Source organism: Hoplias malabaricus, chromosome 6, assembly GCF_029633855.1.
Source record: "Hoplias malabaricus isolate fHopMal1 chromosome 6, fHopMal1.hap1, whole genome shotgun sequence".
Taxonomy (NCBI): Eukaryota; Metazoa; Chordata; class Actinopteri; order Characiformes; family Erythrinidae; genus Hoplias; species Hoplias malabaricus.
In genome coordinates this window covers 25,125,725-25,269,903 of record NC_089805.1, presented here as the reverse complement: position 1 = coordinate 25,269,903, position 144,179 = coordinate 25,125,725, and the positions used below count along the sequence as shown (strand labels likewise).

Below are 144,179 nucleotides of genomic sequence, written 5' to 3'. Positions count from 1 at the left end.
AAATAAATTTAAAAAATGAAAAAATAAATAAGGTATTGGAGATTAAATTGGGCATATGAAATGCAACATAAAAATTCCTCATTAATAAAGAATATGGTACAAATGTTTATCCTTACTATAATTACTGAATATTTACCCTTGAAGGTACCACCATAGTGACAGTTTTTCAGAGAGTGTAGAACACAAGGCAGAAACACACCTTGCACAGAATACCAGTCCATCACAAGGCATCACACACTTGCGCAATCACTCACACAAACACACACCTATGCAGCTTTTTTCACACCAAAATGTGCTGCCTGTAATAAGTGTCTCTTTACAAGATATTACCTTGTGGGCAATAAAACACACTTGATGGGGTTCCAGTTTAGTTCAGCTAACTTGGTGTTGATTTATGCCTCATTGTTCTCTATTGGGGCTTCTACTCCTATATAACAAGTGACAGTACCCTGGATCTTTTTTAGTGCTACCACATGTAGGATTTATCTAGCTAATGTCCTCAGTCCATGGCTCTTGGGTGTTATCTCCAGCTGTGAGCCTAGCATGCCAAACCTTTTTTTATTTGGCGAATAAAAAGGAACCTGGAAGCCGGGAACTACAGACCAGTGTATGGAGATATGGTTATGGCTCTAAATCACAGAGCAGGGCTTTATGAGCATAGACAAGCTCCAAAGCGGATCAGCAGGCCTCCCTGGGCAGCCGTTACTATGGGTAAATGTGGCAGGAGCAGATTAAAGCTGGGCTTCAGGTTGCTTCCATCTGACTGAAGTCAGCCAAGTCAGTAGCGGGCTACACACGACCTCAGGGAATGCTGAAGAGGGAGATGATCTGCTGGAGAAGCAGGTATTCTTTCATCATTTTCAAGGCTCTATTAGGCTTCAGGATGTGAAGGAACCTCGAAGGGAAGCCTCTCAGAGGCTCCACTTTGATCAAGCAAGAAGAGAGAGAATTTATGTTTCAGAACAGAAAAACTCATAAAGCGGTCTATCAGCAGTCATTTGCACTGAAGACATGTGCAGTCTCATGCACACAAGGCCCTAACTTTGGCATGAACACTGGATGGTGGAACAGGACCTATAAGAAAGAAATGGCAGGAGCTATTAAATGGTCTAAGAGACATATGAATAGAAATAGGGCATGTGATGAGCTGTGGAGCAGAGAAACTGCATTCTTTGAAGTGATGGAACTAAACCCATGTTAGGGATGGATTGGAATGGTCTTTGTGATCCAGAACTAATCCAGCCTCAGTACTGCACCTTAAAAGTACTCACTGGACTGAATGGAATCAAATATTTCAACACCACCTTCCCTCAATATTAGAAGTGGTTACTGAGGCTAAGAAGGCACAGACCACTTATTAAAAACGTTGGGAGGAAATGCTGAATGAGCAGGTGCCCACAGACTTTTGACCGTATTGTGTACATAACCCAGTTTCCACAAGAATTTCTGATGGAATTGTATGACTCTAAGTCCACATATTCTCATCGTGGTTTGCAGTCAGGTCCGGTTGCAGGGCTGATGTATTTATATAAAAAGCAGTTTCCATGCTGAATGTGGTAACCTTCTCTTGAATGTTCCACTACATTTCTGCATTCATGAAATCTTCAGGGCAAGATTATTTTTTTCACACAAAAACAAATGAAGTGCAGCAGCTGCATTGTGTGTAGTCAGGAGAGAGCAGACCACACCTCGTCTTGTTCTGGTTCGTATGCACTAGATTGTTTACTCTGTTTCCATAATAAATGATAAATGTGGAGGAATATGGTGAGTATACCATAAGACTAAAGTTTTTATTCTGCATACAGGTCCACTTGCTCTGAAGTTTCATTATGTTTCGTCAAGTTTGAAAGTTTGTTTTTGATCCTGAGAGTAGTCCAGAGCACCCATCACCAGTTCTTGTGAAATCGATGGTCTGGGGTTTTTGCTACTAGTGGAAGTCTGGTGCAGTTCGCTGCAGGTGTGGAAGCAATCCACTCATGGGGCCTAGTGTGTTGTTGTGTGATTGGTTCATATTTTGACGTGACTGCTCCAACTTGTAGTTTTACTTCACTTTCTCATGTCTAACAAAATCACACTGTAACAGGGCTGGAGCAAGATGACTGTAATAGTCTCAGCTCTGTGGAGTGAGTGCACGCACTAAGAGCACATCCTGAATGCTGAGATGCCTCCCAAAAGCACTGTTCCCAGCAGCTTGAGTGTTTGTATTAATGGAAAATAATGAAATGCAGCAAACGGACAAAGTGTCTTCCTACCATTTTGCAAAACTTCACACAGAACAGTGACATATGGGATTGTGCAATTGATGCACAGTTTGGACGGTGTTAGTTTGTTTGGATGCAAACCAGAGATAATGAGTTCCTTCCACAAGCGAGCCCAGAATCGGTGCTGGGTGGAGACTAAAATATTCAGGACAAGTATTAAAACCCCCTAAAACTATGGACGATTGACAGAGACATAGTACAATTATGGATTTAGGGCATTAATGCTGTTAAATCTTTATAACAATGTGTGTAAAACATGTATTCAGTTTCACAAAAATGTCAGATAGAACCTTATATTTCCCAGTCCAAAAATTCTCACAAAAAAAACAGGATATGTGACAGAGTATTGAGAGCTTATTGTTCGGACAAAGATTCTGCAACTCTGAGGAACACTGAGGGATACAGATTTGGGCAAAACAAAGCTCCCAGTAGGTCATGTACACCACTTCTCTGCAGACACAGAGCTGGCTGCTCTGATGTTTGAAAAACATGAGCTATCACGTCCCTCTTGCAAAAGTCAGGATTTTGCTGTGTGCACCACCAAGCTGAATTCACATCCACATCTTCGAAGCTTACTCCTGTCCCTAAGGAGGAGGTTGGTTTGCTCTTACTTTTTCCTCAAAGCTGTGACCAGCTTCTTCTAATGACAAGATGAAAGGGTGCGTCTGAAGCCCAGAGGACCAGCCCTGCATGATGACGCTAAGTAAAGAGCTTTCTAAAGTTTATTATGCATTCATCTCATCTGATCTGAGTGTGACTGCTGTCATTCATTAATTACCTATTAAGCAGCTTATGGAGTTTTGCCAGCAAGCCAAAAATGACTCATGCCTGAATACTAAGAGGGCACAATTACACATTCAAGGTATAGAGGCCAGGTCTGAAATATGAGTAGAATGTAGTGTATTATGTCATCAAAAAAGAAAAGGGTCACTAGCCAGAGCTTTATGCAGGAAAGACATTCATAAAACAAGCCCTTGTTAAGAGTTATTATTCATTTTGTGCTGTCAATTTAGTTCATTAACTGTTGATGGATTACACACAGTCGCAACCAAGATTCCCCCTTTCTTAGACATAAATTGTGCTTGATTGTAAAGGTGATCTTGAGCACAGACTCTGCAGTGTATCAACAATATTCGCTTGCCTTTGTTTTATTAAAAGGCCTATAACTTCCATTTTTGCTGCACTTTAGTTTTTCCTTAAAATCCATTTATAAATGAATCATGAAACATTTTTTCAAAATATGTTTTTCAGAGAAGTTTTTTCAGTCTGAAACAGCACTTATAAAATCAACATACACAGAACTAAACATAACAGTAACACGGGCTGAACTAACCCCTGCTGACTGAAAAACTGCCACCCACTGGGGGGCGCTGTTTTTTCTAAATTCACACGCAATGTACGCTGTTGTGACAGAACATTGCCATTGACAAAAATGACAAAAACTGCCATTGCTAAAAATTCAGAGTCTACACTGCATCAGGTTCGGTTTTGGGGGATGGGTAACCATCAGAAATTCGTTTGCACATCCACAAAGCGCCAACTAAATGTTGGACAATATTGTGTACATCCTGGCAATAGTCTTTATGTAATATTTGTGTGAATACAAAATCAGACCAGGTGTTTCTGGAGGTCAATAAAGGCTATGGACAGGGAGTGTTTTCCTTTGCCACAGCAACTGCTTCTGTTCTTGTGGGGACACTTCATATTGGAGCCTTGGTGTGAGGATTTGAAGGCATTAAGCCCCAAGGATATTAATCAAATCTGGTACTTATGTTGGATGTTTTTTCCTGGATCAGAAAAAACATTCTAAACCAGAAGAATTTGTTATTGTTTCATTCACTCCAAAGAAATCACTTCCATTGCTCAACAGCACAATACTGCAGGAATGTTTTCACTCTTCCAAGAAGTATGTGGACTGTCTGAATTCACTAATTATTGGGGTGTCTATTATGCATTCACATCATAAAGTTTTTTATGTGTTTTTTATGTGTCATTGTAATTGTTAATATGCAAACATAAACCAAGTCCTTTGTCATAATATTGTAACTGTTGCATAGTATTAAAAAATAACAAATTACAATGTTCTGGGGGGTAATGTTATACACCATAGTTGTATCCAAAAATGTGAGTTTTGGTTTAGATTATTTAAAAATGGTGATTTAAATTACAATATTGAAACAGTGTTTACACATGACATCAAAGTCTTTACTTAAGAACTTCACAGTATGGGCCCTTTAAACTTGGATTTATACATGCTCAAAGACTTGTCTCTCATAGTCGGTTTCATTCAGCCTCACAGATGTCTCGTGTGACATCCTCGTCCTTGTACTGACAAGCCGTTTGAACGTGGAACCCCGGAATGTTCACCGACTGAAGTTCCATTACGTGATTACCATCAAAGCTCCACTCACTACTTCTCAAGGACTTTGCCTTCTGAACATATTGTACACATAGCATGTGGATACAGAGTACATGCACTCTTTTATCAGAGCCCTATTCCTGTTGTCTGCCTTTCACTGAAATATGCTTCCTGTCTCAAAACAACCCTGGCACATTGCCAGTTTATGAACAGCTAAATTGCATGCTCTTATCATGCTGCAGTGCATTTTGTCTATTAAAAGGCAGCAATCAATTTGGCAATGTTGATGACATTATGCAAACAATGTCATTAGTATTCACATGTTATAACATAGACACAGATATTTATGAAGGATGAAGGTGACATCATGTACTGTAAGGTAGTGTTGTTTCTGAATTGAGCCAGATTTTTTGCCCGCTTGTATTACCAGGAACTTAATGGCAGGAGGCACAGAAACTGTCCTCAGGGTGTCTTCCAATTGCCCCTACTGTGTGGCTTGATGCTGACCTGTTAGACCATCACAGAGCCCTTGGCCTGTCCTCACCAATCAAATGCCTAACAATAGTGGAGCTTATACAAATACATATGTACCAGTCTCAGATTGTGCTATGCAAATGTGTCACTGTAGCTTTATAGTGGTAATAAGCTTATTTGTTTATGTAATGAATATATGTGTCAAGCTATTAAAATAATTATTGGCAGTGGTATTATTTGCTCAAAACTAAGCTTAAAGTATAGATATTAAAATAAGTGCATTTAATTATAGACATGAGTATATAGACATGATTCATCAGACTGTATTTAATACTTTCAGAAATGCAGGGACATATTTTCAACTTGTCTCATTTCAGTTGGAGAGTAACATTTCCAAGATATGGATTCCTTAGCACAGCAACACAGAAAACACTTCTGTGGACAGGCTTTACCATTTCCATAGCTGCATTCCATCTGGGCACTACATCATGTACATGTGACTCCTATTTGCTCATTTGTGACTTGCTGCTGTGTAGCTCTGCAGCTTTTGGTGAAATGCTTTTGAATGGCCAAACAATTTCTAAAGGACTTTGAAATGCGCTGTTGTGCAGGAATGCTGCAATAGAGTGGTGGATAATAAGCACAAGTCTGGGCAGGTGTTCAAATGGCAGCTTCCCTTTAAATATGGCAATTTTATTTTGGGGTGTCATGGTGGCACAATCACACAACTCCAGGTGACTGTCTGTGAGGAGTGTGGTGTGTTGGCCCTGGCTGCGTGGGTTTCCTCTGGTTGCTCCGGTTTCCTCCCATGGTCCTAAAACACATGTTGGTAGGTGGCAACTCAAAAATGTTCATAGGTGTGAGTGTGTGACAGCCTGTGAAGGACTGGCGCCCCATCCAAGGTGCGTTCCCGCCTTGCGCCCAGTGATTCTGGGTAGGCTCCAGACCCACTGGATAAGCGGTTACAGAGAATGAATTAATTAATTTATTTATTTTATTTTCGATGTTCTGCTGCTTTGTTGCATCCATGTATTGCTCATAAGTAACATGTTTCAACATAGTGCCTCTCTTGTGTTTTCAAAATAAATCTGATGTGCTTAAATGAAAACTAGATGAAGTGCAGCAGCCACATTGCAGCTAGCTAATCTGGAGAGAGAAGATCTCACCTGGTCTGGTACTACTACTACTATACTAAAGACATGTTTAAAAAAAAAAGAAGAAATTAGTGGCTTTAAAATGTTATGGTGGTAATGTGTTGTTAACAAGTTCTCTGAGACCACTAGTAATTACATGTTTGTAATATGGCTAAACAGCTGATTTCCCATCAAGCTTTTCATTGATACAAGAGATATGCACTTACACTGCTTCAGCACAGAAATGTCCAACTTTGTAAACATTTAGCTGACCACAGTAGTATGCTTTTGTTGTAACATAAGCAAAAAAAAAAAACAATCTGTGAATAACATTCATTCATTCATTCGTTGTCTGTTGGTCCTGCTGCCACCATGCTGCCCACTGACTAAAATTCTGGTTTGAAATTATTTTCTAGTATGATAGTGGCAGCATATTACATACATGTAATTACATATGCGAACCTTTGTGGTTGCATTTATGAATGTGTACTTTTCTGCACCTGTGTATTGACACAAACTTTGCTACTATCAGAATCCATATTGTCACAGTCCAATTAAAAATATCTTTCTCCATTTGTGTGGATTTTTACTTTAGAATTTCATTTGAACAGCTGTTCTTCACATTGTGTATAAATTATATGATGAATGGGCCGTTATAAATGCTCCAAAATTACATGGAATAAAATCTTTTTACATTAACGTCCTTTGAAAGTTAAGAATCATTTTTTCTTTCTCCTGTAAATGTACTATTTTGGGAGATATGTGTTTTTAATTGGATAGCAACAATATGCAACAGTGAATAAATCTGTATTCATTCAGCCATTGGTTGCATTGTTAATGTGTAACATACATTATTCCTGCATACTTTATAGAAGCTGTGACCACATAACAATTAGGTTTTGTCATTTGTATTTTATTTGTACATAGCATTTTCAGTCTTACTTAATCTTAGAATTCCTTCCTAAGATCTGGGGTGTTTTTTCTTGTCACTTTCAACTTCCACTTGGTAAATTTATTTTATTTGTTTGGTCAGGGACCATGTGCCAAAATGCACTGATCTGAAATGAGTGAAGTTTGTATTAATTTTCAAGGTACATTTGAATCCCACAATCACAACATTCCTAAATCTATATCATAATCTAATGGCGTTTTACCATTGCATGTTACCAATACCACTCAGTCTGGCTCTAAATGGCTTATTTGCTTTTACCATTAGGCAAATTTGGTACCTGGAACTGGGTAATTTGTAAGTTCCTGTTGCTTGTGGTTCTGTAAGTGCAAAGCAGGGATTAAACATGATATGTAAACCTTCAAAGGGCTGATTGGCCAGAGAGACTTGTCAATCATGATGAAATGCAAACTAGCCATTTGTAAAATCTCCAAACTACAATAAATATCCCATTTGTTTTTATTGGACTGAAAATGGCAGTGCATAAAATTACATTGTGGTCTTTGAGAGGTTCAAACACTTAATTGTTGGCCGATGGATGACTCCAACAGAAGCCAGAAAGTGCAACAAGGTACGAAAAACTACGCTGATACATTTAAACTTAGGTGTGGATCTGTGTTCAGTCCCAAAACATCAATGACATGAGTAAACATTTAATGTTACCGCTACTGTTGTTTTGGTTTCCAAAGATTGCAGCTCCAATTAGAGACTCTGTTTTGCAACATCCCCAGCTACATTTCTGCAATGAAGCTGTGCTATGGGTTAGGGTTAGAAATAGTTGAGTTGAGGACCCAGCATATATTCACACACACATTGTCATCATTTGTCATCTATACTATATTTAAGCTGCTTTAAGACAGTTGTAAAAAGTGCTTCACAAACAGACTTTGAGTTGAGTTTTATTTTTTTAAAGAAGAGCTGCAATATCCGCAGTGTATTGCAATATATGTATATCATCTTTTCATGTACTTCAGCAGGAACCAATGTTAAAACACTCACACCACTGCCCTGTGTCCACCCTCCGACTGTCTTTCCTATGGGTTAGTAATCATTGATCGATGAAATGTTCCAGTGGCACCTTTGATTTATTTTTTGCGTCAGGAAGGTGAAATTCAAACATGACCATGTTACTATCCCCCATATGGCCTCACAAAGGTGTGTGTGCTCATTTGAACTGTCAGCTTCAACTTAACCAGTGTCACACACTGTTACCGCCACTCCACCTCTCCTATTCCCCCACCTTACAACCCGCAGATGACAATAACTAATCAACACGGACTGTTATTTCGCTACGCTTCACATGCGCCGGCGGAGAAAAATTGGTTCCGTAACAAAGACCTCCCTTTTCCATCTTCATTGTAATTCACCGTGTGCACACGCTTTCAATCAGATTGACTTGTACAGCCCTGTTGCAGCCTTGTTTCGATGTTACTCTACAGCGGAAATTGTAGTCATATTAGTCACAGACGATTTCAGAAAAAGCAGTTGTTTTCAGCTTTTTTTCACCCTCTTCTTTTGGTTTTAATAATCACTGTCCTAATCTGAGAGACCATGCTATTGAATATAGATAATGCTTCCAAATACTAAATAGAAATATCAGGTCATATTTAAATGTTTTGTGCTTTACAGTTCAACGCTATCAAAGATGCAACTCTCTGAGCATTGACTCTTTCACTCAGGGATCAGGAGTTCAATGTCTGGTAATACCTCAGCAATCTGTAGCAGGGAGTCTAAGAGAGCATAATTGGCCTTGCTTTTTCTGGGTTTCCTCCACCATCACTATGCATGCCACCAGCCCCAGTGCAGATGTATGAACAGTATTGTGTAGTTGGCGTCCTCCTCCAAGCATGCTGAGCTTCCCAGTGACTTCACATTAGCAGTAGATGGAAAATAATCAGTGGAAGGATTAACGTTATGTTGTAGATTTCAGCTTCCCAGCCTGGTAGTAGTTTGTGATTAAGGGAGTCTTAGTAAGGGCTTAAGAATTGGCAATGAATAAAATCAGGGAGAAAATAATTAATGCAAATCTTAATGCAATTCTTAATCGTTATTATTATTTAATTTAACAGGTTTAGGGCGGCACGGTGGCGCAGCAGATAGTGTTGCAGTCACACAGCTCCAGGGACCCAGAAGTTGTGGGTTCGAGTCCCACACTGGGTGACTGTATCTGAGGAGTTGCTGTGTTGTCCACGTGGGATTCCTGCCACAGTCCAAAAGCACATGTTGCAGGTGGATTGGTGACTCCAAAGTGTCTGGAGGTGTGAGTGTGTATTGCCCTGTGAAGGACTAGGTGTGTTCCTGCCTTGCACCCAATGATTTCGGGTAGGCTTCACACCCACCATGACCCTGAACTGGATAAGCGGTTTCAGATAATGAATGAATGTTTATTTTATGATCCTGCTTATTTTACTCCAAAATGCTTCATTCTCTCTGTATGTTTTGCTGGTCTCTGTAGTCTGTGGTTGTCACTTTTCTGATTTGAAAAAAGCTTCTGAATACTAAATGGAGATAAATATTTAAGAAAAAATTCAGGCCATATTTCAGAAAAAAAATCTCCCATCAGAAAAGCAGTTATTTTCTATGGTGGTATTTTTTCCCCCAATCCAACAGATTTGCTGAGATAATGAAATTATACAAAGCCCTTTCCCATGTTTCCACATGGCTGTGGGAAAATGCTGGAACAGCATCAAGTGATTAGTTCAATCTTGCTCTGATTAAGTCGCCGTAACGCTGTCGTGCTAATTACGTTGAGCTTCAAAATTCATCTGAAGCATGGGCTGCTGGCTGCTCAGACTAACACCCAAGTCTGAAAACATAGCTTAAAGCTTTCGCAACATCCTAAAACACTTTTGAACAACTTTGCCATCGTTAGCAAACTCATCAATGCTATGTTTGGTTTCTTCTTCCACCCTTTGCTTCTGCACATTTTAAATCCCTTACTGCCGAGCCAGTCACTCATGAAAGACGCAATAGCTGTGTCTCTGCACCTTAACTCGGTTTGTGCATATTGAGTTTTCCGAGGCAGAATTGAAAGGGATCAGTGGGCCAAGAGGCATCTGGACGAACTGCCATCTGTCTGCATCCACTGCCTTCATCACTCTTGGTTATTTCGGCACCAGAACAGTGCAGGCAGTGGTTCTGAAAGACTCCAGCGTTAATCCGGCCTCATCCAGAGGATAGCACTTCCCAGGTGCCCACTACTGACAGCCACATCAATCAGGGATTTGGTCCAAGCTCCCATTTTTTTCTCCTGTCTGCCTGTGTTTTGGTTCATTCTGCATTATGTCTAACACATTATGCCCTGCCTGTAGATGTACACTGTCTAGATACTTGTTTACCCAACATTTCTTCCCAAATCAAGTGTATTAATAGCGAATGTGTTCGCTTTGGCAGCAGTAACACTTTTTACTCTCTTGAAGAAGCTTTATACTTGATGTGGGAACTGTTAGATTTTCATGGCACTGAGCCACACAAACATTACTGAATGATTAGCACTGAATTACAAATGCCAATCAAAGAAAAGGAATGGTAATTGACTTCAGAGTATGCAAATCAGTTGCTTCATAGCCCAGTGCTAGGAAGTTTACAACCGTAACCCATGATTAGCACTGGGCAAGGTGATCTGATTTCATCTGCAGCTGCTCCAGAGTGCCACATTTTTTTATTGTCTAAGAAGATTATACAAGCTGTTTAAGCATAACTGATTGTCTCTGTTCAAAATAGGTGTTCTTTAAAATGGCTGAGTTCACATATCAAATCAAAAACAGTACACTTAAAACAGGTCCCTAACACATATAGTTGTAAGAAAGAAATATCTTTTTTTTTTTTTTTTTTTATCTTACAACATTTCAGTGCCAGTGAAGCTGAACACTGAATATGCTGATCTTCTTGAGGAATTCCCTGAAGTCTTCCAGAGCTGCTGGTAAAAATACGTCAGTTGTACGAGTTGTCCATCCAGGTAGACAAGGCAGTGATCTGGTGTCGTGCTCAATTTTCTCCATAAGTCATCCAAATGTGGCAGGTTTACTGTGTGATACAATAGGCATGATTTCAAATTGCAAGAGCCCTATCCCTGAGGTAAATACCAGCTTGGCATTTGCCTACGGAGCCATAGCACTCTGACAATATCCGCTGTGACCCTGCATTCACATTAGCAGGCAACGGATGACAACCCTTTTGCTGTGACTGTAGGCGTTTTGTCCCCTTTTTTAGGAACAAGTTATAAGCAACATGGCATCACTGCAAAAGTGACAAATTGATTTGAGATTTTCTCAACTTTATGCAGGTGAATTATGACATGAGGAAGGGATAGTCTAAATAGGATATATCAAATTCCTCAGACCAGCTGTAGACTTTTTGTCTAATGTCCCCAGTCTCTATACTCATTATTTTTATGTCTGTTGTCAATTGTGGCATTGTTGCAAAACAGAAGTTGGAAAGATATACCACACGTTCATACTGTTTTTTTCCCATTTAAATGTGTACATTTCAAACAAGAATATAAGCAACAAGAGACAAACCTTAGGCAACATTAAGGTCTTATCAGCTGTTAATGTGACAGCAGGCTGAGGCAGCAATCCATGTTGACCCTGCCACTAGGTCAATGACTCCTCTATCTGGGACAGTGAGTAGGAGTTTTTGATAGTGTTCAATTTCCAATAGGCAACACAGGACCTCCAGATCCCATCTTCCTCTGTGGCTAGGACAGTAGGTGAAGCCCCTGGAATGTCAGCTCAATTACTCATGCACATAGAGATAAATTCTTACATACAGCTTTTAACCAGTAATTCTTTCAGCTGTCCACAATCATTTTGTAAACAACAAGCAGACCCTAAGCTGACTGTGTGTCAATCTGCACAGCATAACTAACATCCTAGCTGATCACCAGCTCTATTCTTGCCATTTCAGTCTCTTTCAAAATGAGCCATTTAAGGGCTCTGTCACGTTTTTGCAAATAAGCTGTTGCTGGCCATGCCCCACCCAGCCCATGCATTTGTCTGATTTAGTAACAGCAGCAGTACCTAAGGTGGAATATAAGAAAAAGAAGAAAACTTGGCAGTTTATTTTCCAGCTTGCAGATTTTGTCACCTTAAATGAGGTAGTTTTGTCCAGGCGCCTGTAACTGCTTCACTGTTTAAGGTGTTTAATAAAAACTTCAGATATGCTGGTGTTAGTGTGATTGTGTGAATATAGCAGCAACATTTAAGGTGGAACTGAAATTTCAAAGAACTCAACTGAGCACTTGGAAATAACTATGTCAATTTTTAAGGTGGTATGAAACAGTAAGCAACTTTTAGACTGTACTGGTGTGTTTGGGGAAATTTAAATGAGTAATAGACACTATAAATATATCAGTATATGTTCACCTTTCAGCTTCAAAGTTTGGTTCATGACACTGTGGCACTGTGAGGCATTCAAGGTAGAGGAGAGCCGCAAAACAGTGCACGCCACCTCTAAATATATTCCCGCGGCTATGTACATAGACTTATTTATTAACAATCCAACCTCACAGGTTTACCTGACTGCTGTTCCCGCAGCTCAGTCTTGTGGAGTTTTTTTTCCTGTTTTCATTTCCTGAAGGATATATTCTCTTTATCTTCTGATTATACACAAACTCTCCCTAACTGGAGACGAGGGGGGCCTTTGCTAATTTGTGGGGCCGTACTCAACATGCATAGTGAATGTATAGGGTGGTCTGGCTCTGCATGCACAAACACCTTCACGAATGCCAGTGTGGATCTATGCAAACTTCCTAGTGTGACGTTACAATATGAGAGCCATCCCAATGGGTCATAGAAACATACGATTCCTCACACCAAACTCTTTAAAAATGACTCACAGAAAATGGATAGATGGTTTTGTTTTCATGCTTATAGTGTTTATAGGAGCAGTAGAGACCCAACTGGAAATGCAAAAGCACTCAAAAAGTGAGTTTTGCATAACATGTCCCCATTAAAAGAGAATATTAGTCTTTCATGGTTGGCTTTTATAAATAATACATTATTTATATATAATTATATATAAATATATTATATTATTAATTATATTAAATGTATAATTGCATTGGACTGAGAGTATGCTCTATTTAAAGTAACACAATACATGTCAGTGAAGCATCACATGATTTAAACTAATCAACTCATGAACAATTTTTCAGAGTTTTAAATGGGAGTGTTTAAGCAGGGATGTCACTAAAATGTGAGAAACAGAAAGCCTTCAGGACTCACAGAAATTCTGCTCTAGAGAATATCAGAAATAGTATGTGTTGTATTCTAGATTTCCTTGAATCATAAAATCGTCACAAAATATGTTTGTCTACATTTCTGTGATGATGGTTTGCTACATTGGGCTTTGACACAGTCTAATCTTATTGCAGTACAGCGAGGCCCAGAGGTTGCGTTTGCTGTGATAGTGTGAACGCTGCTTTAGTCAGCACGTGTTGGAGTTGAGCAGCCAGGGAATTACATCAAAGAGCATGTACAAGGTGAAACAACTTTTGAATTTTCTCTGGCATCATCCAGTGCAAATGTTTGCCTGCAACCACATACTCACACTGAGTAAATCAAAAGTCGGAGTCAAGTCATGATATCTGAGACCAAACTGAGTTCCCGTTTATATGATCTTAAGCCCAACTCCCTTCATGAGTCTGAAATTTAGTCCCTAGTTTACTGAAGCATGAGTTGATTCAAATGATTCCTGTATGTTGTAGAGCTAGAGTCTTTGGTTGAAGGTGCATTGTGGGTTCAGTCAAGACAGATGGCATCCACAAATCCAGTTGTGTGTCAAGAAATCTAATCTTGGAAGACATTAAGCACACAGACTGCATGTCAGCACTGTTGCTGTCTACTGTAGGGGCTTGGTCTCCAGTTACGGTCACTAGAAGGACACCATTAGGTTTTGTGCATATGCTGGGTGGAAAGAAGCATGGGTGAATAAGAGCAAGTGTATATCCAATGTCTCAACGCATCAGCCCTTTCCCTGACACGGTAGAGATGTGACAGCTGTCTCGGAATGACAGGGGAAACTGAAATGATGAGGGTTGATCACCTGACTGAACAGAGTTTGTACGAGATCCTGATTTGAATTTTGAGGGTTTTTTTTTCCATAGCAGAATTGAAAATCATGGTGCAGAAGAGAAGCACTGCCCTGTGGTGCGCTTACAGCACTGGGCTGACACTTTTCCTGAGGTCTAGGGGCATTAGACAGGTCTAGACATGTTGCTTCAGCTCTAGCATATTGTATATTCCACAAACTCTGTGGAACTCCTATTATAACTTTGTTTGAAAACGCCAGTTGTCTTTCACATTGTGGGAATTTTACCAGGACTGGCATTTTAAGTAGCGTTAAAGGTTTGTTTCTATTGTAATAAAAATGTTCAGGGTCTAACACTATATCCACTACTCCACATTCTTCATTTTTTATCTCTCAACTCTTCCAGCTTCTCTATTTCTACTGCTTCCCTCTCCTGCCTTTTTTTTGGGGGGTCTTTTTCTGGAAATGCCTCATGCTGTATCACGCTGTTTCCCTCGCCTCACCTTCCCTGCGTGTCTCTGTGCCAAAAGCTCCAAGTTTGAAGTAGGAGGTGACAAAATAAAGAGGTGGGGGCATAAAAATTTTCAACTTTTCCTATATCGTTGGTATTTCCACTTGCCCAAAATGACACCTTTCCATGCTGACGATCTATTGCACTGTTACTTCCCAATAACAGCAACAACACACACACACACACACACACAGCCCTCAACCCCCCTAAAGCCGTTCACATTAGCCGACCTTTCTAGCTCCTCAGACTCTGACAATGGACCTGTCTTGTCTGGCAGGATGGCGGATTGGGCGAGAAAGGACTGACTGGTGACACCTCCCATTCAGAGCACTGCTCCCTGAGCCCATCACAGGACTCTTGCTTTGTGACAGATTATTAACATCAGGAGGCAGTGATGGATTCGCTGTCTCCCGAGGGTCAGGCACCTCCCTACTCATGGTTAACCCTCACTCATTAATAAGGAAATGCCTTCAATGTGTGTCTTTATTTTTTGAAATGCATTCTTAAACACACTGACTTTCTGCATATTGCAAAAATGTTGGTCCGTTTTTTCTACCCTTTTGCTGGACTTGTGGACTTTGGTGGGTAGTTTTTGAGCTATATGTCTGTTTTCTGTTGTTTTTTCCCAGAAAGTATGTTAATTGTTATTTTATTTGTTGTTGTTCTTGGTGTTGTTGTATTGCTTTTTTGGTTTTGGGTGTTTTTTGCCCAGTGCCTGGGTTTCCTCACACTGTTGCCATAGTTACCACTCCTTCCCTCAGAAGTTTGAATTTAAAGAACAGAGTACAATGGGCAAAAATAAATAAATAAATAAATATTAAAAAGGCATGATATAGGCGCTCAGCTATGCGGGACTGGAATTAGCCCCACTGAGCTAATTTCCTCACTGTAATGGAAGTCTCCGATTTCATTTAGCAGTGTGAGATCAGTTGACTTGACAGGCGCTGAATTTTATATAAAGCCTAATGTGGGAGGCTCATCTTCACTTCAGCCCAATGGCTTGGAGGCAGGCATTTCCAAGCCCTCTCCAGGGGCTGTTATCATGGGGGGTGTGGGAGGGGTTAGTGGAATTGTTTGCCCGTGATCACACAGTACATTTTCCATTTCTCTCTCATGAAATTATTTCACGTTTCTCTTTAGGGTTCAACCTGACCTCCTTATCACCAGTGCCTTGCTTCAAGTTGTGTCGTCAAGAGGCTTTCCTGTTTGTTGAGGTCACAAAGTGCTTCATTGCAATACACAATGCATTCTTTAGTGAAAGGAACTCAGAGTCTGAAGCCCAGCTTTTAAATGCTTGCTTGCTTATTGATTGATTTATCAATTTATCGATTACGCACTTTAGAATTCTTAATTCTGATATAGAATTTGCCTAATCACACCAAATTATCAACCTTTTTGTACATTATAATATGAAATATGGCCTCTGGTATGAAACATTTGTTTTAGTCCATTATTTATGAACTGGACTGACAGTGTCTTATGCTGACTCACTACAGCATATTTCTGGAAATGAATATGAAAAATAATGGGATGAAGTATTTAGAGTGTATTTACCACTATATCTCCCTCGTCTGCATCGTTGAGTCAACAAGATTGCTATAAGGGAGGGTTTTTTCTGTCGTTAATTTCTGCAAGTGCACTGTAATTAAAGACTATTAAGAGACAAGGCAATCTGGATTTCAAAGCAAATTAACAAGTTTTGAAACCCATTTCCATGTGCACACAAGCTGTTCCTTAAGCTCAGAACACCCTCTGTGAAAAAAAAAACGTGTAAGGAATTTTCATCTCTCTCACACATACACATACACATACACTCACACACACACACAGACTTCCATTCATTTGATGTAGACTTACAAATTAACATATATTACATATGCCCCAATATTTGAGTGTGTAGAACCTGGTGCCCACAGATATATTTAGACCAGACACAATCACTCGTCCCTTGTATTTTTATTGCATTGCAATGGGGAATGACTATTTATTTATTAAAAATCCCACTGGAGATAAAACTATGGATATAACTGCTCTGAGGAGCTGTAAGCACAATATTTAATTTTCTGTGTGTAAACAAGCTGCTGTATGACTGGTGGTAAGAGTGTATTTCACAGGTTATTAGAAGTATTCCACAAGGGAAAGGAAAACTAAAGCAAAATGTGAAACTCTGGTTTTCAAAGCTTGACATCTATAATAATAATAATAATAATAATAATAATAATAATAATAATAAATAATAATAATAATAATGTATACATATCTATAGCTAAAGCATATGTAAGCCACCTCACACTCAACAGACATCCAGTCATGCAGCTTCAGGCTCCTCCGTCCATGAAAGATGGGGAAGCTCCACCCACAAATCACTAATCACTTAGTTATGTCACTTCTATCAGAACAAAATCTCCATTTTGTTTTTGGCATAATATTAAAATGTCAGCTGCTGTTCAATACAAATTGCCTAGAAATACTTGGAATGAAATAGTTAATGATTTTCTATTCTCCAGCAGAAAAAATGTTCACATAAAGTATTTTGTGCTCTCATTTGCCATGGATGTTGGGGTTTGTGTGTTATGAACTTCATTAAGCTACCATATGGTCTAGGATTATTTCCCATATAAGCCTGTTTATGTAAAAGCTATGTGCTGAAAAATTGGCATGAAATTTAGTTTAATTTAGTGTAGTTGCACAGAGAGGCCAGCTTACCTGTAGTCCGCTCTGCCTTCTCTGCCCTGGTGGCTTTTACTTGGGGTCACCAAACTTGGGTCAGCTCAGACAGTGAAATTTATTTGTTTGTTTGGGGGGTGGGTTGATAGAGATTGTCAACAAAAGAAAATTACAAATTTCAAATTCAAACTCCAGATAGAGAGAGAGAGAGAGAGAGAGAGAGAGAGAGAGAGAGAGAGAGAGAGAGAGAGAGAAAGAGAGGGAGAGAAAGAGAAAGAGAGAGAGAGAGAAAGAGAAAGAGAAAGAGAGAGAGAGAGAGAGAGGAAGAGACAGAGAAAGAGAGAGAGAGAGAGAGAGAGAGAGAGAGAGAGAGAGAGAGAGAGAGAAACAGAAGTGTGAACGAGACAGAGGTTAGTGATGTCAGTTGGGCTCTCTTCAATGATTTTTGTTTCTCCTTAACCATGGGGCTTACACTATGTAAACAGTGTGCACAGGACAAAAAAGGACAGAACATGCTCTTTCCCGCATCTTGTTTTGATGTATTTATATTTGCTGTTTTTATCTGTTTGGATAGACTGTGTTGTATTGAGGTTCTATTGATTGTGTTTATGCCTGTTTCCCCTTTTCTGTTATCCGCTGCCATTTTTTGTGTGGTCAGCCCACTCGTCAGTGCTGTAACCGAGGGTAAACCAGTAAAGAGAGTACCACAGAAACCTGCTGCCTGTCTCAGCTTCTTCCTTGGGAACTCAATATGTATCGTTATAACATCCCAAAATGAAACTTGATACAAATGGCAGTGAAAAACACAATCAAGGGTGCTCCCATTACACACGCATCATTCCAAAACCATTTGAAATTTAAGCAGACATTTTAAAGGGATTCCACAATTGTAGATGCTAATGTGAGACACAGTGATGTGTTTTGTGTCATTGCAGTCACACTGAAATTGTGAAACATAGCCCACTATTCTGGAGCCAGGCCACAAGAACCTCTGAATCCTCTCCGTCACTACAGCCCCCTCCATCTGTGGGGATGTAAGAGTTAATGTTCTGGAACAGAATTACAATTTGAATCCATTCAACTGTAATATTAATACAACCTCTCAGCCTCCGCCTTATGGCTGGGAGTGTGTCAGACATGTCTTCTCGTTGTTGTTCTCTTGATAGGATTCTCCTTCATTTTAACCTTGGTGGTGCTGACATAAAGATAGTTAGCAAAAATTCCCCTGCCTACTGTGCTAATTCTGTTTGGGACTAGGCAATATTTTGCAGATGGACAGCAACAGCGTTATTCATTACAATGTTCCAACCCATGTTTGTAACAGGCATTTTACCATATATTTTATCCCTAAGAGCAGGTTTTCCCCTGACTCCTGTAAAATTCAGCCAAAGCATGGAGCAAAAATACTCTCTACTGAGCTAATACATCATTTTAGTTGGTTTTCTTTAGGCCTCACAAGTGGGCTAAATAGCAAAGAGTGCTCCTGTTAATGTCACAATAAGATTTTGTTACTGTTAAGAAGGGGTTGGAACCGGATGAATGAATATAACTAACAAAGGGACTGCTAGCAAATGAGATGATGCTAACCTCATCCTAATGGCTTTGGTTCATTGTTAGCCATGTTAGCGCTTGGCTGTGAAGTGTTTCTTCAGCATTGAGAGGTGGCGTTGGAGGGCTCGTATGCTCACTCATGTTTTTGTTGCGCAATGCGAGGCTGTTGGAGCAGTAGGAGGCTGGACTAAGCTATGCTTGTATGTAGGGGATGATTGAATTGACGACTGCTGTGTGTTAAAGAGACTGAGGGACTGCTGAGAAATGGGTGCTCAGCATGCGTGACGCATCCCGGCCGCGAGTGGGTGTTCGGCCCACGTGGCCCCGCCAGCGGAGAGCCTCTGCAACAGGCTTTTGTTCCTCTGAGTGCCGGGATCTTTGATAACAACAGCACTCGCCCATTGTTTCCTAAGGCTGAATTGTCTCCCCACTAATGCTGCGGTAAGAGGCAGTTCCTTAAAAAAACACATTGGCAAGGTGTGGGCTTTGGTATTCAAGAGAGGAATAGTGGGATTTTGCCTGCAGAGTTATCCTTACTTTGCTCATAATGCTGTATTAATTCTGCTGCTGCTGTTTGTCAAAATGGGAAGTGGTGACATGTTCATTAGTTTGCCTTTTTTTGAGGGGTGTGCGAATGGTCCAGAGGCTTTGATTACTTTACCAGCTCTGACATTTTGTTATAGTTGACATGTAACAGCAATACTGCACTCATGGTTCTTTTTCAAGAGCAAAGGGTGTTGTAATTTAAATCACAAACCTCCAAAATGAGGAGCTACATGCGTATGCGGTTGCTGTCACATTGATTTTAATGGAAATTATGAATGTGACCGGAATTACATTTGGATGAGAGAATTTTTCCTCTCATTTTCACTGGCCTTTTGGAAGAGAGAGTAGATGAGTAGATGGGGAGGAGTTGTTATGGTGACATCTGAAAACTACTCAGTAAGGCCATAAGCAAACAGCCTGTGCCAGGCACGTCCATTGTAAAAGGCATTTCTTGGTCTGCATTTGGGAAATTGCTTTATCCACGCTTCATATGAAAGCTCGAGCAAACTGTGGATGTCAATGTGTAATTTTTAGCCAAATGAGCTCAAAGCACTGATGTATACTGTTACATACATGTTTCTTAGGCCTCGTTACATTATGAGAATGAGGTTGGTTGTCAAAGCCACTGACTTGGAAAATAAAATAAAAAAAATTTAACATCCATTCTAAAATCTGACTTCTCATTGAATTTAAACATAGATGTGTTTTTATTATTGCACAAATGTACAATGAAAATGTGCACCTTTTTCCTTCTGCCATCCCAGTGCCTAGGGAATGGTTGGGCATTAGATGCCTTGCTCAGGGATATCCCAGCCATGAATGCTGTGGGAGATTAGTGTCCCCGCCCACCCACCTTCTATTTCCCGATGGTCAAGGACCTCAAACTGGTGACCCTTCTGCCTCAGGCCGGCTTCTCTAAGCTATAAGCCACACCTGCCACCAACGTGAAATATGTGAGACTTCCAGTGGGCCTAGAGTTTTAATTTTATATTACACTGGAAATGGCATCATTAAACATGTCAGTTACTTTAAGTTTCTTGTTATTGTGGCATATTATGCCTATAGTCCAGCTCCTGGATGAATTTTACCATCTACTTACATAGTGTTTGTTTTGAATGTGTTTGTTTAACCATTTCCATGTCCTTGTTACAGTATCTGAGGTTATTATCCAAAACTTAATTTTACTAAGGTTAATAAATACTTAATTATGTTAAATATAATGTGTTGTTGATTTAACAAATCCATATCATCAAGGAGAATATCTGGAAACTAACTTTTGTTCTTCACACAATATATAGGTTATATATAGGTTTATACAAGCAAACCACACATATTAAGAAAATGAATGATTTTAAATAATAAGATGCCTGCACAGTAATGTAGATACCATAATCTTTTTTTCTAAGCAGGGCTTTATAATTAGTAGAAAGCATATTGATCATATTAAATGAATGTGAACAGACTTGTAGGTTCCTGCTTCACAAGAACCATTAAGTCCAATGTTCTTTAGAAGAAATACCAGTTTTGAAAGAGTCTTCCAAATAATGTTTCTTTGAAGAATTTTTTTAAAAATGAGTGTTCTCCTTGTGTCTGTATGGGTTTCCTCCGGGGGCTTCGGTTTCCTCCAACTGTCCAGAAACACACGGTGGTTTATGGACTTGCTACTCAAATGTGTTCATAGGTGTGAGTGTGTGAGTGAATGTGTGAGTGAGTGTGTGGTGCCCTGTGAAGGACTGGCTCCCCTATCCGAACTAGATAAGCGGTTACAGACAATTACTGAATAAATCAATTTTAGAAGTATTGAAGCTTGTTCGGCACGGTGGCACAGCAGGTAGTGTCGCAGTCACACAGCTCCAGGGATCTGGAGGTTGTGAGTTCGATTCCCGCTCTGGGTGACTGTCTGTGAGGAGTTGGTGTGTTCTCCACGTGGGTTTGCTCCGGTTTCCTCCCACAGTCCAAAAACACACGTTGGTAGGTGGATTGGCAACTCAAAAGTGTGTGTGTGTGTTGCCATGTGAAGGACTGGCGCCCCCTCCAGGGTGTATTCCTGCTTTGTGCCCAATGATTCCAGGTAGGCTCTGGACCCATCGTGACCCTGAACTGGATAAGCGGTTACAGATAATGAATGAATGAAGTGTGTTTACTATAGTCATGAAGTTAAAACAATATTCCATTTAGGAATTTCTTCTAAAGAGTGTTTGCCATGTTCTAATGTTACTTTAGCATGCTTTTGTGCAGTGTCAGAATACGGTTAGGGTTAGGGTTAGGTACTGCACAGGTATTTTGTTTATTTAAGGTGCAGGAAATGTAAATGTATCCTCACAGTTACAACAATTGAGGTGCTCTAGGTGGGAACAACCCCTAGTAATGATTTACTACCAGCTGTTCCTGAACGTGTATCATATTTTCCTGAATATTACAGTTCACTGGTATTTTGCTGAGAATTCCTTTAGCTCAGACTCTAAAGGGCATGTTCTACAGCACGAGCATGTGATCATCTGAAAGCCAGTCTGTCAGACTGACCTAAATTTCCTTAGCAACTGCTTGTTTCCCAGCATTAGGCAGAAAGTCCCTGTACTACCCCCATACTTCTGCGCAGTGAGACCATTAGGAGAGTAAACAAGGTATTGTTTTGTAGCGTTCCTAAAGCAGCCAAAAAGAGGTTTGGATGGCAAGTCGCAGAGGAGTAGGTCTTACACAATGCTGATTTCAGATACTCAGTGATGCTCTGTGGACACAGAGTGATTCATTCGCTCTCATTACAACTGAGCTGGGAGCCATCACACCATTTTATCCCACCCCAAACATCAGAGTAGCCTCTCAGCATCCAGAGAAAGGACTGGATTTGGACCCTGTTCCCAGTCAGGAAGGGAATTTGCAGCCTGGAGCCCTGCATGGGTTGTAGTTTTTAGCTATTGTTTGAGCAGAAACACCATCTCAGTGCCTTCAAAGCTCTGACTCAGAAATATAATAGAGCTCTGAGTCAAGAGAGCTTTAAGATGATGAGATATTGCTTGCTATGATGCCTTCATGAGATGGCTAAGTCATGCAAAATACCCCTTTCCAACATCATATGGTACACACAAAAGAATAAACCTAGATTTACTGCCTCAAAGGAAGCTTAAAGTCTTTGCGCAGAAGGAAGGGTTAATTCTCATGTTTAATGAACACTACAAGTCTAAATGCCTGAAGACCCCACTATACTAATTGTGAATTCAGCTGTGGACACAGACTTTCAGGCATACATGCACTTTGTACACTGAATTATCACTTGATTAGGAACGCTATCATTTTATTGTCCATTTTAGTGTTAGCGTGTGTTGCACTGAGTGGATCAGACACAGCAGGGCTGCTAGAATTTTTCAACACTGTCCACTCTGTTAGGTAGATAGGTAGATGTTAGGTAGGTCTTGTAGATGTAAAGTCAGTTTGTGTTAGTTATCCTCTAGTCCATCTGTGGACACAGGACACTGTATAGTTTTGGTTGGGCGTACAATTCTCAGTCCAGCAGAGGCACTGAGGGATTTAAAAACTTCAGCAACATTGCTGTGTCTGATCCACCTGTACCAGAACAACCTGCCTTAACACATCACACAGCACCGAGAATAATCCACCACCCAAATCATACCTGCTCTGTAGTGGTCCTGTGGGGTCTAGATCATTGAAGAGCAGGGTGAAATGGAGATAAGAAAATATGCAGAGAAACAGGTGGACTACTTCTCTGTAATCGTAGAACTACAAAGTGCTTCTGATAAAATGGGCAATGAGTGTAGATACAAGGTAAACAATACTAATGCAGTGATGGTTCAGTTTACAGTCTCCATAGAACAACAAAATGGAGCAACTGCACAAGAACCTATACTCAATATGGCCAGTGCCGGGTGTTGGCTAGAGGGGTCTAATGCCCCTCTGTATTGGGTTGTGGAGCAGTGGACTGCTTCCTCTTGGATGTTGAAGCATCATTCACTAACACTGGTGGGGTTTGTAATCTAGAATTATTCATCTAACATCCGTACCAGATAATAATAATAATAATAATAATAATAGTAAGTCTCTGTTCTGAGCAAGATAAAAGCTGGTAATGATTTTAATTCCAGTCTGAATATGTGCTCACACATGTTCAGGAACTGCCACAAAGCATCGATCAACAGCAGCAGCAGAGGCTGAGGCAGCAATGTGGATTTTTGCAACCCTTTCAGTATTATCACTTCTGGTGCTTTTTTGCTGCATTTGATGTGTTATACTTTAATATAAGTGAAGCCCCTTCTGGTGAAGAGGAGCATGCTATATTCTACCCCTTTTCCCCAAGTTAACACGGTTCACTGCAGTCTAAATTAAAGGTCTGTGACATGCTTCAGTCAAAATGCCACAAGGATCAAACATCACAGAAATGTTCTTACACTGTCTAAACAGCCCTATTTAAACAGCAGGCTTAATTGCTGTTTTTTTTTTAAATGAGAAAGATCCCAGGTGTGTGGAAAGAGGAGCAGAACCACTGTTTTTTTAGTCATTTTAGCTTGGTTCTCTGTCTTTGAGTGAATTTTCCCCCTGATTCTTGATTATTAATTGATCCACCCAGAATGACATGATCATAAAAAATGATCTCAGTTTTAATATTGTTCGAGTATCTGTGATCTCGTTGCTGATAGAGCTTTTAATTTAGAGCTTTAAAGGTAGCACTACACTTTTAAAAACTACACTTGAAAATATAAATGCTGGTGTCTACACCACTGGGGATGGTGTAACTATGTTCCTTTATAAAAAGTCCCCTTCCACCCTTAACAAAAATGACTTTATATTCAAAATATTTTTTAAATAATTCAATGAAAAACAAGCTAAATCATTTAATGCATGCCACTACATATATTCATCCAACCTGCATGTGTCAGAAAACTAATTTAAATAGAAAAGAAATGCTTAACTTTACTTACTACAGCCAGTGTAGTAAGTCATGATTCATTACTGTTTCTCCATATCCATATTCCCTGTTTGCCCTTATTCATGTCTTCAATTGCAATAAAATAAGTGGTGTACAGCAGGACTCCAAACCCACCACAAATTCACATTACAGCTGCCAGAATAACGCTGTGCCATGAGCCTGTGCAATTTGAGGGAATGATATCTTCAGGTGTTCTGTACTGATACAGTTGTTAGGAAGAACTGAAAGCATTGAGCTGATCAGGAAGGATAAATGGAGGATATGTGCAGGAGAAACAGGTCCCAGTCTGTTACAGTTCAAGACAGCGACAGAGGATTTGCTGGTAGCGTGGCCAGGCAAGAGGAACAGTAAATAGTCGTACTTTGTGGGAAAGCCTCTCTGTGCTCTTTTTGCCATGCATTCTGCTTTAATATCTTCATCACTTACAATGCATTCTGACCAGTGCCTGTTCAACCTCATCACCGACATAAGCTGCTACTTAGGGCCCTGCAGCCATCAGAGTCACCCTAATAGCTTCTGGGTTATTACTGTGCCATTACATTGAATGCTTGAGAGAGGGACAAAACAGCTCCTGGTTACCGTATCTGGAGGCATTATCAGAGAAAGAAAATGAAAAATGGAAGTAAAAGGTAAAGGATCAATGTTTCTCATTTGTCCATTTGCTTTGTTGTTGTTGTTGTTGTTTTAGTTTTTTTGGCCAGATAGTAGATAGTGCTGGTGAAATTATAACTGTTGATGTAAACTTTTTTGTGTTTTGTATTGTAATATTAAACGATGGTGCTGCAGTCTCACTGCTATGTGGATCCACACTTCAGGTCACCGTGTGTGTTCTCCCTGTGTCTGTGTGGGTTTCCTCGATGTGCTCTGGTCTCCTCGCACAGTATAAATAAATTAATTAATTAATTAATAAAATACCACACACATTGTAGGCCCACCACAACTTTGAAAATGCAATCAAAAAGCAATTTCAGAAAATGAATAATTGAATAAATTAAAGTTTGGGATTTATTCTCTTTTGAACACTCCTCATTGGCTGACAATGTGTAGCCATGTGTTGACTTGTTGACTTGTCAAGAGTTGGGGACTTACTCACAAAAGTGGTGGAGTTAGCCAAGAGTTTCCCTTCATGACAGGTGTGTCTGACATAGCCAATTTCCAGTGGCTGAGCTGACTGTCACTTCAGACCAGATGGGAAAGCTGTTGTTGCTCAGACACATCAATGAGCCATGAGCGCCCTGTGACTTGTTGCCAGTTTGGTAGTTACCCACCATTTTTGGTAGGTTTTCACAATTGCTGACCATCTAATATTTCCCAGACCTCATCATTTGCCATAGTTATGACAGAATCAGTGCCATTTGCTTCATCTTTGTGTGGTCATAATGTATTGCTTCATCTGTGTATATATTGTAACTGGGTCATTAACACGGCATAGATAGGACCTTCTGCTTTTATCCTTTGGACTTTTTTCCTGCATTCTGACTGAGGCTCATGGTGATGGCCTCTTTGCCTTGACCTGAACTACCAATTACCATTTTTTATTTAGTCCAAGGGGATGGGTGTCCCGTCCTATTTTAGCAGTGAGTCAAAAGGGGCAAGCCACCTGCCTGTGAGGATGGAACATTTGCCGGTCTCTCTGTGAGACTGAGGTGTTCTGTTCCTTCTCTCTCTCTCTCTCTCTCTCTCTCTCTCTCTCTCTCTCTCTCTGACTACTTCTATATATATCTATCTGTCATTGGTTTACTCTTTTAATGTCTGCTTGTCTGTGTATTTCTCAGGTTCTCAACATAGAGACAAATTTAAATGGCAAATTGGAATTACAGTTAAGTATTCATAAGGCTAAATGAAAATTTTAATTAATACGCCTACAGAAAACCTTAAGGTAAAGGAGCATTCAGTCATTTTTACCACCAAGAAAATGCGAACAATTTTTCTAAATAATTTTATCACCTGTTATACTTTATTTTTTATTCATTCATTTATTTATTTATTCATTCATTTAGACATTTATAACTGCTTTTTAGTACCTGAAAGTATTAGTTTATGCGTCATAGACTGGGTCTACCACATGGGAGTGGCCATTTTTAAAATAAGTTTAAAGGAGTAAACTACTCCTTTAAAGCACGTTCTATCACATTCAAACTCTAATTGCTTTGTTGAATTTGAATTGCAGTGTCTCTGCTGTTGTCCATCTGAAATTATACGATTTGTGGGTCTATATAATGGGATTATGCTGCCGTTTTATTGGCATGTTCTTTGAAATTAAAGTCAAAGGCCACTTCATTGTCATACGTGAGTACAGAATTGAAATAGAGCTTCTCCAGGTCCCAGTGTTAATAACACACAACTGAGCAGTCAGCTGAATGCCAATGCACATCATCAGAGGATGTTAGCGTAATGAAAGGAATAATGAAAGAGATATGCTAATGAATTCAAGACTAGAGTTTATCTGCCTCAGGGGGATTCATCAGAGTAAAACCTCACTAAAGATTTTGGAACGGGGAGCTTTGGAAAGTGGAGCAGGTCAGTCTTAATGAATATTTAAGCTAGCGTCCCTCATGTTCATGAAGACTTATTCTGAGAAGACAGTTTGAAGCAACGACATTGGGACCATTAAAGCTGACACAAACACCCACTCAAAAATAATTTCTTCCACGGAGCTGTGGGGGTCATGAAACACAATGGGCACTCTGCACTTTTACTTGCTCCCAGAAACCCCAGAGCATTTAGCTGCAACTTACAGTATTTAAAATGCTGCAAAAGTAAGTTATGATGTGGTAGGAGTCTTGTCTCAGGATTCATATTGGTACAGCATGGCATTTCTGCCCAGACTGGGAATCAAAACCCCTGTCTGCAGTGTGGATGAATATTAAAAATTTATGCTAAACCAACCGCTAAATAAAAGCTGATCATTTTATTTAGAGCTGTTAAATTAGATGGCATTTCAATGCTTTTGCTGATTAGTGTGTCCTGCACCCAGACAGATTATAAAATAAGCTTTATTTAGTGTATAATTGAGTTAAGGCTAATGTATGAGGCTAATGTTATGTTAGGAATCTTGCCCAAGGCCTCTAAGCATAGAGTGAGGAATCAAGCCCAAGTTCACCAAGGTGAGAGCAACAATGCCCCCCCACACACACACTATATTACTACCAAAATATATGATTCTGATTCAGTGCTGGTTTCTACGTTGGTAATCGTTCTTCTTTTCTTCTTTAAAAGAATAGGACCTGCAGGTGCTTCCTTGCTTCTGTCAATCACAGGAAAGCTGATCCTCTCCCTGGAGGCTGCACATCTGCATTGCATTAGGACAGAAGCAGGGAGAGACGAAGAAAAGCTCCAGGGGCTCTGAGAGGGTTAGGAGACTTGTTGGCGGAGTGTGTGTGTGCGTGGTGGACAGACAGGCCGCGGTGCTGACACACAGGACAGGATTCTGGCACTCGTCCCAGACAAATGTGACTCACAGGAGCGGTGCTGCCTTCTCCAGGCCTCAGTTCAGCCGACCTGAGACTAAAGACAAATGGCATGTTCCTCAGCAAAGACTGGCCTTTTAAAATAGGAACTTAGATTATTAAAGACCCCCTCCAGTTAAAATCAGGTTTTGACCTTGTTAACATGTCCATGTGGAGTGTTTTATGTTAGAAGATGTATTATGGAGGAAATAAGCACTCATAATGCCATGGCTGAGCGTCTCAAATGGGTGAAATCGGACAGCCATGGTTTCTTACGTCATAAACTGGAAATAGAAGCCGACAACGCATTACAGAACCCCTGCAATCGTCTGTGCTAAAAAAAGGACTACGTATATGAAAGAGCCTTGAGAGAGATACTGGTTCAGGCAGGTGCACGAGTGGAGCTTCACAGCCACAGTCATGGTGAGAATCTGTGGACTTACAGAGCAGTAAGACAAGGTATGGAATGGAGGTCATGACATGAGCTAGGGCTTGTTACAGCATAGTTTGGATTTTCTTTGGCAGGTATGGTTTTTGTGACCTTTATAACAATTTTTGCTCAGACTGTGTTTGGTGTTCTGAGTGGACAAAGGAAGGGTGTTCCAGTTTGAAGACGTATGGCTGAATTAATCCAGTAATAATCCGGTATTCTCTTGATGTAGCTTACCACTGCTCGCTAAACAGAAAATTAGCATGTTTATGTGTTTGATGAGCAGATAAAAAGGTCTGCTGGTGAGCTCAAGCTGCAGGGGCATGTGGATATACAGTAGTGGTGGGCTATACTTGTAGATTTTTACATAGGAATGAAGGCAAAATGTACATAAGCCACTTCTTAGGTGTAAGGGAATAATTTTTGGATATAATTTCCGAATATGCAATTTTGATGAAAATATATTACTTTTTAGGAGTTTAATTGATGACCAGTGGGGCATAAATTTTCAAGGCACATTTAATCCTTGCAATTTATCACAGTACAAGTACAGTCCTCTTGTGTTAGGGTCTTGACCGACCCGTTTTTAGGTTTTAAATGCATACAAGGACTGCTTAAATTTGTTTACTGTATCAAGACTTTTTGACTTTGTCAGGAACTTCTATTTAAACAAAACAATTTTAAAATATTTGTTTTTACTAAACTATAAAATGTTCTCGCTAAAATTATTATTCTGTTGTTAGGGTCAATTTTGATCCAGATATAATTTAAAATCAGAAAACAAAGAAAGACAGACATGTCCAGACATGTAAGGCCAAGTCAGTTAAAAAGGTAAATAAGAAGTAAGAAACAAATTGGTTGATAATTAATTGTTTTTAGAGTATCTTATGGCTGATTTAAGACATGGGACAAAACCAACCCATTAACATAAGAGATGGTAATAGAAAGGTAACACAGGAGGAAGGATAATATGCAGTTCAGTTTTACTCTATAGACACTGTCGCTACAGTTCCACTCATTACTAATAATTTACTTAAAGACATAAAAAAAAAATCAGAGACACATTTAAAATTCAGAGACTCATTGAGTGATTGTGTGTGTGTGTCACCCTGTGAAGGACTGGCGCCCTCTCCATGGTGTATACCTGCTCCGGACCCACCGTGACCCACAGTGAATGAATGAATGAATGAATGAATGTGTATTGCTGAGGCAGAGTTGTTCTGTTGCACTGAACAATGCCAGTGATGGCCATAGGATTCTGCATATGCAAACATTCAATGTGTTATGTGTTATCCCATCGGACTGTAAATTTTTTGTTGGACACAAAGCCCCCTCCTCACTCATGTAATGACGTTGAACTTGATGACCTTCCTCTCATTTCCACCATAATGGTTTGAGTCATGCTGTACAGGATCTGTCCAGATTGTCCTGAAACAATGCCTATGGCTGTTTCACCCTCACCCCCACTCCCCACCAAATAAATATATAAATAAATAAATTCCACAGTTTATTAGCCATTACGCCTGTCAATCGTTGGGTGATATCTGAGCTCAGCCTCTGGATGCCCTTAGAGGGCATTGCTGGGTTACTTAAGCACGCTGGAAGAATTTGGTCTCTTTCTCTTGTAATACGAAACACAGCGAGTTCGATCTGTCCGGCTATTTAGGGCTCGAGGACCCAGAGGAGATCCAACAGAGGTCTGTGTGAGGGTACTCATGATGTGGAGGCCAAGAATCTCCTCAGTGGTCAAGTACAAAGAGCCACTGCACTCAGTAGTAGCACTGATAGAAGCTGAAAGTTATCTCTAAACCTTGGCCCAAACTATTTTTATTTAACAGTACAAAAATCTTTCCAGAAATTCTTTTCCAAAAAGTCTTTCTTTTTAGGCCTGATTTCTTAGTATTTTATTATCCTACACATTTTGTTACATTAAAAATGCTTTGGCTCTAAATACATTTTGATTTGAGTCACATTATATGCAGTCGAAAGCAATCATAGGCGACTCCAGGAGCAGATTAAATGCACTGATGTTTTATTGGCAGTGTAGGTTACAGAACATAACAATGCAAAAGCATGAACTTCCAGTAATCCTTCCTTTGGCTGTGAGCAGCTGTAGATGTTTTAGGTAAGATGTATCTGCTCTGCACAACAGGTTTTCAGAAAAAAAGTTCATTTTAATGTTTTTTTAAATGTTCTTTTTATTATTATTATTATTATTACTTTAAATTGAAGAGACCAATTGTTTTATATGGATCTGTTTTTTGTTGTAGCACCAGTATGATATCACCTGCCCCACATACCACACAAGGACAACAATTTGTGAACAGACTTTTTTAAAGTGGGTTTTTCGTAGAACCCTCACCGGATATTCTGAGCCTGGCTCATGGGACTAGATCCATTCTACCGAAAATGTCTCCTATACCCTCGCTACTGCACCCAGTAAGTATGTAAATTGTATGCAAATGTATTTGTTTTGGAGATTCTTTTTTCTAGATCAATGGCAAGATTTTGGATCGTCTTTGTGGACTGGTGCCATGCCACACTTCACCTTGAGGGTTAGCTCACTTTCATATCATACTGCCAACCTCCACCATGCCTCTACGCAAGTGCTGTTGAAGATCAAGACTTACTCTAGCCTTTGGTCAGGCATCATCAGTCATGGGTTTGTTTTGACTTTGAAATTCAGGTACCACATGAAAAATGCCTACGTTTCACCTTGTTGGGTGTCTTGCCTCGCTTTAATGAGGTGGCGACACCAGCACTACATTTCAAAAACCCGTTCCTGTCACCCATTGACAGCATAGTCAACCATTCCCCCATCTGTCTGAGGACTGGCAGTGCTCCTGATTTATATTTCGAGTGATTTTTTAGCCCTTATTTTGAACACAGCACCCGTCTGCACCGTATTTCACCTCTTCCGAGGATGTCTATTTGTTTTCCTCCCATTTTCTGCGCCGTGTAAATTTACTTTCCCCAGCCATATATCTCCCAGCTCCTGCTTGCAAACAATATTTCTCAGGTTATATTGCCCCGGCCTGACAAGCTTGTTATACTTGCAGAAAACAGCGGCCTATATCATGGTCATAAATTCTCCGTTTCTGAAAAAAATGGTCTGGTTTTGTGGTGTCTATTTAATGTCATGAATAATTTGCCTTTTATTCTAATGACTGCACTTAGTATGCAGCAGCTAGTTGTGCTTGTTCGTGGGCAAATACGAGAAGCTCTTGAAGAGTTGTTTTAGAATGAGGAATAGCTGCTATGCTGCATTAATCTTAGGGAGGCGAGCAAACCCAAGATATGGCTCAAGTTGCTCTGTTGTTGCAACACCTCAAAGGTATGCTTCACCACTTGCTTCAGAATTCTGAGATAACTGCATGAATACCCGATAAGAACAGCCTGTGGTGACCATGCAATAAAGGTTTAGCTTCATCCAAACAAGCCAGATACCAAACAATTGCAATGAGGGTCTAGAGAGTGCTTTTTGTAACTGTTTTACTTTGAGGAGATAAAGCTTTCACACTCAGTTAACCATATGGCCATTGATGATGTATTCATCTATCATACATTGTATATCAATAAAACGTTCATACAAGGGTGCATTCTGGCATAAAATAAAATGTATTGTCATCATATAGAGTACACTATTTACAATAGTTCATGGACATTGCTTCTAAATGGGTGAATTCATCTGTTTGAATGCGAACAAATTTCTTCAGCAGGTGTTTAACTGCTAATACAAATAGTATCATAATCATAGGAAACCACTTACAAATATGTTATTACATACATTCTAGAGTAGACTAAAGTCACCATGCCCAATGCCAGGTGTCAGCAAGAGAGGTCTAAATCACCCCTATGTTGGGCTTTGGAGCTGTGGATTTTAAAATGTTGAAGTGGATACTGTGATCTAGAACTAATCATCCAACATCAGTAACTGACCTCAGAATTGTGGCTTTAAAAACTCAAGTCTGAGGGAATCCCAAGGGTATAGAAGCCATTACTGCAAAAGAAAACTATCTACTGTACGTTTAATTTAAGGAGAAATGTTAATTGAGAAGGTGGCTGCAAACCTTTGGCCATGGAGTGTATATTCTAGCACATCCCTACTGCTGTGATCGATTTTGTATCATTGTCATGTTTTCCTCACTCAGTGTTCCATAACTGCATCACACATTATGCAAATATGCCATGCAACCACTAGAAGTCCCTACTGTGTTTGAATAATACTGACACTGCTACTCTAGCCACTGATATATGGATTAATAAATACTTCCATGCTACAAATTCACTTTCAGTGGCTTACAGAACAAGATAACTTTTTCTTTATCAAATACATAAATCAGTTCCTGCTGCATAAAATGTATCCAGATATGAAGAATACAAAGATGTGTTCCTGCAAGTCATAACTGACTTGAATCACTAAAATCACAATTGGATCATTTATTGTGAAGGGGTGCAAAAAGACCTTAAACATACCATATTCTAATATAACAATTAAACTTTCATTAATGACATCCTGAGGGAGACTAGTGATGGTCTTTTGACAGGGCTTTTGTGGAGTCCTATGATAGATTTTCAGTTCCTAAGAACCTCTCAAGCATGGGTTCCCCAAATTATTCCCACCATGAACCTATCTGCAGCCAACAGTATATTTCACGGATCAGTGGAAGTAGGTGGGGGGGTGGGGGTGGAAAGGTTGAGTGACTTATAATACCAAGACACACATGAGCTGCTTGTGAAGGCCAAACAAATAATCATCATGCCCCACTAAACCAAGATCTTTTCCACATGCTCCTTTGAGAGTCAGCTATAAAATTGTACATTGGCCTTTGGATAACACAAATGTTGTAAGCATCCCTTTGTATAAGTGTGGTTGTTAGATCTCTGGTGATATATATATATATATATATATATATATATATATATATATATATATACTTTTTTTTTTTGACAAAAGGAATGTTCATACATAACAGTCCTAAGACTCAAGAAGAGGGTTTCTATATAGTGCACCATTCCCAGCAGGAACATTATGAAAGGAAATTATGGTGCTGTTGTAGGGTTAGACACACATAAGTGCGCAGATTGTTAATCTTTTGATTGTTGCTTGTGATATCAATCATGAGAATTTGCTCCTTATATTGCATCAACTTGTGGACTTTACAACCAGGGGCCAACTGACTGGATCTTACTTACACAAACTTACGATACACTTGCTTAGCGCATACCTTTGTCATGCAATTTCCAGCACACAGTCCACTCCCCAAACTCCAAAATTTTCTCTGAAGCAGCTGTAGAGCACTCTGAATGGGGCATGTTTAGGGAGGGAACAACTAACCATCACTTCATGGACTTTAAGAGCATATAACATCAGAGACTAAGCATAAGTGCATTAAAAGCATTACTGTTTCCAAGATCAACATCATGTGCAACAAGCACAAGCCGTGACTGGCTGCTGGGTTGCGTTTGCTTTTGAGGTTTCATGACTCAGCCTTCAGTGATGGTGACTAGGCGGTCATGAGGACAGCGACAGCCCTGTCATGAGCAATCAAAGGGGTGAAGCACAAACATGCTCAATTCATGCTCAAGTCCTAGGCTATTCCAGGACACTGGACACATAACAAGACAACATGGCCTTCATCTCTTCAACTTATATGTTAAATAGGAGTTCACTCCACATTCCATAAAAGGTGTGTGATCAGACTGCGGCTGACGTGAGGACATCACTCTGCAGAGTCAACCTGCTGGAGCAGAGTACTCTCAATTGCCCTGAAGGGGTGTAGACCAGCTGGTGGATGATCTTACAGACACCGTCAACATACCTTCGAGCACATGATGTCAACCCAGCATGCTTCAAGGGCACTCCCATTGTCCCAATGCCCAAGAAATCTTTGGCGTCCTGCTTCAGTGATTACGGTTCTGATGTACTCACACCCATCATCATCATCATGGAGAGCTTTGAGTTGCTCATCAGGAGACATCCAGCTGTCCCCTCAAAGACCACTTGGTCTATCATTCCAACCAGGCTGCAGATGACCCCATCACCCTCCACGTGGCCCTCACCCACCTCAACATAAAGGACACAAATGTTAGAATTCTGTTCAAAGACAAATATTCATCAGCGTCTGCTGGGGTTGAACAACACCTGCTACTCTTTCTTGGACTTCCTGGCTGTCAGACCTCAGTCCAGATGAGGAGCAGCATCTCAACTCCACCACACTAAACACTGAGACCCCTAAGGGCTGTGTACTCAGTCTACTGCAGTTTACTGTGCCGACTCACAACAATGCAGCAACTCACACCTCGAATCATTAAGTTCGCTAATGACACGACCATGATTCGTCTCATCAGCAGAGACGAGGTGTGAGGGTACAGAGAGGAAGTGCAGCGACTAACTGATTGTTGCAACCTGTTTTTTTTATGTGGAGATGACAAAATAAAGGAGATGGTTGTAGACTTGAAAAGAATACAGAATGACCACATTCTGCTCAACAATATCTGTTTCCTCCTGAGACTGAGGAATGCTCATCTCTCCCATCATCCTCACTATGTTCTACAGAAGCAATATACAGCTCATCCTGAGCAGTTGCATCACTATTTGGTTTGAGAATTACACAATTTCAGACCCCAAAGACCCTGCAGAGAATAGTATGGACAGCTGAGAAGGTCTCTCTCGCCTCTATTACCAACATTTACACCACACGCTGCATCTACAAAACCTCCAGCACTGTGGATGACCTCACACAACCCTCACACAAACTCCTCTCTCTTTCCTGCTGTGTGCAAGATGGTACTATAGCATTTGGGCCCCTTTGCACCCCCCCCCCCCCCCCCATCACCTCTAAAACCATCAAACTCCTCAACTCCTGGGGTCTGAACTGGCGCCCACACACACACATACAAACACAAAATATCAAACTGACTCCATTTCACTCACTTCTCATTCGGCATATTTCCAAATCAGTATCTGTTATTGATGTTAGAAGCTGTATTTAAAATAATCAGTATATATTCATACTAAAAAAAAATTTGCATCTTCATCCAAGATGTCTGCTGTTAGTGTACTGCATTTAACATATAACTTCTGGGCTTATATATAATTATTATATTTATCTTTGGACAGCCTTGCCTATACTAACTACAACATTTATTATACATTTTTATGTCATAAGCTTACCTCAGGTACCGCTGAAGACAGTTCAACATTTCTACATTTTCTACTGGTTCTGTGTATATTATTGCAAAATATTGTAAGCCTTTGTATTTATTATAATGGATTATTTGCACTTGCAATGGGTTGCACCATGGTCCTGGAGGAACGGTGGTTCGTTTCGCTGCATACTTGAATGTAGCTGAAACAACAATGAACCCTGTCTTGACTTGACTAAATTAGAACTGCACAGTCGGATCTGTGTTAATTCTGCCAAGCAGACACGGCAGCTGTGTTTTTTGGGCCTTTTCCACCCGTGTGAGCGCTAAGTCACAGGTACTTTTGTGAAATGCACCTTCACCTGCCAGAGGATGTCGGGCTAATTACCGACAGCAGGAGAAGAGGAATGAAGAGAAAAAAAGGCTGCTTTTCTGAAAGGCATTTTACTCATCAAATAAAATGGCTTTTTCAGTACTGAAATATTCTGTAAAACTTTAGAATATTCATTCATTCATTGTCTGTATTCACGGTGGGTCCAGAGCAGAAGGCAGGAACACACCCTGGAGGGGGCGCCGATATTTCACAGGGTGACACACACTCACACCTATGGACACTTTTGAGTCGTCAATCCACCTATCAACGTGTGTTTTTGGACCATGGGAGGAAACCGGAGCACCTGGAGGAAACCCACGCGGACACGGGGAAGAACACACCAAACTCCTCACCTGGAGCGGGACTTAACCCACAAACTCCAGGTCCCTGTACCATTAACCAGTACCATTAATCAGTATTCATTTAAGACTTCATAAAATGTACCCTTAGTGTACCCGTATTGTAAAGTGATATGAAATTTGAATTCTCATATTTCTATGTGAATACAATACTGTGTGTTACAACGACACAATTGTATCTTTCAATTTGGCTTTAGTTCTGATGTAATATTTTTTTCTGCATACAAATGTTTTAATTCAATATATTCAATGAACAGTATTTTTTGGGAAGCAGGTGCCCAAGGAAGAAAGGGTTAAAGGTGATGTTCTCTACTTTAATCCAATGCACCTTTTTTAACAAAATTCTGAGAATGTTTCCTCACCATTTGCTAGCTCTCCGTTCTCTTTGAGCAATGGGAAAAGGTCATTTGTATGTATGCAGCCCTGGCTCAATAAATGGGAAACAAACTAATTGTCTCTGTCTGAACTCTCTCAGGAGCTCTCTCTCTCCCTCTGTTGCCCATTCAGGCACAGCAGAGAAATAGCATCTGGAAAGCATTTGGATTGTGGAGAGGCCTTAAATACTGAAAAGAATTATAAGCGATGAGGATGTTGTTCTATTCTTGCTCAATAGGTGGATAACATTGACAGGTTCTTGCTGTTAGTTACATTACTACTGGTGAAAGTGATACTAAATCTGGGCAATATGAATGTAAATGCATACCAAAAGTGCAACAAAAAAATACAGAAATCTTAAAGCATGAACAAGCTACAGCCTGCTTCTTACACAAAAATACCATTCCACCTTAAAAGATTCAGAGCCTCTAGAATCCTCTCTTTTGCCTTTAGAATGAAAGAAATAATAATTTACAGTTTACTGTAGACACTCTTACCAAGAGACATGATCAACATACTTTAGAGGAAATCAAACAGAGTGTTTTCCCAGAGTACCCTTAAATATCTGCATCAATGCTAGAGTGGGACCCTCTTCAGCACACAAGGCTATAATATTAAACACTATGCCATATCGACTATGTACTTGTGAGTTCTAAATCTGTTTAAGAGCTCCACAGAGAAGTATTTTTTTTACAATATAACAAACATTCTTTTTTCAAAAGTCTGCCCAAAATCAATGGGTGCCTGTCAGAAACAGAAAAGCCCAGAAAGTGCACCAGTCCATCACAGGGTATCACAAACTCACCCAGACACTCACACCAGTACATAATTTGTCATGTCTTTTTAAAATGTGGAAGGAAACCAGAGAAAACCTACATAGACAGGGGGAAAACACCATTCTCCTCACACACACTGACTGAAAGCGAGGATCAGAATCAAAACGGTTTTGCACCACAGTGTTTTTCAAAATAACCTGGAGGGGAAAAAATAGATCAAACTTGATTTAGCAGATTATTAATGCCCCTTACTACAGGGATTATATTTGTATGTTATTCAGCATGACTACAACGTAGAAAATGGCACTTGAATAAAAAGGCTTTTTAAGAGCTTATGTACTTATAAGTGCATTATAATCAGTTGCCATCACCATGAGGATTCATGCCATTTTTTTCCTGGTTACATTTCACCACCTCGATCTATGCCATTTCTATTATTGAAATGGAGAAAGTGTATTTTAAAAAATACATATTAACGAACATTTGTTGATATCCATTTATGCAGGGTGTTTTTCCTGATTCAGTGCTGTCAGTAAGAATTTTGCCCCATCTTTTGCTGCAATGACAGCCACTAACCATCTAGGTGGTCTTTACACTAGCTATTGGAACATGGCACTGAGGTTTTGATGGCATTCAGCCATATAAACCCAAGTGAGGTCAAGCACTGATGTTGAACAATTATTCCTGACACACTGTGCCATTTGTTTCAGCAAGATAACAGGATTTATTTTGAGGATACAGTGCTGTGGAAGCATAACAAATGCTGCATAGAAATACATTGCCAGTATCCATTGTTAATTGTGCTTTTCACCCCCACTTCGCTTCTACTGCTCTGTGTTCACAGGTTACATATGTGGAGAGACATATGCATTTGTCACTCTCAGTTCATGCAACTTGTTCAATAAAGTTAAAATAACTGACCATAGCTGAACTTAACTTGTGAGTGCTAATATATCTTGAGTCACACAAAGCATTAAGTATATTATTTATGTACTTTCAAATTCCTGCGGTGAGATTAGATTGTTATATATTTGGATTATTTTGAATGGGTAATTTATAGATTTTTACATTTTCCCTGTGATTACATGTCCCTGGGTGTCCAAAAAGAAGGGTAATTTTCAACCCATTCTGTGACTAACACAAAGTTATGCCCATGTGGATTAAAGGAAAATGTCGAGTGAGGCAGGAGTGGTGCATGTTCATTCAGCGTTTCCTCTGAAATCAAAGGAATTGGTGGGCATTTTGTCCCTTTTTTCTGCAATAACAGCCTGTACTCTTCTAGAAATCCATTGCACTAGATGCTGGAACATTGCTTTGAGGCTTTGGTTGCATCAGCCATAAAAAAATATGTGAGATCAGGTGCTAGTGTAGGATGATTAGTTCTGGATCACAAACACCACTCACCACTCTGGGGGGTTTGATATCCTTCTAGGCACTGTTTGGGGCATGGTGACACTAAGCTCATCTGTCCCAGAAGCTGCTCCAGCACATCCCATTGTGTTGAACATTGGTCATGCATTTCTGTGGATACTGTACAAACTGTATGTGCTCAACTGAACACCTGTGTCAGCACCTTAAAATAGCTGAATTGGGTAATTGTAAGGGGTGTCCACAAACTTGTGAACAGATACTGTATCAATAGCTTGTACAGTGTGAAGAAGTAAAGTGTTTTTGGCAGGACTGGAACCATCAAAATCTCCACCATCAAAATGGCAGGATTAGTTCAGCTAAAAACGGATACACACTTCCGTCATCATTGGAGGGGCAATAAATTAGATGCAGATGTTCAGCATCCGTCTATTGAAAGGGGCTTCATTACGCTAGAAATAAAGTTTTTTTTTTTTTTGCTTTTTTTTTTTTTTTTAATAGTCCCCCCACCCCCACACTTGCTCATTCTAATGTATGTTGTCAGGCAGCAGCTGTGTCTTCACTCAGTGAACCCTTTCCCAGCAAAGTGTGTGTGTGTTTGTGTGTGTGTGTTTATGTACGTGTGTTTATGTAAAAGGGATATATCACACTCTATGGGCCAAAACATGTTTACACATGAACATTGTGGGATTTTTTTTGTGTGGACATTCCTTGTGGCACAATATAAACATTAATTATAAGAAGGCATGTTTTAAAGTATGGTGGCACACTGGCGCAGCTTGTAGCGTCGCAGTCACACAGCTCCAGGTCCTGGAGGTTGTGGGTTCAATTCCCGCTCCGGGTGACTGTCTGTGAGGAGTTGGTGTCTGCGTGGGTTTCCTTCACAGTCCAAAAACACACATTGGTAGGTGGATTGGTGACTCAAAAGTGTGTGTGTGTTGCCCTGTGAAGGACCGGCGCCCCCTCCAGGGTGTATTCCCGCCTTGCCCCCAATGATTCCAGGTAGGCTCTGGACCCACCGCGACCCTGAACTGGATAAGCGCTTACAGATAATGAATGAATGTTTTAAAGTAAGTGTAAGGGATGTGGTAAGGGTTAGCGTTATTAGCTAGCAGCACTTAGGATAAGATTATATTGACAAAAAACACAAAATGTAAGCTTATATATTGGTCCCACAATTCATTCATTGTCTGTAACCACTTATCCAGTTCAGGGTGGGTCCGGAGCCTACCAAGAATCCCTGGGCACAAGGAACACACCCTAGAGGCAGGAACACACCCTGGGTGCCAGGCCCTCACAGGGTGACACACATTCACACATAAACTCACATGCTCACACCTGTGGACACTTTTGAGTCACCAATCCACCTGCAACGTGTGTTTTTGGACCGCGGGAGGAAACCGGAGAACCGAGAGGAAACCCACACTTGGAGAACACACCAAACTCCTCACAGTCACCCGGAGCAGGGATTGAACCCACAACCTCCATGTCCCTGGAGCTGTGTGTGTGTGAGAGAGAGAGAGAGAGAGAGAGAGAGAGAGAGAGAGAGAGAGAGAGAGAGAGAGAGAGAAAGAGAGTGAAATAGAGAGAGCTCCTGAGTCATATCCATCTGTTATCATTAGGGCCAGAGGTCTCCTGTGCTGCTGTAATTGTCAGGCCACTGTCAAGGAATTTAATACACAGATCATTACATCCAAGGCTGCTACGGGAAAACAAATCCATGAACGCAGACCTTGCATACGCGAAGCTGCTGTCACTATGATGAAGTGGGCCTGTGTCAGCAAGAGGATTTCAGCAGCGACAAAACTGTGCAAATGTCAAAGACCACCCACCCCCTTTTTTCCCAGTTAAAAACTACAAGTTTATAATTTTTTAGAAAATAGGAATCCTAACAACTATGCAAGACCTGGCAGACCACAGCTAACAAAGAATGCAAAACTATCTCTGCTTCTGTTCATATATCCACTGTTAGGAGACATCTCAACACATTTATTTGGGTGTCAAAGAATGTGTAGTTATGCTAAGTTGTACTTGTAAAAAAACATACACATAGAAAGAACATTTGCAAAACAAACCCAGGGATCAGTGTCCTGTATCATGAAGAGAGTTGGCTAAAACAGAACCGTTAGCATTTTTAGGGGGCCTTTCAAACTGTTTGAGTCTATAAGAGAAACTGATAATAGCTTTCTCACCCCCATTTCTCTCTCTGACTCACACACACACAGAGAGAGAGAGAGAGTATAGGTTCCAGGGGACATTACAGTCCCTTTTCATGTCTAGGAGACTTACTGGAATGTTAATCATAATTACCACTAGCCTTACCCCACACCTTACCCTAACACTTAGTGTAACCTTACCCAACATTACAGCGCGTCCACTTTTAAAATGGTATGATTAGAGGGCATAATTGTTGTCCCCATGAAGAAGACAAGTAACCACAGTGTGAAAATATTGTTGTCCCCAAGACGTTATATATATCTGGACCACACACACACACACACACACACACACACACACACACACACACACGGATTGAACATCTGACCCAGTTCTTCAGACCTTGACAATGTGGTGCAGATTCAAAGACTTTTTTTCCCCTTGAAATCATTTTGTTCTGGGTATTTAATGGACCAAAACACAAAGTCTAATTTTGTCCCCCCCCCCCCCCAGAAAACCGTACATCTCCTTGTGGAAAAGACTTGTGGAAATGCTACACTGCCCCCTGGTGCTTGCCACTAAAACAGGTACCAGTTTACAGGCTGGTTTTCTCTGTTACCTTCCCAGTTAAGGATTAACACTCTTATAGTTTAGACATATGTTGCTAAATAAAACCAATAAGCCTAATAAGTCTAAATTATTAATTGTATCTATAGTATGGCTAGAAATTCTATCCGTTACATTCCTTTTCATTTGGAATGCGTTTGAAGGCTGAAGAATCAAAATCTTGATTATAATGCTTTGTCAGCTGAGCTGTTAATTCTGTGCAGAATTATGGATTTTTATCTCTCTCTCTCTCTCTCTCTCTCTCTCTATATATATATATATATATATATATATATATATATATATATATATATATATATATATATATATATATATATATATATATATATATAATTGTGTACATGCTCACTATGATATCAGATGGATTGAATTTCAGTGGATACTAAGTGAATAAGATAAATTATAGTAGCTCCTGACCTGTAGACTGTGGATTTGATTCCCACTCCGGGTGACTGTCTGTGTGGGTTTTCTCCGGGTGCTCCGGTTTCCTCCCACAGTCCAAAAACACACGTTGGTAGGTGGATTGGCGATTTAAAAATGTCTGTAGGTGTGAGTGTGTGAGTGAATGTGTGAGTGTGTGTGTGTGTTGCCCTGTGAAGGACAGGTGCCCCCTCCAGGGTGTATTCCCGCCTTGGGACACTTACTTTACTCAAACTGGGACAGATATAACATACTTCTAATGTGACGTTGTAGACCACACGTTGTAAATCCATATTTTTTCAGTCAAACTCCTCTTTGTTCTGTGATAGTGACGACCTGTCTTCGTGTCTCACCATTCTTCCTCTTGTTCTAAGGGTGTATCTTTTGTCACTTTGGTGTCAGCTGCTTTGTGACAACACCTGTTGTAAAACACGCTCTATACATAGAACTGAATTAATAACAAACAAAACATTTTGGAAAAGGAAAATCTCAGTCACCACACTCAGAAAGCATGAGTGTATTATATACTGATCTCTGATACTGATACTGATCTTCAAACACAGAGCTAAATCCCTCTGATACGCATGAAACTGTGGTATCTTTGAAAAACATAGTGAACTGTACCAGGCATGCTCAGTGATATCTACTGAGCGTTCAGCTGCTTCAGTGTCACTAATTAACTCCTGTATAAAAGAGGAGTGGAGTGACACTTCAAACTGACTCTCTTTATTCTGTTTTTCAAATTATAGTGTTACATAATTTGCATCATTTTTTTATACATAATTAATTACATAAGACTGAACTGTTATGAGAAAACATATCCTCTACACAGAGCACACTTCTGCATATTTATGGCTTATGTTCGATTATTTTTTTTCAATTAATTAAAAATTTGAAAAAATAAAATAAAATTGTGCTCCAAATATGTTTTGCGTGTTCTGGAGAATGTAATGTATCTTTAAGGATCACAATTGGACTTTAAAACCACTGCTGTACCTTTAAGGGAACATTTATACTCTTTGTACCTTTAGTGACCAATAATGTACCTTTTTCTCGAAGAGAGTATATCTACACTAGGCAGCATGGTAGCGCTGCAGCGTGGGTTCAATACCTGCCTCAGGTCACTGTCTACAAGGAGTTTCATCTGTTCTCCCTGTGTCTCCTCGGGTTTCCTCCCACAATCCAAAGACACACTGGTAGGTGGATTGGCTGCGTGAAAGTGTGAGTGTGAGTGACTGTGTGAGTATGTAATGCCTTGCGATGGACTGGTGCCCCGTAGAGGGTGTGTTCCTGCCTTGTACTCATTTTTATTCTGTAAGCAAGTGTATTAGAGTGTCATCTGATTTGTTGCTGTATTAGCTTGTATTAGGTTGGAATATTTGATTGAGAATTTAAATGTAAAATTCTTTTTTCATACTGCTGTTATTTTTTAATGTTCATTTTATTTATTTATTTATTTGTTTGTTTGTTTGTTTGTTTTTCTTCAGTGTTGACCAGAGGAGGATTGGTTCCCCTTTGAAGTCTTGGTTGCACTCTATGTTTCTTCCTTTTGTTCTCAGGGAGTTGTTTCTTGCCACTATTGCCTCAGCAACTCACACTTGGGGCTCAGACCTGGAATTCAGTAAAGCTACTTTGAGACAAATTCAGATTTTAAAAATGTGCTCTATCAGTAAAGGTTTATCACAGTTAGACACAAAAAAAATTAACTTGATTGTACAAGAGATTTACAAAAAAAAAGACATTTTATGATATTACTGATATGGAGTGTAACAGCACTTTAAATCTACATTAACTCTACTTTACTGGAGTGCTATATTAATTAATTTCAAACAAGAGAGATATTTAAAGGGGAGCTTAAGCAACTACTTTGGGTTTCAGGAGAGGTTAAATTGTTATTTTATATCTGTGTACCTACAGGATTCAAATTTGCTAGCCTGCTGTAACACAGAAATACACAAAGTAGCAAGTGAATGTGTGGCTTGGCATCATGCCTGCGACATGAAGCACTCCCTCAACAACAAATTTACTGAGGTTAGGTACAGGTGTTGGATAATCACCTGTGGATCACAAAAGCTAATCCAAGTCATTGCAAAGTTTTAGGTGGTTTTCAGTACATCCAGAGAGCAGAAAATGTATTTCTTGGGGGGTTTCTTGCACTTGCTTGGTGAAGAGCATGGTGACCTTAAGCTAATGTGTATGTGCTCCTGAGTGTCATATTTCATGCTTTTTTGTTTTTTCAGTGTGTGTGTAACTGAACATCTGTATCCACGATAGGGGCTCCTTAAAGTTCAAGGGGTTTAAAATGATTTTACAGCAATAACACTACAATATGGAAAGATGCAATTGAAAAACACAAAGCTCCCAAAAGACAATGTAATTTAAAATGTTTTTTTTTTTAGTTGTTAAGTGTTAAAAATCTTTTTATAATCGATCCTCCACATAATGTAAAAGTTCTGCACCAGAGTTTTCAACTGTACATCCAAGCTTAGTTCCTCTATTTTTAGGAGTGTAGGATACCAGCAAGCAACAAGTCCATACTCCACTCTGTGGCTTTTGTGTGTGATGGGGCCTTTGTGTTGGGCTTTGCGGGAAGCTGCTGGCTCTTCCTTCAGACCCTCAGCTGTCCCTCTCCCACCATCTGCACTCGAGAAGGAGGGAGAGCGGCAGAGAAGAGAAAGCGTGCTGGGATGAGTCAGTTCTCAGCTCTTGCTCTCTGAGAGAGGACTGGCAAACAGCCTGGAGTCTACCTCCTCCAGTCCACCTCCCCTTCCCCAAATCACACTCTGTTCTGAGCCACGATTAGGCCTCGCACCTATACCAGCACAAGAGTGGAGGCTTAGTGGGATATTAGCATCAGGACCCAACAGAGTGGGAATGGCAGTGGCACAAGGAATAAAGAGAGAGAGAGAGAGAGAGAGAGAGAGAGAGAGAGAGAGAGAGAGAAATAGAGAGAGAGATAGTGACATCTCTTCTAATGACTCACACTCACTGAGTGCTCTTAAATACAAGCTTTTGTTTGCTCCACTCGCTCAGCCCTTGTTCTGTGGAGGTGTGATGTGTCTACATGGACCATTAACACAGTAGGCAACATGCAGCAAAGCTCCAAGGTTAATTTGTTTTAAGAGTGGTGTCCATTATATGATATGCTCAATTGTATATACCTATATATACTTACAATAAGATGCCAATTTATTTCTTCCATCTCTATTTTTTCCCAGGTTCCAGAGGGTTTATTGTGTTTTGTCTAATATAAATGCTTTTAATGTAAGATACAGCAACCAAAATGACCTCCCACATGTTTCATGGTGCCATGGAAACTCTTTTTGAAACTCTAAATACTACTAACACACACACAGACCACCATATTAGGAACACCTCCCTTGTATCTGTATTCACTGTCCATTCTCTCAGCTCAGCTAACCACACAGGAGCACTTTACAGTTGTAGTCCATCTGTTTCTCTCCATAAATTGTTGTGACCATTTCACCCTGCTCTTCAATGGTCAGAACATCATTGGGAACCCCACATAGCAGGTATAATTTGGGTGGTGGATCATTCTTAGTGCTACAGTGACAATGACGTGGTGGTGTGTTAGTGTGTTGTGCTGGTATGAGTGGATCAGGCACAGCAGTGCCGCTAGAGTTTTTAAACCCCTCAGTGTCACTGCTGGACTGAGCAATTTCCACCAAACCAAAATATCCAGTCAAAAGCCTCCTGTGGGCAGCATTCTGTGTCAACTGATGAAGGACTAGAGGATGGCCAACACAAACTGAACAGAAACAGATGAGCGACTGTCTCTTATTTTACATTTACAACACAACAAATTCACCAATGTCAAATCAACCCTATTAGTGTTAAATTAACACGGTTAGTGTAACAGTTTTAAACTCATCAACATTCTCAGAGTTAAGTAACACTAATAATGTTGATTTAACACTGGAGAATTTGCTGTGAAGTTGGAACAATGATGTAGGTGTGTCCACTAGAGTGAGACTGGACACACGGCAGCACTGCTGTGTCCGATCCGGTCAGATCAGCAACTCGTCACTGTCACTCAGTGGATGACAGTAACAAAATAAATGTAATTTGTTGTATGTATATTATGTATAGTACTTATTTCGTGTATCTGTATTTTACTTTTTTACTTTTACTCCACTACATTTCAATGTCAAATATCTTTTTACTCCTACATTATGAAAATCTGCCGTTACTTTTTGGCTTATGTGTGAATAAACCCGTAACGTGAATAAATCTCTCCTCTCCATATACCTCTCCGCGCCACACCCAGCGTCACCGTTGCTAGGAGACGAACAAACACAATCACTGCGCTAAAACAAGTGAAAATATTTCTCTGCCTAAAACCAATAATACCAAATGCAACCTTTGTTTTTATCAAGTGTTGAGCGAATTTGAGACAGTAAGTAAACACTTTCAGTTCTTAGAACTGTTATGAATGAATAAAATGATTTGTACCATTTAATATTTGGCTGTATTAGAGTCATCAGTAATTAGTATTCATTAATATGCACGGTTTACGGATCTGTAGATCACTCACCGAGGGTGAGAGTCAGTTGGAGATTTATTAAACACAATACCTGAAGCGAGGTCAAAACCAGAAGAAATATTCCAAAACCCAAAAATCAGTACAGGGAGATAAACAAGTCCAAAAAACAAAAATGAGTATCAGGTCAGATGTTTCAGAATTGATGCTCTGCAACTATGTAGACAAAACAGAGAGCTTAAAGAAACACTCTGCAATATTTTTACCTTAAAATTACAGCTTTAAAATAATCGTGATGTTTCAATGACCTATAGTAGGGAGAATAGAGCCTCTGTCGTTGCTACTCTAGGCGCAGCACTGCAGAAACTGCACTATGTAACATTTGGAGGAGGGTAGGAAACCACCCCTTTCCCTTACAATTTCAGTAAAGTGCTGTAAAAAAGTTAATTCCACTAGGGGAATCCCCAGGAGCAGAAAACATTTTTTTAAAAATCTTGCCTTGTGTTTCTAAATGATTCACAAGTGTCCTATGCCATTGTGAAAGTTTATACTTGTGCGTTGGCGCCTGCATCACTCTGCAACGGGGTGAATTTCAAACATCTTCTTCAACCCTACATAGTACACAATGTAGTGGTGTAGTGGTATTAGTTTTATGATTCTTTAAAGTGCACTATTAAGGGAGTGTAGTGTTAATATTACTAGTTAATATACTAGTTAGTAAAACTCCAACATTTTGAGTTGAGCAATTTGAATCACAGTCGTTGTGGTCTGTGTAGACTTAATGAGTTACATTTCTAGAGAGATGCACATCAAGCTGCCTTGGGTGTATGTAATAGTTGATATAACAGCACCAGAGTGCTCAGTCATTGTATTTAATCTTTGGCAATTTCTGCTGTGTTCATCCATGTCAGACTAATTAATGACATTCTATTAAAAGACTGGGGAACCAAGAGTGACACTAGAGTCCACTCACCTACAATGTGTTAAACATGAGTCTTGTTACAAAAATTATAATAGGACATTAGAGCCATAATACGTCATTGTATTTTTCCTTTCAATACTTAAGTACATTTGAAGGTAAATACTTTTGTACTTTTACTCAAGTAGAGAACTACAATGAGGACTTCTTCATTTACTGGAGTAATATTGTACCTCGAGTATCTGTACTTTTACTCACGTACATGGTTTGTGTACTTTGTCCACCACTGGTGTCACTGCAGTGCTGAGAATGACCCACAACCCAAATCATATCTGCTCTGTGGTGGTCTTGTGGAGTACCTTTCAGTGGCTTTATTCTTGTGGCTGATTGGTGTATACCATTAGTATAGTACCATTAGCTTCATCTAATCATGCTGAGTTTAAAAGGGAGTGTTTCAAACACAGACTGTTTTTGAACATGGCATGATACCGGGTGCAGGCATTTTACTTGAACTGCACAGTTTTCAAGGCAATGTTACAAAAACAGCATGTTTTATTCAAAGGTATGACAAAATGTTGGAAGGTGGCCAAGAAAAAAATCAATGAGTTTTGACATATAAACCCACACATTAAAAGCAGACATCTGAGGGAAACAAGAAAATATGTAAAATATAAAGGAAAATACAAGGAAAAATGTAAAACATGTTCCTACAGCTTGAAGGTATTATTGAATGTTTTTAATCTTTTTCTGTGGTTTGAGTTTTACAAGACAGCTGACTGCCCTACAAGGGGCTGTAGTCATTAGTCTCATATTTTTAAGCACTGATTTTACAAATCACCAAAATCAGTGCTACAATGAAAAAAGGAGGGGGAAAAAGGAAAAGGCTTTTGATTTTTGAAGATAATCATTAGTCATTTCCTTTAATCTCAGAATAGTGCTGTAGAATGGTTGTTTTGGCTAATGAACAGTATAATTATGGCCATTGCCTCCAACTTCAACTTATTTGGAGCGTATTTTTTAAAAGAACAGGCTGAACTGCTTTTTTCTCATGTACTGAACAATGTTCTCAAAGACTCCAAAGACTGGTTATTAAGTTGGAATATTGCCTGCATTGCTTGCTGATAGTAATGTTGAATCAAAATGTGGTTGTTAGTTCTTGACCAAATATTAGTTAATACAATTAATACTCATTCTGAAATAAACTCTGTGACCATTCTATCACAGTCAAATCACATTATGTTCAATTTCACATCAAAAATTTCTCTCAGATTTCAGGATGGCTAAAATTGTGATAAAAATGTGATGGGACTTTATTATGCATCTATTTATCAACACCATGTTAATTTATTTTTCCTATATGTACGAAAGGAAATAATAACTGCTTCTATGTACAAGTTCAAATCTTGATGTTTTGGAGTTACCGAGACTAATGATCATGTGTCAAGTGCAAATGTGACACAGCAGATGGCAGTGTCCCCTAAAGATTGCTTTTGCTTCATTTGTTGTTCCTTGAACTTAGTTTTTTTAAGGTTTTAAATTAATTATAGCATTTTTGTGTTTAATTTTTGTTTATTTATTATTGACTCTGTATACGGTAGGTCCAGTATTTACTCATAGGCTAATATAAACAGGGGGTTACATTATGTCTTGAAATAAGCTCTGTTAAAAACAATAAAACATATTATCTTTCCTCACATAGGAATGCTATATTTAAACAGTGTTGAAACAGTGAGGAGAACAGGTGTGTGTATGTAAATAACTTGGGGTGAATTTGGAAATAAAGGGTTAATGTACAGATTACATCATAGCATCCGGCTAAAGGAGGAGCGGCCATCTTTTTTTCCCAAGAGCAACAACTTCAGTCCCGGCGACGAAAATCAATAATACATGCTCAGCTGGTGCTGGGTTTTCAGTCATGTCAGTTAGTTCATTTGAAAGCTCGTAATCTGGGAGCTGAAAGTAAACGGTAAGATTGCTTGGTCTCCTTCTCCACTGTTTGGTCTGGGGTTGTTTAATTTTGAGGACTCGGGATGCACTGCGCTGTGGACGGGACTCTGTAGTTGTAATGTAACCTAAGTTTGAGAGTGTCGTCAGTTTGGCGTCTGTCCAGCTGTTACACACCTAGATTTGATGCTTCCATGTCACAGTCAGTGAGCGCTGTTTAACCGGCTTTATTCAGCTTTATTCATCCAGGTTTATTTAGACACAACTTCTCCATTCATAAGAAATAAAACCTTTTCTAATAATGAATGACAGTTGAGTGGTCACGTGAACAGTGTATCCACCGTTCCCTAAAGTTGTATAGTTAAGAGTAAAATATAACTAGTTAGTTAGTAATAGTAATTATTACTAAGTAGGATTAGTAATAAAAGTTATTAATAACTTTGGGGCCATATTCCACCTTATATTTCACCTTCAAATCTGTTATATTTTTCCCTGTAGCTTATTTTTAAGTCCTTGGTCCAGCCTCTGTTAACCATAAATTACAGACTCATACTGTGACATTCATTTTATTAACAGAGCAGAATTACTTAGAAAGCAAAATATATATTTTTTTCACCATAATTACTCTTTATTTTTGTGTGTGTTGTATTTGTGTTTGTGCCATGTTTCACTCACATTGTGGGGACCAAATCCTGACACATTCTAGGGTTTTGTCCATACTTCCAGACATAGACAAATCATTAAATTTTCAGATGAAAATATGTTTTAAGGTTAGGGTCAGTGTTAGTAGGGGAATCTGTTTACAATCGGAGTAATTCTAAAAGAAATGAAGGCAATAAAATGTCCTCACAATGCTTGTAAACAAACCTGCAAAGGTGTTTGTAAGTGTTTGAGTTGTCAGACTACACTACACACTATGACTTTTGTAAACACAAAGGTTGTCCCCCGTTTGCTGCGTCTAATTTTCTGGTAATGCTTAACAACACATTGGTGGAACACTGTGGTGAAATTTTAATAATATTTACCCATTATTGAGGTAATTTAGTGGATGTTGGATCACTAATGTCACTTCATCTCATCCCAGTGGTATTGGAGGGTTACATTATAGCCCATAGGCCCCTCTCTTGGGGTCACCAAGTTTGAGGTGCACTGTCCATAAAGTCGGAAACACACTGCTGACTTAATAACTGCAGAGTTCCTAACCTCTTCTGGCTTTAACATCAGGGCAAAAACTAGGAGCTTTATGGCATGTGTTTCCATGTTTAAGCAGCTTCACGCAAGCCTTATTTCACCAAGTATAATGCCAAGCATTGCTCTGCATGGTATGAAGCATGGCATATATTAAAAAATATATAAATAAACAAATAAAGAGAGGCCCATTTCTCAGTGTTAACATTTGATATGTAGTTTTGTCTGTTTTCTATTAGGGTTTAAATTCCTTACACATTATTTAAACTCTGGGTTTACGTTTTCTGCTTTATCCCAAATGTTTTGGAAACAAAATTGTATGTCATATACCTAAGGAACCAGTCCCACCAACTTGTGAGAACTGTAGATTTACAACTAAATATATCTGTTATTTTAATGAACAGAGAACATGTTTAAGTTAAGGTTTTACTAACCTTTAGAAGGGGTGCCTGTATCCTAAATGTATGTCATCAATTAAAGTAACCCTGTACCTCCTGGGTTGTTTAAGCCCCTGTTTCTAAGAGCTGCTTTGTTGAGCATTCATGGTTCATTTGTAGGCCTTTGTTCAACAATAACTTTGGTAAACACACACACACTCTCATCATGGGAGTTTCTCTTCAAGGGCAGAATGAAGCTTTCGCTGTGCCCTCAGTGACAGGCCTCTCTTTTGTGTATTGCTGGAGGGAAAATACATCAATATAACATTAAAGGGTTGTATTTATAGCTAATGGATCCATTTGGGCCAATTAAGTGTAAATGGCAATTATTTTGTGGCAAAATAATATGTAAATGTGCTATATTAATGTATGCTCCACTACATGAGATTAAAGTTCAAAATATGGCTGTAAAAATCAGAATCAGTCATTGAAATATATTTGTAAATTAATCAGCATGTTCAAATTACTGAAAATGATTGGCGCAGCAGGTAGTGTCGCAGTCACACAGCTCCAGGGACCTGGAGGTTGTGGGTTCGTTTCCCGCTCCGGGTGACTGTCTGTGAGGAGTGTAGTTTGTTCTCCCAGTGTCTGCGTGGGTTTCCTCCGGGTGTTCCGGTTTCCTCCCACAGTCCAAAAAACACACGTTGGTAGGTGGATTGGCGACTCAAAAGTGTGAGTGTGTGAGTGAATGTGTGTGTGTGTGTGTGAGTTGCCCTGTGAAGGACTGGCGCCCCCTCCAGGGTGTATCCCTGCCTTGCGCCCAATGATTCCAGGTAGGCTCTGGACCCACCGCGACCCTGAATTGGATAAGCGCTTACAGATAATGAATGAATGAATGAATAGAGGTCAAAAAGAAAGTCAACATACATTATGTGGTTAAAAGTTTAAAGACACTTGCTCATCAAGCTTTTATATTGAAATGAAGGACGTTACAGTTGCTTTGATGCCTAAAATAAGTGAGGTCAGGCACCGATATTGGAAAATAATAACTGTTTTATTTATTTTTGTTTTTGCTCAAAATCAGCACTTCCAATTCATCCCAAAGACATAAATATCTTATGACGAATAATGTGGGGTGGGGCTCCATCCCTCTACAGAATATAGTTCCACTGCTTCATAGCTCAGTGCAAAGGGAAGCTTTAACCTCCGGTCGCCGATTACTGCCACTGGGCTTGGTGATCCTATACTTGTGTCTGACTGCTCCAAAACACCTCATTATATATATATATATATATATATATATATATATATATATATATATATATATATATATATATATATATATGTAGATTACAGCACCAGATTTTGTACCATTGAGCATTATTGTAGCTATTTCACTTCTTAATAGTAGTAATAGTACTATTTCACTTCTTAAAAGGGGAGTCTGGATACTTTTGAATATCTAGGGTTTTTTTTTTTTACACTGTGGGTATATTTCCTATATATTTACTGCCTCAATGTGACAGAACACTGTTGTAAATCTGACACAGTGTACTTGTACACTGAGTTCCAGATGCTGATTTCATGGTTAAGTTATCTATAATTATAATTGACAGTAATATTTCTGGACATTATCCAATATTCTTTGAATCTCAGAGCAATATTATTGTTTGCACTAAAAACCACCTTCGAAAACAGACAAATTGTTCTACTTCAGCTCATGCTGCTCATGAACTTCAGCAAGCTGTGTTCTGGCGAGCCTGTCAGGTTACAAGTGTTAAGAGTTGCATTTAAAACAAGCTTTAAAAGGGTGATGCTGTGTGTCTTCTGTGTGTTTATCTGTGGTAGTCTCAGTTTGTCTGCAGAGTATCACTTGCCAGTGAGATTTCAAATACATATCTCTGTGTTTGCTTAGTTTATTGAGCAATGTCTGTGGGTTATTTGTACTAAGTCTTTTAAAGCAGTAGTTTAAATTTGCTACATGTTGCTGTATTTATGTGGCCATCAGCAGATATTCACTTTACAATAAAATACAGTCATGTCAATAGATGTTTGGTTTGTTTTACCAGGTTAAGGCTGCTTGCAAGAAAATTCAAAAGTCAATCTATTCATTTTAAACTTGTACTTTTACCTTTATATGATCTCCACAGGCTGTCACAGAAGCACTAGTCTCATTAGTTCATAATAGCTGATCAGCTACACCTTGGGGTGAGGGGAAATGTTATGCCTAATAAGATTTGGCTCTTCCTTTTACACTGCCTGTGTTTTGTGTACAATGTTATGAAGAAGTAAACATGTGTGCCACAGATGCTAAAGAAAATTCCTCAATGACACACTCCAAATCCCTCCTGCCCCACCACAAGGGTCATCAAGCACAAGCTTCCTCGCCCAAGCCTCAGGCACTGCACATATACAGCACTTTCAGTTCTTCAGAGATCATCTAAAATGCTGAAAGGATGTATGATTAGGACTGCTCCCTTCCTGCAAATCAGGACATAAGTGAGGGAAAGTGCATTTCAGTTTTGCCTCCAGTGATCCAATTCACAGCCAAAACATTCCCCCCCGTGTTTGAGTTTTGAGCGAGGGCCATAGGCCACAGCTGTGCTCTGAGAAAGAGAGAGAGAGCAGGGCTGGAGGTCCTGGTATTTATAGCCAAAGTAAAAGCAAATTGAGTCCCTGGTGGTCTGGACTCTGTTGCCTCAGCCTGCCGTGTTGCCTGTTTGACTTCAGAGTCAGAGGCTGGGACGCTGTTATCGTTACCTGTTGTTGCGCAAGTAAACAGCAGCACTGATTTTGAGGATGAGTTGTAGTGCATAAAGTCTTGACCATGAACTAAACAAACCAAGTGTTTTACTTTTTCTTTTTTTCCTGCAATCTTTGTGGTGGTGATGTTATCTTATAAACATCCTCCTCACTTTCATACTAATTTTGGGCTCAAATATCAGACAAGCAACTGTTAGTTTCTACTTCACAGCTCTAAATTAGCATTCTAGTAAGATTTTCTGTGCTGATCTCACACGCCCTGATGCCTCTGAACCAGAATCATCTTCATATTTCAGAAGTTGAGCAGATCAAAGGAAACACAGAGACAAGTTTAAGTGTGGCATGCCAAAATTTCAATTTCAAACACAACTGAGTGAAAGGATTCTCAGAATGGCTTCAGTTTAAGTGACACTCAGTATTACAGGACAATGCTGTGGTGGTATGATTTTGAGAGATGCTCTTGTCTAGATGGTCTAACAGTTTTTATCGTTACAGATGCAGTGTTAGGAGTCTTGCCCAAGCACTCTTATTTAGACAAGCTTTCCTGCCAGAGTGGGGACAGGAGTCATATCCAAGCAGCATTGCCTTCTGCTTGTCCTGCATTGTAGGAAAACAGCTAGTTTTGTGGTCAGACTTGACATCTTTCCTCTTGCTGTTCTGTTAAGCCACTGTTCCTACCAATTGGATCAGAGCGTTGTAGATGCGTAAGAGGTAAGCCTTTTTTAACTGCCTGTCCTGAGATTGTGCTCTTCTTCCCATGTGTGTGTGTGCGTTTGTATGCATTGTATATAAACAGGATTAGATTCATGTTTACAAGATCGCTTGTCTTTGATTTTGTTAAAAACATTGCGTCATGGTGACTCATGCTGATTGCCTGGAGTTCTTTAGTAATAAGTAACTGGAAAAAGAAATCTGGAATGCTGTCTGAACACGTATTTCCTGCTCAAGAGGTGACTGCAATTGTTGACAATAAAGTTTGAGTAAATCTTGTTTTGATATTGTGGAACTAAATCAGGTGTGCTCTTGGGGTCGTAATTTGTCTTGTGAATCATTACGACACTTCGAAAACACTCTTTCTGAAGAAAAATCACATCCAGTGCTCTGGGCCTGACAGAGGACAGAGGACAGACCGGAGGCTATTTCAGGCTGTGGCCCCATGCTGAGCTCTGCCCACCAGCCTGAGAGAGCTGCTAGGGAGAAGTAGGTGGGGCAGAGGCCATGTGCCCCAGGGCCACAGGGAGCAAGCTGGCTTTCTGGGAAAGTTGTTTGAAAATGTGGGATTGTTTTTTTGCTAATAGTTGAGGAATTCCCCTCCCCCCTCAACAGCTCTCACTCAAATGCGTCTCACAATGTTGTCTTTATGCTGACTCCCAAACTCTATGTTCCCTACATAAACACACACACATGGAAAAGGGGGTTTTTGTATTTTCCAGCTGCTTATTCTGGCTTGTCTCTGAGATATATTTAGCCTTCCAGTTGACCCCCTGCTGCTGTACTGTGGGTGATTCAGTCAAGTGTTTGTTGTGGGGAGAATTTCATAGTGCTGTAATGCACCCAGTACATGTCCCGGCCAAACACACTTACAATTTGTGTTTTCTGCAATCTGAGGGTAAGCACTGACGTATTCCTTCTTTACAGAAACCTTTCATTTTAGGAATACAAGTAAGTTTTAAAGTAAAAAAGAAAACAAAAAATTATGTATTAATATGCTACATTCACGGTCGCTAACATCAAAATCACCATCTTTAAATCGTCAAAAGCAAACCACTTTCATACTTTTGGATACAATATTAAGCCCCAGAACAATTTTTTCTTAATGGAATAAATTCTTATTGCTGTTTTCAAAGTCCTAAAATTTTTTGTTGAATAAAATGAGAATTGTAATTTTTAATACACAATTGTCACAAAATGACAAAAGAGCTGAAGAATATTTGAATTTCTGAATTACAATTATATATTACCAAAAAAAAAAGTAAAACTTCATACACCTAGGCTATTACTTTCTTCACTGTAACGTAGAAATGTAATACGTTGGAATAATCTAAATTTGAGGACTACTTTTTGTGCAATTGTAACCTAAAAACAATATAAACTGGCATAGTATTGGCACAGTATTATCATGTGCAAATATTAATACAATCACAGTCTGGGAAAAATTTCTTTCTTCATGCAATTGTAGAGGGTGAGTCAAAAGTCGCAAGACTTTTATTTCCTTGATATGCTACATGATCACTTTCCCATTGGAAAAAGTTGCACTTGATCCAATGTGGTGGCCATGTTCTAGACATAACCTAAAAGATGAGCCCCCTCACCCATTACTTGCTGGGGTATTAAGATAAAAGGATGTCCTGTAACTTTTGACTTATCCTGTACTTCAGCAACAAGTGCTTAGAAATATTATCTCTGCCACATTACACCAGTTGTATATACTTGGATTTACTGCTTGTTACTACAGTTCCCAGCAATCACTCAGTAGCCTATGTTTATATGCCTGTGAGGTGGGGTTTTTTTACACAGCAAAGTGTGAATGTTAGGCCAAGTGCAAATAAGCATCATTAACCCTTCTTAAAAGACATAAACACCTGGCAAAAAAAAACTGACTGTAGAGATGAATACAGCAATTGGAAAAACATTTGTTTCAACAGAGTAGCCTGGAAATATGTATGTACAGACGTCACTGCACATTCCTGGGTTGTAACTTTTGCAGACTGGCTAATTCACAGATTTGCCAACAATAATTAAATGGTTAGTTTTGTGGAAAATTGCAGATCATGCCTCCCATGGACTAGAAAATGTAAAGAAAGGAAAAAGATATAAAAAAGACATGTGTTGTTAATATTTCTGTTGTTAATATATTTAACCTCTGCTACACTAAATATTTAGGTGAATGTATTATGCAAAGTTTTTTTTTTTTTTTTTTTTTTCAGCTTACCAAAGAAATGCAGACTATGCAGTCTATGCTCATACCACGCTCTTTGTCTCTATACAGCTTCACTCGTGTTTTGTCTCTCAGTTTGCAGTGTGATGTAGTTTGGTGGCCTTTCCCACAATATGTTGCATCTTTTAAACTGCAGTGATATCAGCTGTAGTTTTGTGTCCAAAATACAGTGATTCTGCAAGTGCTCTACAGGCCAAATAATGCATGATCTTACAAGGAAAGGTCAAATTATTATATGCTTCCTACTGCAAAGTCAGCTATTGCTTTTCAGCTGATGCTGTGTATTGTTTTAGTATTTGTGCAATAATTATGGTTGGTCAAGAGTATTAAGGTTTGTGTGGGGTTTTTTTTTCTCTTTTGTATGGCTGCTCCAAACCCTGACGAATGTGGAGGGGTTGAACTGTACACATGTATAGAGGTGTTTTGCCAGTAAAGCCTGACTCTCATGCACATTATCACCAAAATCCTCTTGTTGATGGCTTCTCTAAGACATGGGGAAATGTTTGCAGTGAGTACTGTCATGCATTTCACTTCCTCTTCAGGGTGGAGCCTGGATGCTTTCCGCAACGTGCCATTTCCATCTGAGGCACAACAGGCTGTGTAGTCTCTGCCCAGACTAAGCTCAGACCCTCTCGCCTTGCTCGGCTGTTGGCAGCGCAATCAAATTGTTGCCAAGGGTTTCTCCTCCAAAAATTCAATCTCCTTGCAATTTGAGGTTTAGAAATTGCACTTCAGGAAGACCAAGCACAAGTAGTGCATCATCCTGAAGCTCTGATTGCTCAAATCCTGCAAGCCCTCACCGTTAAGCCTTATGTTGAGTAATATTAAGGCACAGTGTTTTCGTGCAGCCAAGAAAGCAATCCCTGCCTTAGCTGGTCTTGTGGTTCCTGTATGTCTGCATGAGTTAAGACATCCATCAGGCTGTTGCTTTTAATTTGTAGGAGATAACAGGATCACTGCACTCACTGGGTCATTTAATCTAACCCTCTGCAGAAAAATGAATCTCTAATTCAGTTAAGTGTGTAGGCCTTGCTTTCATCATCTTTGAAATGAAACAACATTTCAACCCTTCCTCATAAAACTAGCGGTGCCCAGGACCAGATTTACCACATTAATGAGTAATTTATAGTATGATGTAGACTCAACATTATATAGGAAGGAATATTTTTTAAATTAAATTAATTTAATGGATTATTGAACATTTAAACAGTTTTTTTGTGTGTGAAATGAGCGAGGATTCGAGGTTGAAGGATAATCTCTGATAATGCAGGGTAGGGTTCCATGGCCTTGTTTTCCATATCTCTTGATGGGCTCTTCAATGGAGAGGCCCTCATCCATAAATATCTGTCCCACTATTGTTTAACTCGACTTATCAGTACATGACCAGATTACAGTCTCCATAGCAACCACATTTGATTAGAGACAAACAACTCTTCTGTGTTGTCACCCTGTTTAGATGCTAATTTGCTCACTGCATAAGGGGACATTTTCTCAAATATGATGATTTGAAATGTATCGTGCTTTAGGTGAGGTTTGTAGCTTCTTGAGGCACTCGTTGCCATCACTATTATTCTTTCTATTTTGTATTAATAAAAGAGCAATGACTCCAGTTGGGACATCTATGCAAAACAGACTCCCTGTTCAAGACGTTGCTGGGATTTTTGGTGTGAATGAAGCAGCACAGCCCTCAAGGGCGCAATAAGCCTTACGTTAAGTGAGTGGGAGCAGGCAGAGTGTTGTGTATATACGTGATTAATGGCTCTCATTTTAGCAAATTGGAGTCTTTCAAGACTAAAGTGCTCATTATCACAGCAGTTACACTGGTAGTTAAAGTTTTCTATAGTGTATGTAAGTTCTTCGAGTGTTGTCATTGCCAATTCCCTCATTGTGCTGTGATCTACTGTTCCATTTGCTACAGTTGTTAAAAATGTTAAAAATGACTTTGAACCCTTCATCATTTTGGTATGTGAACATTCAACCTCATGCTGGTCTGATGGTTATAAATCTGCTGTTAACGTTCCCTGTAACATACGGGACATTACTGCATGACCGGCCGTTTGAAAATGTAGAATGTATTAAAGTAATGTAGTAAAAATAAAGCTCTGTTGAAATTGTTTAGTCTTGTTATATTACTGTTTATAATCTTGATATTACAGGGAACGTATAAAACAGACATCCAATTCATATTTTAAAACCATGAGTACTAGTATTAGAACAGGGTTCTGCCATCCCAGTCTTTGAAGGCTGGACACAGTTTGGTAATTTCTCTGCTCAATCATATCCTCCAGGACTGGAAATGAGGATTTTTTTTTTAAGCAACTGGACTTATGAGGCTCACTGGTACCACAGTGGAACATGGTCAGATGAGGCAAACACCAGAGGGGTGTTTGGAGATATACGTTTAACCATATGCTTTAAAGATCCTGATCTTTGATATGTAGAATTGAGCTGTGTGTCAGGGTGTGAAATATATTAAAGTGTAGCATAATAGATTCTATGAGATTATTTAACATCAAAATCAGGCTCCAGTATTCTATTTCATAACGAAGAGTTTCACACTAAATATTAATATATCTGTATATCCAATAAATATTATAATGTAAATAAATGTATTTTTAAAGAATAATGTTTACTGATAATTGAGCCAAAGAATTCTTGAAACATAAGCAGAGGATGTCATGTTTCATGTTATGTGACATTAGAAGTGTTGGTTCATAGCAATATAAACATGTTGGGAATATTTCTAATGTGCCAAATGTATTTGGGTGGCTGTCAATACCTTTTGGGAGCTTCCCAGCTATAGAATATGTGTGAGTGTGCGAAACTCATGCAATTCATTCATCCAAAACCTTGCTGAGCAAAAGTATTTTAATTTGCTTTTTTTTATTATACATATGTATTTTTTTCTTTCTTTTTCAGAGTCACCATGACCTAGCGAAGTTTGGCAGCACAATCAAAACAAGGCGTTCTTTCTATGCGACTTCTGTGACAGGTAACATTCCAATCTCCTTCCAGTCTTCATGGATATGTGACTGTTATGGTCATTTTAATGTGGAGCTGTGTCAGAATCCCTTGCTTTTGTTTTCCTGATCCCCACTATATTACATTTCAAAGTTGGGAGGTATCATTTAAATTGAATTTTCCATAAACAGTATTCTCCATTTTATTTTAAATGCCTAATACCAAGAACAACAGACCCCCAAAGAGATAACTGGAAAAGCATTCCTCATTAATGTACCAATGACATGCTGCAGTCGGCTGAATATGATGCATTCTGATCCACTAGAGGGCTATAGAGTACTACATCGCCACCTGCTGATCTTCATTATATGTTCCTCTCAGTGCCTAAACAGCATTTATAGGGTTCAGAGAGTTTAAATCTCTGACAATCAAGAAATGGACAGAACACTGTCTAACTCTAACTCTGCTAATAGACTCTAGGTCTGCTAATGCTAACTCTGCTACCCTTGGGCAGCTGTGGGCTGCACTTTTTCAAAGGATCATGGCCCACAGGGACCTTCCCCTGCTTTTCCCACCATCTGCCCTAAGCACCAGGCCCCAGAGAGTGGCTAATGATGATGAAAAGGAGGTGGGTGTTATTTGGGATATCCCTTCCTGAAATAAAAGCAAGGAGGGAAAATGCCATTTTTATTCAGCTATATTCAACCATTTACATACATTTTTACAAAGTAAAAATATAGCCAGTCTTTTTTTTTTTTCTTCTTCTTCATTTCCATAGTTTACAGCCAATGAAATTGTAAGATCATGGAGTATCTACTAATTAACACATCTGCTCTAGAAAAGTATAGAAATTAGACAACTCTATTTAAATAATATATGTAATGCATAAGGCACATCAAAAGTAGGCCTTTGCTATCTCCTACATCAGTCCACGCCATAATCAGCACTCTAATCTTACCGTTTCCCGCAATGAAACTGTGACAGAGTAAGATTTAAAAAAAAAAAAAAAGAAAAGTATCAAGGAGGTGTTCAGTGTGCTACCAAGGCAGACATCTATCTTGGTCAGAGCCAGATAAGAACAGTTTTCTGTGTGCCAAGGTCTAGTCACTCTGTCTTTCACTTGGCAGGAAAGAGTGAGCTGGCCAAATGAAGTATTAATTTTGACAGGAACAAACTACACCCATTGATCCAACTCCCACAACGAGTCTGTCTCATCCTGACAGAAGCCCTCTTCAATTTCCACCCTTTTAATCCATCAAGGTGAGAATCGGCTTCTGTTTCAGAACGGATAAATTCCTCATCTGAGTTCAGTTACACCATAAGCCTAGGTGGCCAGAAGAGGCCATCTTTAGTTGCACCATCTGAGTAGAAATACAGGCCAGGATCCTCATCCAGTTTGGGTTTTTAGAAAGTGGTTTTAGAGTTATGTTGTTACTGGCAGCCTGTGGAATTCATCTTGTTGCCTCAGAGAGCAGGGACTTTGCTTGTATCAGTTAGTTGGTTTAGGTCCGAAAGCCCATCATTTTCTGCTCTGTTTAAAGGAAGGTTTGAATGATTCACTGGTAATGAATGTATGGTTTGAGGCTTTCTGGAAAACCCCAGACCTTCTATTGATATTTCTCATAAGTTAAGCTTGGAGATCAATGATATATATATTTCTTTTCCTGAAAAAGAAGCAACGGTGTTGTACGATCTATGTTTCTTTTCAAATTTAAATTTCCAAGCAAAAGTCTATCAAAATGAAGGTAGCATTACAATTCTGAACAAATGTAAATTTGACCCTTCCTTCAAAGGAGCATGAAGCCAGTGGAAAGAAGAACTTGTGTCATTGTCAAATGAAGGTTAAATACAGTATCACAGCAACTTAGCAACATCTCATTATCTCAGGTTATTCATTGAGACAATGTGGAATAACAGACTTCCTTCAGCGTTCCTGTCCTCTGTGTGTGTACTGAACTGTAAGTTAGAGTATGATCACAATGTGTTGCTTCATAACAATTATAGAAATCAAAGAGGTGACACAGCAATTTTGGTTTAATAACGGAACATTCTGTCTTCGCGAAACACATGTCAAACAAGCTTCTATTGTCTTAGTGCAACTAGGCTTTAAGGAAATCACCTGGTTCCAACTTACCACGTTTTGAACTTGGTGATAATGAAGTCACTTTTTTGGATGCAAAACAATCTGGATCGAATGAAATTAGAAACAGTTGTTCCATGACAAAGCTCTATCCTGCAAAGTTTATCTGTTAACAGTTGTTCAAGGAATTTGTAACCAGCTTGATTTAGAATTGTCAGGATCCATCATACTTTTATTTTGTTTGCCATGTGGTTCTGTTTTGGTTTTCTGTCCCACATGTCATTGCTCACAGGTGTTTCCCATTACGTCTCTCTTTATAAACCCTCTCTGTGTTCCCAATTTGTCATACGTTGTGCGTGTTGTAATATGCTTCCTTGTTCTCGTGTGTATACTAAATCTCAATAATTGCTTTCGTCTCCTTGTCTCATGAAATCCATGAGAAGGATATTGTTTTTCATTAATGAAGCCTAAAAAAAAAAAAAGAAAAAAATCAGGCAATTATAAAAACCTGAGGAGAAGCAACAGAGTACTGTGATTTTATTCATTCGTTCATTGTCTGTAACCGCTTACGCAGTGCAGGGTCGCGGTGGGTCCGGAGCCTTCCCGGAATCACTGGGCACAAGGCAGGAACACACAGGCACAGGGACACACCAAACTCCTCACAGACAGTCCCCCCCACAACCTTCAGGTCCCTGGAGCTGTGTGACTGCGACACTACCTGCTGCTTGATTTTATTAATTTGTTTGATATTTTGTTCATGATGATTCCATAGTTTTTTTTCTTTCGGAGAAAGATATATGTTCAATAAAATTAAGAACAACGAGAATGAACTTTTACTGATAGGGTGGTGTCTGAATTATGCTCATAACGTAAAGAAAATACATAGTGTATGGACATATGCAAATGCTGTGATTCTCTAATTTAACTATAACAGCTGCCACTGCCCTCCCTATACAAAATACCAAATGGATGGAGTTCTTTATTTGCAGACTTTGCATTTTTAACAGATACGTTACTTCTGTGTTTTGGTTTAGTTTTTTTTTGTTGAGAACAGAAACCATCAGCATGAATCAAGAAATGTTTAAAATGGTTTCTATAAAAAAAGGGGGGGGAATTATGTCTTTTATAGACATCCTATTATATTAATCATGCTTTTTGTTTTCCCTTTTGTGTAAATATACCATAATCTATCATTTGTTTTTGTTTTGTACAGCATTCACAAATGCAGATTTTTTAGATTGCATTTGACATGCAGCATCTGAACAGCTGACTTAAAGGTTGTTGGGTCATACCTACTGTGTATGTCCCAGTGAACAGGGCTGAACCCATGACCAGTCACCTACTCCTCCTCCTCTTCTTCTATCCATGCTTTAGGACCACTCTGTTTTCATACCACCAACTGAACCGACTATTTCATCAATCTGTTTGTGTTTTTGATATAAATGGATGTAAAAACAGTTCTGATCATAGCAAATACCCAATCAAATCTGACACTGCTCTGATCATGGGAGACATCATCTGATGACTATTTGTAAATATATATATATGGGCACTGTGAATGTCTTTAAAATTCATTCATACATTTTTTCATTCAGAGAACCACTTGATATAATGTCTATTATCCAACGTCATAAATAACACCAATATCTTGTGATCAAGCCCAATTTACTTTTGCTCACTCCACCCCAAGTTGTTAATGGTGATTCTAAAACAATGTTTTGTTTTGTTTTGTTTTGTTTTTTTGCATGGGTGTGCGCTCTTCTCTTTTCCAGACTACGCTCTGAGGTTCCCACCATTCCATTTCTGGGCTCCACCCCCAACTTGTTTCCAGGGAGGCCATTTCTCCTCCCCTCTGAGGAGATATGGAGCCTCAAGGGAGTCTGGGAGTGGAGGGGGAACAGGGGGTTCTGGTTCCAAGCCCCAGGAGCGAAGCTGTGACCCATGACATGGAGGAGCTGTCCTTGCAGCCCAGTCCGACTCTTCCACCCATTAAGGAACGCAAGAACGGTGAGCAAATTCACATGGTTAGTCCTGGCAAATGCCAAAAGTGTGCGTAAACTGCACAATCACATCACTCTACCTCCTACTTCCTCATCATCAGTTAAACTCCAGCGCTGTTTTGACACTGAGAAAATAAGCCCCTCCAGACAGCTGAGAAATTTGTTTGTGGAGAGAGAAGTGAGGGAATTACAGTGGAATTGCATTCAGACGCCAACATATAATCATGGCTTAAACAGCCCCTTTAACTCTTGTCCAGAGGTTTCTTGGCTCGTTTCAGGGTGCACGACTGGTAAACTAATATGATATATCTTTGTGTCAACTTCCATCGCCAGATCATTCTGATATTGGAGGGTCTCAGACCTGTGCTCAGCGATGCTGATTCTTGTCACTGCTTTGACTCCTCTGGCGCTGAAACGTTTCACTGCATTCTTGAGACCTCTGGTCACTGTGACTTTGTGTTCCCTCGGTCACCTCCGTGGCAATTTTCGTTTGGTTCTCACAATCCTGGCCAATGCTCCAGGCTGGAAATGTTTTACTGGCATGTGAACCATAATGAGAGGGCAAAAAGGGACTGGCTCGGTGGACTGGCTGGCACTGAACTGTGCTCTATTAGCCATTGACATTTTCACATAGTCCCTGGGAGCCACACAGTGGTCATCATTGCCCAATAGAGGACAACTTAAGAAGATAATGTCAGTGTATATTATAAAGACTGTGAAGTAATTTGTTGCACAGGGTAGGAGGAAACAGAGACACCAACAAGTGTGTAATTCAGGACCCCACAGTCTTCACTCAGCTCCTGTATTATTTAACTACCCCCAAACCTGGTTTCAGCTCCTTAGAAATACAATTGAAACCGTGACTCACTGTAGCAGTTATCTCAAAAATGAAAGAAAAATGTCTTTGTTTGTTTTCACTGGTTCATGTCTGACAAATCATTACTGAAATGGCTTGACCTCTGGCACTCCCAAAATAAAGGGTTCCAAAAAATGGGGGAATAATAATATTCACACGGTACACAGGCCTTGATATGATATGGCTGGGGTATGTCAGTTTTGACACAGAGATTTTGAAATAATGGAGGGATTTTAAATTCCTTCGCAGAAATTTGTGGAAGGAATTAACTTAATAATTCCAAATTCATGTAAAATATTCTCATTCTGTCAGCGTGACGTGTTTTCCTTCAAGCCTACTGCACTATATATTCTCAATCTGATAAATATCCATCCCAATCTGAGAGCTTCAAACTGTAAGCAGGAGTACTATGTAGACACACTCTGTCCAACCTTGCTCCAAAAGTCTCTTCTGTAAGTGTTCTCTTTAACAACAAAAAGTATTTATTCAACATGAACAACCTGAACTGTACATGTATAGCTACATTTTTATAGTGGTGAGGTTAATGTGTTGCCTATCTGCTGCAATATGTAGGCAAATTTCTCCTGCTCCTGCTCACACTAGTTTTAATTTCTGTTTCAGAGGTGTATTAGGCTGGGAGTGTAGGACTGGATGCCATTTGTGCTTATTAGAAATGTTAGAACCATGCCCAGAGGGTTATTAGACAAATTTTACACCTTGTTTATTGGATTTTAAATCCAAAGGGCATTATATCTGTAGTCAAGTCTATATACGTGGCTGCCCTGTCTTGTCATTATTCACTCGTTATAATCTGCCAAAGAGTGGCTAGTAACTGGCTGGAAATTTAAACCATTCATTCTTTATCACCCTCCACTGCTTTACTCTCAACATGCTGTCTCTCTCTCTCTCTCTCTCTCTCTCTCTCTCTCTCTTTTTTTTTTTATTTTTTTTTTAAAGTTTTCTTTATTGCCTTCTAAAAGGTCTTGTTGTGCTTGGCTCTGTTAGTGTCACCCTAAAACGTTTCCCTGAGGAAATTCAAAAATATGTTGCATAACCAGCATGCAGGCTAGAAATAATTGCAATTCATCTACTTTTTATGGTGCTTGTGAAATAACAATCTGTCGAACTGACTGAAAATATTTGTATTTATATAAAGTATTTGTATTCCATTACTTCACATTAAAAACTTACGGTTTTTAAGTTTATGGTAATGATAGTTTATCTTATGGTATTTTGTGATACCAGTAATGATACTTTTTGAAGATACGATATTATCACTTGCTGTAAAGATAAGTGAAGGCTAAAACTTATATACGTTCTTTTCCAGATGACAGAGATAAACAGTGTTGTTACATAAGGTGGGATGTGTGTTCCCCGCCCCGTTTACGGCTCGTTTTTTTAGGACATACTGGAACTCATAAAGACTATACATTAATGTGGAAAATATAAATAGAAACTTGGTTTAGAAACAAAGTTTCTCAGTATTGAAGTTCAGCTTCAGTCGTGTATCCGCCGTTCCTCTTTGACGAAAGAGTCGATTGATCCTCCGATTCCAAGTATTCATGAACCGAGAGTCCACTCCAAATCTTTGGATTGAATTCCAAAAGAGGCGGGTTGCGCATGCATAAGAACATTTTCTTTCTTTGTGCTTTATATATTATATACATAACTTGCATATAAAGTATATATTAGAATATATTCCATATATTCTTCAAACTTGATTGATATCCACTACGGTTATTGATAGGCCTCCTGTATTATGATATTCTAGAATGGATTTTAATGCGTATCGACTCCAATTTGAATCAGTTAGAGTCGACTCTCTGGAATCAAACACCAGTTCACATGGTCAACGAATTTGGCTGCTATTGCCACGCCCCCAGCCATTGATTGGCTAGGCAGAGAAAGGGAGAGAGTGAGAGAGAGAAAGAGACAGACAGACAGACAGACATAGACTGTATGTGTGAGTTGGGACAAAGTGTATCTGTGATTGTGATTGTGTGTATGAGCGGGAGAGAGAGTGGTAGGGAGTTCAATTGCACAACTCTTCTCCGTTTCTGCTTCTGACATACGCGGCGCTCGGTCTCTCTCCCGCCGCTCCATGGGACTGCAGACTCGGCCACTATCGGCCCCGGCTCTCGGCTCCATGGCCTGCCTCCAAGTGGAAGCCCCGACCGTCTGCAGGGGTAAAGTCCCGTCTACTGCGGTTCTTAATCCACATCTGCTTCTGGTTGCGCTTGTAGTATTGCTTAAACTGAACGGAGTGTAGTTGCGGTTTGAAAATGCTTTTGATAGAGCTGCAGCAGGAAGTGAGTAAATAGAACTCGGTTTAAAAGCTGTTCGGAGTTCAGTGAAGGGTAGTTCAGGTTCCTGTTTGTGAAAGTGTGATGGGAATGCCAGAAATCTTTGCCATTAGTGAGGATGATGCTTTTGGTTTCCTTAAAATAGAAAATCTGTATTATTTCTGCTGAAATCGGTCTGATCTTTGCGCAATTTGTAAATGTGAGCAAATGACCTCAGGATTTGATTAAATATTTACCTGAATCATTTTCTTGATGTATGGCATCCGTCTTCAGCTACTTCATTTTTCTACTGCCATGTTTTTCTTTGTTTCAAGCACATATTGAATGTTTCTGGAGGAGCCTAACCTTGTGTTGATGTATGGCATGTCCTAAAGTACATAACTCTGAAGTATGCGCTGCTTGCTTTTGGGATGCTGCCCATCACTTATTACCATCAATCAGCCAGAGTGTATATTCATTTATCAGGTTTCCAACCTCACATTCATAAATTAACCTCAAGGCTCTAGACATTGTTTAAGTCCCCCCGTTCTTCTGTAAGCACTTATGCAGATACTGTAATCTCCAGAGCAGGGGAAATTTATTTTTTAGAGGTAATGTCAACACAGTGCAGAGCATTGTCACTGTGTTTCTTAAACATACTGAGCTTTGTCAGAGTGAAACGGGCTCAGTATCCATAACAAGACCATTTGATTTTATTTATGTGCAGAACATTCAGTGCTCTAGCCTGGTGTTTCGTGAATGGTTCAAGAGGAACAAGACTGAGGATTCGAGATTGGATCAGGCTGCAGGGTCTTAGCAAAGCAAGAGGAACTCAATACCTTTTGTTTATTTGAGAGTCAGAGAATGAGTGGCTGAGCAAGCTTGCATCACACATGGGTCAGCCAGGGTTCATGCGAAAGCACGTCAACAGCCCTGACTTCAGCCTGAGAAACGTAAGCTAGACCCAAAGTGGTGCATGTAGCTCCCACACTGATATTCAGATAAGACTGGTATTACTCCTCTGTTAAGGGCATGCAGTCAGTGCCTTTTAATTTGGACAACAAAGCCAAACTTGTGGCATAACACAGGACTTTTTTAGGGAAACCAGCCAGAATATTACAGCCAAATCATGGCAGGCACTTTTCTGTTTTGTTCATGGACTCACATAGCCCCTGGCACAGGTCATAGTGGAAAGCATGTAGCGGCACAGAGTGTTCCAATCTCAACCTCAGTTTTGGGAGGAGTTCGATTAATAGGGTGACGGAGAGGAAGATTCAGACCCAGTTCCCTTGCTAAAACATCCCTGACCCAAAGGCCTGGAAGGAGAGTGAGTCCACACTGATCTCAGACCCTTGTGCCGCCCCCAGACAGTGCCATTTCCCAGGACTTGTTCTCACAGCACTTGGTTTTATTTTCTCCAGGATGAGTCAGAGCCCCACTAAGATGTAGTGGAAGCTCTCTTGGGAGCACAGCAGGCCATGGTGTGCTGGCTCTCCTCTCTGGAGTCTAATCAAACTCGCATCAATAAATCTCTGTGATTTCTCAGTCAGCCGTACAGGTGTGTATGGACAATATGGCAATAGTTATTTTAAAACATGATTAGTATTTAAGCCCTAACTATATATAAATTGTATGCTCTGGTTTGATTCAAAAGAAAAATCCAACAGTAAGCCATTTCAACTCTTAAAATAGCTAGCTAAGCTGTGCTTACGATAGAAAAAATGCTAGACTTCTTGACACCTAAGGAAGTACACCTCATCACCTAACAAAAATGTTGAGTCAGTTCAGGCACACAGGAATAGTCTCATGTCCCTGGGGTTGGGGTGTAGTCAGAAACCTAACGTTTTCACTTATTGACTGTTGTCTAAGATATTTTTGCTAAAAGACAAATGTCTCAAGTCATGTAAAGGAATACTAGGTAAGATTGGCTATTTTTGCCCCAGGGCTCCCTCTAGAGTTTTACAGCAGTGTCCTGAAATCAACAGGATGTGGGGTCCATGCTCAGCTTCAGATGTTACGTATAGCCCTTTTCCACCAACAAGTTCTGGCTCAGGATTCATAGAAGCTTGGTGTTATCCAGCAAACTGGCTTACATATTTCAAACACTTTTGATGGGAACAAAGAATATGGCTTTGGAGGGGGAGGCATTGCAGGGTTGCTTGGGTCTGGCATTGTTTTGGCTAAATCTGTGTCAGAACAATAGATTAAAGGATAGAGTGAGGAAAGAGTCATGGTTTATCCACTGTTTACAGCTGGTTCAGATCAGGGTGATGGATGATAATGAACATGTTACTCAAATCCAGCTTTTCTGAGTCACTAACAATTGAGTCGCTGATCTGAGTCTGCATCTTTTCCATCTAGTGGTCAGAAGCTCTTAATACTGGAACGAGGAATCGCATAGTAGAAACTTTTGTTCTATCTCTTATATAATATATATCTCTTATATATATAATTCTTTTTTTTTTCTTTTTGTTATTACTGTTTTATCACCTAGCTGTAGTGGCCTGCACTTTATAAGGCATCACATCATTTGCCACTACTCAACTTTCTTTTCAAATATTATTGCTGCGCAGTAGCATTATTCTGCTGAAGTAACACATTCTTCCTTGTGTGTTTATAAATGTTTAAACTGGGTGCCTCTCCTGTGGTGTATGATGACGGAAAATACCACTGGACGTTGTCCAGGGATTTATAGGCTCTGCGTAATACTCTGTGTTTTGCTGCTGGGCCAGGGGTTTGCTCTTTTTTGAAGTTCCAAAAGCTTAATGGATCAGTGTGTCCCCATCCAGAGCAAGACTAAGCATTTCACTTTTTATGGGAGATATTGTTCAGCCAGTGCTGAGCTGATGTCATGAGAAGCAGCTGATAGGAATGTCAGACTTTGTTTATTAGTCTTTCTTTCATTGCTAACAGACTCAAAAAAGCCTCCCTCTCAAGTGGATGTCTCTCAGTAGCTGTAACATATGTTTGCTGTACGCATACTTTAAGATCAGTCCCTTCAATCCTTTTTCCCGACTGCTTCTTTCATTACTTTGGAATAAAAGTAATCTTCCAAAAAAAAGTGAAGTGAATAATCTTGGCTGTGGATTTGCGTGCTACGGATTAAATATATTGAAAAGATGAATGATCTGTTTTCTTTTCGCTTTTGCCCCGATGGGTTAATAAGTGACCTTGACATGTCTGGTTTGTATTACTGCTTTAGAGCTACTCTGCCTTGTGCTGTATGAATCTGAGAAGCACTTAACTGCATGGGGTAAAAAAGAGTGAGTTTACTTTTGTGGTTTAAGCTGACCATACTTTTTTTCTGCTTTTTTACAGTCCTGCAGCTCAGACTCCAGCAGAGACGCACCCGGGAGCAGCTTGCGGACCAGGGCATCATGCCACGTGAGTATGCAGCCTGTTATGGATCAAAACAACTAAATGCCACCCAGTAATGTTTTAAACGGGTTATTAATCTTCCTGAAACAGCCACCAGAGAGACTTGCAAAAATGGAGTCATCAATTTGCTGAAGTCATACATGGCCTTGGGTGAATATTATCAGTTAATCCACTGTTGTGGAAGCACTTAATATCACAGTTTGTTCTTGGCTATTGAACACTCTCTTAAAGGATTTGGATGAATCAGACACAAAATTCCCCTTGTCTCAAATGTAGTAGATAAGCCAAGGCTTGTTTTGTGCCCAAAGTCTGTGTCTTCATCTTTGCACTCGAGTTATCATTTGTATATATTATTGTTATTTATATATTTAAAAAAATAAATAAGAACAAGTATGAGCAATTCAGTCTGCTATTAATGTTTCTAGATGATGAATTACGCTGTGCCTATTTTTTTTATCAGTAACAGCATATTTAATACAACTAGATAGTCTGTAGCCCGATTAAGAATAATTATTTACTTGACATAAGAAGCATAAAGGCCTGCATTTTGTACAGTGCTAATTTGTGGGGTATAACCTTTCGTTATCTGTTAGTGACGTTAGCCAGTCGATGAATTTGAGATTAGAAATTTGCAAAAATTAAACCAACCATAATAATATTTACAAGGGTTTACAGTTTGGCCTGTCACCATGCTGTTTCTGCGTTAACCCAGTAAAATATACTTTACAATTATGTAACTGTTGCTGTTGTAAAAATAGTATTTATTGTGCAATATGATTGGACACATGGCTCGTTTACCAGCGATGTACTGAATCATGTTTGACAAGAAAATGTCATGATAAATATTTTTAGATATTGGTCCACTCATGCAGTTATGGAATGTCCTTCAGATGTTTTTACTGGTTTTCTGTATGTTTTCTGAATGTGTGGCTATTTGTACAAATTTCTCAGAGGTACTCGTCATTCCTGATTTGTTTTTTCAGGGAAAAACAAAAGCTACATTTAATTCTAGGTGAGGAAATTTTTAGGCTTACAATTATCACAAAATTCAATTCTATTACAAACTCTGTCCCATCCAACTTAAACCAAATGAGGTGCAATTGTTGCCACAGATGTTGACAAAATTTGCTGTAAAATCAAGTAGCTTAGTTAAAAATAGAAAAAAAAAAGAATGAAGATAATAATCTCACTAATTAGCCTTCTAGTAGTTCTAGCGCAAAATGAAAGAAGGGTGTTTGTACACCAAACATGTCTTGGCTGGATGTTTTTAAACTAAGAGGAAAATGTTGTGGATTAGATTTTTCATCAAACTATTACTTTAAGCCTCTTGCTTGATGTAAAGTGGAGCACATTACCCATAAGTCCCAGTTCTCTCCTAGTTTGTCCCATGGTGGATAGAGTGTGTCATGAGTGGTGGTAAGAGGAGCAGTTCTATAAAAAGAATGTGTCTGTGAAGGATACATGCTGATAAAGCTTGGAGAGAACAATGGTGTGAGTGATGTCTGTCTGGCTTGGCAGGAGTTTGCCCAGTGCTAGTTGTCTGCATGGGCAAAGTCTCCTGCAGAGCACTGAGCTCCAGACACGATCCAGACATGCTCCAGTCAGCAACTGGACCTCTCTCCTGCCCTGAAAGTGCTGTTTCTCAGCCCAGCACCTAGACCACCTGCTTCTAAAGTCACTTAGACAGAACAGTACTAAAAAGCAAATTCTATGTCAAGTGCCAGGAAGAGAATGCTTCAGAGTCTCATTTGAGTGCTTCTTTAGTGGCTGACTGCTTGAAGCCAACGCAGCAGAAATGGCATGATTAGGAGGTAATGTTGGTTTAGGGGAATGAGTAATACAGAGCCACCAAAAGGAGGTCGAGTAAACTGTCTCTTACCAAATCAACTGCCCCAATCTCCTGTCATGAATGGGTGAAACAGTCACTTCCTGTTAATCGTGGAGGCAAGAGCATTGTAAAAACCAGCTAACCAACCAAAGGAAACCTTTCATCTTGACAAAGAGTTTGTGTTCTCAGAAGCAGAACTCTTCACTCTGGCAGAATGCTGACTATCTGGTTTCACTTCTGCAGATAAAAATCTGCCTGAGATTTTCCCCACGTGTCTTTCCATGCACAGGGTTTTCACAGGATTGCTCTTAGCACACCAGCCGTGTTGTAGAGTTGAATACAGAAATATTAGATGGAAAGGTTCTGTAAGCAAATAATGACATGTGATGTGTCTTTCTCTCTAGCGCTGAAGACTCCTGCTGCCTTTCATGAGCAGATTCGAAGCCTGGAGAGAGCCAGGGTGAGACTCTGAGAGACCTGTCCTAATAATCCTGAAAAGAAATAACTGTAACCATATTTTATAATCATTTTGGACTGTTAAGTAATGATTGTGTTAACTGTACTGCTCTGTGAAGGCAGGTGATACACATGTTTTCATAGCTCTGGGCAAATGGTTTTGTTGATTTTCTAATTAAAATCAAGTACAAACCTCTGCTGAGAACACACAGTAAATGTTTTAAGTCATATTTATGATGCATGTGCTTAATTTTACATATTGGGTGTTACTTATTAATGAGATATTTTAGTTCCTTTATTTTGTTAAGCATAAAGGGCAAACTATAGTTTGTCTAGGGTTATCCTGTTTTTGGCATACTACTGAAAATTTGACATGCTTCATTGAAATTTTTTTCCTCTCCCTTTTTTCTTGTGCTAATTTACTCTGGTCAGACTGAGAATTTCCTGAAGCACAAGATTCGTACTAGACCTGAGCGTGCAGAACTTGTGCGCATGCACATCCTCCAAGGTAACCACACCACCCACCTTAAACTCTGATAATGACTGTTCTGAGAAAAGCACAAAGATGCAATGATTTACAAAATCATTGATTTACAATTTGACTAGATAAAATGTTCCAGTCTGTCTGTCTGGAAAATGAGATTTTGTCCAAGATAAGTAAAAACAACAATCTGATTTTGTTAGTTCTATTGAAATTATTTTTAACTCAGAACATATAAATACAATATTTCCAGTGTTTTAGTTGACCAATTTATATATATATATAAAAAAAAGAAGCAACGCTGTTGTAGCACATGCAGATTCATCTTGGCATTGTCTAGCTGAAACGAGCATAGATTTTCTAGGACAAGATACCTCGATATCAATGGTGCCTTCACACACATGCAGGTCACCCATGCCTTATGTTGCTTTTGCATGTTTCACTGATAAGTGTCGTAGCATAATCTGGATGGTGCCTTTTGTCTTTGGCACGCAGAACCCAAAACATGCAGAAATGTGCATGGATTTCCTGAATCTTTGCTATATATGATTTTGTGAAAGACCTGAAGTGTTAGTAATCTTGTGCTAAGGAATGTCTGATATTTCAATATGTCCCAACTTTCTGTTGTGTAGGTCAAATAATCTGATAAATTTATCACAATCTCACAAGCAAATATTAGCAATATCAGTTAAAATTAAGATGATTTCACCTGCTAAGATATCTTTTTTGGCCCTCTGAGATATGCTATGCTTGATACTGACCACTCACTGTGTTTCAGAGACGCTGGCTGAGCCTTGTCTTCAGGCCACTCAGATGAAGCTGAAGAGAGCACGACTGGCTGACGATCTCAATGAGAAGATCTCCCAGAGACCTGGCCCCATGGAACTGGTAGAGAAGAACATCCTACCTGTAGACAGTAGTGTTAAAGAGGCCATCATTGGTAAGCAATCTGTCCTACAGCAGTCATCTTGAAACCATTCTCTAGGTTTCATTGCCTGTGAAAAGAGTCACTTAGCATGTGTTTCTGCTTTGGATTGTGCTGCTGCCACAGAAGGTCAAGTGAACTATGACAAGACCTTGGCTGTGTATAACTTTGATGATGACAGCAGTGAAGCTATGTCCCCAGATGGCCCAGCCAGTCAGGAGTCTCAGTGCTCAGTTCCATCCCCAAGAGAAGCTAAGTTGCCTGAGATATCTTCTGCTTCTCAAAGTCCTGGTTCCAGTCTACAGGTAAAGCTCTCTCAGCACTCTACCTATCTATTAAAACTGGACTGTAGTAGGGCACCAACCATGATTATATTTGGCTTGAAATATCATCCAGTATGAAGGTTTACTTTTAGGCTTTTTGATAACAATACCATTAAAACATCAAAATATTCTGTTGCTATTGGAATAACTGTTGGTTTGTAATGTTACTTATGTTTGTTTGATTTTGTTGGTGGATTTTTTAGACATTGCAGGTTTCTGCTCCTTGATGTGTCATTCAATTTAAACATTACATCATGTCGATAATTTCAATTTTTATAAGGATCATACTTGTATCCGGAAAAATGCTTTGATATTGCCCTCCGAAGATATGTTCCTGAAAAATGTCAGAAATCAGCATTGGCCTGCTGTCTACATTGGCTCAAATTTCCCAGAATCTAGGATTAATACTGCAGCTCTCTTCCATATAAAAATGTAACCTATTTCAGCTTTAGAATATAGCTGTTGTGAGCATTTCTGTTCTGTTTCTAGCTCACATCCCACATCCAGCTTGTGTTCTCTGTGGTGTGGTGTTAGATAGATTTATTGCAGTTTCTCCTCCTCTTTGTTTGACGTAGCATGGCCATGTGTTTTCTGTCTGTCTTTATCTCAGCTCTGTTCACCTACGGTTCAGAGCTCAGAGTTACTTGGGCATACATCCTCAGAGGATCAAGCGAATGCTCGGCCCCCAGCTGCTCCTCAGCTGTCCACCACTGCTGCCCCCACCAAGTCTGGCCCCACCCTTCTGAAGGTGAGCCGTATTGTTTGGGTGATGTAATTTCCTGCCAATGTTTTTTTTTCTTTCCGCATCTAGTGGTCAGTGACTCAAGACTGACAAAGCTGTGTTATTGTTCTGCAGGAGGACTCTTTGTCATTTTATAAATGAATGATTCATTGTTTGGTTAAAATAAAATAATTACAGACAACCTTTGACCACTTCAACTTGACATGCTGCGGAGGTTTATTGTTATATACAGAGATACGACCAGACATGACCAATCCCTTATTGATACATTTATTCAGTCATAGTTGGTATAATATGCATGTGTCATTTCAGAATATGATACACATCAACCTCTCAGTTCATTTATTTTTCTATTAATTGAACAGAATGTTTTTATTTGATTAATGGCACAGATTTGGAGAATCAAAGTAAACCAAAAAGCAAAGCACATTCGTAGTTTCTTACATGGAACGATGTGCAGTGATTCACAGGCCACAGTGATCCTCCTGAACCACAATCTGCCTTTCTAGAAACTGTCTAGTATGTTATGGCTGATATTATTTGCTGACTTCAACATAAGTCACAAGTTTCAAACCTGCAACAAAGGTTTACCTAAGATTCTAGGCATTGTCCTTTCTGAGCTGAAAAATAGCACTTGATCCTAATCCTAACATGAACTCTACCTTTTGTGATCATGTTCCTTTGATCTGGCCTGCTCTCTGTAAAACTGGATTTACAAGTACAATCAGTGGTGGGACACCCTGGGAGGACTCTCCAAAGCAGAGGACAGTGATACTAAACAGTCTGTCACACTAAGAGTAGTCGGAGACTGTCAGGGGCACTTGAGGCCAAAACGAAGGCTGAAAAGATTCAAGTCAGCACAACACAGCTGTTTTTTGTCATCTATTCAAGGTCAAATGAAACGTTCACCTTTATTACACAGTGAAATACTGATGAAAGTACCGACCTATGAACAAAAAAAGCAAGGCAATAACTTGTGCATTCATCATAATCCGTACCCTCAAAGCATATTCCACATATTTGTTCTGAGATCCATCCCTGCCTCCCCAGGGAGTGTATCTGAGTGTCCGTGTTCTTATGAAGCCAGTCTGAAATGACGTTATTGCAGCTCAGTAGCTTTTACCTCCCTCCCTTAGATGCCAGAGCCATTTTCATGTGCATCCTGTAGCTAAGTGTTTCAAAAACAATGAGGGTCATGTCCCCATCCATGCATCCTGTTTCCCCATCCTGTCATTTTAGGTGGATGTTTTTCCTTGTGGCCCTCCTATTCACCAGCCAATGCTAAAACGTTGCAGCTTCACCCACAAATCTCTCAGTCCAGGAGTGTAGTTCAGTGCTGACTGCAGAGTTGGCACTTGGACCCACTCACTCCACCTTACTTCACTGTGTGATTTCAGGTGTGTTTGGAAAGCGTCCCTCCTGACATAACTCTCCCCTTCCCATTTCAGCAAAGTCAGCCCAAGCTACCCAGCGAGAGGAGCCGCAGCAAAAAGAGCAAAGAACCCAAGCCCAGAGTGAGAAAGCTAAAATACCACCAGTACATCCCACCAGACCAAAAGCAGGAGCCCAACGAGACCCCTATGGACTCGGCCTACGCTCGACTGCTCCAGCAGCAGCAGCAATTTCTGCACCTCCAAATCCTCAGCCAGCAGCAGCAGCACTACAACTACCAGGCCATCCTTCCTGCACCTCTTAGGTGTGTGGTTAGTTCAGCAAACACAGCACTGCACAGACATTATTAATAACCACAAGGTGCAAGAATAATTACAGCATGTGAACATCCACATAGGCAACAGTCAAATATTTTCATCAGTTTCAGTGCGTGCTATCGTGTTTCATTCACTATAATACATACAGAACAGTTTCTTGTTGCGTTTTTTATATGAGCACATGAACATTATTATGAATTCAACAGCATTTGAGACATCACAAAACAACTATTATATTGAAGTACTACTTCACAAAAAATAATAATGCAAAGAGCAATGGATGAAGTGGAGAACGCCTCATATGATCTCATTTGCAAATTGCTAAGTGTTTGTCCTCATTAATAATCATGTTCTTATATTTAGAGATAGTATTCCATTTGCATCACTTAGTTGGCTGAAGTGTATTTGCACTTCTATCATTTGCTCACAATCGCGATATGTCAAGTTTGACACTAAGATGGAAGACCTTGGAGAGAGACGATTTCAGCAAGAGTTGTTATATAACACAGAGTGGAATGCAAACATGGCGAGTGTTGATTAATGGTCCGTGAATGCCCGTTTCACCTATCAATCTGGCCTAACAGAACTTGTCAGTGCCTCGGCCCGAGCACGGCAGTTCCTCACATTCTTGTACTCTCCGGCCCCTGTTTGTGCCAGATGCACTTCTGCTGCTATTGTCTGATCTGCACCTTGTTAATTGTGAATGATGAGGATACAGGAAGTTTCGCCTTTCTCTGGAACCTCCTGTTCATTTACTATCCTTCATTTCTTGTTTGGATTTCATAGGTCTGGAGGCGAGTCTCAGAACAGCTGTCCCAGTGTGGCCCTGGGCAGCAGCAGCCAATCACTCTCTTCTCCTATTGTAGTGTCCCTGCCCAGTGCTGCCCCTGCACGCCACAATCACACCATGAACAACCGAAAGCCTGGCCCTCTTCCAGCCAACCTGGATGAAATGAAGGTGTGGCATACAACACTGTACATTTCGTTACAGCCAACACAGTCAGTAGTATGGAAAGAAGCAGTATGTTTTGTGTGTTTGTATTTTAATTTAGTCAGTTTCACAATAAAAGTTTTTACCTTGACAAAATAGTTTGCTGACATATACTAATGTCAAGTTTTAATATGTATATATTTAATTTAGCACATAAAGTGTAATATAAAATCTTTGAAAAAAAAAAAAGCTCCATGATGATTTCACAGTCCTTGTTTACAACCATCACATGCACTGATTTTTAGATTCTTTAAAGAGCTGGTAAATGTTGAGAACTATCTTTACACAGGTGCACTTTTTTTACCTTGCAAATACTAGACCCAGCAGCATTTTGTTGAACCTAAGAGCTAAGCATGGGAAGCTGATTGGCTCATTTTGCTTAAGGGTGGACTTTATCCATAAACAGACTGTTGAGCAATACGAGAACTCCCATAAATATTTGAACCAGTGATCAGTTTCCTTATTTATTGCACACAACACTGTCATACAGATCCTGTCGCAGGAGAGCATTTATCTCGTCCTGTGGGCTATTTTCACTGGCCTCAGGACAGCAGTGTCTGTAGCCCTGCCCTGTGTACGTGTCATAATAATGCACAGATCTGATTGTTTTTTAGCATCACGTGTGAGATGTACAAAGCAAGCGATTGGTCTGTGAGTTTCCTGGACCACTAAACCTCTATCATAATGGCTAGAAAATATTACACCAGTTAGAATACTCTTAACTAATTAATTAAATAGTTCTCAACAGTTTCAGTTAAGTCCAGGTCCGGATAAGACAGCATATGGGTCCAGACACAGACAGTGGTCTGCGTATTACTGACCCCTGGCTTAGTGATTCTTTTAGACCTTTGGCTGTCAGTATAGATGTTTCAGATTAGTGTTATTTTAAGGAAAAAATTCTGACATAAAAATAACCTTTTAGCTCAAACTGTACCTCTTTAATCAGATTTTCTGCTTTCCCTCAGGTGGCTGAGCTAAAGATGGAGCTGAAGCTGCGGGGTCTTCCCGTCTCTGGCACCAAGACAGACCTTATAGAAAGATTGAAGCCCTACCAGGAGAGCTCCCCAAGCCCCCATCCAACTACAGACTCCACAACTTCTCCAGCCAGCCACCAGCCAGAAAACATGATCACAACTCCCCCGGTGTCTCCTGTGCAAACAGATGGGTCAGCGGCTGCCCCTATGGAAGAAGCCATAGTTGATGGCAGTGCGATAGTTGCAGGATCTCCATCTCCATCTCAGCCAACAGCAGGCTCATCACCCCTGAAGAAGGAAGACTTGGATACCAAAGTATCTGATAAAGACCAGCGTCTGCATGAGAAAGAGCGGCAGATCGAGGAGCTAAAGCGTAAACTGGAGCAGGAGCAGCGTCTGGTGGAGGAGCTGAAGATGCAGCTGGAGGTGGAGAAAAGAAGTCAGCAAGGTTCCGCACCACCACAGAATGAGGCCAACCCCCCAGCTCGGATCAAAGAGGAGCATGACACAGCCCCCAGTTGTGCCTCGACACAAGGCTCCATGGCTGCATCCCCAGCCCGGCTTAAACAAGAGGAAAACCACTCCCAGCTGCACATGGCCCCTCTGCAGCAGTTCTACATAAGCCCTTCACAGCAGCTGACCCAGACCACTCTCATCTCTCAGCCATCCCCTCATGTTCTGCTGCCCACTACCATCCACTTGACGTCCAGTGCTCCACAGGTTACTACCCACTCAGTTTACAGATCCTAAGCCTATTAAAAACTAGTAAAATGAAATCAAACCTGTCTGGAACAGAACTTAATCAAAATTGGAAACAGAGATTCAGATTCCAGTGAGCAAACCACAGTGTGAAATGTAGTGAAATAGTTAATAAAATTATTAATAATAATAATAATAATAATAATAATTCCTTTTAAGTGGCACGGTGGCGCAGAAGGTAGTGTCAATTTCACACAGCTCCAGTGTCCTGGGGCTGGGGTTGTGGGTTCAATCCCTGCTCCGGTTGACTGTCTGTGAGGAGTTTGGTGTGTTCCCCCTGTGTCTGCGTGGGTCCCACGGTCCAAAAACACTCATTTGTAGGTGGATTGGCGACTCAGAAGTGTCCATAGGGGTGTGTGTGTGTGTGTGTGTGTCACACTGTGAAGGACTGACGCCCACACCAATGTGTGTTCCCACCTTGCGCCCATTTATTCAGAGTAGACTATGGACCCACTGCAACCCTGAACTGGATAAGCGGTTACAGAAATGAATAAATGTATTAATTAATTTATTTTGTTTCAGCTGTAATTGAACATGCAGAGTCACAAGAATTGCATTGTTTAGGAATTCTCATAATTTTTTAATAGGCCTAATATGAACACAGTACTTGTAACAAGAGAGTAATAACCTGTTATTAGTAAGATATTATATTATTTTATTCACAGTGAATTAAATACACAGTGGAGCATTAAGTCAGATTGACCAAAATATTTCTCATCCCCAGTGAAAACTAAAAATAATCTGGTATTTCCTCTATATTTTCATCCATTTGTAGTGGCAATAGCATGCATGTTATTTTTTATTGTTTTCTGTACTGATTTTTAAACTCCAGACTAGTATTTTTATGAATCTATATGCTCATCTTCATTTTTCTCTACAGGCACAGCCAGTGTCTGTCCTGGCCCAAAGACAAAGTCCACTTGGGCAGCCACTGAAAGCTGAGAGCACAGCATATCAGCAGCATGCAAATCAGATACAAGCCACACCTCAGGTGAGCACCAGCCATCCACAATAATACTTTCAACAGTTGGTTGGATTTTGTTTTATTTATTTTTTTGGCACATGCCTATGTTGACATTTGTTCTCCTGGAATGAAGACTCCACAGTGCTTATCATTAAATCAGTGTTTCAGGACAAGCGTCTATTGTAGTTTTATTCTCTCAACCTTTCTTCTTGCAATGAATTTTCACCACAGCTCATAAATCCTCTGCGGTGTGCTCTGCCAGTAGCGGGGCCCAGCCCCATTTCTCAGTGACTTGGCTCAGGTGCTGAGATGGAAATCTTCTCTACTGCTCCCAGGCCTTGTTCCCCACTTATCTCCCTCATTGCCAAGACAATGGCAGCTGATGTCAGCTGATGAATTCCACTCTTAATAGCATCAAAAAGCCTGGCTCTGCTCAGGCACGAGAGCCGCAACAGGTGGCGAGTGATGAATAGGCGGCACACTCTGGTGCTCTGCAAGCAAGCCAGGCTCTCAGAATGTGCCTCACTCACACGCACAGCAAGCCTCACTGCAGTGATTTTATTTGCAGACAGTGCCACAGTTCAGCAGCTCGAGCTTCCAGCAGGGCCAGCCCATGAGTGAAGTTCCTCAGTGTTTCATCAGCAGCTCCCAGGAGTCCTGCTCGCCTAGAGTCTCTCCCAGACACACCACTCTCAATGGCCTCACCAACAAAGTAAATTATGATTTTTATTTTTAAACATTCCAGAAAAAGGAATTTCAGTACATGTGATTTCAGTTGAAAAATCACATTGATGGAGCTTTATGGAGCACCAAAAGTATTTGCGTACCCATGGGGGGGGTTTTAAACCAAATATTGAATTCTGAGAATCATTACACTCCTAATGAAAACATCAAAAGTAATTGATAGTTAATTTTTACCTTAAAATTATTTATCAGCAAACAAATTTTAATCCCAAAGACTGCAGCTTTTACCATCAAAATATTACTTTTATTTCTGACCTATAACAGTTCTCTTCTCCACATCAGCCTCCATCCCCCTGTCAGCCCACCTACATCCTCCCGACATTTACAAACCACCACAGCCCCAAGAGCAAAGACCCACCTCGCTATGAGGAGGCTGTCAAACAGACCAGAGCACTTCAGGCAACGATGCAGGTAACATGGAGGCCTACACAGAGCCGAGGTACACACAAAATACCGGTAAATGTGTCTTTCACTTCATCTGGGATCTGACACTGTGAACTCTTTTGTTTCTCCAAGGTTCCCACTGCAACCAGTCAACATATGGATGACTTGTTTGACGTTCTGATTGAGAGTGGAGGTGAGGAACATTAGACAGCTCAATGGGGCACTAAATTGTCTAAGGGTGCTTTACAAATAGTGGAGTCTGTAATTAATTTTAGCTGATAGAATTTTATATTTATTAGCTCAAGTTTCCTCACACAATCCAAAACACCTGCAAATAGGTGAAAAAAGTCCCCAGGTATGAGTGTGTTAGTAACTGAGTGAGTGTGTGATGGACATGCACTCTGTCCTCAGTGTGTTCTTATCTTGCATCCAATGATTTCATGAAGGCTCCAGAATCAGAAGATCAGTGTTCCTGTGCCTGTATTACTGTCATAATATTACCCATTAACAATTGGTGATAAACCAATAGAGGTTCAATAATGACATTCCGTTGCATATCTCGAGTAGGGCTGTGCCGTATCGCATCGTTCGTAATAATATCGTCACAATTTTTTAAAAATGGATAATGTGAAAATAGTGATATTTTGACTTGTTTACATAGTGACGTCATGCAGTTACCTGTAATTATGGCATACGTTCTTTACATGAGTCATTTAGGCACGGTGAAGGAAAGTAGAACGTGGTTCTGACATGGAGGAATTTGCTCCAAAGGTGGGAAGTGACTTCAGTCATGTGGAGGTGGTTTGGTTACAAAATATCAGATGTACAATAAACCATTGTATCATGTTAGAAATGCAAGAAGGCTTAAATATAATTATTATACATGTAATATGTATGTGTGTGTGTTATAAAAATAAACATAACCTTTATTTTGTTGCAATAGTATGTTCATGAAATTAATACAGTAATCCGTCGCTACTTCGCAGTTAATCTTTCGCGGATTCGCTACTTCGCGGGTTTTTTCAAGGCAGCTCATGGCCGCTATATATCGCGGATATTGAGGGAAAATCTAGGAAAACGAAGCAAAAAGATGAATAGCATCTTTCCACATCCAAGTGAAATTTACTTACGCTAAATCACAGTTTAGGAATTACTCTATTAAAGAAACTGGTAGGATATCACATGTAGTTCCAGCTGAAAAACATTATAGAATGACTGTTTAATGCAAAGGGTGGGTTGTTAACAGCACAGAGAGGATTTTTAAAAGTCCAAATACTCGTTAAATACATAAAAAAAATCTTTCCTCTACTTTGCGGAAATTCACTTTTCGCAGGTGGTCTTGGAACGCATCCCCGCGAAAAACGACGGCTGTTTTTGAGCGTTTGTCATATGGCCAAAAATATCGTTATCAACAAAATACCCTTAAATATCGTGATATTATTTTAGGGACATATTGCCCATCCCTATTCTGGAGTTCACGAAGGCCATTACAAAATGTATATTATAGTGTGTCTGTGGAGAAAGATTGCAAGCAGAAGTTCACTGATTTCTCTTCTGTTCTGTTCCTGTCCAGAAATCTCTCCTCTGATCAGACAAGACCCTCTCTCCCTTGACAAGCTCTTACCAGTTACAGCCAGCGTCACTACACTTCCCATCAACACAGCACTGTCCCGGCCTCCTCCACAAGTCCATGTAGCCCACCCACCAGAGCCTCCGCCCAGCCTGGTAGCACTGGCCTCAGACCATCAGTTGGAGGCCCTGCTGGAGGACACGCTGTCGGCTGATACAGAACCCCGCACTCTTAGCCTGATAGAAGAGCTTCACAGCCACTTATTGGAACAGCCTCATTCCCCGATGGACACAGACACACTGCCTTTCTCAGATTCTCCACCCACCTCCCTCCACCTGCCCCACACCAACCTGGACAACATGGAATGGCTGGACCTGACCACACCTGGACACGCAGGCCTCTCCACCCACGCTGGAGTGTTCTCCTCTGATTTCTTAGACTCTCATGATTTAAACTGGGACTGAGCAGCAATGGGAGTGGAGCCGGTGCAGTGAGCTATGATCCAGGTACATGTTAAAGCTCTTTTCACACGCGCACATTTCTCCGGGAATTTAAATGAGAAGTGGAAATCCGGGTAAAGTTTACCTGCCAATTTTCCCGTTCAAGGTCACTCCAGGATACTCTGGAAATTACCGTGTGTCAACAGAAGCCAAAACTTTACTAGGAAACAATCTACAGTCTGTTTGCAACCAACAAATATGACTTTGCTTTAATAAGTTAAGTCTTTAGTTTTTATGAGAAAAAAAAATTGTTTTGTATTTGATTCAGAAACAAAGCTGTTAGCCATTCGTGCTATGGATGTCGCCTCCTCTTTGCTGGGTATTTCAGCCGGGTGCAATCCAGCAAATACAGTTTAATGGCTGCGTGTGTGCCATAATGCCCAGACATTACCATTTATAATGACCCAATAATGTCGCTTAAGGAGCAAAGACTGCATTATGTGAGACTTGAAGAATCTCAAGGAAGCACTTGCAGAGCAAAAAATGACCACTGGTTCAAAAGAAAGAGGGGGTAAACGATTACAGCACTTTGGGGTGGGTGGGGGGCTGGCACTGCCTGAGGTGGTAGATTCTTTAAAGACAACCCTGTCATAGACATTGATTATGAGGGGTTCACTGCTCTTTTATCGGGGGCTGATGACCTTGGTCAGTGTCCAGGTGTTAGGACTATCTTTCAAGATTAGGAAAGAATATGGGATGTTTTGTAAATTTTTTTCCAATCTTCTCAACATAGTTTTAATCTTCTGTTTTCCATGTCGCTTTGGCAGCTTTCATATAATGTTTGACGAATTAGATGTTAGAATGGTTTACAACTATGGCTTTGCTTATTTCCTTTAAACAGTACCAGATTCTATTACACTCGTTCCTAAGGAAATAGAGGAAACGAGATTAGAATGTAAGTGGCACCTTTTTTTTGTGCCTTTGTTAAGAACGGTGTACAAAACCCTCTGATTATTAGCATCTGTTATGGCCAGTGTAAGGACATTTGTACAGAAAACACTTACACATTGCATTTATACTTTAACCTCCTTTAAACCCTAATTTGGCTTTGAGGGAATGCATTAGAAATCATTAGAGACTTAATAGTTAAAGCACTGAATATATTTAGGGGTGCACTGACATTGCAATAATACACAAAGGCTGTGGATATGACATTTACTCATGTATATGTCTCCCACAAAAAAATCAGACAATATTTGGATTGATTTTACCCAGAGATGTCATATTTATTTCTGTATGATTAAATACAGTCAAATTAAATTAAAAAACAGCCCGGTGTTATCTAAACATTCTGCATTTACAGGACATTGTCATCAAAAATCAGTTCGACGTTTCTGTCAAATACAGCTGTATAATGGCAGTCATTCTTTTAAAGCAATCATCTGCCATGATTCCAATATCATGTTGCATCCCTAAAAACATTCTTCAGGTTTCTTTTGCTGTGAATGCCATAAGCTCCTGGTTTGTTGAGCAGAGAAAGCAAGCTAGGGAGAGACATCTGTGCCAACGTGACCCTGAGTTTGTCCAACACAGTGCTCCTGGCCGCCAGCAAGTGTGTCTTTCTGGAAGCCTGTGTGTATATGTGTGTGTATAGGAAGGGTCAGAGTGAGTTTGTTTACCAAAGCCAGCATGGGGCCACTGTACAGACAAGCACATAGTCCACTGCTGTAACGGGGGGCTTGCCAGGCCATTATCATCCACAGACACAAAACAAAAGCAAAACAGAACAGTATTGACCCAGCCTAACTTTTTTTTCTTTTTTTTTTTCCTCCCCTCCATGCAGAGGGCACTGAGACTAAAACACAGATCAGCTGAAATCAGTACTCACAGCATTGTTTGCTTTGAGTAGAGCCTGCATTTATAAAGCATAGACAGGGCAGTGTCTGTTGGTGGTTATTAGTCAGTACTCTGTAGTAAAAAAGCTCCTGCATATTTGTCACAGTTTAATGAATTTGGAACTTTGGCAATTAGTTCTTCCAATGTCTGTTTTGGAAAGTCTGGCCACTGGTGTTTTTCTTGCCAACTACTCTCCCAAATGCATCTGAGAACAAAGAAGATTCTTAAGTGGTAGAGTGAGCATCACACTGAACACTTTCTCTCCCTGTTAAGATGCTCTCACACTAAAATGTGTTTGGAAAACTGCCTCCGGGTCTGTTACTTACACCAGGCGCCTAAATCTTTGAACAGACATGTGAACTAATCGAAATGCCACAATACATTTTTTTAAATAGCTGGTCATCTTTTTTACACAAATAAACGACAACCTATTGTTTCCCCTGCAATTGGATTAGCCCACTTAACTGAAGGGCAGGACTGCTCCCAATGTTGAGCATTCCCAGCCTTCCCTGTGTTTAACCAGTGCCCCATCTCTCACTTTTAAAGCGTCTCTGGTGCTGCTTACAATCGAATGTGACTTGAGTAAGAGAGAGGTGTGTGAATGTGTCAAATATCTACAATGGACTTGGATCTGCCCTGAACACGGAGTCACTTCACCCAGTGATCCAGACCCACCCAACCCTGATCAGGATGAAGGGGTTACAGAACATGAATGAATGAAACGTGTTGAACATAAAAATGGCCTTTCCCTCTAACACAGACGTCACCAAACCTTGATATTCTACAAAGACCAAAGCCTTTATATGCTCGTCTTTTGAAAACGGTGGCCACCTACTACTACTATGGTGCCACCTACTGGCTCTGCTGAGAAGTGTTAGCTGAATGAGCCGGACTGTTCTTTTCCAGAAACACTGTGTAATTCAGGATTTAGTTTTGATTTGGCTTGGCGGCCGTCTGCGCAGCTTTGCCTTGAATTGGCCGCAGTCTGAAAGCAAAGGCAGCTTATCGGTCTCACTGAAACAGCCCCGGGGTTTCTTTACAAGTCGTGCCAAAAATGTAGCACTTTACCTAAGACTAAAGTACACTTACTGACAATCAGTTCACTCTTTACTACACCCTCAGACAAAAGAATGTAACAGACTGAATGAAGCGTTCTCTCACTAAAGAGATCAAACTCAGCCTCTGGCTAAAGATGGCCCCATCCTCAAGGATTCGTATGAAGTTCTTGCTTCCACATTCAGTCATTAAATAGGTTCATTTAAAGAAAACGTAAAGCTTTTCAAAAGGAATAATTTTGAAGAAATGTATCAATAAAGTTTCTAAAGAATAGAAACAAAGAAGGGTCAAAGAGTCCTCAGAACGAATGCATTTAGCAGAATGTAACACTGACAAGATGTAAACCACTTCCAGAAGAAGATATTTATATGGATACAGAAGCATCACTCTGAGGTGTATAATTTTGCTCGGACAAAGCAGATGTTTGATATAAACAAAACCAGCTGATTCATGGTCAAGGCTTTAAGATCTCATTACAAGTTCTCTTCAAGGCCATGTTCACACTTGGCTTTACAGTGTGTCCTGAATGTGGTCCAAATACACATTTAAAAGTTTAACCGTGTTTTTGGATCAAATTGAGTTGAGCTCTAGCTCCTGATCCAAAGGTAGTTGAGCACATGTTGTGATCAGTATGTGTAGGTCGTGATCACATCTACATGTTGTTAGTGAATCAGAGCGTGAGTATAAATGCTTTTCAGTTTGTCAACATCCACGGCCTGGTTTGATGTAGCTCTGCCTTCGTCTACCAATCCAGAAATACTGTGCTGGAAAATAGGATCAGTGTCTTGTTGCAGAAGCTGGATAATGATCAGATGTTAATGCCAAGTGTAAACAGGTCCACGTTAACCAATAATTCAGAGTCCCAAGACGTATGTTTAAATGCAATAATAAACACTGCCCTTGGGGTCACATTTGCAATAAACATGAGCTGAAATTTAAATTGCTGTAAAGAGCTAATATTAATTGAATATTTCATTAGGAGTGAGTATATATCCAAACATGTGCAAAAACTAGCCACGCTGGAAGACAGGGACAATAGGGAACATTTTTTTTTTTCTCCCATGATCTTGGCCATGAAAGTCTGAGCTGGTGGACTTTCTATTCTGGTAGACTATTTTTCTTTTCACATTGTAAATATATATATATATTGCATTTTATACAAGTGCAGCACACAGACAGCACAACTGTAAATAAATGATTGAAGTTGTTTGTACATAAACATCTTGTATATACAGCTTTTTGTGTCATTAAAATATTTGTGTACTGGAGTCTTGAATGGAATTATTTATAGAGTTTCATTAAAAAAAAGTCTTGGATGCTGTGAAACATACTTGGAATAACTATCTATTCCCTATTGGGAAGTAAGAGAACACAGGTAAGCACAGACATGGTAGGTGTGGGAACTAAACATTTGTGCTTTAAAAGTCTGCCTCGACTTACTGAGGCTATGTCTCTTTCAGAGAGGGCAGCGGAACGTTTATCCACAAATCGTCATACGTTTTAGTCTTTTGTTGCTCCTCACGTCCTTGTGAGCAGCTCAGACGTCTGGACGATGACAATTTCCCTCTTCAGATTCTCTTCTCCAGGAGGATCCTCTCTTCCAGCCCTCAGAGCTTTTTACACGTGTGAATATGACTGCGACACTTGGGACACTTGTGAATGACGTCTTTGAAGGACTTTGTGCAGAACGGGAGGAGGCAGCAGCCAGCTATGCAGCTAAAGAGGGATTAACAATGAGACCAGAAGATAAGACAACGCTTCTGCACACAGCAAGCATCCCTAGAAGACAACCTTAATCAATACCATTTAACAACCCAAGTGCCATAAATTGATAATCGTCTCTTAGCTACAGATATTTTTATTGGCTTCCAGAGTTGGACAAGAGTGTATTGTATAGCTCAAAACAGCACTGGCTAATATTAAAGGTAATATGTATTATATATTATTCATTTATTTCACCAAACTACATTTGGACCTTTTTTAAACACACATCATTTATAGGTACCTAGAAATGCAGTTTAATCTTTTGAAAAAATAAAAGTAAATCCCCCTCCCCATTCCCAGTGAAGTAAAGTGCTAAATCCATATCACACACATGGCACACCCCAGACTACTGATGCAGACACAAGTGTTTCTCATAACTTAATGGCCCTTATTGTTCATGAAAAGGCCTTCTAAGGGGCTAAAGTTTCTAGTTTTTGCATACACGAAATATGTAAATGTATCCTTCGATGGTGTCAGTGACCTTCCTGAACCTGTGATCCTGCTTGTGTTGCTATGCACTAACTTGGTACACAACCAGAATAAACATGGCTTCCAAGGGATTTAGATAACACAGTTTACATTTCTTGAAACCAATCAGAAACAAGAGCTGCTTGTCCTGCTTCCTGTTCCATCAAACCACAAACCATGAAGATCAGAACAAAACGTATCAATGAAGACCTATAATGGCCATCACTAATAAAATATTTTTGTTTTTGTTTGTTTGTTTTATTAGAATGTTTTTAGGAAACTGCTGGCAAGTCTTCAGTTGCAATCATTGTCAAATGCATTTTTCATAAACAAAAGTTTCAAAATGTAAACCTTTAAGTGTAAAAAAAATAAAATAAAACAATCTGGACGTGCTTATAAACGTCCTATACACGTATATAAATGCTCAAATCTAACATTACAAATATCTGAAACATATTCATACTATTTGGCCTATAGTTACATTTGAAAAACAAAAGGCAGTAATCAGAAAATAGTTACATTTTCCATATTTTTGAAGAATATATTTGGAATGGGTATCCCATGAATTAAAAATAAATAAATGGATAAATAAAATATTAAAAGAATCATCAATTGCTGTATAATATTTCTTTTATAAATCAGAGCACTGCATGTAGCAGGCACACTCAAACATAACACAGCAAATGGCTTCTTTGATGCACTGATCAATCCATTAATGATTCATCTGAACACAGGCTTCAACAGAATTGTTACCATTAAATCTTTAAAGAAAATTTTGTACAAAGGCCTTAACGTGCCACAAATCTACTTCTATTTAAATAATGATAGAAATGGTGCAGAATATTAATCACTTCATCTTTGGTGCATACATTCTGTTTCATCAAATGAAAAAGAAAAGAAAAGAAAACATAAGTCATAATCGTAACATTATGACTCCCGCTTTGTTTCTACACTCACTGTCTATTCTCTGTGTTCCACTGACCATTCAGGCTCCGGAAATATATTTAAAATGAAAAGTGACTTTTGGGTCCGGAGCCTACCCGGAATCACTGGGCGCAAGACAGGATCACACCCTGGAGGGGGCGCCAGTCCTTCACAGGGCGACACACACTCACACACACATACCCATGGACACTTTTAAGTTGCCAATTCACCTACCAACATGTTTTTGGACCATGGCAGGAAACCCAAAGCACTCGGCAGAAACCCACGCTGACACAGGGAGAACACACAAAACTCCTCACAGATAGTCACCCGGCGTGGGACTAGAATTCACAACCTCCAGGTCCCTGGAGCTGTGCAACTGCGACACTACCTGCTGCACCATCATTTTATATTTAAATTAAAGACAAAATTTTTAATGTTGACATAGACAAATTTATCCTTATATATATTTGGATTTGAAGCCAGCAACACATTGCCAAAAAGTGGGAACAGGGACATATTTACCATTGTGTTGAATCACCTCTTTTTTTTAACAACTCTTTATAAGCATTTGGGAGCCAAAATATTTAATAATAATAATATAATATTCTGTAGATCACAAAATCACCAAGTTCTTTACTATTATAAGCTGATAAACATTAACCTTGAATTATTTCACTGTTTGCTCATGCAGTGAACCCCTCAACCTCTGAGATGCTATTTTTAAATCCAATCGTGTCTCACACCTATTGACAATTAACTTCTTTGATTTTTTTTTTTTATATAACATTACACAATTTTACCAGTTTTTTTGCTCTTCTCCCAACTTTTTTGGAACATGTTGCTGACAGCAAATTCAAAATGGGCAAATAATTTTTAAAAAAAACAATACAATTTGAAATATTGATTTGCTCTATCCTTAATTAAATATAGGGTTAAAATGATTTGCACATCATTGCATTCTGTTTTTATTTACTCAGGGCCTCAACATTTCTGGAAAATGAGTCTGAATATTGTCCATGTGACAACGAAAAGTTATCTTCTAAAATGTTTTGACATTTTTATTAGTCCCACCTTTTTAAACGTGTCAGCATGTTACTACATTATGTACTGTAATAGAATACCTTCCTGATTTAGTAGATTATTAAGGACAATGTACCAAGTACCCAGTCAGTTTTATGTATTATCTACATTAGCCTTGTTGCTCTGGTGCAAATCCTAAACAGTAAAATTTGGAAAAGCCAAAGAGGAAGAAACAAAGTAAATTTTTTTCCTTTGATGATTCTATATCACTGCGTGTTGCCATAATATATTCCTCTTCTTGACTTGGAAAAAAATGTCATTATATTAAGTAACTTCATTTATTGTGTTGGTTCTCACAGCTAAAATGTTCATATACAGGTGTTGGACAATGAAACTGAAACACCAGGTTTTAGACCACAATAATTTATTAATATGGTGTAGGGCCTCCTTTTGCAGCCAATACAGCATCAGTTCGTCTTGGGAATGACATAAACAAGTCCTGCACAGTGGTCAGAGGGATATTAAACCATTCTTCTTGCAGGATAGTGGCCAGGTCACTACGTGATGCTGGTGGAGGAAAACGTTTCCTGACTCGCTCCTCCAAAACACCCCAAAGTGGCTCAATAATATTTAGATCTGGTGACTGTGCAGGCCGTGCGAGATGTTCAACTTCACTTTCATGTTCATCAAACTAATCTTTCACCAGTCTTGCTGTGTGTATTGGTGCATTGTCGTCCTGATACACGGCACCGCCTTCAGGATACAATGTTTGAACCATTGGATGCACATGGTCTTACTGCTGCAATGTGCAATTAATAAAGATTGGCCACCAGGCTGCTCCAATTTAGCCATGAAACCTCCCACACTAAAATGACAGGTGTTTCAGTTTCATTGTCCAACCCCTGTATGTATGTATATATAAAACTTTCGTATATGTCACTTACTTATTTGCTCAGAGTAAATGTGCAGATAATATTTGCCAGGGGATGTAAAGTCATGAACAGATGTATAGATAAAACAGTCTGTGAAATGCCAAACACGCAGTTGATGTAGTGTAGTGTAACCGATGGTAAGACAAGTTGCTTTCTTTGGTACAGTTCCATTCCAGCTTCAGTTCCTGGGCAAGACTCCTATCTCTACATTAAGCTACACGTTTAACATCAGAATTGCCCCTTTCAGTTTTTTTTTGTTTTTTTTTACATAAATGTAAATGTCTTTTTCAAACTGATATATCAGGTATTTCACTCACCCTACGAAAGTGCAGACTAAACACACAAGCCAAGCTGTGTTTCCAGTGACTGTGCTGGTCTCTGTTGTGATGTATTGCTGACAGTAAGGACATTGTGTTGGAGAGGGACGAGGGGGCAGTTTTTCTATGTCCAGAACCACTTGAGGAGCTGAATAACAAACACACAGATGGACAGGCACTGCGTTTAACTTTGTAGCATCAACAGTAATATACATCTGCTGTTTTTTGAAACAGAACAATATGAATCTCTAAATCTCAAATCACCACACCACATAATCCCCTCTCACTTCTACATTTTCTATACTCCCTCTTTATTCACTCAGTCCACTGACTACACAGGAGCATTGTGCTAAATCTATTGCTCTGCATACTTTGTTAGCCCTTTGTTAACCCTTCACACTGTTCTTCAACGGTCAGGAGCCCACATATGTGGTTTATTTGTGATGTGTCGGTCGCGAACGAACCGGTTCAAAGAGCCGGCTCTTGTAAGTGAACGATGAGAGCCGGTTCCCGTCTAAGACCGAGCCATTTTTTTCTAAGGCTTGTCATTCAACCAATCAGAACAACAAGCAAGCTCCAATCCTCCAACCCTCCAAGCTGAGACACTTGGTTTTCCTGAATGCCAATCTGCCTTCCAAAAAATAGTTGAAGAAAATGTTAAATCAGTTAAATGTTTGTTGACAGTTGCGGTTGTTTTAATCACTACCATTGAATGCTGCTGTTTTGCACTTTGCAGAGTATTTGTTTATTTTATTACCCAGAAATTGATGATTATTTAATTTAATAAGCTATTTTGTAATACCTACATTTTGTGTTCCATTGGCTATATTTCAGAGTTTACAAGTGATTTTTTTATTAAGGTGTTTAAATAAAAATCCAGTTATTTATACAATTGAATGTGTGAGTGCAGTGAGTTATTACAAGACAGCCATAAAAACAATTGGCCATTGCAACACTATTTATTATTTTTAATATTGAACAATAATGTTTTGTCCATATAGTAAAATGTATGTAATGTATGTAAAATATAGGTAATATTGTTCTGTACCAGTGGAAATAAGTGGTAAAACAAAGCCATTTAGGAGCTGAAAGAGCCGGCTCTTTACGAAGAGCCGAGCCAAAAGAGCCGGCTCCCCAAAAAGAGCCGAAATTCCCATCACTATGGTTTATTATTTGGTTGCAAAGGTGTGTTCATTGACTGCATGATGTCTGAGACCTACAGCTATTTTCTCTATTATAATTCAGAGTGTGTTTGCACGATTCATTTCTTTACTGTCGGTCATTGTTTATAAAGCTACATAGCACCTACATAAGTCTTTCATGACAACTGATACAAATCTGCATAAACTCACAATTCTCACAATTCCCACAGCTCCTTTAAAGTCTGCTTTGGTTTTGTGAGAACTTATGTAACTGGGAAAAGGCATTGTAGATGATGCTGATACAGGCTTATATCATGTGTCATGAAAGGCCTGTTTAGGAAACCAATTTCTGGAATAGTTTGGACAACTTTATTATTTTTTTGTAAATCTAAATAAACCTTAAATTTGACACCTGAAACATGCTCCAAATATTGGGACAGAGGCATGTTTTACCACTGTTTTGCATCATCTTTTCTTTTAATTTCACTTTTTGTTTTAATCATTTGGTAACCAATTACACTAATATTTCTAATTCTAATATTTCTACTTTTGCCATTTATGTTTTCCCAAAAACAAGTTGAAATATGGACTCATCTGAATACAGCAAACATTCCCACTGTCCTTCTGATCATTTAATTGAGATGAGATTTGAGCTTGGGCCCTGAGAAAACATGGCCTTTCTACATAGTATTAATGTATGCATTCAGCAGTGGTTCTTGTCTTGCCTTACACTGAGATATTTCCAGACGCTCTGAATATTTATACAAAATTATTTATGATAGATGCTGAAATATCCATCCATCCATCCATCCATTATCTGTACCGCTTATCCAATTTAGGGTCGCGGGGGGTCCAGAGCCTACCTGGAATCATTGGGCGCAAGGCGGGAATACACCCTGGAGGGGGTGCCAGTCCTTCACAGGGCAACACAGACACACACACATTCACTCACACACTCATACCTTTCGAGTCGCCAATCCACCTGCAACGTGTGTTTTTGGACTGTGGGAGGAAACCGGAGCACCCGGAGGAAACCCACGCGGACACGGGGAGAACACACCAACTCCTCACAGACAGTCACCCGGAGCGGGAATCGAACCCCCAACCTCCAGGCCCCTGGAGCTGTGTGACTGCGACACTACCTGCTGCGCCACCGTGCCGCCCATGCTGAAATATGGAATCCAAAAAATTCAAGAAAATTATTACTCAGTGGAAAGTAAATAAAGAAAGCCCAAAAATGGGAAGATGTGGCCAGCTTCATATTCAAATATTCTCGCTCCACCGTAATCTAAATGTGCAGCAGGTACTTTTTGGTGCCTGTGCCATTTAAGGTGTTTGGTTTTTTTACAGATTTTTACAGGTGCTTCCACACAATGCCATGGAAAGCTCTCCCTTAAGGTTAAATGAAGAATTAAAAAGCTAAAAGCACTGCTTGTATCCATGGGCTGCAGTCACGTGATATTTTTGGCTACCCCTGTTTACAGAGTAAATAGTCTGATCCTGCTGTCACTGTGCTCAGAGGGTGTAACAGAATATTGGAAGAAAATGTTTTATCATTACTGTCTTGCTAAATTATTTCTCTAACTTGGCTTTAAGTTTAATAAAGTCATTCTCCTTTTCTGAGAATGTGAGATGATCAGTGAGTGATGTTCCCATGCCGCACAAAGCCGAGGCCAAATCTCAAATGTCTCTCTATACCCTCTGTAGGGCACAGTGTAAGTCAAAGTTTCTACACTCACATAGTGTATTGTCTGTCTATAATCATTGTTGTCAGCTCGGTTCATGTTTCCCAATTGAAATAATGTGTAATTACTGTCTAGGTGTAGTATTCAGTCATTAATTCTGTCTGTAACGTCTGTAACAGCTTATTCAGTTCAGGGTCATGGTGGGTCTGGAGTCTGCCTGGAATCACTGGGCACAAGGCAGGCACACACCCTGGAGGGAGCATAGTCCTTCAAACGGCAACACCCAATCACACATTCACACACACACACTCACACACACCTATGGACACTTTTGAGTCGCCTATCCACCTACCAACGTGTGTTTCTGCACCGTGGGAGGAAACCGGATCACCCGGAGGAAACCCACGCAGACACAGGGAGAACACACCAACTCCTCACAGACAGTCACCCGGAGCGGGACTCGAACCCACAACCTCCAGGTCCCTGGAGCTGTGTGACTGCGACACTACCTGCTGCACCACCATGGTGCCCTATTATTTAAATATTTTATATTTAAATTAAAAGACCTGGAGCTGTGTGACAGCAATACTACCTGTTGTGCCCCCTCAAGTGATCATGCTACACCGCTAAGACACTGTTGAAGGTAATTACACAATAAACTGAGGTGAGCTAACCTGGGAAAGGAGGTGGGGTTTCCACAAAAAAGATTTGATTAACTGTGGGCGAGTCACATCCATCTTTGTTGATATCATCTATAAGACACATACAAGACAAGAGCATGCAGCATGATTTAAAATCATTGGTAAAGCTGAGCAGAAGGAACACTAGAGATATTTATACTTATACAAGCATAAAGAAGAAGAAAGCATGCAATACCTGCAATATATGTTTGATTGCCTTCAAGTTCATCTTTCTTTCTTTGTAGTTCTTTCTTTCTGTTTGTAAGGTTCTTGAGTTCCTCCGCAATCTTTTCACTTTCCTCTTCTTCACTGGAGTCCATCACTGCCAACATTAACAGTGTTCAAACTTAATAAACCAACTCAGACTCCACAGCTATTATATCTCCTACAGTCTCAGGATGATTTTTTTAAATGATTATTTCAACTTGGCTTGAAAATTTTATTTTAAGGTGGGCTTATTAACAATTAATGTAACATTTTAAACAAGCAATTAAATGTTATAAATATATATTAAATGAGATTGTAATAAAAAAAAATTATTAAATGTTAAAAACTTGTTCAAGACTAATAGGACTCTTTCAGTAGCAAGTATAATTAAAAAGGCATTATTTGATATATTAATCAAAAAATAAAAACATGTAAATAAATATATATTAATTTATATAAATACATTCTATATTATAGAAAATAACATGGTAGTAATTTGTCTCTGTCAGAACAAAACCATGTATCAAGCATATTTTTAACTCACTGGGTGTTTGTATTGAAGGTTTAACACTGTGTAAACAGCATGATATATTTTCACAAACTATATTTGTATAAATATAAATTAGAAATATTTTTATAATAATAATAATAATTCATATACTATGTAAATTCAACTTGACTGGTACACCAATGTGTTTGCAAGATTAATTGTAAATTATTACATGTTAATATCAATTAGTCAGTAATGTAGGAGAAAACTTTATAAAAAAAAAAAACATTGTCTAACTACATTTATAGTGCATTCCTAAACTGGTTTTTAATCATACACTCAAATGAACTGAAGAATCAGCTGCTTATGGTTTGGCCTAAACATAACGTGTCACCAGTTTATGTCACACTCACCTTCTTCAGTGAAGCCAGCATTTTGCCTGAACTCCTTCAGCATCTCTAATAAATTCATTCTGTGATTGAGCTGCTGTCTGCGTAAAGACAGCTCTTGTAGTTCTGAGCAGATTTTTTCAAGTTGCTTGTCTGTTGATGTTGTGGCCATGATGATCGCTGGGGAAAATAAGAACAGTTCCCTCTATCCAGCCGTCCTACCCTTCTCACTCTTCCAATCCTTGTAGCGTATTTTGCTTACATATGGTCTTGTGGATTAAGTGCCAAGAAGTCAGTGATCAAGACACTGAAACAGTCTTAGACAGAGGCAGATTCATGCCTGACAAAAGCTTATGGCACTTTAATGTTTAGAGTTAAAGAAACAAATAATATACAAAGCATGAACTAAATATGTTTTAATGCAAAGAAGCTGTTAAATTCACAAAACCTGAATACTCAGCCTGTGAACCTCCAAATGAGCCATACAAGAGTTCAGTCCAAATAAAACAATACGTAAACAGTCATAACAAAAATGTCCGCTTAAAATAGTATGATCAGAGCATGAAGCACTATTATAGTCCAAAGTCCCTGATGCTGCCTGTAGTCCACGAAACAGGAGTGTTTTATGTTCAGCAAGGAAATGAAACATTTCAAAGCATCAGGAACCCATATTTAAATCCTGTGGTTGAACAGCAGTCTGCATTTCCCTAGATCCATCCTCCTGGAATCCAGATAGTCATCACAAGTAGATTAAGGGATCTATATATTAAAAAAGCCCAAAAATAAATACAAACATAGCAGAACAACCAAATTAAAACTCAGACATGTTAACACTGCTTCCTTAATATAAGGATTGAGTAATGCAATTTGACCCATAAACAAATAATGTCATACTCCTTTCTGGCTGAGAAACACTAGAATTCAATATACTGATTGACACAAGATTAAATTTCACATTTCTTTCTGTTTGGCACACAGTTTTTTTTTTCTTTCATTTGCATCTTCATGCAAATGTTATGAGTACCCACATAAGAAAACAAAAGCTCTCTATCCCTCTTAGAAAAAAACATTTTGAATGCTGCAAATACATAAATCGTTATATAATTGACACTTGAGCTAATTAAACATCTGAAACTGATCACACACACACACACACACACACACACACACCCACACACCTGCCTTCTCATTTCTTCCCCAGTTTCTTCATAAAGGTCACATCATCTCTGTTCCTGATTCCATAGCTGTAAGAAAATATACAGTGCACAAATAAATAACCTGATATTCTGGAATAATTAATCTAGAGATATAAAGATCTGCATACATTCCACTTTTATAGGAGTTTTAAAGTTTAAAGGAACTCTGATTGAGGTTCTGCTTCTGGATTTCATGATAAACCATAATAAGGTCAGGTGCTGATGTTGGATTGCTAGTTATGGTTCAGAACTCCACTCTCACTCCAAAGGCATTGGATGTTATTACTCCAATACTCCACATCTCAACTGATGTGAACAAATACCCTTCTGTCAGACTCTTGGTCTTGGCATGGTGTAATAAGGTGTGTGTGTGGTTTCTCAAGAGCATTCCGTTTCATTTAATGTTTTTCTAAGAACATGATACAAGCTATATGAATATAATTTAAATGGATATTTCTCACAGTGGGAGCACCATAAGGTAGCTGAATATCAGATGGTTTAATTTTTACATGCTTGGATTCTGAAATAAATAGGTTAAAATTTGAACAATTCTTCAGTAAAAGTTCACATCCTTTTCCTAATTTAAAAAAGGAAAGTATCCAAAGTTACACAGATGAAACCCTAGGGTAGGGGTAATTAATTAAATATCATGACAGTCCAGTTAGAGAAAATCTTCTAAAGCCAAGGTCCAGAATATAATGCACAACCTGCATTATGATTGGTGACATATCCTGCATATTAAAGTAGCCTTGTAGTTATAGCAACATTTTATGTAGATAACAACAACCTTTCAACTCAAATTACCCTTTAAATTTCATTATAATAAGAATTTAAATATATTATAAATAACATATAAAAACTCTAAATAAAATGTCCCTTTCTCATTTCAAGCCAATTTTACAAATAAAACAATTATCACTATATATATATATATATATATATATAGAGGTTGTGGATTCAAGTCCCACTCCGGTTGACTGTCTGTGAGGAGTTGGTGTGTTCTCCCTGTGTCTGCGTGGGTTTCCTCCGGGTGCTCCGGTTTTCTCCCACGGTCCAAAAACACACGTTGGTAGGTAGATTGGCGACTCAAAAGTGTCCGTAGGTGTGAGTGAATGTGTGTGTGTCTGTGTTGCCCTGTGAAGGACTGGCGCCCCCTCCAGGGTGTATTCCCACCTTGCGCCCAATGATTCCAGGTAGGCTCTGGACCCACCGCGATCCTGAATTGGATAAGCGGTTACAGATAATGAATGAATGAATGAATGAATGAACAATGATTTTTTTTTAAATGTGTATGTATATAATGTCTCTAATGACTTGTAGTTGCAGTTGACTTACTGCTTTACATAACCAGCAATCTGATTGGTTCTTATTGCTGGAGGGTGGGGCTTTATCCATTAACAACAAGCTGATTAGCTCTTTATACCAAAGGACGGGAATCCATGTTCAGCATTATGAGAATTTCAACCCATAATCATTCCCTTATTTTTTAAGTTTCTGGTTTTAACTCAGACAACAGTGTCATCCTGAAAGTGTCCCAAAAGAGCTATTATGGCACCAGAACAGTGGTGTCTGGAGCGCTGCCCTGTGTGTGTCACTTATTGGAGTCACAGTTCTCATCATAATGCACAGCCCTGATTGGCTGATTAGCCTCACGTGTGATATGCAGAAACACATACAGTTAGTCTGCTAATTTATAATTTAAAAGTTAAACAGCTCTTAATAGTTTATCAGTTACAGGTCTAGGTCTGGATAGGACAGTGTCTGGGTCTGGACTCCTCATTCATGACCCTGGCCCTAGAGGACAAATATTTTGCAAGGAAAGTAGTTTTGGGAAGGTAAAGGGACAACAAACGCCAGGCAGTTAGACCTGACCAAATCTTATACACCCAAGGACGGCATACAAATAAAGGTATTACAACAGAGCACTTCATGAAACAGTGCTTTTACAAAATCATAAAAACCTATAAGTGCACAATATTCTTGTCATCTGGTGTGAATTTCCTATTTACAAATGTCCATGTGTTTCCATTTGGTCTTTAACAAACACCAGCTGCTCTCGTGACGTGCTTATAATTTGTACTTACTCTTTCAATTTCCTTTTGTCATCCTCAAGTCTTTCACCATTAAAAGCCAAGCAAAATGTTCGCCACACGTATGTCCTTTAAGAAAAAAATAGATGTTGCAAACGAGAACATATATTCTAATAATACATCTTACATTTCTTTAAAGCAAATAACAGAATTCCTTTTACCAGCTAATGTGTTTCACACCGCCTTCACGCTGCTGCTTCAGCTCCATGTAGCGCTGAATGGCCTTCTTCAGATCCAGCACAGTGGCAGACTGCACCACCACAATGGCTGAGGCAAAGATAAACCCAATCCATTTTTATACTGCATACATTACATTTACCAATTGATTCTTTAACATAACACTTTTAAATGTTTAACTATAACAAGCATTCAAGCTCTGTCTTGTATCTTGTTTATCTATCAGCACAGTGCTATGGGAAGTATAGCTCCCATATATTTTTTACTGCCATAATAGGCATTACCCAAATAATACTTCTACATATACTAATAACAATGTGTTTCCAAAATGACAGTGAAAGTTACATTTATAAAAATGTTGAATTTTTCAACTGGTGAAAATGAAATGATGGGTCCATTACAGAACTGTCTGTGTAAAGACGAGCTGGTTCAGATCATGTAAAAAAAATGAAAACAACAATAATGGTGACGTAAGTGAAAATGGCTGCATTCAATATAGCATATTACAAATTATTGCATAATATTTGTGCCCAAACCAGTATGTAGCATATACAATGTTACAAATATTCATTTCTGCAATATGCCCAAGACACCTACATAACATACAATTCATGTCAAATATTTCATTATGCAGCAAGAGCTATTTTTCTATTTTCATTTACTGCTTCTACAATGCAATGGTTATTCCCTGCTTTCCTTCGAAAAAGGGTTTAATGAATTTGTTGGTAAATTTGAATTACGTGTGGTGTTATTTCTTAAATTGCTATAAAGATTTTATATATTTGGAAATGGTACCTAGATAGGCTTTATAAATGTCCTTTATAAATGAATGAATGAATGAATGAATGTACCTCAGTACTTCATCTTATTAATTTCACTTTTACAATTATTACTTGACAACTCGTTTTTCAGATTTTCAGCTGCAAACAATTATGAATACGCCAATATCATCTGCATTCAAATTGAACGATTGTAATTTTAACAGACATAAATCTCTACTAGCTGGGTCTAATTCCTTTAAAAGAATGAACTCACGCATCACTTCTCCATCAGCTTTACACACACGGACAGTCATGGCCTGACCATACTCCAGTGCCACCTGAGAGTTTACCTCTTCCAAAGTGACCTTCAAGAAAGGATGAGAATAACAATATAAAGCAAAATAAACTGAATACAAACCCTCTTTACTCTTTATAAAATCAAGACTTTAACCTAGTCAATATGTCCACGTGGTGTTTTATATTAGAAGACATCATGAGTAAAATAAGCAGTCAATGCCTAGGCAGAGTTCTTCTGTCTCAAACATGCAAGTTCAGACAGGTAATCTATCAATCAGAGTTTCTTATGTCATTAAGTTAAAGGAACCAATTCCATCAACCTGCAAGGCATGGCTTTCAAGCTTCAAGGTTGCAGGCAAGGTGTAAGTGGAGATGGCAGGACTATTTGATTATGTATAGATACAAGCACATTGAATCAAGGGAAAGGTTAAAATTATATCTAAAACTCTTTTAAGGCTTTATTTTTTTCTTGTAAATTCCTTCTAAACCTGTAATTTTGTTAAACATAGTTTACTTGTTGACTGGAACGTGGGGACTACAATTTAGGGTCAAAATCTCTAGATAAATGCTATGCTTAAAAAAATTGACCTAAATCCCAAACCTGGATTGGCAGGTCACACAGCAGTGGGTCCTGTACAATCATAGCCAGTCCTTCTTCAAAGATATCCAAAAATTCAGAATGCGGCAATGCCTCCTCATCTTCCTCCTCTGGTTCCTCCTGCTTGATATTTTCTTCAATGCTTCCTTCTTTTACTACATCAACATTTTTTGTTTGCGTCTCAACCTTTAGTTCTTCATCCATTTTGCGCAATAACTTAGCAGACGAAGTTATTAATCTTCTGGGCCTGCCATCTTAGGAAGTACAAAATATTTATTTTCAAATAACTTACTAGAAATGTAGGGAGAGATGTTTAATGTGCTATGATTCAGTATTTTCAGTAAGGCCAAACCGATATGTAGATTGATTCAATGTCTACATTTAGCAACACAAAGACCAGGCAAAAAAATATTACCTTGATCTACATTCACTGTCTATTTAATCAACACCATTTACAACAGAGGAGCGTTTTGTACTTAAAAATTAGCATACGTATATTGCTCTGCAATTTGTTAGCCTCCTTTCAACCTTTTCTTCAAGGACGTCCATTCGGGAGGTGGATCATTCTCACCACTGCACTGACAGTGTGTTGCTCTGGTATCAGTGGATCAGGTACAGCAGAACTGCTGAAGTTATTGTACACTGTACCCACTCCCTATCCACTAAGACACACCAAACTTGTAGATATAACTTTTGGAGGTATATTTAGTAATTCACCTGTTGCAGCCTTGTTTATGTTAGTCAAAAGTAGGATTAGACAACAATTCAATATCAATATATATCCCAATATAAAAATGTTTCAAAACAATGATATGATTTTTAAACACCTTTGTCAATATTTCAATATACATCCTTTACAACATCTGTCACTGACTGACGTTAACAACAGGGCACTGTTCCACAAACACAGTTTAAAATGTATTGATGTATGTTTCTTGTTTGTTCTTGGAAATTTTACAGTGGATTTTGTTACTGTTCGTATCAACACTGGAATTATATCATATCAATGTTATATAAATTTTTTGACTCATTGCCCAGCCCTAGTCAAAACTGTCTGTTAGTTCATAGTCCAGCAGGAACACAGGTGTTTAATACCTCCAGGAGCACTGCTGTGTCTGATCCACTCTTACCAGCACAACATCACCACCCAGTCAGTGTTACTGCAGTGCTGAGAATGATCCACCACCCAAATCATACCTGATATGTGGTCGTTTTGGAGGGTCCTGATCACTGAAAATTGTGAATGGGGGGTTGGGCACGCAGAGAAACAGGTGAACTACAGCTTTAATTGTGTAACAACAAAGTGCACATATTATTAATAAAGCTGATCAATAAACAGTGAGTGTAGAAACAATGGGGTAATTTTCCGTGTTTTAGCTGATAGGTGTAAAGTGAATTTAATCTATTATTTAAATCCGACAATGAAGTTTTTTTCCAAAGGATGATAATAGTAAAACGGCAGAATTTACTTTTTGCCTTAGAACATAATTCACACCCCTCGGCCATTAACGGGTTTAAAGAGTACATTTTATGTTCTGATCGATTAAGAGCTAAGAAACGATTCAAGTGTGAAATTAAATTAATTGAGATTAATAACGGAATATTGTTCCTAAGGAAGTTTCCAGGTTAGACTTTGTCTCACATAGTAAGCTCATATAATGACGCAGTGTTTACAAACTAATGAATAATATCAGATATAACACAAAATATATAAACAGGTCTAAAACGCCAATGAAGATGAAAAGTAAACGCAACAAACCTGTAAAAAAAAACTACAGCACTCGGCAAGGTCCCTCCTTTACCGTTCCGGGCGGGAGCAAAACATACAGCACACAGGGTCCGCAAACCTGGAAAATGTAAAAAGAAAATAAACATGAAAGATTAAAATATACTTCCATACCATATTATATAAGTATCACGATGTAAACTTCATTACAAATTGTTAATTAAAATAAATGTATGTTTGATAATCGTGAATGTTCCATTTTTATAGTTGGTTTCCTGTCGAGCCTGTTATTCGGGCACAGTTTTGTAGTCCATGATGGCGACGAAAGCTCCTAGCTCCAGATGACTAGCAGCCGGATGGAAAGAGAAACCCACCTGATGGTCCTGTGTGTGTGGCAGTAGTGTAATATTGTCCTCTGAGGAGTAGACAACATGCTGCTGTTCTGTCCGACCTGCGGGAACGTGCTGATAGTGGAGGAGGGTCAGAAATGTTACAGATTCGCCTGTAACACGTGCCCTTACGTTCACAACATTACCAGGAAGGTGAGGAAGCTGTTGGACATGTAATTGAACTCAGCTTATATTGGTGGCTGTGTACTCAAATGTCTTTGGGTTTTTCAGGTTAATAACAGAAAATATCCGAAGCTGAAGGAGGTGGACGATGTTCTCGGAGGCGCCGCTGCCTGGGAGAATGTGGACTCCACAGCAGGTATAAATAATGTTACAGTACTGTAAAAATAAAACAGTTTCAGTACAGTACTGTTCTCAAAACTGAACAAACCAAGTCAGTGAAGGAGAGGGGTATTTATTTTAGTTTTTATTTCCGTTTCTCGATTTATTGAAACGTTACCATAATTATATACTCGCAATTTATTAATTCTTTAGTTAAGTATGTTATTGCCACACACACAACACCCACCTCTACTTAATTAGGTGCTTTTATAAATTAAGTTGTGGCATGAAATAAGTTTTTAAACTTATCAATATTCATAAGAATTACATATTTAGAAGATATTTCCAAGAAACAAAATAGGTCCAGGTCCATGAAAATGAAATTAATCCATGCATCTGTCCACACCCTCTCCTCCAACATTAGCTTGCAGCTCAACACCCCACCCAACAAGTTGACAGGATTGGTTTCTTGCATTTATGGCATTAGAAACCTTGTCTGTATAAATCTGCTTCTTTTGGAAATGCAGAGTAATGACATTTTGTTTATGCTTCGTCCTGGCTTTAAACACAGTGTTAGTGAGGTCAAAAATGTTATTTTCATTGAAAATGATCTTTTAATTAAGCCAAGGTAATGATTTATTAAAACAAGGACAAATTCATGAACCGAAGGCCCAGACTTGAACATTTTTTTTCAACAAAAGAATGATTTATTAAACTGTGAAAAAGTTTTAAGCCTCTTAAATATTTTAATGGAGTTTTATAAAAAGAAAATATAATTTGCTGTTGTCTTTATATTTTAAGGTGAACTACATTTGATAGCATTAGGGGAATTATTGTATTATATTATACAGTATACAAATTGTACTCTGCATATTTATATTTATTCGTTTATTTTGTTTTGTTAAATAATTTTTATTTAACGTCTCTCTTTACGTATTGATTCACATCTGTGGTTAGTTCAATGATGCAGCAGTGCTTTCTGGCCAGAGAATCAGGGAGGCAGAACCATGATATATTTTAACAGTTACATGGCATCATGTCATAGATTTTTTATGTATTGTCTATCATTTTATATTAATTATAAAATGTACTTTATAATTGCAAGACTGTAGAATTGAGACTAAAATAACATCAAATGCAGATAGGGACTTTACATCTGCTGGTGTACATTAAACCATTTCAAAATAGTGGGTTCATAATCTCTTTAAATGTATTATAAAATATGGACAAGGTACTAACCATGGTAGAGCACAGAAGCAAGAGGATTACTGCAGTGATTTGAGCTTAAAAGAACATGAACAATGTGCTCCTCCAGGTGGAGTGAATTATCTGTTGTTTTGCAGTATACTTTATGTCCACGGTGTGTAGATATCTGTGCTAATGAGTGAATAAAGTGTACATTAAGTTGCTCCCATTACTGACAGAGGTGTCAGCAAAACTCAAATAGCTTGTTGGAGTAGATGCAGATGGGCCTAATGTCACCGCGCCCCACTCCAAGCATAAGCTTGCAGGCTATAAAGGCCCCCAGGATAGGGCCATAAAACTGTAATGGAGCATGATCCACTAGCTTTGGGATCCAACATCAGTGTCTGTTTTCACTCATGTTCTTATGAATTAATGTTATCACATCCTAACAGTAAAGTGCCAAACTCTAGGGGACAGCTGGCCAATAAAGGCAACGGGAGGACATTCTCCCAGTTAAAAACCCTGGGCAAGTGGCTGAACACAATGATTGGTCGTGTAGTTTATTCCCAAACCCCTATCGTTTAATTTCATTTCAGTTCCATAACTTTTCTTATTGCCTGTTTTCAGAACCTTGTCCAAAGTGTGAGCACCCGAGGGCTTATTTCATGCAGATCCAGACCAGGTCAGCTGATGAACCAATGACCACTTTTTACAAGTGCTGCAGTCAAGCATGTGGCCATCGCTGGAGAGACTGAGCAGACGATATTTCTACATAGATTGGTTATTTATAGATATTGCATTTTGAAACACCATAACAGACTTACAGACCCTACTCTTCTGTGGTGGAACTTCTGTGGGAATTGTGCCTAATAGTGTCAAGTGAATACTGGGAGAATGTGTCATTTGAAAACGTAAGTAGCACCAAGAAGCAACAAGTTCTTTCAACGTAATCTACAGTCTTATTTTGAACTGAATATAGAAACACAGCCAAGCTTATACATGATTATTTTGGTTTATGTAGTTGTTGTTAGAATAAGGTTGTGTGTCTCCAAAATGGGGACTTTAAAAGAAGACAGGACAATTTTTTTTTTGCAAATCAGAAGTAATTTTGGAGAGTTTCTCTGGGCCTGTTTATTAAATGGCAAAATTGTGTGAAACCTTTATGTAAAAGATGGTGATGAAACAGGTTTGATATAAAAATGATGAAACAGGTTTGATATAAAAAAGTTGTTTTTCAGCCTTCTTGGTTGTGTAGTGAAATTGCTTCCACTGGGTTTTAAGTTGAACAAATAAAGTGACAACTCAGGAAATAAGTTTGGGGTTTTTTATTATTATTATTCTTAAAATAATTGTACAGTCAGTTCTGCTTTACATACATATGAGAGTTCTGGTTAGGAATGGCAAACATGTATTATGCCACACTACCTGTAGTGGTAGATCTAAATTTGTTGCATTCCCATAACACATAGCTTTACATGTAGTCTGTCTTCCACAGCATCAAGCCACTTCACAAAGCACTGTAGGCCTACACGGTTCAAAAGCATGTTCGATTAAAGGGAGTCAGCTCAGATTGTGCAAGAAGTCATAAATCCAGAGGAGCATGCATACTATTTTCGCGTCGGATTGTTTTCGTCACTGAGAGGCATCCATGTGTTTTTCTTTATGTACAGTATGTTCATGCTGGTATCTATGTATGTGGAGAGGTTCCTTAAAAAGATGAAAATCCGGTTCAATGATAGAAATCCAGCAGATAATAAAGCAAAAATAAATTCTTCACAACAATATTCAATTCCCTTTTTCTTGATGTTTTTAGCTGAGATATTTGGTGAATATTAGAATAACATGCAGGCTGCAGGATGCTGGATCATTTCTAGAAACATTAAAGCTTTAAAACCAGGTTTATCTTTTTTTTTTTTTTCTTTTTTTGCATAAAAGAAAAACCATGTCCGAGTGTTTAAAATATCAAACATACACCGGTTAAATAATGCATATGAGAGAACATCACACAAAAAGAATAAAGCCTGGTGAAAAACTTTTTTTTTGTATATCGTAGATAAAAATGCTTCATTTCCTGCTGACATGATGTGTAGAGGTTATGTAACAGCTCACAAAAAAAAAGGTCTAGTAATAACTCTGGAGGTACAGAACCTTAACATGGGCATATTTAGCTGAAATATTATAGGGGGAAAATACACATTTTGACAGCCCTCTCCACCATGTTTTATGAAAATCAGATTTGCAAATTTCCCCCTCTTACCCCAAGAATAGTTAATCATCCAAAATATGTTCAGTGTACAAAGCTTGTATGTCTAGGACTGCACATTCTGTGACTGGTGTAGTGGGTTCCATCATTGCCCCCTTAAATAAGCAGACTGGGGTTTAATCCCTCACCCGGTGTGGCACACTACGTATTAATTTGGGCAAGATTCCTAACATTACATTCACCTACATCTGTAATATAATAAAACTGCAAGATGCTCCGGATAACAGCAGCTAACAAATTCGTTAAAATGTAACTTTGTCACCTAAAGACTTCCACCCTGCATTAGCTGCAGTACAAAAATGTCTTCACACCAAGCCTGTCTTGGTTGATCAACAACACCTGGGCTCGGGAGGGGGGGAAAGTGCAAATTTGTTTTTTTCGGTGAGCCGTTCCTTTAAATCCCTGTGACCAACAGCAGACATGAGTAAAGCGAAGGGTCAATCTGCTTTGGGTTCAGAGTGCAGCAAACAGCGCAGCAGGTCAACAGAGGTCTCCCAGCACAGATGGGACATATGGCTACAGAGAGTGTTGCGTGAGATTAAAGTGATGCCGTGCTGATCACGTCGTCTGACAAAGCAGCTTTGCTTTGTGACTGTGTCGACGGACCAGTCCCATCCCCTACGAGAAACTGCTTCACCTACAGTTGTCACTGGAGTAAATTTGAGTAAAGATTCAATTAAAAGACTATAATAACTGAATGTTTAACATTCCTGCCTAGCTTGTTCATATTTTGGCCCCCATTTAGACACTCATAAAACGGTTAGGCCTAATAAACTTGTAGGAGCCCGACATGGCTCACTACAATATAGAACGATTAATGGCTGAGGAATTCTAGAGCTATTCGTATGTTTCACAGTTTAATAGAATAATGAATGCAGCAATGGACGTACCACAAGCGCCACAAAGAGGACAGTGCTGCACTGAGACATTGAGAATATTATGCAGAATATATAATTATATTATTATTATGACAAAGGAGCAGATTAATATGGCATTACATTTGCCATCAGCTTAAGAAACCATTCATGTAAAATTGCACAAATCTTCACAAGAGTGTATGTTATCAATGAGCATATCGAGTCTGGCAAATCCAAACGCTAGAAAAGAAGAATGTCTGTTTGACAGTAACAACAGCTCAAGACTGAACATACAGGCATAATTATTCACATGTAGTAGGAACAGCATAATTCTGCAGGTGAACCTTGGTCGGAACTGTTTTCAAAAACAGACACAGCGGTCACTGGCTTTTCAAATAATGGTACATAAATGAACAAAGTTAAGTAATTACAGTAAAAAATAACACTGACCCTGAAATGGACTTCACTCTTCGGTTATGCTACTCTGTAAAGTTCACACGAGTATAAAGTTACCATAGTTTTTTTTTTTTTATATTCCCATCCACTTGACTATCTGCCACAAACATATGCCACTTCATTAATACAAAAACCCTAACAGTATTTCCACAATTCACTATTTAGAAATGCTTGCGTTGTGCATATACAATGTACAGAGTTTTCGTGTCTTCTTCAATGAGGTTCACTACTTTCCTCTTTTTAACTCACCATGTTGTGTCGAAAACCTAAACACAAGTCCCTGTACATAATTGTGACTGTAAGTAGTTATATACAGTGAGCAATGGACGGACACATAGTAAAAACAAGAACTGGGCAACAAGCTGGGGCTAAATGAAGCACAGCTCACAGAGAGGAAAAAAAGGAAAACAGAAAAAAGCGGCAGAACTAACGTGAGTGAGTTATGAGGACTAAGTACAACCACTGGGAGGAGGTGCTGCAGGGGTACGCTGTTAGCAGATACGTTTGTATGTGTAGATGTAGCCCTTGCAGTTGGGGCAGGTGTGTGTCACATCCTTGAGGTCATCAATCAAGCAAGGAATCAAGCAGCAGCCCAGATCACAGCTGTGAGAGAAGAGGAAAAACAGTGTCAGTTGATGAGAACTGATCTATTTATTACATTTCATGGAGACTATGATTGTCTGTACATTATGGTCAAGTAGCAACAGCCAGAGTGCAAAAGTGGTTTTCCTGGTCAGGTCTGCCATTTAATCTTTTGTGTGTATTCGTTCATTCATATTATGTAAACATTTTATGCTCAGGGCTGCAATGGGTCAGAGGCCTTTGTGGAATCACTGTACATGAACACACCCTGGACAGTTTCCAGGTCCCTCACAGGGCAACACACACTCTCAAACTCACACCTATGAACACTTCTGAGCTGCCAATCCACCTTACCAACATTTGTTTTTGGACCATGGGAGGAAACTAGGGAGAACACACCAAACTCCTCACAGAGTGTCACCTGGTGTGGGACCTGAAACAACACCCTCCAGGTCCCTGGAGCTGTGTGACTGTGACCTGTTGCGCCACTGTGCTTACTCTGCTACAATCAATCAATCAATCAATTAAATGTATTTATATAGTGCTTTTCACAACAGAAAGTCGTCACAAAGCAGCTGTACAGAGATCCAGGTCCAAGCCTCCTATAAACAAGCCAAGGGCAATAGTGACAAGGAACAACTCAGCGTACATGGAAGGAACCAAGACTCATAATGGGGAACCCATCCTCTTGGGTCGACACCAGAGAGCACAACGGATAACAAAACAGAAGTCAAAGTGAACTGATAGAGGTAATGAGTTATAGTAATGTGAAGGTAAAATATCAGTGAGAGAGAGAGAGAGAGAGAGAGAGAGAGTGGGGGGGGGGGTCTGATTCCAGAAAGCTAACAAAAAAAAATAATACTATAACTATGGTAATAAGACAGGGCTGGTACAAAGTAGTGATAATATGTAAAACCAACTATAACACTGTATGGATTACACTGTCAAGAAATTTGTCTGTGGTGGTACCTTTTGCTGTCACAGTGGTGGTACCCTCAAGGGTACATTTAAGTACATTTAATTATGGAACACAACTGTACCTTATTCTATATTAATAGTAGATTTTAATTGTAGATTTCATCCCCAAAACTTATACTATGTTGTTATATATCACACAGCTCTATAATGAAATCTTACAGATATTCATCTCTCCTTTTTGGAGATGAGAATGTAATGTACCTTTAAGAAACGCAAATATACTTTAACAGCACTGTTGTAACTTTAAAGGTACATACACACTGTTTGTACCTTCAGTGACCAATAATGTACCTCTACCGTAGCTTTATTTCTGAGAGTATAGGGAGTGGATTGGATTTGAATATGCATACAAACATTTTCCTATCTGGACACGGGTCTATAAATGCTAAACTATTGAGAACAAGGGATACAATGAAAATTCTGGAACCGAAATGTATCTGCTTAAAAAAAGACACTTTCGTTGTTCAGCTATAATAATTTTTACTGATTAATGACGTTTTTAATGACGTTGTTACCATTTTCTAGTAACATCAGCCATAGAACATGAACTTTATATCTGAAAAGCTCCTGTAGATGTAATGTGTAGGTGTCTCAACAGTTTTGTGCATATAGTATATTAAAATCTAGGTGTCTCATAACGTCCTCAAGTTAAGCAAAAACATAACTAAAAGTTTAGTTTAGATCTAGATTGTGTGTGGTTAAAGGCCAGCCCAGAGAAAACAGAACATTCCACATAAAAACATCAGCAAAATTAAACATTCTCTGCCCTTCTGAATATCCTTAATGCTTTTGTTTTACTTCAGTTTGCAGTTTGGTCTACTGTAATGCTTTGGTCAGTTAGAGACATGGCTTGTCTGCAGTTTATTGAAACTGCTTATTCTGTTTTATAGCCAGGGGGAGCATATAATACCAGTGCTGGCCTCTCTCTTCACTGACTCCACTGCCTATGAGCCACAGAACAGACTTTAAAATTGTAGTGCTCATGTACCAGGCTTAAAACAAGGCCCCAGCATATATTACCGAGCCTTTACACCCTCTTAATAATGTGAGAAGCCTAGGTTCTTTAAATCAGGGCCTGGTTCCCAGAACTAAACTAAAAGGGAACTGAGAATATGCAGCTTATGCCATGAGGCTGTGGAAAAATCTGCCCCTTAATATCAGTGTAGTTCTTAAATTAAGTAGGTGTGGGTTTAATTATTTTTCAGTGTTTAATACTTTTTAAATTATTTTCTAAACATGGGTACAACCAATTATCTACCAAATCAACTTACCCCACAAAGAAGCAAAAGAGACAGAAGAGTGTGTTCAGGAGGCCCACGTCATGGCTGATGCGAGTGATAATGGCCTGCTGACAGTGTGGACACACAGTCTGAACTGGCGCTGACTGAAACATCTCACCCTGCAGCACTGTGACTGTGGTGGCAGCCCCCGGCGGGGCAATAACTGTTGCTGTGTGACCCGGAGCTGGGCTGTAGTGACTGGGTCCTGGACCAAACTGACCCGGCATAGGTGGAGGAAAGTGACCAGCAGGAGGGTAGTAACCACCTGAAAAGCAAGACAAGAAAAAGACTCAATTCATAAAAGTTTCCATTCATGTTTCATTCCCACAAGAGAACATTTCCCATGCTTCTGAGAGCTAGAAATATTAGTACCGACTTCAAAATGTTCAAAAATGTATGCAATAATTTCCTGTATGATATTATGATTTATACCTTGTATGACACTCTTCTGTTTAAATGCATAGCCCAATACATGTATTACTGTCTGAACTGCCTAATATTATTATGTGTATTTTAAATAATGGCATGCCAGAAAAATAATCAGCATAAAATACAACATGCATTACCATTTAATACAATCAGTGGCAGGCTTACCATGTGGATGTGGCATTGGCATGGGCACAGGCATTTGGGCCTCACCAGGAACATGTGGGGGAACAAAGTATGGCTGCATTGTGGCCTCATAAGGTGGAGGACCATACATTGGCTGACTCACTGGAGGTCCAGTCGTTACTGGAGCTGAGCCTGCTAGAGAACAAAAATATGAGATTATGTTATCAACCAAGTGTAATGAAAACACCGCAATTAAATAACTAAATATGTATTTAAGAGAGGCTGGCCTGGACAGAAATATACAGGCTTTGGACACTTGTTCATATTTCTCAAAAACCCTAGGGATGTGCAAAATTATCTGAATCATATATGAACTGTCATGTATTTGTTGTAACAATATCTGCAAACAACTGATGTTTACATTTGACCAATATTTGAGGATGGCTTTATTTTGCCTATGCATTGCTGGAATACTGCGTTTTGGAAATATCAGAATTAACTTTTACTGTCTTTATAATCCTTCATCAAATATTTCACTGTAATGCTTACTCCTGTGGTTCTAGTATTGGTTTGTCAGTATTGGCATTACCATCAGCTTTTACAGATGCATATATTAAAATATTTGATACTGACATAACCCCACAATTCTCATATATATGCATGAAATGTTAATAAATATTTAATTTTACATTTCACAATTAAATATGATTTGTAACTGCAGTTTGATGCAGTATGATGCACTCTGAACTTGCTACAGTTTATTAACCATTACACATATTATAATAACAATAATTGTCTTTTTTAAAGGTCTTTGTTGATTAAATGTGATTTAGATAAGGCTAAAATGTTTGTGCCATGACATAAATACTCGGGCCAGCCCCAAAAACAGTCTATAACAGACTGTGATTCAGTACATGTAAATGAACCTGGCATATTCCTTTCCAAATATCTTTTTCTAGGTTTAGTAAAAAAAAAAATCAGTACTGAGATGTTTAGGGTAGGAATATCAAAAAAAAACTTGAGAACTGACTACTACAGCCCTACTGATCACAGTAATAAAGTAGTAAAAACACAGAGTTCTTTCATTTTGTTTAAGCGTTAATTGTTTGGGACAATAACAGCAGCCATTAACAGGCATGGCTGGTTTTCTTTCCAGGTCTCCTTGGTATTCTCTTGGCTTTCACCAACCCTGTAATTCAGCACTAAAAGCTAAAGACCATTTCTAAGTAGTAAACAGAAATGCTTAGGTACTAAAGAAGCCTTAACAAAGGTCTCCTTACTTAAAGCATTTTTGCATTAAATATAACCTCAACTTAACATATATGACAAAATATGTGTAAAAATATGTACAATGTCTTAGAGATATTAAAAAAAATAGATGTACCAGAGACTGGAGGTTGTCCATTCTTCTCCTCAATGAGAGGGGCACTGGGGCCCCCTGGGTAGGGAGGAGGGGGGTCGCTGGACATCCTGTTTCTTTGGAAGGAGGCTTCAGACAGGAACTGTGCCCTCCTACAGACTCTGTTGGTGTTTCTAAGCAGAAAAAAACAGTCCTGGCAGTTCAACCCACACCATGCTCTGACACAGCTGCACTGGACAGATTGCTGAGGTATTGCATTAGATCAAATTGCCATAAATTTGAGTTTAGTCCTCTAAACTGGCTTGTTCATAATCTGTAAATGGTCCAGCTATGTTGCCATTTGTGAGGATGTTAAATACCCTATATATAACAACACTACAAATGATACAAAAATATTGGACTTCAGCACCCCTATTTCTAGTCATTAATTTGTACAACAAACATCTAAAGGGTTTTCAGAGGTATACAGTGACACCAGACAAAATCAGTGAAGGATGAAGGGCAAACACTGTACCTGGAAGTTCAAAACAAGGTTATAACAAAACACTGGATTACATATTCAAAACATTTGGGAAGTACACTAAGCAGAATCACAATGCACACAGACAGTTATGGAAAGCTCCACATGCTGGAATATTCAAATATTATTTGAGGTGTTATCATGTACAAAATATTTACAACAGTTTCAAAAAGAATAGGTTTGTTGTTCTAAGGCAAAACTGTACTTGATATACCATTTTACATCAAGCCACTGGGAATTACTTTTGTTCATCGTAGACATGGTAGACATTTTGAGTAAAGTCAGAGGAACTAACATTAAGTAAATGTTAAGCTTGTCAGAACAATAATCCTAATTCACCAACCATCCACCTGAAAAACATGCCAAATATATACTGATGTAAAATCGAATCTCATACTGAGTTTCAAAAACTGTGATGCAATACACAGCTAACAGTCCTTGCAGACAGTTCAGCATGATCTGGATTAGGCAAACATTTCCACAATTCAAATGCTATGATATTATCAGTGATGCTGTTTTTTTCCAGCTTACATAATAATGAGAGTACCTCAGTGAAGGTGAATGATGTACATGTGCATGACTGAACGCTGTCTCTGTGTCTCATGTCAGCTGATGACTAACGTATTAAGCAAGTAGGTTAGGTGTCAAGTTCAGTGTCAGGACATCTATTTAAGGCTATGATAACGAGCCATTTAGCATGGACCTACTGAGAGCATGCAGGTTTTTAAAAACTAATATAGCTGTAGCTTACGAATATAATTTATAGACTGGTACATTCCTCTAGTTCTGTTGTTGGTGTTTCATGAAAACAAATATGAAAGTAACAATTTCTTTTCTCTGTTTACAAGGACAATAATAAGAGGTTTCATGATGATGTTGTCAAAATAAGCCACTGGAAATCACAGGGTATTTACAGACTAGTAATTAAATGTGTTTTCAACGTACAAAAAAATATCAGCAGATAAGCAAATGATTGTGCATTACGTACAAACAAGTAGAGGTACTAAGCCAATTACCAATTTGGAGTTTTGTTCACACTGATAAGAATAGGAATCAGAAGTCTAATAAATGCCAAACGTCTCTAAAAGCTGCTTCACAAGAATGTTATTGTGCTGTACAATGACCTGTTGCCTAAGACACTGATTTACAATAGATTTGAGATATGTGTGTTTTAATTCTTTTACAGTGGAGGGGTATGTGTTGCACACTACCATAAAAAAACAACCATACCCCCCACTATTTTACCATCATCATTCATTAAAAAAAAAGCTTTCATAAAAAATCTCCTAGGGGGTATTCCACAAAGTATTTCTCGGTTTACCCAGATAAACCAAAAGTTAAGCCTTCCCATCAGGTAAAGGGCTGAGGATCCTTACACCTGGACAATCCACAACTTTGGGCTTATGATATCCAGTTAAACAGAGAAATCTTGCAGTTGTTCCCCTGGTCCTTTAAATAATAAGTCAGTTTTCTATGTTGATGATACAACATTTGGCTCCTTTCACTACCACAAGAGGTCTGAGCTGGTAATGTGTTTTTTTTTTTGTTTGTTTGTTTTTTTTACGAATTTATTCACGTCAAACTACTCTGAAAGCACTGTTTAAATGTCACCCATTGAATTAGTCAGAAATGAGTAAGAAATCGGCGGTTTTGTCCCTTTAAGTGTGCAATTTAAACCGAGGACTGTCCTTATTTATAAAAGAGAATGTGAAAGTGATGCCTGACAAGGTTTTGCTGTCGTACTGGCTACATGTTACTAATACATTCATAGGGTAACCTTATTCCTTCCAGACCGTGAATCATTGGGGAATTAAAGTGTGGGTTCTTCTAGTATTTTCTAAACGCTTCGTCCCGATTACACAACCGTCCTGCAAACACTGGTACAATTAGTTTGTAGCTTATGTAAAATTAATGATCTTAGCCTTATAGTGTGATATTACGAGGTCGGTATTTTAAAAAAAATATAGAAATATAATAATAATAATAATAATAATAATAATAATAATAATAATAATAAACAAAACCTATAAAATCATCGTTGCCCTAATAAATATTATATTTAGGTAAATTAATTAATAAGTAAATTATTACCAGTGATTCATGGCGTCTGGTTAAAGAGTAACCGTAGCTTAACTCAAAATGACATAACACAGAAGAAAACACACGCCCACATCAACCAAAGGCACGTCTCAAACAGCTCCATAATCCCTACATAGTGCACTAGCTACACAAGTCACCAAAATTTCGCGTGTATAGCCAAAAAGCGGGCTAAAATATAATCTCTATATATAGCTATGATCTAGCCATCATATGGATACATATCAATACCGGGTAGATTACGCCGTTTTGCTGTAAAACCCATAAAACAGCGAATTACTGGAACACTATATAGGGAGCAGGGAATGATTTAAGATTCAGCTACGTACCCCAGCAGCTTGACAGTCCAGCACTGTATTAGCACTGCTGCTATATTACATTGTTCTCTCTCACTTGAACAGAAGAAAATGGGCCACGGCTATCAAATCCTGCTGAACCAAATCGAGACATCACACAGGACAGCAGAGAGTGCTGTAACGTTAACACTCGCGCATCTTACAGATCACGACAGCAATAATACACACGGGACACTTTCTGTTCATGCGGGAAGATAAAACATCACCACGTTAATCAAGATGTTGTCCGTTGAATTAACCCGATAGATTGGCATGGTCTGGATGAAATAATCAGTACTAAACGGCGCCTGGAGGACCCCGGCTCCGTGAACGTGTTTCCTCCTAACGGTAACGACAACTCAGGCCACCGTTATCCACAGCTCCAACTTTAACGGCTATTAAAAACACTGTCGGCTCACCCTGCAACCCCGGAGAGGAGAACACTTAACAGAAGTGACGTGGAGAGGGAAGGCTTTAAGTTACCTGGATAAAGAGAGTGTCCCGGGTGAGTATCAGAGGATAAACACAGCTCCTGGTTCAGTCCGCTCCTCCACTGCTCTCTCTAATAACATCCGCTGACGGAAAGGATTTGACGTCACCGAGCAACAGACTCTAAGAGTGCGCGCCTTTCTCAGACTCGATGTTACCTCGAATTTACTTCAGCATCAAAAACTCTTAACTCACAAATGGACATTTTTGGAGTCCCAAACGAAATGTTTAGACTTAACGTTTCCTTCTCTCAATAGTTTCCCGTCATGACTCCATAATGGAAAAATCCATAATGTGTAAAAAGTGGCTTAACTTCACACCTTCGCCACCATTCAGTACCTGTGGATTCATGAATTTCACATTTTTATCCATGTTCAATCTAAAACTAATATTTTTTTTTGACAGAAACAATAAATCTGCTGATTTGAAGTTGTCTTTGCAACACTGGGGTTTCAATGTGAAAATATCTGCCATGATTTTGACCTCTTATTTCAATAATGCTGGCTGATATTAGTTTGGCACTGCGGTTAAGCCAACCGCCGTTTGAGAAAATACGGTTAAACTGGCCACACGTCTGATGTTAGTGCGCGTATACTAGTGACAGAGCGGTAATGCTGTGGAAGACCTGAATGTAAGCCCTTCATTTTAAAGAAAAATTAATCGCATTTAAGCGTTTTATATATTGGTCATTTCTTGTAAGTAGTCCCATACAACCAACAGATATCAGTCCAGTGTTTACCAGACTATATACTTGTGGAATATGAAGTGTTTTTACTGTATAGTGTTTGAGTAAATGAAAATCCAACTCCCCATAATTGTCCATTGTTTTTGAACATGAGTCAAGTTCACTACTTTATGTGGTCATTTCTAATAAGCAGCCCATACAACCAACATATATTAGTTCAGAGTTTACTATACTATATATCTATGAAATATGAAGTGATTTTACTGTATAGTTTTTGAGTAAATGATATTCAAAATCACCATAATTGTCCATTGTTTTTAATGTTGACTCGTTTGCTGCTCTAGCTCTAGCTTTTAGCATAACTTCCCTGCAAACACGTCAGTACTGCACTCACAAATAAACAAGGCAATGCATTCATAAAATATTTTTAAAACGATTGAATGGGCCAGAACAAAACATAGAGTTTAATTATGTGTTATCGAAGCAAAGCGACCTCTATCTCCCTCCATTATTATATTGAGAGGCACTTTATATGAGCCAATTAAATTAATATGAAACTGAGAAATTGTGATTTAATACTTTATATTATATTATATATTATATATATATATATATATATATATATATATATATATATTTTTTTTTTTTTTTTTTTTTTTAACATTCTCATTCATTCATTTATTCAATGTATTCAGTTTATGGTGACTGTGGCTTTGGAGCCTACCCAGAGTAACTAGGCACAAGGCAGGAACTCCACCCAATCCATCACAACATGAGTTTTTGGATTGAGGGTGGGGACTAGAGCCTTTGGAGGAAACTCATGCAGACACTGGGAGAACACACAAGACTCTTCAAAGACAGTCACCTGAGGCAGGGTTTGAACCTGCAACCCCAGAACCCATGAAGCTGTGTGACAGCGACACTGTGGTGCCTGTCAAGTTGTTTCAGCCAACACTACCTATGTTTGATTAAATTGAAATATCTTATAATCTAATGAATCTAATGTTTTGTAGGGATTACAAATAGCAATATATGTTTAATATGGTACACCAAAATAATACTTGAAATAAGAAAATATACACTATATTGCCAAAGGTTTGTGGACACATACTCATCCAACATCTAAAATTAAGCTTTTCTGCCTTTGTCTCTGTAATAGCATCTGTCCTTCTGAAGAGTTTCCTGGTGGAATATAAACATACTGTAATATTATGATGACATACATTTACAAGAAAACATTAGTGCAGTGAGGCATGTTGGATGAAGAGATTTGGATCACAAATGCAACACTTCAGGTATTGGATGAAGCTCCAACACTCCAGTAATAAGTTCCATCATCCCATACCTCAGTGCTGAAGAACATAACCCCCTTCTAGCCCACATTTGGGACTGAGCTTGCTGAATTTAACTAAGCTCTTTTCACAGTGGCCTATTCCAAGCCATTCTTTAAAATGCAGTTATACAAACTTGAAGTGTCCACATGAACTCATACATTTTAAGGGTCTGTACAAATGTGGAAATTCTAACAGTTGTTTATTAGTCTTGCATTTTGTGTTTGAAGTATATGTACTGAGTCATTTGCAAAAATAACAAATAGACCTGTAATAAGTTTTGTTTTTAATTGTAATATTGTATTGTGGTGTTTGTATTCAAGAAGGTGAGGGGAAACAGAGGCAAAATTCTGGCCGTATTTACATAAAGACACAGGAAAGATACTACATAGATACTACAAAGATACTCCCCTTTGTCTACATCACCATGTTGCCATCATTGGTGTTGCTAGAGTATACATCCCAAAGCCCCAGAGGTACCAGCTTGCTGCTGAGGAACTGTTTGTTCAGGGCCTCATTTGAGCTGGGCTTTTTCCCTAGGTCATGTGAATATTGCTGTTTAGTACCACTCCCGTTCCCTGGGTTCCCTCCACTAGCCAAGGCATCACATGTTTAGCTTCTATCCACTTTTAAAGCTCAGATCTTACATAATACAACACCTTACTTTGACTTCTCCATCAGTTGACATTGTCTGTCAAATTCAGCACGTTTGTTAACATATTTAACTATTTAACCAAGTTCAATCAATAAACTACTCATTGAATATCTTTTTAGACAATGATAATAATGTGGTGAACCTTAAAATATGAAAGATTTTTTCATCTCAATATTCACCTCGACGTTTTCAGTAAGTTCTCTGACACTTTCACTATTAGACAAAATGTAGTCGCTGTTTTCTGTTCTATCTCTGTTACAAATAATTATTAATGACATTTGAGTTGTTTAAACCCTAATTAATAACCATGTAATAAGCAGATTTTTAAACCTTTATGAATATAGTTTTATTTTGTGATACCATATAGTGCCCCAGGGCTGTGACTAGAGATGATTAGGGGGGCTAAGCTTTAACCAAGGGGGTCTGGGGTAATTGCCTCATAGAAGCAAATTTCTTGATGAGGTATAGATTAAGCAAAGCCACAAGAAGCTGCCTTTATAAAATAAAAAATATAGAACATCCATCTACATGTAGAAAAACAAAACTGAGTTGTGAACAGCTATTAACTGATTATGTACCAGTATATGTAAAATACACAGTTTATTAATACATATTAATTCTGTCTGCCCTAAATACGGCAGTGTTTAATGCATGAATATTTTAACTGGCTTATTTTTTTCATCTTCAACAACACTGCACCTTCAACAACAATCAGGTCTCCTCTGCTAGCAAAATGCTATTTCAACTAGTGCATCAGTGGCTTTTCAATTTAGTTAATTAAAGATTGTAATAGGCATTCAAAGAAAATTTGACCATCATTTAAACATTCATTTAAAGAACATTTGGGGGGGGAGGGGGCTACAGCACCCCTAAAACAGGTCTAACAACGTCCATGCCGTGCCTTATAACAGTAAACTAAATTCAAGAGTGTAGTGAATGAATTTGAACCCTACCTCGTGTGAGTTTTTACCAAACAATGCAGTGGATTATGGGACCTCTATTCACTAGTGTACGGATCCCCTAAATGGACTGGGGGGAAATAAAAAAAGACTATTTATTTTGCATTCTCTCTCAACGATTATCGTTCCCTCTCAAATATTTTGTGTTCTCTTGCAAATATTTGCATTCCCTCGCAAACACAATTGTGTTCCCTTGCAAATGTTTATGATACAAAATTGGGGCTCATTCAACACATCAGGACACTGCATTTTCCAGGTAAATCCAGCTACTTCAAACATATATTATTTGCAAGGAGACGCAATATATTTGTGAGAGAACACAATTGTGTTTGCGAGGGAATGCAAAATCAATAGTCTTTTTTTTCCCAGTCTCTTTAGGGGCGCCGTACTAGTGTCCATGGGTTGTACATTTCTTTTTACAATGCATTCTTGCATTGAAGAAAGCGAGGGAGATACATTATAGTAAAATGATCCTTACTGATACAGCAACATTTACTGTCTTTACAAAGACATATAATATCTCCCACACCTTTTGAATAACACACAAAATGCAGGAGGGGTGTCCACTCAAATAAAAAGACACACAGAGACAGTGGCTTAACACAACACAACCAAACCACTGTCTCTGCATAATAAACATAAACATAAACATCACCAAACAAACACAGCTAAACACTAAACAGTGAATCAACTACAACAGTAACAAACAACATCACAACAAAGTTACTTACTGTGGTGATTATAGGACATCTTAGACCCTTTGCATGACCCTGCCCCCTTAGCGCCCCTCTGATGCACGGGGACTGCAGCAGACACCAGAGTATTATAATACGACCTTATTGGCTGATTATAAAGTAAGGGTGCCACAACCACAAACTAACAATGCAAATGAAATGTATTAGTCACTGACAGTTAGATAGTATTGTTTACAAAGAAATACATAAAAGCTAAAATTTTAGACAAGTCTAACAGTGGCTGTTCATTCTGAGCCTGTTACTGATGCATAGGCCTTAGTCACTATACTTTATTGATAATTTAATATGTTTAGGCCTGTAAAAGTATGTGTTTGTCATTCTGATAGAAGATTAACACTGAAGAGAAAAAGGCTAAACACAGCACAGGGGACTAGCAGAGCTCTATCACATGATTAAAGAACATCCTGATGGCTCTGACAAATTGTGAAATAAGAGACTTCATTTGAAACAATTACGTGATTCTCTACATTACATTGTTTAGGTTTTACCAGAGAAGGTTTGCCCCTTTGTCATGGATTTTTTTGTCACAAATAACCAGCTGATATGTCACAGATTGATAAAACTTAATTAAAGATGGAGATACAAGGTTTGGATCTGACAGTAACCTTTAAAATTACATTTACACTCTTTGTACCTTTAGTAAAAATAATGCACCCGTACAGTACCATTTTTTCAGAGATAAAAACTTTTTCCCAAGAAGAAATTACATGGGCTCATGTTGTTTACCAAGTGAATCAGAGAAAGAGTCCATTTATTCATGAGGATATGAAACATGATATCTAATCTAGATCAGCTTTCATAGTTTCAGAATTTGTACAAACACATTATGAGTTCACATCTGATTAAATGAGCAACTTATTCACTTGCCTAGCCATCTCCACACTTGCATCTACATTCTGCAGGACTAAACATATAATAACACATATTATTATGTTTTTATTCAAAACAGGTCAGCCACATCAATATAGGGGCAGTCATGACCATAAGGGCCAGAAAAAAAAAATATTATGGCTGAAGTGTCCTTGAGCAATGCACCTAACCCCCAAACTGCTCCCTGGCACAGAGGTGGTTGGCAGCCCCCTGTTCTTGTTTTGTTTGTGTTTACTGCCCCTAGTGTGTGTGAAGAATTGCTTGGTAGCGTGTGTCCGTGTGTTCACTAACACAAATGAGTCAAATGCAGAGAAGCAATTTCCACAAGGGTATCAATAAAGTTGATTCTTCTTCTTCTTCTTTTTCTTCTTCTTCTTCTTCTTTTTCTTCTTCTTCTTCTTCAATATGCCTGTACAGTTCAAAGCAGGCCTAAGCTATTAATGTGCCATTAATGCAATGACGCATTAGCACTGAAAAGTGTATTGGTGGAGCCTTTTGTTAAGTGTAAGCGAGTAAGTGGTTGCCTTTGTGAGTGAATCAATGAATACAAACCAGTTACATGAGTTGTTTGCATCTAACAGCAAGAATAGTATTAAGTAAATTGTGCTATTTGTTTTTATTATCAAATGGGTGGTAAGAAAAATGAATAAGAACTATTTCTCTTTGGAAACAATTTTATTTTGAATTTAATATCTGCATGATTAAATTCAAGATAAATTTGTTACAGCTTCCAAAGTACTACTTCCACATCTAGTCATCAGGTTTCTAGTATAAAACACTGCATAAAAGTGTTTCATGCCTGCTGACATCACATGATTTAGATGCTTGTTGTTTAATTTGCTTCTGTTTTTTTTTTTTTTTTAAAGTAAGGTGTTGTAATCATAGTAAACAGAGAAGATCAGATGACTGAAAAGCTCAGTGATCTAGTATAGGTGATAGGTGAACAGCAGTCAGAGCAAATGTGTTTATGATAATGGTTCAGGGTGCCACTAGAGGGCACTAACACTATTGTAGACGGCTTGAAGGCCTGTGGCCCTTCTCCACGTCCGTAGTTATGTGACGTCAGTAGTGTGTGTGTATTATTTTTATTTGTATTAATACACCTGTATTCCTATTTTTTGGGAGGGTGGAGGGGGGGTATTTGTCTTGCACATATCTATGATTACACCTGCTCGAATCTGCGAGTCACAAATACGGTCCTTCCACGAATGACAACTTCCGCGCTCTCAGTTTTGCTCCAAATATCTCAGTGAGTGTAAAAGTAAACACTGAGCACAAATGCGAAGAGGCAGCGTTTTATTCTGGAACAAACGAGTACGGTTTTTAAATGAGAATAAAATCCATCTCCTCTCTATAGCTTTTAATTAGTTGTATATATCATTTCATTTGTTGTTTACCGTGGGCTCATTTAATACTTTATTGTATCTACACTGGCTCGGATTTTTTGCCTTTTTTTTTACGTGTCCTTTTTGATGTTCTTATTTAACTTTCTACATTTTTATACGTTTATATATTTTTCTGTGTATAATCTGTATTTTACATTAGCGTTTTCTTTCTTGCATATAATCACTTTGCATTACATGTGATATACCAATTATATTATTTGCAAAAAATCTATTAAACATATAATTTATTAAACCTAATAAATATTAAAATAAATCTCATATACTCCACATAAAATGCTTATTTAAAATATCTAAATATTTTAGAAACAGAGGACTAACATAGTGACATTTTTTTAGAACATATATTTTATGAAACGGGAAATCATTCAAATGATTACAATAAGTTGAAAATTTCAAACGTTTACGTGTTACCGGCCAAAACTTTACATTGTAAAAAACAAGACTACTTTCTAGATCTACTAGGGGCACAATAGTCTTTTGGTGTCTGGAAACATTATAATTTGAATTGGGTATCTGTCACCGCAACATTGTTAGCGTCATCTTTGTCATGTAAGAGCGACAGATTTTTTTCTGTTTTCTTTTATTTATTAAATATCTTATTATTATTAATGTTGATGCATTTGAAATATAAGCAATTCAGGCAAAAGTTTTCTTTGTAATAATTCAGTTCCAGTTAAAATATTGAGTTATTGAGTCAAGAAATAAATGGATTAAAAATATTCACTATGAATAGTGACACTGATAATTGTACAGTGTTAATCACTATTGTCAGTCATGGTGGTTGCATAGGGCCTGGCTGTTTACAATGTGTCACAAAGAAGATAGAAAAGGCGGAAAAAGAAGCTAATTCTAGGGTATTTGAATGCTCTTGTGGGGTAGGAAAGATAGGCCTTTTCTGCCTAGCAAGTAACTCTGTTTATCAATATGTTCAAGCACGGACAGAGGTGTCTGGTTCAAAACTGATAATTCACTGAAAGTGTTTTGCTTTGTTCCCAGTTTTGGCTTCTACCCATATCACATTGTCCTGCAATGCAGATAAGACCCTAACAAAATAGAGCAGGGCCCGAAGCAGAAGGAAGGCTTTTTCTATATACCTTCACCCTTCCTCAGTATTTTTAGCATGAAAATGCCAGCTAATATTTACATTATGTTCAAATGTTATGATCTGTTAACCCATAAAACATTTTTTAAAGGTTGTGATCTGATACAGAGAAGTGAGTGCGTTTGTGATATATATATATATATATATATATATATATATATATATAGCCAGTGTACCAGCTGTTCTTACTTGGACCACTCTTGGAAAGCACAAACAGCTGCATTTATAGTACACCCTACATCACCTGCCATTTTGTAGATGCCTAATTTTTCCCAACGTATTATATTCAGCAAATTCAGCAAAATTCATTTTGGTCCATGCAAAGATGGTATTAACTATTTTCACTTACAAAATCAACAAAATGACAAGAGGTTCCTAAATCTTTCCATGCTGACCGCAAAATATATGCCCACACTTACAAATTCTTTGCCAATGACGCCGGAGAATCCCACAAACTGATTGCTAGGATCAGAAATAATGGCTGTAATAAATACAGTGCTTGGCATTAGGTAATGCCACTATTGTTTGATTCCCATGTTTGCTCAGTCTCTCTCTCTCTCTCTCTCTCCCCCTCTCTCCCCATGAGAGGTGATTCAATGCTTGCCTGTTTTTCGCTGAAAACCCTAGTGGTTACATAAATTTGTTGATGCTTCCCTCAATCTTCTCAGTGACAAAATGTGCACCATTTTAAAAACACACTGAGTCTCTGAATGTGTATGAATGTTGTATGCAGGAGTATAGTAGAAGGGGTGGTGTATAGAGGCCACTGTAACAATTGGAAATCTCATGCCTCTCATGGCATATCTGTTGAGTTACATTAGAACATTGTGTTCTAGGTATGAGGAGGGGAGTCAGTGACAAGGGGCATTGCAGATGAGAGCCATAGCCACTGTTACATAACAGAAAACAGCCAAAGGAAGTCCCTTTGGAGCCTCACACACACACACACACACACACACACACACACACTTTAAAACACTGTGGTATTAGAATTCAAAAAAAAAATAGCAATTTTTCAGTATCACAATGCCACTCCAACACATTCCAAAGGAATTGAATGGCTCTATCACAGTTCCACTATTCCAAAGCTAACCATAGGTCTTTATATCACTCTAGCTCATTCTCGTACTGTAAAGGGGTTTTTGAGTTCTGAATTGATATTACATAAAACCCCATTTCTGGACATGTTGATTTTATTTATTTATTTCTTTTTGTAAAATGGAATCAAAACAAGAATACGTGATTTATTGATTCTCTTTAACATTTATTCAACTTAAAAAGTACAAACATTTTCAGTGTTTTAACTGACTAACTTAATTATATATGTGGTAATTAGGAACAAACACAATCGGAAAGGTTGGGACAGAGGCATGTTTGCCTTTTCTTTTTATGGCATGTTTTAATCAATTGGGATGGCAGTATACAAATTGTTGCAGCTTTGCAAGTACAATTTTCCTCATTCTTGTTTGATGCCCAATTTCAGCTGCTTAAAACTTCCTGGTCACTGTGGTCTGATTCTCTGCTTCATATTCCATCAAAGGAGACAGAACAGGCCAGCCAAGTCAACACACTGTGTCCGCAGTATTGTAGCATGTGTAGAATGAGACCTGGCATTGTCTTGCTGAAATAACCATGGACTACCCAGGAAAAGGCATCACCTTAATGGAAGCTAGTAAATGCTAAAAAACTGAAACATGGACTCCTGACCACATGACCACAGCACAAGTTTCCACTTTTTTGCTGACTGTTTTTACCCAGTTTATCGTTCCCCATGCTTTGACTGATAAAGCATTACTTTAATGACCAAAATGTGTAACGTGTAGAAGGCGTTTAAGTTAACACTGTAAAGCATTTGCATTATAACATCTCATCTTTCCACAAACACAGCTCTCTTGCTGTATCAATCATAGATGATTTGTCTTATCTATCTATCATATGATTTGGGGTTGTTACTATAGCACTGAAACTGAAAGCCATACTTCCCCTATACCTATATTTTCCTATAGAGCCCTTTGTTTGTGTATTTTTCAGTAGAAACAGGTTTGGTCTGTATGAACTCTACTTTCTGATTACACAGCCAGGCTGTTGTAACATGTCCAGAAAGTGACTTGCCATTGACATGCTGAAATAAACAACCTGAAAGCTTAACTCATCAGAGCATAGTAATGTCTCCATCCTGCATCAGTACATTTAAGATGAGCTTAAATCCAAAGTAGTGGGTTAAATTTCAGGATGCTGTTGAAATAAGGGCAAAGTACATTTCACATTATTCAGTCTTAAACCGCCCCTGTCCCAGCTTGTTTGGAATGTGTAGTAGATATAAATTTCAGAGAGTGGGTATTTACTAAAAACACTGAGCTGATAAATATCTTGTGTATGGTTTTCATATAAAATGGAATCACTCATAACCATTTTCTGTACTTATTTTAAATTTAGCATTATTCTGACTTTTTTTGGGACAGAGGTTTGTAGTTTCCTCTACTGTTTGTATAATGTACACTTCATTTCATACATTAACATAAAGGTACTAGCCTGCTCTTGGTAGGTAGTTCTATTCATTCATTGTCTGTAAACACTTATCCAGGTCAGGGTCATGGTGAGTCTGGGGCCTACCTGGAATCACTGGGCACATAGCAGGAACACCCCATGTGGGCATGAGTCCACCTACCAATATGCGTTTTGGGACTGTGGGAGGAAACTGAAGCACACAAAGGAAACCCATGCAGATACAAGGAGACCACACCAAACTCCTCACAGTCACCCAGAGCAGGGCTCATACCCTCAAACCACTCCATGACTCTAGAACAGGCAGCTCTATTCTCCATTCAAACACACCTGGAAGCCAGCTGGTATCCTTGTCATATTGCTTTGCAATATGGTTACAGGAGTAGGGCAAAGACCAACCCCAGGAAACAGAAATACCTTGCGTAATGTTGCTGATAAAATAACATTTTCAGTTATTTTTTATATAATGTTGTATAGATATTTCTAGGCTGTTTCATGGCCAGTCACAAATGCAATGTTTGTATTATGCTTGATGTTGTCAGTAATCTTAGAATTGCCAGTTAGTTTCATACTGGAAGATCAATTATTTGTGAGTCATAGCAGGCACTGGCTGGATTCTTGGTCTAGTTCTGGCCTTGTAAAACCTCAGTCATATCAAAGTTAATACTTCAACCCCATAAAGCAGTCTGTTTGTTTTTTTTTAAACAAAGGCCTGACTGTAGTTTCAAACATATGTGAAGTGATGCTGTCTAAACAACACTAAATAAACCTGTACAAGGATACAGACACAGAAGTCAAAGGGACTACATTTTAAAACATGTCCAAATGGGAAAAGCAGGCAATTTTGCAAAAACCAGAAAGAATGGCCTAAAAAGGAAGTGACTATAGCGTGTGTTGACTGTGTCTCTGGGCAGAAGCTTTTGGCATAAACAGACTTCGAGTTTTTTTATTAGTCATGATAATAGGAATAGGAATTTAGAGCAGAGTTTCCTGGTGATTGTGAATTGCGTCAGACTCTGCAGCTGGCCTCTATAGTCATGCCCCACGGGAACTTAAACAATGAACACAGCACACATGGTAAATAAAAGATTGGTTAAAAGAAGTAAAGTACAACACAAGAAAAAAAACCTTTAGGCACTTAAACAAATTAAAATAATTTTGTCTCAGCCATGTGCACTTTTGATTGCAAAGTTACAATGTACACAACAACAAATACAAAAAGCAATACATACTATTCTTTCAAAACATAAATTAATCCGTTTCTAAAGTCCCCAGACCCTGCACTGTTTAATTCCATCAGAAGCAGCATTTCTTCCACAAGGAAAGTTTTGTGAATGATTTTGCACAGTGCTACATTTTCCATGTTTAATATATATAAAATTCTTTTGACTGACCTTTTACAATGAATTACATTAAAGTTGTGGAAGAGAATAACAACCAAAAAGGGGTCCAAGGTTAAGCAAACATTTATTTCCAATTCATTAATATTTGCATTGTTGCCACAAAAAAATAAATAACAGAATGATGTAGAAAATTGCTTTGGTAACCTTAATCTGATCATTTTAACAGACATACCCATTCTTCATAAATTCCAGAATTAAGAACTTAATTCTTCATAAATTCCAGAATTAAGAACTTAACTGGAAAGCAGTGTGGTTTAACCAAATGATGTGTTTTTATTCTCTCACCCCGCCCCCCGCCCCACCCCCCACAAGGTCTAAATCAATTGTGCTGTGTCCCATTCAGGCCAATGTCAACATTACAGCTGCTTTCAGCAACAGTGGTATTGATTAATTATAAGGATAAAACAGAAGACTAAATTGAAATGTATTGCAGTGCAAACATTAATAATGATTTCATCCTTGCTGAGTTCCTCTGTAGGACAGAAGACAGAACAGAAATCAGCTTTACAAACCTGTGCCTCTTGAAATCTCCCATAGAAAAAAATAAAGAAGGGTCTCTAGTCTCCCAAATGGTCTCAGGTATGAGCATGCACCTCAAATGCCCATCCTCCATTTTATTCTTAAACTTTCAGTGTTCGGTCCGCGATAATCCATGTAATTGTCCTCCAGGCTGCACAGCACAGTCAGATTCATCATCAGGGTGAATGGGCTCTTCCTCCTGTGTGTTCAGAGGGCTAAAAGCAGTATCTTCTCATCTCTCTGCCTCCATGGCCAGGCCAGGCTGCTCAGAGGAGGCCTGCTGGGTTACGGCTGCTGGCCAGTTTGGTGTGACAGCCTGTGAAGGGAGCTGAGCGGCAGTCCACATGCTCTGCTGCCCTGTGGTGGCTGAGGGGCTAACAGTCCAATTGACGTAAGGAGGCGGGGAGGTTGCCATAGAGGCTATAGGGCTGCTGCCAAAACTTTCAGAGGCTCGCAGACGTGAGAACATGGCCAGTGCATCTGGAAAGTTGGGGGGTGTTGCTGGGGTGTTAGCAGGTGTACACATCTGTTGTAGAAGAGAATAAGCAGATGTAAGTTTTAACATCAGATAATTTAAAAAAAAAAAAGGGGGGGGGCACATAGGGGGTGTTATTGATAGGAAAATATAATAATTAAAGGTGTATGGAGTGGGATTTCCAAAGTGTTATTAACAAAGCGTATATTGTTCACTGCCTTTAATAATTTTTATAATAATATGGCTATGGACACAAAACCTCTCCATGTATTGAAGAGGGATATTCAGAGAGACCTGTGTGTTTAAAGATGTTTCAAACTAACATTTCAAAATGTCTGCTAAAAGAGCAGAAAGATTAGGTGTTAATCATTACTCACTGTTATGCATTTATGCCTTAGAACATACATTTACATTTTCTCTATATGAAAAATATCATATATATTTTTGACCCACATTTCCCAAATTGGTGGATGAGTAAAAACAGATTTGCCCCAGTCAGTAAACCACAAAATATTTTGTGTGCAAAGATTGTCTCTTCACCACTAGTACAAGGATAACGTATTGAATCAAGCTAATAACCACCAATTATAATAAAAAACAAACAACATTCCAACATGGATTTCAAGGTGACCTTTCTCATTTACTAACTACTCATTTACAAAACTAACAATGTACATAAACAAGAATGCACCAGAATGTATTGTTTTCAGGGATGGGAATCATGCTAATGTTGACAGTTCTTTGTTTAAAATATCAGCAGTGAACAGATTTTTGATTACACGTCTGTTGCCATTCAGAAGAGTAAAATGTTAAGTTGATACTGAGCTAAATATCTGTAATTTGCTTGTTGTTTTTTTTCCAATGCATTGGCTTTGGCAGACATTCTCATATCAATGTAAGCCTACCTGAATGGTCCAAACCATTTAGAGTGACTGTATAAATAGATTAAAAGTGTACACCTATTTAATTGTTATTTTAATAGATTAGAGGGGGTTACAGCAAAGGCACTAGCCATGTCAAGGGGAGAGAAAAAAAATAAAACAAAACTAATATATATATATATATATATATATATATATCTCATCTCATTAGTCATTGGTGGAATAGGGCTATTCACTGTATAAAACTTTGTAACAGCCCTACCTCTGCACAACCCAAATTATGGTCTCAAACACATTAAGAGGGCGAGCAGTTCTACAAATTAACTCTTGACGAGGACACAGCTGTTCACTGAAAACCGTTCCAGGTGACGGCCTCATGAAGCTGACTGAGAGAACGCCAAGAGTGTACAAAGCTGTCATCAAAACAAAAGGTGGGTACTTTGAAGAATCTAAAGTATTTAACATTTTCTGGTTTACTCTTTTGTTTACTACATAATTCCATGTGTTCCTTCATAGTAATGCCTTCCATATTCATTTACAATGCACAAAGTCATAAAAAACAAAGAAAAACTACTGAATGAGAAGATGTCCAAACCTTTGATTTGTACTGTACACACAATATGTGGAAAATGGCCCAAAACAAAGAAAACCCTCCCTGAGTGGGTATGTCCAAATTTTGATGGGTACTGTACAGATACATACACCTATCATCCTTAACATTATAACCAACTTTTTGTTTCTCCACTCATTTTCCATTCTCCTAGCTCCACTAACCATACAAAAGCACTCTAACTCTGTAACAATTACAGACTGTAGATCATCTGTTGGTTTGCATTCTTTGTTTGCCCCCTTTCACCCTTTTCCTCAAGGGTCAGGAACCCCACAGTGCAAGTATTACTTAGCTTGTTAATAATTCTCAGAGCTACAATGACACTGACACATTGGTGATGTGTTAGTATGTTGTACTGGTACAGGTGGATCAGACACAGAAGTGATGCTGGACTGTCACTGCTGGACTGAGGATAGTCCACCAACCAAAAATATCAAACCAACAGAATCCTGTCTGCAGTGTCCTGTGACTACTGATGAACACAAACTGTGCAGCAAAAGATCACCTACTGCCTCTGACTTTACATCTACAAGGTGGACCAACAAGGTACATGTTTTTAAAAGTGTGGATAGTAAGTGGACACCTTGTTTAACACACCACCACCATGTCAGTGTCACTGCAGCACTGAGAATAATCTACCACCCCAATTATACCTGCTCTGTTGTGGTCTTCTTCTTGACCATAAATATTAATTTGCAAGCAAAATAATTTAAAATAACTTGATTTTTTTTGTTATTTATTATTTTTATTATTTATTATTTTTAAATTATTACTTTTTATCTAGGAAGGTAAATGACTAGAAACATCCAATCACATAGAGGTGGCTGGCTATCAAAAAATACCTGCGTGGTCATTAGCTAAGCGGAGCTGTGCATTTAGTTGTGAACCGCGTCATGTAGAAAATGTCGAAGCTAAAAATATCAGGTTTTTTTTTTTTCTTCACACAATCTACATCTCCGTTGGACCTGAAGAGGCCATCTGCTCAACCCCAGCCTGACACAGTTTGCACCAGTGCAGTAGTGGAAGACACAGACAAAGATGAACTTATATATCCATCCACTTACAACCCTCGAGACAATTTAAAACTACTTGACTTCAGGACTTTGCGTGGCTCAGGTACAGTAACATAAAGCAGGCTATGTACGGCGAATTCTGTTCGAAAACAAGCAAAGATGTCACTTGAAAAAGACTGTTACAGACTCTGTAAGAGGAACAAATAAAAAAAGAAAAAAAAATTGAAAAGCTATTGGTGCCTTGTTTTTTTTTCCCCATTTAGGAGCCAGTGGCTAATTTTTTTGGCTGGAGTCCTGAAATATGTGGAGCTGAAGATTCAAGTGGAACATCCCACAAACACTAATTCTGCAAAAATGTTCCTATATGGCTGCCTCAAACTGGCAAACACTGGGCTATTCAAGACTAGACTCCTCTGACTTTCCGGTCACAAGTCACTGGGATCATTCTTTCAGATTTCAGCTGACAAATGTGTTCATGGCAATGTCCAGGAAACCGGAAATAGATTAAGCACAGTACTGTCCCCCATATATTCTTACAGCTTCCTGAGTCAAATCAACCACAAAAATGATTTCATGAATTAAAGATGGAGCCTGAAGTAAATACACAAACTATATTACTTTTTATACAGACAACATCTTGTCACAATATATTCCAAATATGTCACTACATCAGATATGCTTGTATTAATAAATCTAATAAGCTGCTTCTTGGGTACTGATACTTTGTTCCAAATAATCTCTTGCAAACCAAATATACTTTCTTTTGAAAACACCAATTTGTTTTCCTCTTTTAAAATTACACCAAAATGGATCTTTACACAGTAGTGTACACATTATGCAGACACAAAACAGATTAACAGAAATTAATCCAAGTATTTGCTTAAAGAAAAAGACAATCAATGTTTTAAAATGGCCACAAGAAATAATTAGGATATAAAGAAATAATTTAGAGCAGTTTTATATGATTCTAAATTAACACATTGAGACAAATTCTTCATGGCTAAGGTAACAGAATCCAAACATATCAAAACATCAAATTACTCTAAAACCTACTTCACAAAAATATATGGTGTGATATGATAATAAATATATTGCATGACATTTGAGTCATTGTGTCATAGTCCCTGTCCTCAAATATTTTTGGCTTATAAAATTTTAATTCTGATGACTAGGATAGTGTTACATGCCAAAGGTTTTAATTAAATAAAGAAAGTTTAAAGTAACACAAATTTCACTGGTTTGTATAACAAGTGAAATTGTTACATATTTGTTACAGACACAATCTATAACAAACTAACAAAAGAAAAAGAATTATTCACATTACTCTGAATGACATGTTAAGACTTAGTTTGTTAAAGTTCTCACCAATAGTACACTGCAGTAAAATATAACAATTATAATTTATACATTACAAAATTATACCAATATCCCTGGAAAATATATTGTATATTAGAATCATTATAATGGTATACAATATCACTCAGCCCTATGTTAGAGAAAACTAATGAGGAATATATAGGGCAAACCAAGACAGGAAACTGAACCTACGGCTTTTTATTTCAAAGATCTTACAAAACCGAGCCACAGTACACAATGTCAGTTTCCTACTTTTTATTGTGTGTGTACACAACCCAAATGATCAAGGGGAAAAATTAAACAAAGGCTGATAAGATAGGCTGACCCCTTTTTTATTTAAGTGACACAAACTACTGTGATTTGAGCACAGGAGAGAAAGAAGCCATGTTTCATATGATCCAAACCACTACTTCCCCTCTATATTCACTAATGGTGCACAATGATATCACAATCACATGACAAGCCTTTGTTTTTGACAGATATTTCAAACTGTAACCTGATGATGTATTTGTTGTGCTACTGAAGAGAAGAATGTTTAGCAGAAAGATGTGCTAATTTTCTAAAATGTTTACATTTACAACCCTCCATAATCACTGCACTAAATAGTTCTAGATTCTATGACTGAAGAATTTGAAATATTATCAACTAGAACACTCACCCATACAGAAATTCACATCTTATTGCTGATATTTCATTTCTTTTTGAACATAAATATGGCATTTTCATGTACTTTCTGTAAATTTTATTTTCTATACCTCATAAATGTGTGTTAAATACAGCAAATAAACATTAACTGTGTTAAAAAAAGGATGTTTGTGTGGAAGCCCTGTGGTGTTAGCACTTAAATAATTAACAAAACATGTCATTTGACTCATACTGTTTTTTATATGTTTTAGAGTTGTAAAGATATTTTTTTAGACATTATATTTCAGTGTATGTTCCTACAAAAGGTAAAATAAAGATCTGGTAAACTGTTTAGGGGAGTTTTTTCAGTGGTTTGGTGTGTAGTGTCTGAATGTGGGGCTGTGGTGTGGGTTGTAAACAGAGCTGCGGCTGTAGTGTGTTCTCTCTTTTTCCTGGAATCACCCTCCCCCACAACTTTGGACACGTTTACAAAAATGAACTTGTTAAAGTATTTAACACCAGGAATTACTTAGGTTCTGAACCATAAACACCAAAAAAAACACCACTGTTCGCGCTGCATTTGTGGACTAAATGTGGAGAAGGTGACGAGAATAAAGGCGAATACAGAGCTGTGTTTATTTATGACTCGTGAACTACACAACATGGCGGAAGTCACTCACAGAGAAATGGGAGCGAGCCATTTCAGAGATTTTTACAGTTTAAACTCACCATCTGATGACTGTAGGGAATGTTAGCTTCCTGAAAGAATGCACTCAGGGCAGTCTAACACGGCCAAGAAAGACAATAACAGAGAATTAGTCGACATAACACAACGACATGTGATGAAATTAATGAGTTAAATCCCTGAGCTTGCTCTGTGTGTGTCATTAAAATCAATAATACAGCTCCAGTGAACTCTAAGAAGGCGACATATCACTTCTGTCTTCAATATTTAGCTCACATGGTTACTGAACACTGTAAGATTGTAGTGTTAAGTAACACATAAAATATGAGACATGCTCGCACTTTACCTTTCTACTCGCTAAAGCAGTCAAGTTGAAGTTACAAGACACTTCAAGTGCGGAATGTATTAATGTGTTACGATGCAAATATGTGACTGGAGACAAACACTACAAAGAGATACCATCTTACACAGTCTACACTGGAGCATTAACGTTGGAGTGCATTAGTAAACAAACCCCCCTCATACACTCCCTCTCCCACTCTCCCCGTCTCTTTACCTCGAACTGCCAGTGAGCCGCTTGTAGAAGTTGTTGAGCCTGGTCCGAAGCACAACCCGCGATCAGGACGAACTGGCTGATCATCACCTGGTGTTTTAGTTCCTCCATTTCTATCTCTATCTCTATATATATAATTCTCCACGTTAGCGTCTCTTCTCGGACTCAAATTCGGAGCGTTCTCTCATCCCCCACTGAGCGACACTGATATGTGTTCAGTCTCAGGCTCAGTCCTGTTCTCAGTACAGTCCACACAGCGCCCACTGCGGGCACTCTCAGTTACTGCAGCCGCTTAAAGCCACTGGAGCTCAGAAAATGAATTCATATTTACACAATCACATTTATTACAAGCCAAACCCTAGCCCTTATCTTACCCCTAACCGTAACATTAAATTAATCTTAACACATGAGTTCACATGAGTAATATTTTATCCTACTTGTTCCCATAAGGAAGACAATCTCCACAGATTTGTATCCCCACAGCATGACATATATCAGGGCCAAACACACACACACAATATCAATAATTGAGGCATGGATGGTATTTTTAATCTGTACATTACATGTGTTGGTAATCAAACAGCTGGGACACATGATGATAATGTAAGACAAATACCAGCATTACAACTTATGAATTGCAAATTAAAGTCAGTTTTAATGGTTTGTGTGCCATGGATTTTGTATAAGTAAAGCCTTTTGTTTCTGAATTTACACAGATGGTGTACGAGTGTGTGGAGATTACATACTGTGTTGTGTTGTGTAGTATATGTGTGTTCCTTTGTGGTATATATGTGTATTGTGTTGTGTGTATTGAGTTATAGTGTGTAATATGCTGTGTTGTGGTGTGTGGTATATGTGTTGTGTAGTATATCTGTATTGTGTTGTGGTGTGTAGTGTATTATATTGTGTAGTATATTTGTACTATATTGTGGTGTGCATTTTATCTGTATTGTGTTGTTCATTATATTTGTACTGTGTTGTAGTGTGTGGTATATTATGTTGTGGTGTGTAGAGTATTATGTTGTGTAGTATATCTGTATTGTGTTTTGGTGTGTGGTATATTGTGTTGTGGTGTGTAGAGTATTATGTTGTGTAGTATATCTGTATTGTGTTGTGGTGTGTAGAGTATTATGTTGTGTAGTATAATCTGTACTGTGTTGTAGTGTGTGTTATATTGTGTTGTGGTGTGTAGAGTATTATGTTGTGTAGTATAATCTGTACTGTGTTGTAGTGTGTGTTATATTGTGTTGTGGTGTGTAGAGTATTATGTTGTGTAGTATAATCTGTACTGTGTTGTAGTGTGTGGTATATTGTGTTGTGGTGTGTAGAGTATTATGTTGTGTAGTATATCTGTATTGTGTTTTGGTGTGTGGTATATTGTGTTGTGGTGTGTAGAGTATTATGTTGTGTAGTATATCTGTATTGTGTTGTGGTGTGTAGAGTATTATGTTGTGTAGTATAATCTGTACTGTGTTGTAGTGTGTGGTATATTGTGTTGTGGTGTGTAGAGTATTATGTTGTGTAGTATATCTGTATTGTGTTGTAGTGTGTGTTATATTGTGTTGTGGTGTGTAGAGTATTATGTTGTGTAGTATAATCTGTACTGTGTTGTAGTGTGTGGTATATTGTGTTGTGGTGTGTAGAGTATTATGTTGTGTAGTATATCTGTATTGTGTTGTAGTCTGTGGTATATTGTGTTGTGGTGTGTAGAGTATTATGTTGTGTAGTATATCTGTATTGTGTTTTGGTGTGTAGTGTATTATGTTGTGTGGTAGATCTGTATTGTGATGTGGTGTGTGATAATTGTGTTGTAGTGTGTGGTACATTGTGTTGTGGTGTATGGTATATATTTACTGTGTTGTAGTGTGTTGTATATTGTGTTGTGTTGTGTGTGGTATATTTGCATTGTGTTGTAGTGTGTGGTATATTGTATTGTGTTGTGTTGTGGTGTATGGTATATATTTACTGTGTTGTAGTGTGTTGTATGTTGTGTTGTGGTGTGTGTGTGGTATATCTGTATTGTGTTGTAGTGTGTGTGTTATATTGTATTGTGTTGTGGTGTGCAGTGTATTATGTTCTGTGGTATATCTGTATTGTGTTGTGGTGTGTGGTTTATCTGTACTGTGTTGTAGTGTGTGGTGCATTGTGTTGTGGTGAGTAATGTATTTTTGTGTAGTATATATGTATTGTGTTGTAGTGTGAGGTATATTGTATTGTGGTGTGTGGTCTGTGCTGGATTGGGTAAATTCTGTGTTTGTCATCAGACTGTAGGCCAATCCCATCCTCTGTTGAAACTCGCTGACACTTCCCGGTCTGTTGTTTTTAGCGTGGAGCTATTATCAGAAAGTAGACCACATCAACCCACAGCCACTTGGACCAATACTGTGCGAGAAATATTTGGAAGTTTGTTTGAGTCTACATTTGTGTTCAAGTTGGTCTTCTTTTCTGTTTTAGCGAGTAGCTTATCATTATCTGCCTTAGAGAGCTGCTTAGCTAATTATCGCGTTAGCTCGCTAGCTGGCTTTGCAGCTTACACCAAGTTGGGAAATTGAGCTTGTTTAAGGCAGTGGAGTTTTGTTTAGCGAGTATAGTCAGGTCTCCGAAGTGAAGGTTTAATATTTATCTGCCTCTGTCATGTTTAAGAGTTAAATAATTGTTCAGTTGAAGACACTGCGCTTAGTTCCGCGCAGAAGGGGCTGAGGAAAGATTAGCTCCGCCGCTAGTGCTTTAGTGTTGATTACAGCGCTGAGAACGGTTAAAATCGCGAACCATGGGTTCGGTGCTTGGACGAAGGATCGCTGGAGTGGAGGATATTGATATTCAGGCAAATTCTGCTTACAGATTTCCACCAAAATCTGGTAAGTTCGCTGATTTCTACACCCCACGATCTAGGCTAATATTAGTAAACATAGCATATACCCGTTATTTATGTTATCCTGTGACTAACAATGATCTCCATTTGTTTATTTAGCTGACTTAAAACATAATTAATAGAAGCAGTACACCATTAGTTGTGCCCGTGTCCTCTCAATGTCATGGTGTTGATTGTTTTAGAAAATGAATTATGTGGAGCCTGTCTGAGGCACCGTGGAACCTGAGCAATGCAGGTTCTTTATTGTATTGTACCTTATTGTGTTTTGTCTGCTTACCTGGCTATTTTAATTGGCTGGATTGTTGACAGTATTATTTAACAACATTTACTTAAAACCTATGTCATTTTTATACAAGAGGGACATCATGGTGGCACTTATGCTGAAATGAGTTATTATTATTATTATTATTAGTAGTAGTAGTAGTAGTAGTAGTAGTAAATTAAGGATTATTTAGTGGTAATATCTTGTAACTCACTAGCACATTTGCACAATCTGATATGTTTAATAAAATTCTCCACAAGTGAAGCCATTCAGTTATTCACATCAGTACCACAGTATGTGCTTGAAGTCCCCCTCATGTTGCCGATTGAACCTCTAAGAACACATCTCAGTTAACCAACATGACTGTTTTTGAAGTTATTTCCGAGAAAACATTACTCTTTCACCATTCACCCAAAACTTGAAAGGCCCAACTCGCAAGTTGGTGGAACTAGGTCCTTAGATTTATAGGCTTGTAAAACACCCTGGCTGTATAAACTTGCCTCTATGAAACTGTCTTTACAACACTGCAGTTTCAAAGCTGAAATGCTGAGCCATGGGGCTGACTAATTATTTTACTGATGATCTGTCTTTTAGCATAACACAATAAAGACTTGTATCTTATACTTGTATAAGGTCTTATCATGGTCACGTTCTTATATCTCAAACAGAAGACATACCCAGCTAACAACATGACATCACACAGTATGATTGCATGTGCTATTTCAGACTAGATTTGTTACAGGACTGGAGCTGATTAATTATTTTCCTTGTTCCCTCTGTGTTCCCTCTTTTTTTTTTTTTTTTAAACCAGTGTGTCTTTCATAAAGATACAAAGAATAATGTGTATTTTTGATTAAGATGTATAAACTCAAGCTAACTGAGTTGCCTCTTTTCCTCAAAGGGAATTATTTTGCTAGTCACTTCTTCATGGGGGGGGAGAAGTTTGACACTCCTCATCCTGAAGGTTACTTGTTTGGGGAGAACATGGATCTCAACTTTCTAGGCAACCGTCCAGTGCAGGTATGGATGGGGCTTTGAACCATGAACGGTGGTGGAGGCATCTTTTTCAGCAGTGTTTCTTATTAATTAGAGGTGTATTATAAGTTATTAAACATCTTCCTTCTCTGTTAATGTTGATTTTCAGTTTCCATATGTCACTCCAGCACCCCATGAGCCAGTGAAGACTCTCAGAAGTCTGGTCAACATCAGGAAGGACTCACTAAGGCTTGTCAGGTGTGGCATGTAATTGCTTGCTTTTCTAAATCTAGAGGCAATCTGCGTAATGGTTCTTCAAAATATTGGATATGTTTAGGCGCAGGTAGTATCAGTTATCTCATGTGCAGTGATGCCCTGAGCCAGTTCAAGAATAATGTTTATATTTTACAGCCAGTCAGCTGTCTCACTTAAAGATTCTGCAATTTATAGGTACAAAGATGACAGCGACACACCTGCTGATGAAGGGGCAAAACCTAAAGTTTTATATGGAGTGGAGTTCACATTTGATTCAGATGCTCGAGTTGCCATCACCATCTACTGCCAGGCATTTGAGGAATTCTCCAATGGAATGGCAGTGTAAGACAAGCAGTGCATCAGGCCATTTTTCACAGATATATGTACTGTGTTGTAGCATGTTTTATTTTTTTATTTTTTTTATTTTTTTTTTTCTTCTCTCACCTTTCAGAAACTCATTTTATATCATCCCCAGGCACATGAGTATGAAATAGTTGTTAGTTTATCTACACTGATTCATACATTTACCTGATATTGGTCAGTGCATTCATATTAACTGTACACTGCTGAATATAATAAGCTATTACCATAATCAAAATGTATTAAATTTATATGCCAAGAGTGTACATCTGTAGGTTTTATCATGCTTAAAGTAACCGTTTTGATGTTATGATGAAATTTGCTTGTTTTCAGCCCCAGGCTTAAAATATAGCTAAAATTATTGCTATAGGTCAGAGAAGAACAGAAAGAGAGAGATTTGGAGCCCTTAGCAACAGCATGTTTCCATGGATACACAGCAAGTTTGTACAGAGAGGAAAGACGGGCTGTGCGAAGCATGAGTCTGGGCACATGCAGTTGATTAGTTGGCCTTGTAAATACTTATTTCCTCCACATTTGCATTTATAGGCTTGGATTAGGAAACCCATTTCAGAGGATTTATTCTCTGTTGTGAGCAGTCAGTCATCAAACACCGGGTGATAAAACGACTGCAAACATCAGAGAATGGATCTTTTTATGTCTTATGTCTTGTTATACATGGACGTCTGTTGTATTTTTCCCTCTCTAGTTATAATCCCAAGAGTCCTGCAATGGTGTCTGAAACCGTGCACTACAAGCGAGGGGTGAGCCAGCAGTTCTCCTTACCCTCCTTCAAGATTGATTTTTCGGAATGGAAGGAGGAAGATGTGAGTATTGACATGCGTTTAGAGATGTCACTATTTTAATTCAGTTCACAAGCATCATTCAGATAAATTCATACACAATTTTTGTTAGATTAGTTTAGAGATTTTTAGATTAATAGATTGATGTTTTTATCAGTTCCATTGTTAAGCAACATGGTATTGAGATTGGGGAGAAGCCATGCACCCTTCATTTTCTTAGGCAATATAAATGGTTAGACTTAATGTTTTACAAAGAAATGAAGTTAATATAAATCTAATAAATTCATCCTTCCCCTCTGCTGTTTCAGCTGAACTTTGACTTGGACAGAGGCATTTTCCCTATGGTCATCCAGGCTGTGGTGGATGAAGGGGATGGTATGTGGCAAAGTTTGTCATATGACTTGGATAAAAGCTCTTTTGTATTTAACTGTGTTGCTAAACTCTATCTGTGTGCTACATCTTGAAGCCACCGTCGACTCATTTGTATACTTATCTTCTATCTATGTACTGCGTGTTTTATGATGAATTTGCTTTACAGTGGTGCAGAGACATTGAGCCAAGCTTTTGTCTTTTGAGAGATTTCAAAATTACGTTTTCTGCAGCTTTCTTCTGTTAGATTGCAGTTGGATGGGACATAAGTCTGGCTTATGTGATGTCAGGTCTACCCCAGAACCAATTAATGTTAGCAATATGTTAATGTCACCTTGATGAAAACACTGCCCCCACACAGCCTCTAAACCCGTTTGGGATTGGAGTTATTAGGGGGTGATTAAATCTTTATACTTATCCTCACTCATGATACTCCTGCATACAGACTGCATTCAAATTACTGCAGAAGGAGTTTCCCAAAATATGCTCCTACCCCACTGACCTTAGCGGCAGCCCCCAATGCCATTCAAGCCTCTAGATGCAGGACACAGGCTCTTCTTTTTAACTGTTGCTAAAGGGTTTCTTTTGGCCAGCAAATATTTGGTGGACTAGGGCAGTGTGGGACATGCCTTGGGGGTACAGTGTGTGTATTCTCCTTATCTGTCTCTCAGCTCTTTTCGACAGGGGGACCCATGGTCATAAGTCTCATGGTTTTTGCTAGCTTTAGTGCTCTGCTATGGACACCATGCTGTTTACATTGCCCTGGTGTTGCCACAACCTACCATTTACATTAAAAGCAGGTTGTAATTACATAACAAATTATAAAAAAAAAATCATAAAAAAACAGAGTGGACAGTGGCTTTAAGGGTGGTCAATACATTAGGAACACCATTGATTGTACATTGGTTGTTAAGTGAGATATTCTTGTTGCAGACTGCTTGGGACATGCACATGTGCTGCTGGCCGCCTTTGAGAGAGTAGGTGGAACTACCCACAACACGGTTTATTTTTGACACATTTGACACCTGTGATCATTCACTTGATTCATATCTTGTTCATTCACTTGACTAAACTAACATTTGGCAATGAGGTTATGTTGATAACTGTGACTTTTATGTTATTCACAAAAGTATATTTTATTTTTTAAATTGTTTACATATATTTGATGAATAGTAGAGTTGCTATACACTAACGCCTATCGTCCTATTTCAAAGCATGTTGATGGCAGTTTCTCAGTGAAGCCTTTGAAGCAGAAACAAATAGTGAGTAAAGCTTTTCCACATTTCATCACCATTTAGCTAATTTAGAAAGGTCAAATTGATTTTTTAAAATTTATGTTGCAAGATTACATTAAAATGAAGCAATGCTTCTGTTTTTTCACCTGATATCATTGCTAATTGTTAACAGGTGGACCGGGTTAGTTACCTACTGCAGGAGATCTACGGCATTGAAAATAAAAACAACCAAGAGACTAAGGTGAATATAATCAGGATTATGTGGTCAGATTATTTATTTATTTTTAAACAGTTAGTAATGATATGACATAAAATGGTTGTTTTTTCTATATATATTCTCATTCTTATTCTCATTTTCCTTCATGATCAAAATGTTACATATTTAAACATATAAATATGCTTATCCACTTATACTACTTTGAATATAGCACCATGATCTCAGTGTTAATCTGACATTCCTCCATAGCCGTCTGATGATGAGAACAGTGACAACAGTAATGAGTGTGTGGTTTGTCTGTCGGACTTGAGAGACACACTCATCCTACCTTGCAGACATCTGTGCTTGTGTAACTCATGTGCAGATACACTACGCTACCAGGCCAATAACTGCCCCATCTGCAGACTACGTATGTACCAACCGCATCATTCTTTTTATGTCACAGTTGTGATCACATATGTATACGTGGAATTTTCAATTTGGTGATTTTTAAACTGTACTAAAAGTATTTGTGCACTGTGAACATTGAGGTATTTTTTTTGTTTGTGTGCATCAAGCTTTTCGAGCCCTGCTGCAGATTAGAGCTGTGAGGAAGAAGCCTGGTGCACTCTCGCCTGTTTCTTTCAGTCCGGTTCTGGCTCAGAGTATGGACCATGACGAGCATTCGGTATGTCACTTACCCAAATGCTGTATTCTTACTTCACACTTTCTTAACCAGTTGCACTGAATTTGAAAAAAATTGGAAAATCTGCATAAACACCCTAATATTCATACAGATATTCATATTTCATATGCTTGTAGCCCACATTTCAGCATTATATCAAATTTATACACCTGCCTAAGTAGGATTTTTGAAAATGCAAATCTATCGCAGGGACAATCCCAGATCTAGGGAATTTCCATCTTGAAAGAATTATTAGTCAGTTTTGAGCTTGAATGCTGTAATAAAACTAATAACTTCTTCTCACAGTCATTATAAAACCTTAATTGTCAATGTCTTTGTGACAAAATACGAATTTTATTCATTTTTCTGAACACAGCTTTACTTGCCACTTTTTTTCATACATCATTCGATTATTCTAATAATGCCATTTTTATTGTGGAAAACTGAATGATATTGGCCATTACTTTTTAAAATAGCTCTAAATGGCATAAAACTCTTTATTTTCTGATTGATCAAACTTTCGTACAATGTGAAAATACGCAGAAATTTGAATGCAGTTGACGAATCAGCTTTAGTGCATGAAATCAGGTGGATTATCAGTATGCCCATGATCTAGGGAAAAGATGGAATTCAGACGTACTTAATACAATGGCTGCACTCATTGTTGGACTTTGAGGAGGTTGCCCAGTGTGTGCACTACTCCCTCCACTGACCAGATTTTAAGTTGTTTAACTTATGAGGAGTCGAAAGAATAAAATGCGAAAGAAAGAATTTTGGCTTTATTTAAGACAGTGGAATGAGGTGATTGTGTATAATGTTTATTTCCCTAAAATTGTGTGTGTGTATTGTTTGTTGTATTCAATGTATTAGAGGCTTCCAGGGCAGTATTAGTATAAAAATGAAGCAAAGTGTAACATGTCTCAAAATTGAATGTATAAATGTACCTGTAAAAGTAGGG

At 38.8% G+C, this 144,179-nt stretch overlaps 6 protein-coding genes across 17 annotated transcripts in view; 3 read left to right on the top strand and 3 right to left on the bottom strand.

Moving 5' to 3' along the window:
- Window positions 1–49,153: 49,153 nt before the first annotated feature.
- Window positions 49,154–83,937, top strand: mrtfbb (myocardin related transcription factor Bb). 5 transcript variants are annotated; one of them, XM_066673961.1, is made up of 18 exons: window positions 49,154–49,291; window positions 59,455–59,527; window positions 60,624–60,756; window positions 63,349–63,583; window positions 70,033–70,098; window positions 72,325–72,380; window positions 72,809–72,884; window positions 73,636–73,797; window positions 73,909–74,087; window positions 74,716–74,853; window positions 76,296–76,543; window positions 77,343–77,514; window positions 78,513–79,241; window positions 80,161–80,271; window positions 80,813–80,956; window positions 81,253–81,399; window positions 81,505–81,565; window positions 82,946–83,937. In XM_066673961.1, exons 4-18 carry the CDS (start codon window positions 63,439–63,441, stop codon window positions 83,404–83,406), a joined length of 2,895 nt encoding a protein of 964 aa, XP_066530058.1. In that variant the 5' UTR covers window positions 49,154–49,291; window positions 59,455–59,527; window positions 60,624–60,756; window positions 63,349–63,438; the 3' UTR covers window positions 83,407–83,937. The 5 variants fall into 5 exon arrangements, with proteins under 5 accessions (XP_066530058.1, XP_066530060.1, XP_066530057.1 ...); XM_066673963.1 differs by lacking the exon at window positions 60,624–60,756 and having other exon boundaries at window positions 81,271–81,399; XM_066673960.1 differs by lacking the exon at window positions 60,624–60,756.
- A 3,434-nt stretch (window positions 83,938–87,371) lies between these two features.
- On the bottom strand, window positions 87,372–103,714 carry snrnp25 (small nuclear ribonucleoprotein 25). Of its 4 annotated transcripts, none has more exons than XM_066673611.1 (12): window positions 103,575–103,714; window positions 103,234–103,321; window positions 101,478–101,728; window positions 100,854–100,944; window positions 99,803–99,908; window positions 99,636–99,710; window positions 97,534–97,599; window positions 96,380–97,114; window positions 95,466–95,591; window positions 95,264–95,341; window positions 91,763–91,910; window positions 87,372–88,050 (listed from the first exon to the last, which is right to left on the bottom strand). In XM_066673611.1, exons 3-7 carry the CDS (start codon window positions 101,676–101,678, stop codon window positions 97,542–97,544), a joined length of 531 nt encoding a protein of 176 aa, XP_066529708.1. In that variant the 5' UTR covers window positions 101,679–101,728; window positions 103,234–103,321; window positions 103,575–103,714; the 3' UTR covers window positions 87,372–88,050; window positions 91,763–91,910; window positions 95,264–95,341; window positions 95,466–95,591; window positions 96,380–97,114; window positions 97,534–97,541. The 4 variants fall into 4 exon arrangements, with proteins under 4 accessions (XP_066529708.1, XP_066529710.1, XP_066529709.1 ...); XM_066673613.1 differs by having other exon boundaries at window positions 96,380–97,076; XM_066673612.1 differs by having other exon boundaries at window positions 97,538–97,599.
- On the top strand, window positions 103,605–106,379 carry polr3k (polymerase (RNA) III (DNA directed) polypeptide K). Its single transcript, XM_066673615.1, has 3 exons — window positions 103,605–103,742; window positions 103,821–103,908; window positions 105,684–106,379. Exons 1-3 carry the CDS (start codon window positions 103,632–103,634, stop codon window positions 105,809–105,811), a joined length of 327 nt encoding a protein of 108 aa, XP_066529712.1. The 5' UTR covers window positions 103,605–103,631; the 3' UTR covers window positions 105,812–106,379.
- An 11-nt stretch (window positions 106,380–106,390) lies between these two features.
- cdip1 (cell death-inducing p53 target 1) lies at window positions 106,391–116,947 on the bottom strand. 4 transcript variants are annotated; one of them, XR_010803618.1, is made up of 6 exons: window positions 116,820–116,947; window positions 113,409–113,557; window positions 112,067–112,219; window positions 111,464–111,737; window positions 109,064–109,235; window positions 106,392–106,763 (listed from the first exon to the last, which is right to left on the bottom strand). XR_010803618.1 is itself a non-coding variant. In XM_066673609.1 (5 exons), exons 2-5 carry the CDS (start codon window positions 113,491–113,493, stop codon window positions 109,124–109,126), a joined length of 621 nt encoding a protein of 206 aa, XP_066529706.1. In that variant the 5' UTR covers window positions 113,494–113,557; window positions 116,820–116,947; the 3' UTR covers window positions 106,391–109,123. The 4 variants fall into 4 exon arrangements, 3 of the variants coding, with proteins under 3 accessions (XP_066529706.1, XP_066529705.1, XP_066529704.1); XM_066673609.1 differs by having other exon boundaries at window positions 106,391–109,235; window positions 112,067–112,216; XM_066673608.1 differs by lacking the exon at window positions 116,820–116,947 and adding an exon at window positions 116,331–116,707 and having other exon boundaries at window positions 106,391–109,235.
- A 12,191-nt stretch (window positions 116,948–129,138) lies between these two features.
- On the bottom strand, window positions 129,139–135,453 carry ubald1b (UBA-like domain containing 1b). Its single transcript, XM_066675687.1, has 3 exons — window positions 135,216–135,453; window positions 134,704–134,757; window positions 129,139–129,541 (listed from the first exon to the last, which is right to left on the bottom strand). The coding sequence occupies exons 1-3, from the start codon at window positions 135,321–135,323 to the stop codon at window positions 129,248–129,250; spliced, it is 456 nt and encodes a 151-aa protein (XP_066531784.1). The 5' UTR covers window positions 135,324–135,453; the 3' UTR covers window positions 129,139–129,247.
- A 2,012-nt stretch (window positions 135,454–137,465) lies between these two features.
- mgrn1b (mahogunin, ring finger 1b) overlaps window positions 137,466–144,179 on the top strand; it is a 12,282-nt gene continuing 5,568 nt past the window's right edge. For both annotated transcript variants that reach the window (XM_066674886.1, XM_066674887.1), the window contains exons 1-11: window positions 137,466–138,070; window positions 139,248–139,366; window positions 139,491–139,579; window positions 139,772–139,918; window positions 140,643–140,760; window positions 141,045–141,111; window positions 142,039–142,082; window positions 142,320–142,367; window positions 142,513–142,581; window positions 142,807–142,966; window positions 143,115–143,224. In XM_066674886.1, the coding sequence (XP_066530983.1) occupies window positions 137,983–138,070; window positions 139,248–139,366; window positions 139,491–139,579; window positions 139,772–139,918; window positions 140,643–140,760; window positions 141,045–141,111; window positions 142,039–142,082; window positions 142,320–142,367; window positions 142,513–142,581; window positions 142,807–142,966; window positions 143,115–143,224 (1,059 nt within the window). In that variant the 5' untranslated portion in view covers window positions 137,466–137,982. The remainder of the gene's footprint in view (window positions 138,071–139,247; window positions 139,367–139,490; window positions 139,580–139,771; window positions 139,919–140,642; window positions 140,761–141,044; window positions 141,112–142,038; window positions 142,083–142,319; window positions 142,368–142,512; window positions 142,582–142,806; window positions 142,967–143,114; window positions 143,225–144,179) is intronic.

Coding starts and splice junctions, on each gene's coding strand:
- mrtfbb (XM_066673960.1), top strand. CDS start 63,439: ATGGAGCCTCAAGGGAGTCTGGGAGTGGAGGGGGAACAGGGGGTTCTG. Junction 74,854..76,295: donor CTGGCCCCACCCTTCTGAAG/GTGAGCCGTATT, acceptor TTCCCATTTCAG/CAAAGTCAGCCCAAGCTACC. Junction 79,242..80,160: donor TGACGTCCAGTGCTCCACAG/GTTACTACCCAC, acceptor TTTTCTCTACAG/GCACAGCCAGTGTCTGTCCT.
- snrnp25 (XM_066673610.1), bottom strand. CDS start 96,527: ATGGCCACAACATCAACAGACAAGCAACTTGAAAAAATCTGCTCAGAA. Junction 95,342..95,465: donor CAATCAAACATATATTGCAG/GTATTGCATGCT, acceptor TGTGTCTTATAG/ATGATATCAACAAAGATGGA. Junction 91,911..95,263: donor AACCCCACCTCCTTTCCCAG/GTTAGCTCACCT, acceptor TTTGTTATTCAG/CTCCTCAAGTGGTTCTGGAC.
- polr3k (XM_066673615.1), top strand. CDS start 103,632: ATGCTGCTGTTCTGTCCGACCTGCGGGAACGTGCTGATAGTGGAGGAG. Junction 103,743..103,820: donor TTCACAACATTACCAGGAAG/GTGAGGAAGCTG, acceptor TGGGTTTTTCAG/GTTAATAACAGAAAATATCC. Junction 103,909..105,683: donor GAATGTGGACTCCACAGCAG/GTATAAATAATG, acceptor GCCTGTTTTCAG/AACCTTGTCCAAAGTGTGAG.
- cdip1 (XM_066673607.1), bottom strand. CDS start 113,493: ATGTCCAGCGACCCCCCTCCTCCCTACCCAGGGGGCCCCAGTGCCCCT. Junction 112,220..113,408: donor TGGACAACCTCCAGTCTCTG/GTACATCTATTT, acceptor TTTGTTCTCTAG/CAGGCTCAGCTCCAGTAACG. Junction 109,236..111,463: donor CTCTTTTGCTTCTTTGTGGG/GTAAGTTGATTT, acceptor CTTCTCTCACAG/CTGTGATCTGGGCTGCTGCT.
- ubald1b (XM_066675687.1), bottom strand. CDS start 135,323: ATGGAGGAACTAAAACACCAGGTGATGATCAGCCAGTTCGTCCTGATC. Junction 134,758..135,215: donor CGGCTCACTGGCAGTTCGAG/GTAAAGAGACGG, acceptor TGGCCGTGTTAG/ACTGCCCTGAGTGCATTCTT. Junction 129,542..134,703: donor TTCCCTACAGTCATCAGATG/GTGAGTTTAAAC, acceptor CTTCTACAACAG/ATGTGTACACCTGCTAACAC.